General features: G+C 42.9%; 2 protein-coding genes across 6 annotated transcripts; one reads left to right on the top strand and one right to left on the bottom strand.

Annotated features, from left to right (window-relative positions):
- Positions 1-53,250: 53,250 nt before the first annotated feature.
- Positions 53,251-108,552, bottom strand: SHQ1 (SHQ1, H/ACA ribonucleoprotein assembly factor). 4 transcript variants are annotated; one of them, XM_075052839.1, is made up of 12 exons: positions 108,474-108,552; positions 106,033-106,207; positions 104,922-104,986; positions 103,917-104,039; positions 102,972-103,123; positions 101,253-101,365; positions 99,120-99,247; positions 88,352-88,506; positions 86,466-86,519; positions 83,724-83,847; positions 75,858-75,978; positions 53,251-54,837 (listed from the first exon to the last, which is right to left on the bottom strand). In XM_075052839.1, the coding sequence occupies exons 1-12, from the start codon at positions 108,550-108,552 to the stop codon at positions 54,189-54,191; spliced, it is 1,938 nt and encodes a 645-aa protein (XP_074908940.1). In that variant the 3' UTR covers positions 53,251-54,188. The 4 variants fall into 4 exon arrangements, with proteins under 4 accessions (XP_074908940.1, XP_074908938.1, XP_074908937.1 ...); XM_075052837.1 differs by having other exon boundaries at positions 106,033-106,215; positions 108,478-108,520; XM_075052836.1 differs by lacking the exon at positions 108,474-108,552 and adding an exon at positions 106,877-108,460 and having other exon boundaries at positions 106,033-106,215.
- A 5,781-nt stretch (positions 108,553-114,333) lies between these two features.
- On the top strand, positions 114,334-139,847 carry GXYLT2 (glucoside xylosyltransferase 2). Of its 2 annotated transcripts, none has more exons than XM_075052598.1 (7): positions 114,334-114,622; positions 122,324-122,513; positions 122,718-122,849; positions 129,321-129,572; positions 130,604-130,727; positions 134,554-134,726; positions 135,477-139,847. In XM_075052598.1, the coding sequence occupies exons 1-7, from the start codon at positions 114,405-114,407 to the stop codon at positions 135,657-135,659; spliced, it is 1,272 nt and encodes a 423-aa protein (XP_074908699.1). In that variant the 5' UTR covers positions 114,334-114,404; the 3' UTR covers positions 135,660-139,847. The 2 variants fall into 2 exon arrangements, with proteins under 2 accessions (XP_074908699.1, XP_074908700.1); XM_075052599.1 differs by lacking the exon at positions 114,334-114,622 and adding an exon at positions 116,594-116,611.
- Positions 139,848-144,179: the final 4,332 nt, after the last annotated feature.

The following is a 144,179-nucleotide window of genomic DNA, read 5'->3' as shown; positions in this document are numbered from 1 at the left end:
CAGTTCACGCGGTCCCTTCTGCCCCTGTGATTGCGCTGAGGTCAGACCCTGCTGCTGTCATCAGGGTCTTGTCTCTCCTTCCTCACCCACCCATGCCAAATAATCTCGTCTGACTTGTTTCCAGCCAACAGTTTTCAGTGGATGCTCTCTCAAGGGAAGGGGAGAGGCACAGGGAGAAGAAAACTCTTCCTCCAGCTTTTGTGCCTAGAAAAGGATTTCTCAAACACCCAGGGATTTCCGATTTGCTTCTAAATTTGGTATGTGTTTTTTTCCTCCCAGAAAACTTAAAACCTCCTCTATTCAGCAAAATAAGGGTATTCTTAAAGTTTTCTTTCTTTTTTCTTTTAATATAATCTATTTATAGATAGTCTTTCATGGGTTCTTTGGAAAATAGTTTTAGAACTGAATTAGCAAGTGATCAAATGCCGACTATCAGGAACTTCAAACAGCAAGCCAAAAACTTTCTATCAGAAACAGCCTGCCGAAGAACAACGTAGTAGAAAAAGGATCTGAAAGATGAGGAGCAATATGCAAGCAACAGCCAGCGCCAAGAATCTCCAGGGTCTGCAAACCCTTAAAATGCCAGACAGAGGGGAGTAGAAAACAGCCTGAAAAGGTAGAGGCATAAAAAACTCTGCGTGCAACAGCATTAAATATAAAACTCAGCTGAGTAGAAAAGAAAACCAACAAAAACTAGAGGCTCTAGCTAAGCATCCTGCATGCTGTATTCTACAGATAGCAAAGGCTGTGCAATTTAAATCTGTAATCCCTTCCCAAGCAAAGAGGCTTTTGCAATAGTGCAATCTGGATGTCACCAGCGTATGAATAGGCATCTTGGGACTGCCCTGGAGAGCAGAGGTCAAAGTTTAGTGATGTATGTAGTTGTCTCCCTAATGGGTCTTATTGATTATTATCCATAGAAACAAGCAACGTCTCCAAATCTGCCTCCTGCTTCGTGCTAGATGCTGGCAACCAAGAAAAAGTACCTTGATCTTCTAGCTCCATGCAGTTTGTAGAAAGACGAGGAAAGACACAAAGTTGCTGAATACACTAATGAAACAGGGCAAGTGGAAAATGGTAGATAGATCATGTAACATCTGCATAGCAATGATATATGAGAGCACAGTATCAAAAAATAGTATCTAATAAAATAAAATAAAAAAATTAGGATAACATGAATAACTTGAAGGGGGGGGGGGGGAGAGTCAACATTGCAATTCAATCACCTAAGTAAATTATCTGTTGTACTGGGGTTTTTCAGCCCCTTTCACAGATAAAGCCAAATTCACACTTGTCTGACCGCGGGTGTTCCAGCAAGGTATCTTAAATATTGCAGTGAAATTGTCATAACTGCAATACAAAATGGTGGCAATAGGTTGGTATCTTCACAGCACAAGCACAACTCTCTTGTGGCAGCTTCAACAGGAGAGCAAAAATAGAAAAAGCACCAGAAGGACGGGACCAAAAGTACCAATGCTATTTTTTCCTATTCTAGTGAGCACTGCTGTGGCAGCCAGCCAGCACGGTCATGCGAGCAGAGCCATCTCAGGTGGGGCACTGGGAACCCCCTAGGGTGGAGACTAAGCTGATAAATAAGCAAGGGTAAGGGTGATTATCAGACCTCTTCAAACTTCCTGAGTTTGCAAGATAGAGCCAGAGAAAGCAGGCTCACTCTCGAGACTTTGGTACTTCCACTTGTGGCTGCTGCTAGAAATGGGAAGAGGAAAAAACCCCAAACCTGTCTACAATATTTCAGAATCTCAGAAGACATCCCATTGGGGTTCAGGGTTAGGAACCATCTCAGGCAGCAGGGAGGTCCTGGCTCTCTCTAGAGATTTTTGCCCACCTCCATATGGAGACACAAGGCCATTAAGGCTGGCCCTACCGATGCGCTGCCCAAGATCTGGCTGTCTGCTCTATCCATCCTCATCCTCACCCATCTCACAGCTTGCAGGCTGAAGAGGAGCAGAGGAGGTTGGCAGTGCCGCTGGGCTCCCCTGGGCACCCAACACTGGTCAACAACAGACATTTCCCACCAGTGCCAGACGCCAGTTCCCACGCTGTTCCTCACACACTCACGCCAGCACACAGAAACACGGGGTGTGGAAGAGCCTCCCCGCAAGAGCTCTGTGCGCACACTCCTGCCGCCTCGTAGCGAGTCCTCCACGCAGGGCAGGGATGAAGCAATGTTTGCTACCCAACAGAGGGCCACGTAGGTGACTCCTGGTCCTGGCTCTGCGGAACATGCAGCTTGCTAGCACAGGTTACATAAATCTGGTTATCTACCCGCACGTCCTCACATTGAAAAAGATGGGTCTGCACACCTGAAAAAGAAGGAAAGCATGCGAGTATAAAGCAAAGTATAGACTGTGTCATCGATATTGAGGCCATAGCACAGACCAGATCAGCAATAACTGCATTTACTCCAGTGGAACCGTAACAACATGATCCCAGCCCCTGCCAGGGGTGTCATTATTCAATACACATCTAAGTCATAGAACAGCAACAAGCCTGCCGCACACTCGATTTTCTTACAGGTACAACAAATCTGGCTTGTTCTGGGGCATGTGAAGGGACCAGCTCCAGGCAATCAGAGATGCTGTGGTCTGTGCAGCTGGCATTAGGATCACCGGCATCTGGTGGGAGTGCAGCTACTCAGGACTCACCAAAAGAACAACAACAAAAAAGCCTCTTTTCTCATAGAGTACAGCTGAATTCCCTTCCTCCCATTCCCTTAACAGATGTCAGAAAAAAGCATGAATGGCTGCAGCTCTGTGCTTGACTCGCAGCTTTCACACTTGCTGCAGAGCTGGCCTACTGCTTCTGAACCCAGTTCTGGAAGGTGTTGCTTTTTGAAAAGCAAAATAGGGAGAAAGGAAAAAAAACCCTTAAACACTTAATAGTAAACTCCTTCAAAAGAAAACTTGCTTCAAGCCAAAACACATTTGCCAAGTTTCAACTAAATGTGAATTTTCACAGTGCTGTAATAAACACCTCAATATGGGGGTTTCAAAATGAGAATGCGGAGACAACTTTGCTCCAAGCAGTTCGGAAATATATATATAATATATAACTTTTTTTTTCTCCTAAAGAAAAATCAAAGTACCCCAAGGAGCCATTTTATGGTGCCTCAGTTATATATACACACACAAACACACAACATATATATATATAAAAACCCCAACCAAGACACAGAGAAAGCAAAATGAAAAGCCATGGATTCATCTGTTGCCCATCAGTTGTGCAGGAGGATGTAAGCAGGAGAAGGACTCTCTCCCCAGAACCACATCACAGGTCTGGATGCTATTGCAGCAGATTAACCTGGGAGCACTACGGGAAGGAAGAGTTTCCAGGAGAGAGAAGTGGTCTACCACAGAAATCCTCTTGCAGAACCTACCTGGCCATTTTACCCATCCAGATGCCAGCCAGGCTTCCCGTGGACTCTGTGACACCCTGCACTCGTTTCTGAGCCCAGCACCTTCTTCCCCAAGCACCGCACCGAGTGGTGCCCACCATGGCTGTCGGCATCAGAGGGGCTCCAGCGAGGTTCTCCAGCAATGGATAGCGACGGTGTGAGCCACAAACACTCCTGGGACTGGAAAGAGTCTAAATTCTCGACTGCTCAGATGTTGAATGGCTTTTCTTGTGCTTAGGCTGCTGTGTAAAGTGGGATCCTGAGACAGCAGAGCTCTGGGTGCGAAGCATGAGCACATCGATCTTTTCTCAGGGCCAAGTCTGGCTGCCTGTTTTGCAGACAGCTGCTGATTTGTTTTGGAATGTACAAAAATGCCCTTAAATCCAATTTAGGCATTAATGGGAAAAAAAAAAAAAAGAGTGCCGTATGGTAGCTTTGCAGCCCCAAAGGTGTCCACAACTCCTGAGGGGACAGCAGCGCTGCTGTCACCGGTCCAAAACTAGTGTCGTGGTGCTGCCAGCTACAGCATCCCTGCAGAGACAAGCGGTGGGACTCTGCTGCCAGGGTGACCGACAGCCTTAGGCTGGTTTTAATTCTGGCCAGCTCCCTTGCGTCGTCACACATAGGACGGATTGGGAAAGCTGCAGTGAGAGAACAACCCGCGTTCCTGCAGGGGAAGAGACTATGTTTGGGACCGCAGCCATGAGTTCACTAAACTTGTCCAAATAAAGGGGGGGGGGGAGGTTACTTACGTTGTTTCCCCAGCCTCGGAGCAACATGTTTCCCTAGGATCAATTCAGAACAGGTTGCTGTATTCAGAGCTAAAATTAATCTTACACTAGTAGAATGAATTAAAAAAAATGAAGAGCTTCCTACATTCATTGCTAAATATTAATCTTCTGCTGAGAGCTTCCTTTTCTACTTTCCAACTGGCCACCTTGCTTTCATTCAAGGGAAGCCCAAGTAAAAATGTAAAGCCGTTTCCAGGTGGTTTTGGTTAAAGCAAACAAAGAGCTGTGAATTGTGTCAGAGCCTGGTTTCAGGCATGGCAGAAGGTGGAGGGTTAGCCAGAAAGAGAGAACTGCTGCTGCTGAGATACAGCCACTGGCCTAATTAGGTGGAATAGCTATTAGCAATTCCACCTAATTAGATAATTAGATTAATTATCTAATTAACTGAGATTGTTGTTAGACAAAGGCAGGTAGAGCCTCAGAGGTGATAAGGAAGATATCAGGGCAAGGTTACTCTGTGATTTATATTGATTTCTTTAACAGTTCAAGAACTCCCCTGGTTCCCACATTTATTTACCCTAGTCTCGCTCCTCCAGGATAGTTTTAAAGTGATTAAAGCAGGGAAGAAGGGGGGCTGTTTTTTTAAAAATAAAAAAGGAAAATTTCAGTGCAACTTGCCCTTGTGCTACTGAAAATTCAGGACTCGGTGGAGGGGAGAAACCAGACTGGGCAGGGGGATGCCTTGTGGACAAGGACCACCTGTGTCCCCCCACTTCTTGTGCTTGAATTTTGCTGCACATCCTCCCCGCAGACCTTTTTAGCTACCCGGCTTGTTTGGCTTTGGGGAGAGAGATGACATGTGACCTAATGATGCATCAACACCGAATGGTAGCTGTGGCGCTGGCAGATTTTTCTCCATTGCTCGTTCTTTGCTTGCAGCGCTGGTGGGAACCACAAGCCAATTAAGGAGGCCTCATTGCAGTAGACGTGGCGTAAAAGTAGCATTAGAGCATCCTGCCCCAGAGACCCGGCAGCCCTAAATACCCAAGGGCTAGCGCAAGGCAGGTTTGCAAGTTTAATAAGCTAAGTCCTCCTCGCTCAGGCGTGAAGCTAATATTATGCCAGGCCCGGGTGGAGGAGGCACAGCCGGAGCCTCTGGCTTCCATGATTTCAGCCACCTGCTTTGAATTTCACCACGATGGAGTCAGGCCCACAGTGGAGCCCAGATTTCAAACAGCGCATGAGGGTATACAGCCACATCGACCCTGCCTTTCCCATCCTACATCTATTGTTAGCTGCATCAAGGAATTTGACCCACTTTGGGAGTTTCTGGTGGTTTTTCACATTCCATTTGTCCTTTCTGACTAACGTTTTGTGCTCATGTGTCACAGCCCTGGCTTTGCTCCCTGTGGTGGATGCTCAGATTGCCAGAAAAAGATCCAGCTGCTGTATCCCACTGTGTTTAGAGCTTCTAAGCTCTGAGCAGATCCAAGATGCTACCCACACTGGGTTTCGAGGCATCCTCTCCACGTGCCAGCTCCACCTAGCATCCTCCCTTCTCACCGAGCTTCCCTCCTCCAGCCGGCCGATTGAACTCAGACCTTACAGGCTTTGCACACTTGCTCGCACCAAATACACAGTCTTTGCAGACTACAACATAATTTTTGCAAAGGCTCATAAGAAGTGCAATCCCAGGTGGGCTCTTCCCTGAGTTTTGGAGCTCGGCTGGTCTCTGCTCATGCCGCAGAGCACAGTGGCGTTTAGCGGTCTGGTGAGTAGGATGTCCTCGTACAGGACCGGTTCTTTTGCTCACCTCTCTGCAGGAATCCTCAAAAATCAGCCATATGGCAGAAGAAAATGGTTTATACACCTTGTCAAGAGCTCAAAGGTGACTTACGCTTTATGTTCTCTAGCTTTGGTTGGTCCCACACCTAAACCAGCCCTTTCCCACTACAGATGCCTCACCATCGCTTCCCCTAAGTTCTCCTGTGCACCTCTGAGGTTTCTCTTTCATACGCCCTCATAACACTTGACTTCTTCATTCAGCCTTAATACCTGTGTATAATAATAGCTTAATAACTTTATAATAGCTTCAGCCTGTCTCCTGGGAGGTACAGAAATAAACCTGTCTTTCCTAGTTGCAGAGACTACATTAAAAGATCCATTATTGGTCAAACCAGAATCATTAAAATTCCTAACACCCTTTGCCCCCGCTCCGGTGAGTGTGCCTTGGCATCCTTTTCAGCAAGATGCTCCACCCAGGCCTTAGCGGCATCCCCTGGAAGAGCTGCAGAGTAGAAACGTCATGCCAGTGCCGCAGGTATCGTGTGGGGCTGGGCAGGCTGTGCCCTGCCAGGTCTGGGGCATCGGGCTCCCACTCTCCTGCCTTCACCCCCATGCCCCAGAGGCCACAGCCACGATCTCAGGGAGAACTTGCTCTTTCCTAACAAAACATTTATGTCTCCATGGGAGCTAAAGGGTTGCAAGCACAGACCAGCCACATCGCTGCAAGCAGGCGTCCATCTGTTAAGAGTATTGGAGCAAGTGACTTTCAAAGCCAACAGACACTTTTTTGCAGAGTTTTTCCACTGTAGAAAATATCACAAAAACTTCTATTTTGTTGTGTCATAATACTGGTAACTAAGAGATATTTTTACCCTTTTCAACAAACTCTGAAACCCGTCCCAGGCCTTGGGGAGGGAGCTCTCTCCAACCAGCCGCAGGATGCACTGCCCAGGGAGGAGGAGACTGGTCCCCAGCAAGCCCGGAGAGTCTCCTCGCCTCCAGAAAAACTTCCCCCAACGGTTTTGGTCTCCTTGGAAATCTGTCACCAGTGTGCCAAGGCTGTCTCCCATTAGCCGGCAGGATGGAGGGAGAGCACAGGCCGAGAGGAATGAATTTAAATCATGCCCAGCAGCAGACTTCTAACCCCTATCGCAAATTCTAGCTGTTCTGCTACTATTTTCATCCGGTTCAACAAGTTTGCAGGAATAGGGCTGCAAGAAATCAGGCGACTTAAAGCTGGAGGTTGATCATCCACAACATTAATGTGCTGATCACATTTGGTGCTGAAGGGCCCGAGTGGGCAGTTATTTAATTTTGGGGGCTTGGAAATCAAGCAGTGCATCTCATTGCAGCCCCAGAGTTCAAACCCCAGAGGACAGTAAATCAGGGAACGGTGCACAGGCAGCACATTGACACTCCTCAGCATAAATATCAATTTTCACACTGTGGTCAGGTTCTGTAAGTGTGGGGAATTGGTGTGGCAACGGGATTTTAACGAGGTCTGGTTGCGATTAATCCCTTTCTAGGCAGTTCCTCTAAACGACTCGATTCCTTGCGATCACTCAGTAATTACGAGACTAAAGCAAACTGTAAGGGACCACAATGGACATGCGCGTGAAACTATCCAAGGCTGGAAGACAAACGTACTTGCTGGGAATTATTAAAACAGCACAAAAACATGGAACTTACCCAACATGGAGGGAATATTAGAATGGGTAAGAAATATTGTATTGCAATTAATGCTGTACAGGACACTACAGCAGGATGGGGGCTACCTATGAAAGAGAATTGCAACACCAAAGCAAAACCCACGGCTGACCCTGGCCGATGCAGTGCAGCTTGTGCTGGGCTGCTCCTGGCCATGCTGCTGTTCGGCGGGGGACACCCGTCCTGGGCAGGGGGAGGTAGGAAACAACAGCAGCCCCGACAGGGTGAGATAAAGCAGAAGTCTGCAAATAAACTGAAATCGGTCACTCAAGTTCCTGCTCTTACATCATCCATCCTTTTGCTTTTACCGCTGTGGCAGAGAAGATTCCCTGCCCAGAAGGCAGCCCGGCCGCTGCCAGAGAACGCTGGGAGAAAGGGAGCGAGAGTTGGCTTTGCAGGGGAAGCGAACGCCTTTCTCCAGCCGATCTCCATCGCTCTTTATCTGCCCACAGCTGCTCGCAATCTGGCCCCGCAGATAAGGAAGGCAGCGCTCCCCATCCTTCCCGTTCCTCCAGCCGGCGAGGTCTGGCAGCTCCGCGTTTTCTGGAGCTGGGGACAGCAGCACCGCACAGCAGACGAGCGCCTGGCCAAGTCCCGCGGCTTTAGCCGGGAGGTGCCGCGGTGTGGCAGCCGGCCGTGGGATGGCAGGCACGGCAGAGTGGGCACACGGGCTCAGCACACATCTGCTCCCACCCCGCAGCCCTCCCGGCGGGTGGCGAGGGCAGGGGCTGGTCTGGATCCCTCCTAGATCCATCCCTCCTCGCCATCCTTCTTGCCACCCCCTCCCCAGCTGGAGCAGTCACTGGGTACCTTCCTTTCCTCCAGCTTAGCAGTACGGCTCTGTCAAGTGCATCCACTGTAAAAGGGCCAAATTCATCCCAGGTGTCCACGCAGAGGCTTAACCAGAGGGACACTTGGGATGGATTTAGCCCATTACACAGCGTGTTAATCATATTACTGCAGAAACCTGACGCAGTTCCCAAAGCGCGAGCTGATGAATCCTCCCGGAGCCCGGCGGGCCTTGGAGCCTCGTTCCAGCGTGCCAGAGGTTCTTTTATTCATTAATCATATTTGCTTAATAACCTTGTATCTCTCCAGCGGAGGGAACTGCCAGGCTCACATAAGGTAATTGTGGATGGCTCTTCTGGAGAGCTGGAAGCACCGGCATTTTCAGCCGGTGCGTGTGGCACAGCTCTGTGGTAACTTCCTTTTCCCATCCTCAGCCGCAAGGGCACGGGGAGGGACGCAAAGCCCTGAGGATGCTACATACCCTTCTGACAGCGCTTCTCCCTCAATCTTGCAGCAAAGTTTATGACAGTGAATTTATGATGTTCTAGGTCTGAGCTGCCTCTTGATTGACAAGCCCATGCGCAGCAGCAGCATGTTTAGTGCAGGTAATTACTGATGATGTCAAGGAAAAAATTGCAGAGAAGATCCTGTACACAGCCAGTTAATTGTACCTGTTCCTCCTGCTAAAAGTTTTGATAGGTGTAATCCATCAAATATGCTTTATGCAACTTTGCAGTTGTTGACTAAAGGCCAATTTTATTGCTTTAGAAATCAATGGGAGCAGTGCTGTTGGGAGCGGAAGATCCCGTTGACATTTCTCGTCTCCTGTAACAGCACCCGGAGTGCAAGAGGAAGGTGCTGATTGCAGAGCCTGCTTCTCTCTGCTGCTCACTCCTCCGTGCGGTGTCTGCTGTTGCTGTCCCAGGAGCACTTTTGGTTCTTGTAGTCTATTGAAGCGCCTGAGATTAGCGCTTGTGTTGTTGCAGTATGGGGTCTCACTTTGTAACTGAGGTTCAGGAACTTCACTTTGATTAGACTCATTGAGAATCAAGTTTTTTAAATATCCTGTGATTATATCACTGAAAATCTCTAACTGGCACATTTTCCAAACTCTCTGCTGTTTGTGTGATGTTTACCAACCAGCCTGGGCTTCTCCACCCCCCATACACCCATTTCTGTACAACATCGCCTGGGTGTCAGTCCCAAAGCAAGGCAGAGTGACACCCCGCTACAATCCCCAATGTATTATTTTCCCCACTGCCGATTAGGGAATGGATTCCCAGGTGGCAAATATTGTGGCCAGAGCATGGAATCATAGAATCATTTAGGCTGGAAAAGACCTTTAAGATCATCAAGTCCGACCATTAACCTAGCACTGCCAAGTCCACCACTAAACCATGTACCTAAGCACCACATCTGCATGTCTTTTAAATACCTCCAGGGATGGTGACTCCACCACTTCCCTGGGCAGCCTGTTCCAATGCCTGAGAACCCTTTCAGTAAAGAAATTTTTCCTAATATCCAATCTAAACCTCCGTGACACAACTTGAGGCCATTTTCTCTCGTCCTATCACTAGTTACTCGATAGAAGAGACCAGCACCCACCTCACTACAATACCCTTTCGGGTAGTTGTAGAGAGTGATAAGGTCTCCCCTCAGCCTCCTTTTCTCCAAGCTAAACAGCCCCAGTTCCCTCAGCCGCTCCTCATAAGACTTGTGCTCCAGACCCCTCACCACCTTCGTTGCTCTTCTCTGGACACGCTCCAGCACCTCCATGTCTTTTTTGCAGTGAAGAGCCCAAAACCGAACACAGCATTCGAGGTGCAGCCTCACCGCTGCCCAGTACGGGGGGACGATCACTGCCCTAGTCCTGCTGGCCACACTGTTCCCAATACAAAGAAGTGGTATATTTGATTACTTGTTCCCATTCAGTATTGTCCACCTAACCCACGATTTGGTTGCACCCCGGCAGATGATGCAGCATTTCTCGGAGCGCCGGGGGGCTCGGAGGGGCCGGGCAGCACCAGCAGGGATGTGGGGAGCATCTAGCAGCCGCCGTTTCTTCTCTCTTCCTCCTCCCAGGCAAGGAGTGGTTTCACATCAGCAGCCTCATGGATGCAGTTAAACTGCAGCCTGGGCTGATTTTAAATCACCCCCGGATGGGACATCTTCTTCCAGGGGATGGTAAATCTGCTTCAAGTCCCACCAACCTCAGAGGTGCTGGGTAAGGCTCCTCAGACTGGCTTTTACCTGGCGTCCTGCGTGCCACGTGCCCTGCAAACTGCTTGTTAATCCTCACGAGATGGACGCTGAACTGCATTCATTTCCAGTTTATAGATGGAAAAATGAGAGAGAACGGGCACCCAGGGACACCCGAGGACCACACGTGAGGGGTGCTGCTCAGGGCACAGCGGAACGCTCCTCTGCTCCTCCTCCTTGGCTCATCCCACCGGAGCAGCACATCCCGCTCCGACGCAAAGCAGAAATGATGCTGACGGAGTACGACGGGAGTGTCAATGCTCTTCCCATCAACGGCACACGGAGACCAGGGAAAGCATATGTGTCTGGAGCTGTGTCACTCTTCTTTCTGAAACGCACTACCCGAGCCCCTGTTCTGGAAATAGAAAATCAGGGACCTGCTAGCACACATATATGGTGGGGAAGAACTTGGGAAATTCAACTGAAATGCTTTTAAAAAGCAAAGGGAAAGCAGACACCCTCCCAAGACAAGGAGACTAAGAAGTGCCTCGGCTATTGGGAACAACTATAAATACAGGCAAGCTGGTTCTGGCGGAGTCATGATATCATTTAATAACATTGCTGGAAGGCTAATTGCATAGTTTAAAAGCGAACTTATTAAGTAGTAACTATGAAAATGTTAGTTCTGAAGTTACAGGATTACAAGAAAGCAGACTGGTCTATGCTGTATGTTAATGGCTGAATCAACGTATTAGAGCAATAATCTGCACTTGGTCTAGCTGTATAAACCTGCTCAATATTTCAGCAGCGAGATATTTTTGCCTTGGTTCTCACAGAGAAAAATACACTCATTTATTTCCCTGAAATAGCATATTATGATGGATGCAACTGCCAAGCTATAGCTAATGGATGTAACATGATGGAAAACATCATTATTTAGGTGTGGGAAATTGTTCTTTAGGAATCCAGTGTCTGTAGCAAACCTGCACTCCTTGAACCTCAATTCCACAATGCATTTCAGATGTGGATTTTAAGTGACTGTTTCTAATTAGTGTATCACAGAGCCCTGTCAAAATACCTTTTGGCGAACGGCAATAACGTGCACGCAGGATTTTAAATCACATCTAGAGAGTGGCTGCGGAACTCGACGCCTGGCCGAGGAGCAAGAAAACAAACCTGGTGACCGGCCCCAGCTCTCATGGGTACTGCTGGTCCTGTGGCACTCGTCCCCCCGAATCCTCTTACAGCAAAGGCACCTGGGGAGACGATGCAGCCGGCAGCGCACATCAGGCTGGTATCGCTACATCTGCGAGAGGCTGCTCCCGAGGGCCGTGCATCTCCCGAGGGCCGCGCATCTCCCGTCTGCCGCAGCACGGGTACCCGAGGACCACGCTGCGGGGGTGAGATGCCTGGCACCGCTAAGAGATCTTCCCAGCTGCACGGGGAAATTGTAAGCTCCCCGGTGACACATGGCACAGGAGGAGGCCTTTTTCTGCTATTTCCCGCAGGAAAAGGAGCGATCGAGGCGTGTGAGTGCTGGGTACAGCGATGTGCCCAAAGAGCCCAGCTGCTACAGAGAAAATTCATTCTGGGTTTGGGATTTCCCTTGCTACCCAGACTGATGGAGTCAGCCTGGTGTAACGCCTGTGGAGAGCGGCTCTCTGCCCACCGGAGCTCGGGAACCAGCCTGCACCGAGCTTCCTTTGGCCACTTATTCATGGTCCAGCACTGACTCCCTGTAATGCCCCATTACACCACTCAGCCCGAGTGACACAGACCAGAGCCCAGCAGCCCCAGTCCAAACACACTTACTTGCAGCTTACACAGCACTTCCTTACAGCAGAGAAAACCACCCTCTCTGCTCCCCCCAGCAAGGGCACGACTATAAACATTTGCAGCTGGCTCCCATCAGCCACGCAGGGGCGTGTGCTTCAGGTGTTTGATAAATGGTCCTTGCTTTCTGTGAAAGCTTCTGCTGTGTATCAAAAGAGGCATTAAACCTGCCTCTCCAGCCTTAGCAGGGGCACTCCTGATGGTTTCGGCTGTGCTAGAATAACAAGCTTTGCTACTTCAGTGCTCATTTGTGCTCCTGGAGGTGTACAAGCAACTCTCACTGAATCTGGTCTGTTCCAGGGATGGGTTTCCGAGCATTTTGGGCTGCCTTAGCCAGTTTTGAGAGGCACACAGCATCCAAAGGCTGGGTGCTTTGGGATGCTGCCAAATCATCCCTGCCCTCAAACTGGAGAGAAACTCCAGCTGTAGTTATGTGGACCGAGCTCTTCTGGTCACTCAGGCTTGGCTGGCATCAGAGCCACCACCAGACCTGGCTCTTACTAACGCTGCTAGCATTGAAAGGGCACTAGCAACACTAACTCTCTTTAGCTGATGGGGAAATCAATGATAATCAACTTGTACAAAACCTCCATCTCCGGCAGTCGTGTGACTGTCACATATAGAGTCCTCTCTTGCTTCTCCAAATTGCCCCAAAAAGCCCGGTCTATGCACAGCCTCAATAACCACAGCACAAAAGAAATGAAGCAGCAAATAATTCCTATTTTAGGATCCCAATTCTTAGATTGCTGTCACTATTTCTAGCACCCACTATATGTTTTTAAGCACTTGGCACAGTCCGAGGAAAATATAGAGGAAAATATACCATGCTGGATCCGACAGCCTGAGAGAGGGGAGACTGCTGCAGCTCCGTGCCCCCAGCAGGCACATGCACAGAGTACGCATATACAGTACATATATATATATATATATGCATACACATAGGTACATTGCTGGCTACACAGATTGCAGTCAGGCACTCAGAGCACCCACACAAACGGAGCCAGCACCCATGGCCTCATCCTGCTCCCCTCTCTGGTTGCACAGGGTGGAAGTCCACTGATGACAATACGTGTGTACAAGGTGGGTCACAGACCCCTTCTCCTGCCAGCGGCAAAGCCAGTCCCCGCACAAACCTTGCCGGGGAAGCTGTCACGCTGGGAGCCGGCCGAACGCGAAGGCTCAGCCAGCTCACAAGCCACGGCACGGGGCCCCTCGAGTTATCCTCCTTAGAGCTGGTACCTGTTGCAGAGCCAAGCTGGAAGGGGAATTGCATTAAGCTGTTTAACGAAGAGAGCAAAGCTGCGGAGAGGAGGAGAGCCATGCCGCAGCCACCACCACCCGCCAAGCAGGGAGAGACACCCCAGCGGCAGCCGGGAGCCACGGCCACTTCCCACGGGTGCAGCACCCACACGGGGCCAGACCCTGCAAACGGCCCTCATGGAAGGGGGGAGTCCCCATGCCAAACGAACGGGGACACCCCCTCTGAGCAGTCGGCAGCACACGGGTCTTGTTCCCGACAAAAGCCATGCTTTTTGTCGACCGGCGTGCACAGAGAGGGCTTGCCTGCCCAGGCTGCTGAGCAGCTGCTGGGGAGTTTTGTTTGGCTTTTTTTTTTTTTCCCTTCTCTCTCTTAGCTGGGAGCTTATTGTGCATTTCCAACAGCAACCGGGTGACCCAGGTGATAATTCAGCTGCCACTTGGCCTGGCACCGGCACAACTTGGACGTGTTTCAGACACCTGGCATCACACAAGGAGGGAGGGAGACAAAGTGGATCGATACCCTCTGCCCCAAAGGCAAACAAACTGCATCGATTAACTCCAGCGGCCACAAAGACTTGCAGAAATTATCTGGGTTGCAGCAGGTCTCACGGAGACTAACTCCTCCACGTGTTTCTCTCCGTAGGGAGGCGGTTCGGCATCCCCTGTGCCTCCTGCCCCGAGGGGTGAGCCCCTGTTCGCCCCATCTCTCAGATATCCGAGGCCAAATCCTCTAGGAGCAGACACGGGGGCAAGAGGACCCAGAAACTTGCCAGCCCCCCCGGGATCACTCCTCGGAGGAGACAAACATTAAGTAGAAAACACGTTTCTTTGCCACAACCTAAATATGAACAATGCAGTTCCAAAGTTTGGAGGCAGGTGTGCAGAGAGAGAAGCAATCCGTGCCTGTAGCTGCCAACGCTTCATTTCAGCTCCAAAGCTCTCCTGTCTGAAGTGGCCGAGCGGCTGCTGGGATGCACGCACAGATCCTGCGGCTACGGTCCGGGACCACAGGCTGGGTCCTGCTTTTCGTGGAAATGGGTCTTGGTCCGGGGGTCTTTACACGCACGTTCTCCTCCTGGGGTTCAGCTCGGGCTCGCTCTCCCCTCCGCCCTCTCCTTTCCCACGGTCACTCCCAGCGTTTCCTGCAATTCATGGCTCCATGCTTGATGGAGGTCAGGATTTAATACTTTTCTCTAAATTGGTCACTCTGAACTGAATTCCCTTCTACATTTTGGAGGTGCTGATGATCCCCTGGCATGGCTCAGTGGGACCCCCCGGCCAGGCAATGAGCAAAACTCCCCAAACCCTGTCTCAGTGCTTGCCTGTAAAAGCCCCTCGAGAGGGGGACACTGCTTTGTAGGACAAAATCCCATCCTCACCAGAACTGATGTATGCACTGAGCCTGCATATGATATAGCCGCGTAAAATGACAAGCAACCCTTATACAAAAACACCGTGCGGGTAAGGCACCACTTTCTTTCTCTAAAATGGTGCTGGGCAGGAGGGTTTGGGGAAGAGGGTGGCTGCTAACTGTGGCTCCCAAGGGACGGATCTGGGCCAGCAGTGCCGCTGGCAGCCCACTGGTGCTCTTGGGGGGTCTCGGGGGCTTTTCCACAGAGCTGTTGTGCTCCCGCTGCCTTTCCCTCTCCTCTCCCTTCACCCTTACACTGTTCTTCTGGCTGCCCAGCTTGATACTCAGCCAGCGAGGACATAAGCCACTGATAAAAGGAGAGAGGCTTTTATTTATTATTCAGCCATCTCCAGGGTTTCAGTGCCACAATGCATTACCCTACTTCCCATATACATTATTTATTTCCTGGTTCAACACAGGTAAAGCTAAAGTGAATGTGAAAGATGTTTGAAGCCCATACACAAAAGACTAATCCAGCCCAGCTTCCCCAAGGTGAAATCCCTTCCCTGCTCAAAACCCAGCCTAAAGATGAAATCCTGCTCCTGCTGAAGTCAGAGAGAGTTTTTAATAATGGATTTGAAGGGCTCAAAGCCTTAACAGGTATCTGAAGGAGGAGTGGTCCTGGATGCAGACATCCCCTTCCAAGCAGCCCAAAGCGGATCTGCCCAACGAGCCATCCATTTTGGGGCTGCCCCCACCACCTCCAACATAAATGCTTACAAGTTCTCAGGCAGCAGTGACACCAGCATAGCAAAATCAAAATGTCTTGGGATCTTGCTGCTACTTTTTTTTTTTTTTTGGCATCGAGCATTTGAAGGGAAGCAAATTCAGGAACCGGAGATATTCCCGAGCCTTTGGGTCACAGCCTTACCGCCATCTGCAAAGGAAGCAATCAAATTTCACCTCAACCCCGGTGAATCCGAGGCCGGCGCCGGTGGCCGTCCCCGCAGAGTGCCCGCCGTGCCGGGAAGGCGGCGTGTGCCGGGCATTTGCCGTGCTCTCACCTCTCCGGGCTGGCTGGGATGGACACCGGCTCTGGTCGTTAGTGCCGAGTTCCCGCGGACCCCATTTCTTTAGAGAACAATGGGATTCCTTTGGATAACAAGGGGAATTCTTTGGATAAGCTGTGTTTCCAGGAAGGAGGGAGACGAATGTGATCATCCACACCTCAGTCCCGAGAGGGGAGTGAAAAAAAGATCAGCTGAGATTATTCAGGCATTTACGTTTTGATGAAAGCCGGCACTCGCCGGGAGTTACCTTGCAGAGGTAAAGCTCCTTTTTTCGTCATCCCTGCTGCAAAGGATTGGCAAAGTCAGACAGGGTGGGCTTGCAACACTCAGCCTTCAAAAACGTGCTTTGCCACCCCTCCGTGCACAGGCAGGGGTGTTGAAGGGGAGATCCTCAGCGCAGGGACGCGCTGGCTTCCCTCCTCACCTTCTCCCACCCCTTCCCATCTGCTGTCCCACCAGGCTCTGGCACCCTGACCGGTAATAGCAGAGCAAGCCCTAGTAATGCACAGCCTTTAGAGAGCACTTAACCAGCATTCGCCTCCTCCTGGGAGGCAAATGAGCCCCTTGTCTGGGCCTGGGGGCTCGTCCCGTGTGGTGGGGGCTCCCCGGGCAATCTACCTGCCATGGGGGGCTCTGGGACCCCACGTCCCCACGCCACCTCCACGCCTCACCCTGTCCCCTGCCTCCTTGCTCCAGGACTGGCTTTTGAATTCACATTTCAGCTTTTTCATCCAGGCTTCAGCTTTGCCCAGAGGCAGCAGGGTCTGGAGAGGTGGCCCACGGCGGCTTGCACTGGGCTCAGCCACCAGCTCCCAAACCCCGTGTCCCCCTCGATACCTCCTGCAGCCGCTCGGCCAGGGCTTGCTGAAAAAGCGTGGTGGAGGATGGAGATTTGCAAGAGCAGGGTCAGGAGAGGACGGTCCCCCTGTCCCTGCCACCCGCTTTGCCTGTGACAAAGCACTGCCCCAGCAAAACCAGTGGGCTTCCCTGCAGCCAGCTCCAGGGGCCTGAAACCCTCCTCAGATATGCAAGATCTCCCAGCCACGAGTGTTGATACAATGATTACCGTGTTTGCTATGTTAAATACCACTACTTAAACAAGCGGTGCCCTTAAGCATGGTGTTTGGGAGCCCATGTCAATATTAGCTTGTGAGCAGCAGCAAGCAGATAAGCTGGAGCAGGTGAGGACGTCCACTCCCATGTGCCGTGCAAGTAACGCCTTCGCCTTAACTTTCAAACCTTCTTTGATCACTTCCCACAATTGTCTTGTCGTCAGAAAAGGAGTGTGGCTCTTTATAAATAACATTTGCTTTGATGTAATATCTCTACATTTTCTGCTAATAAAATGGCCTCAATTCAGCCCAGCCCCGAGTAAAGCCCATAAATATTGCTTTTCCCTCCTTAAGAGCATGCTTAAGTCCCTCTGATAGCAAGGGAAGGTGCGCACGTGATGCGACACTATGCCAAACGTGGGGAGGATTCATCACACGCTGCAATTTAACCGTGCACTTAAGTGATTTGCTGAACTGGAGCATTAAATGGGAAGCAGCGATTTCTTTTAACTGCCTATAAATACCATAACTTCTTCTCATAGCTGGAGCTATTTTTTAATGGCTGGTGCTTAGCTACACTGAAGTTTAAAACCCCATGGAAAAAAAAAAAAGCCCTACTTCAGCACATGGCTAACACAACAGCAACATTTCTTGTCCATATGGAGAACATATTGGCTGAACTCAGCTATGAAGCGACCTTTATCTTTGCTCGTGAGATGAGACCAATTAAGTCGGCGGTGGCAATGCTGCCGGTGAGTTATCGCTCTCCTTCCTCAGGCAGATAAAGGTCAGGCACGAGGCGGGCGATGCGATGCTCGCTGCACGGAGGCTGGCTCTGCTACCTGTTGCCCTGAGACAACTGCGAATGCCCACAGGCTGCTGCTCCTTGCACGGCCCAGAGGCTAATTTTCAGTTAATTGGGAGATTTTAGACCCCCCCACCTCAAGCAGGATGCTGGGGAGAGGGTCTTCAGATGCGTATGTGTATATATATATATAAATATAGACATACACACCCTGGGAGTGTGCATGGCGGAGCTCCGGATTGAGCAGCCTGAATCAAACCACTTTTGCAGCCCCGGGGGTTTCTCCCCCCCCCACCAGCCCTGTCCCACCGTGGGGCACAGCCGGGGACTGCAGGGCACACGGTGGCCTTCGAGCCGTATATCACCGCAGCCGGGTATCACGGTCGGGGCGCAGGGCAGCCGCTTCCCCCAGGGGATGAATTACGGAGCAATAAACCACGCTCGTCTCAGCAGGAGGGTTTTATGCCCGTCATCAATCAGGAGACACAAACAGCTCTGTTCCCAGCAGGACTGGCAGAAAGCGAGGCAGAAATGGGTGCACAGGGATCCTGGGGATTTATGGGGGGGTCCTGGCCAGGGTGGGAGAGCTAGGCACCTTGGCACCCCGCGGCCCCCGCGCCCCCGCAGTGTAAAGCGTTGCAATGCCGGGGATGTGGTAGCAGCTCCCTTATTACCCGTCAAACCTCTCTCGGCGCCTGGGAAGGGACCAGGCGGAGGCGATGGCTGTGGCTGTGGTGTCCCAGTTGCCGGGCTGCCACCGGTCTTAGTTAAGCCACTCTCATTTAATCTGAAGAAGTGCCAACAAGCCCGGCAGCTCCCAGGCTGGGAGGTCCTGGAGCTTGTACCCGTGTGCCCAACACTGCCTGGTTCAAAAATTTAAAGCACAGAGTAAAAACCCAAACCTGCCCTGAGAAGCGAGGGAGTTTTGGGGAGCCAGGTCCAGGGGCGGCCGGGAGGGAGGCTGGCAGCAGCCTGCCCGCAGCAGGGGCGTTGCAGGCACAGTTTTGCCAGCACCTGGCTCCCTGCTCGTCTGTTTGATCTCTAATTGATAAAAGAGCATCACGTGGAAAAAAAAAAAACCAAACCAAAAAAAACCCCATGCTCCATGTAGAGATTTTGGAGGAAGGGAGTTGAAGATGTGCATTTGGGGCTCGCAAACCCTACAGCAGTAGTTAGATACCTAAGCGCCTTCCTGAATATGGCCCTAAACATCTGCTTTCCCATTACTGAGAATTAGGAGAAAGAGCAAAATCCAAGCCAGCACATCCAAATGACTGTATCCTAAGCACAAACACCTGGACAGAGAGAATATCTCTCACCTGATACCTGCTCTCTGGTGAATTTGCATTTTCCTAATAGGTTTGTTTCACCAGCGGAGGGGAGTTGCTTTCCAAAGCACCCTGCCAGCTCTCTGGGGCAGTCAGCTACAAGCCAGCCTTCTTGTCAAGACCTTAATCGAGATGAAAAGGCAATAAAACTACAGACCCTGGTTCATTCTTCAAGAGAAAAACTCAGATCCGAGCAGCAGAAAGACTGCAAACCTGTTTCACTGCGGTGCAAAGGGTAAAAACGAGCCACAGCAGTGCGGAGTCACATCTTAACCTTGAAACCCCTCGGGATGTCCTCCCTACAATCTTCTTTGGGCAGAAGAGCTGCCTTGCACCCCCAGGCGAGTGGCAGACCATCACCTCTCCTCCTATAACCCAGTCAGATGTTGAAGCCATCCTCCTGGCCGGAGCCCGCTCCCGCTGCATCGGCAGCACGAGTCTCGCTCATCTCCGTGGGATCCCAATGCGCGCTTTTTTTTCTGCAGGAGATACTTCAAGGACATGAATAATACGGGATAACAACACAACAAAGTACCATTCATGTATTTATGTACGGTCTTTTCCCTGGCTCCACTTAGCTTCTATAAAGCCGTCAGTTTTAATGAGCGTTTTGTTGTTACCCTAATGTCGCAGGATCTTATATCTTTTCCTTGCTCTGCTATGAAAGTTTTCCTGGCTGTTGTATAGCTGTTTTTCCAAGCTAAAAATAGGATTATCTTTTTACCAATCAAGTCTGTCTGGGATTATGTATTCAAAGAGTGTGATATACAGACGTGGAGTAAAGGTTTAATGAATCACAAAATTGAATTCTTTAGGGGCTGGCAGCATTTTTCTGAATAAAACAACAACTTAATGTCCTACGTGTTGTACTTTACGAACTGGGACCTAAACTTATCTTGTACAAAGGAAATTACAGAGGCAATCATGGGAGGTCTTTTATTAGTATTTCTTCTCTCCCCGGCACAGAGTAGAATATGAATTGATTGTCAGAGATTTTTTAAGTGCCTTTGATTGAAGAGATGATCTCTGATAAGCTGCTGGAGAAAATAGAAGCCAACAGCTGCTCCATTTAACATCAGTTAGCCTCCAGTTCTGGCGGTTTGCTAAATAACTATTTTACATTCATAAACACATCTCTGTGTCACAGCCACGCTTGCACATACCTCCCCGTTTCTGCAGAGCACTCTGTGATGCCAGCTATTCAGTGGTGCTGTAGGAGAAGTTAAGTCGTGATGCTGGTAAAATACACAGGTCCTTCACCATCTTACCAGGCTGGATGCTCGCATTTTTAAATACCCCAGCAGCCTCTGACAGTGCTATGTCCCTTCTTAAAGTGGGGGAGAGATCATCATGCGTGTTTTAGAGCCAAGGAGAGAAAATAAATCGTTTCTTGTCTGCAGCATTGTGTCCAGCAGACAATTAAGACATAAATACCAAACGTTTGCCGTTAATAAATTTTCAGGGGGTTGCTGATCCCTGGATAACTCTACCGTGCTTTCCCCCAGCTTGCAGCATATTCCATCAAGCCATTGCCAGACCCATTTCATAACTCTAGTAGCTGCTTACTGCCATAAACCACCTTTGCCCACACCACACAAATTGTCTTTATTTTAACACCATCACTGCCCATTCGCTTCCCAGGCTGCACGATGGCTCACAGCCCTGAGGAGCCCGTACCCAGTGAGAGGGGACTGCCAGCTCCATGCCCAGCTTTTGCCTCCCCAGCCTGGCAAATCGGGACAGACGTGGGCACAAGCTGCCCCGACACGTGGATGGGTGCTGGGGAGAGAGGCAGCACGAGTCTCCGTTGCCGATGCTGCCGGGACCGGGGAGCCCCGGCCGGGGTCTGGTCCCCACAGGGAGCATCCCCAGGGAGACCCTCTCCTGCTGCCATCTCCAGGGCGCTGCAGCTATAAAATGCATCTAAACGACCTCCAGTTCATCCAACAGCGCCAAATGCACGGGTGGACATCTGCCGTGCCTACCTTTGCATGCAAGAGCAGCCCTACATGAACACAGCTATAGGAAAAAAAGCCTCTCGGCCGGCTCTTTGGAGCGGTGGGGTCGCAGGCGACTCCCCAGCCCAGTCCCCTGACGTACAGCCGCCTCATGCACAAGGTCACCCCACAGATGTGGGAGCAGGACCGGAGCAATGGCTCAGGGCAACAGCCTGCCCCACGCTCCCCCCTCGCCCGACCCGCCAGGGGAATTTATGTCCCAGAGCTCCCCTGCGCGCAGTGCCCCGAGGCACCAAAAATGAATCCCTCAGTACGGTTTTATTACGCAGTTCAAGGTGCAGTCGAAAGATGTTGGCCGACGCGGCTGTGCTTTCCTCCTCCTCCCTCCCTCCTTGTAAAGGAGAGGAGGAAAATCAAGTTGCTGGCTGCCATCGGCACCTTCCCTGCCCTGGGCACTGCCACGCCAGAGCCGGCAGCCCTTCCACACGTGTTGCAGCCTGGTTTATTGGCAGCCTGCATTTGATGCTAGCCTGGAAAGGCTCCGAGAAGCTCACAGGCTCTGCTTTTAGCGCGAGCAAAGCCTTTTCCAAAGGAGACACTTAAAGGGTTATGCAAGAACAAAGCTAAAAGGGCTCGTAATTATTTAAAGTTGGGCAGGGGTTAAATTAGCCAAGCAGACTCATTACCCACTTCAGATCTTCACTGCAAGGCGGTGAGAGGATGCACATCACCTCGAGCTACAGAGCCGACCAGTTTGGAGGCTTTATTTAGCCCAGGAAACCTTCGGTCTCCCAAACCAAGAGCAGCTGCAAACCACTGGCCCTGCGGAGCAGCCACCTTTGCCCTGCTGTAGCAGAGAGGAGGAGCTGATGATAAGAAGCTAAAACTTGCTCCAAACCACCCTGACCTGGCCTGGCCATGTTTGGCAGAGGGTTTCGTGCCTTCTGATCCGTCTCGCAGCCGACCGACCTCGCCGGGGTGGAGGGGAGCAGAGCAACTGATAAATTTTGGGGTGCAGCAGCCCTGTGCAGGTTGTCTCCAGATCTCTGCGGCTTAAAGAACGAGTGGGAAGAAACGGCAGCTTTTGGCCATCGCTCCTGCTGAAGCACTCGCCAAGGCAGAACTGACTTCTTCCTTCTGCTGCAGGGCTCCTTCTGCTGGAAAACATCCCTTGGACTCTGCCTGGGATCGAGGGATCAGAGCAGGCCAAGCAAAAGATGCCGGCTTGGGCTTGTGCCAGAGCATCGTGATCAGACATTGCCGGGAGCGTTGCTGTCAGGGGAAACCACCTCCTGCCCGAGGCAGCGGCGTGGACGGGAGTTTGACCCCATCGCTGATATCCTCGAGCAGGAGCAGCCGTGGCAGAGATGGGCAGGGGGTTCCAGCACGTTTGGGATGGACTCAGGGGCAGGGGGGAGGCAGGAGTGGGGACAGGACTGTCCACTGAGGTCAGGTCTGCTCTTACCGCGTCTTCCTAACAGGCAGGGAGAGGAGTTGTATTTGTACCGTGGGTAAGTGTGAGCTTATCGCAGAGATGGAGGGGAAAATGAGGCAGCACTTTCTGCAACACAAATGGCTTTCAAGGTGCCGGAGGAATATCACTTCGGTGCCCTGGCCCAGACATGCATCCCTCTTGGTGACAGCCCCGGGGAATGAACCTGCCTGCAGCCAGAGGCCAGCCCTGCGGTTCGGGGACGCAGCTTGCCAGGGCCCGGGGGTGCCAGCCCGGTGGCCGTGGGATACCCTCCCTGCTCTCCCTCCCCGTCTCTTGAGACACGATTTCACCATAATTGATATCATAAATATCAAACCAAACAAACCCTCCTGCGCCCTGCCACGCCGGGAGCGCTGCCTGCAAGAGGCGCGTGTGGAAGCGCGGGCTGAATTTCTGAGCGCTGTAGTTATAGCAACAGGCGCTGTCGTTTGTCGCCAGCAGTTATGCAACTCTCGGCTGCACCTTGGAAAGTGCAACTCGCTGCACAAAGCCTCTGAGCAGCAACGGCAACCAAAAACCCACGGGGGTGGCATTCAGGCGTGGCACGAGCCCCTTGCTGCAACACGCCTGCCTCGGGTGCCCTGGGAGCTCCCCAGCCACCTTTGCACCATCACCCGTGGGCACAGACCCGTAAAAAAGCAAGCCCCGTGTGCCTCCTTTGCTTGCACAGTCCCCAAAGTGTTCAATCGACGTTATGCAGAAACAACACGGACGCCTGCCGCTACCCGTGGAAGTAAAGATCTGTTTGGTACCCGGTGGGCGCAGGGTCAGCCAGGCACACCGGTGTCTTTAAATGACACTTTGCTGATTTCCTCTTCTGCACAGCACGCAGCCAGGCTAAAGAGCAGTTCTCTTGCCTGCAACTCAGACGCCCTGCTAGAAAATCAATAGTCATTTGGTGATATTCTGGCACTTGGCCTGCTGCATTGCAATGCCTTGGGATAAGCAGCTCCGATTTGCCGGTCTCCAGAGTAAGCAAAAACCAGTAAGGGTCAGACTGGCCTTGGCCAGATACTCTCGAGCCATTTGAGCAACACAGCCTGATAAATCCATCTGAAACTTCAGGACCCTCATTTTGTGCCCATCCAAGGCACTGCCCCAGCCCATCAGACGGCAGCGAGCAAGCTGGAAAGGTCCCTTGGGTTCCCCCCGTCCTCCCCCCGGCAGTGCCGTGCATGCCTCGCTGCTGCCCGCCTGCTCATCCTAAAAGTCCTGAAAAACAGGGTGCACACCTCATAGCAGCCTCGCTAGAGCCTCGACAGGTTAATATGTCAGATTTGTACGAAACGCATCCCAGCCTACACCAGCAACAGGTAGCACCAGCTGGCCCCAGTGTGGAACGCGGATGCTTTGAGCATCCCAGGGCCGGACCCGGCACACCCAGCCCTGCTCCCAGGCTGCTCCAGAAAAAATACAAGGCACAAAGGGTAGGTACCAGCTTACTTACCTTAGCTTATTTACCTGCAGAAACGGAGAGAACAAGAATTACAGAATTCAGTGCTAGAAACAGGATCGCTGCTTTAGATCTGGGAACTGACCCTGGATTTGTGAGTCGGCACCAGACCAGGCTAAAGCAACGTGTTTCTGTTCACTGGCCTGACCAGGGAGCAATGAAAGGTGGGCATGCCAAGCACCAGCTACGGTTTAAAACAATCAGGAAGCTTAAAATAGACTCGAGCAACTTTGAACCACAAAAAAAAAAAAAAAAAAAAAAAGCTGACGGCATCTTTGTTTAAAGAAGAACAGGAATTGCTCTTTTCTGCGACTTAAGGACAGCACCAGCAGAGGTAGATTTCAGCAGGTTTCAAAGGGCAGCAGACATATTATTTTTAAATGATAAATAAAATGTAATAGCCTGACCTCAGGAATACAATCATCTGCTTTCAATGCACTCCCATTTCTTTAATTCTTCTCCATCAGCGCAGATATATGAACTGCCACAAATCCCTGCCACCTCCCCATCTGCGTGCATTACAGCCTGAAGCACAGGACCTGCTCTGGGTTACAACCTGACTGGGAAGCAAATCCCTCCCGGAGAGCAGCAGGGGAAGGACATGACTCTTTCCCCTGGGCACTGTCTGTGATAAGAGGAGAATTAAGACCTCCAATCTATTTCTAATGGAGAGGTTACGAGAGGGCATTTTGGAAGCAATTGAAAGGTTGGTAAAGGGGCTCGGCTGGGAAATGTATGGAGTCTCATTACCTTTTATCTTCTGAGCACATAAAGTTTGCAGAATCTCTGTTTAGGTTAGCAGGAAACCTCTGCAAGAATTATATATGCTGCCCACGTGCTTATCAAGGGAGAAAGAGCTGTGGTCTATCAGCCAGCTGTGGGGCTCGGCGGAGATAAAGATATCCCCCTGCCCAGCAGTGACTTGGGATAAATCATCCTGTCCTCGCGCTGCCATTACGCCTAACCTCTGCTTGGCCCCTTCCAATTGTCACACAATTTAGCCGCAAGAGCCAGGACGAAGGAGCGTGGCTGGGTCTTCTTCAGTCGTCCTACTGCTCTCCCTGCAGTGTGGGAAAGAAGGGAGTGCTTAATTTACAGTTCAGCTATAAATGCCCTGTTCTAGATAGCCTATCGAGACCGCGGCTTAGACACGCACCAGGAAAAACAGTGTTTGGATCCGGCTGGGTTCTAGGCTGGATCCCAAAGCGGGAGTCTGAGGGGCGGACGGGGACCAGGCGCCGGCTGGGCAATACCCCTTTTTCTGCAGACAATCCTCACCAGCTTCACGGGTGTCACCGTCCCTTTGTGCCTTCAACCTTGGCTGCCCGTCAGGTCCCACGGCACTGCCAGACACAAACCCCACGGAAATGGCTGGCTCCGCGACACGCATCTCCCACCGAGACCTCCGACAGCCCCAGACCCTCCGTTGGGATGCAGAAAAACCGCACGGACCGAAGCTCAGGTCTGCCCTATCGCTATTGCAAAAAGGGTTTGCTACGGCCCAAAAGCGCGTCGGGATTGCAGGCTGCGTGGATGCGGCGTGTCGGAGATGTCCTCAGGTGCAAGATGTTGGTGCAAATCTCGGGTTGTGCATCAAGAGAGAGACAGCCGCTGCCCGCGGCGCTTGTAAATCCAGAGCGTGGGCAGCGGACGGTGCTAAGGGGACTTAGGGCTGCCACGGCCACCCAGGGAAATCTGTCCCTTCCAATCGATTCAGCAATGATTACGAGGCGTGCTGTATTCGAGAGACTGCAAACGGAGCTGGCTGGCCATAGATGCATAGTGTGAGGCCTGCGATATTTGTTGTCGGCCGATGCCACCAAGTAGTGATGCAAATAACCAAAATCCCAGAAGACTCATTGTTTTATGTAAGCACGATATATACACCTGGAAAATAAAACTGCGTGTGTGAGAGAGAACAAATTAAAATTCAATTTCATCTATACCAAATAGATGCTATCATCAGTGGGAGGATGTTAGGGATATATTGGTACTCGCATAATTCTTTGGTGAACTTTTATGGGCCAATTGATAAAAAATATTCTCATGAGAGCAATGCACATTATTTCTAGAGCTCCGGTATTTTACTAGCTAGTCAGTGCAGAGATGTGTGATTTACACACAAACACAGAGGGCTACCTCGACATGGGTAGCACAAGCACGAGTGCTCCGTGGGGAATTCTCCCCTGGAATCAACGCACAACGACTCTGTTCGGCCTGCGGAGAAATGACGGTCTAAGCCAGGATTTACGTGGATCTCTCCTGTTAGAAAAGTAGCCGATGCTTTTAACAGCAATGTTTCCAAGCAGGACAAAATGCAGTGTGATATAAAAAATAAAATCCGCAGCTGTCCTGCATCTTTTCTTATTATTGTCTTAAGTGCCTTCAGCAGAGCGGACCAATTTCTTCCAGCTCTCCACGTGTTCACAAAACCGAACACGAAAATCTAGATGAAATATATTCATCTGTGTCTTCTTTCCAGATGCGTGGCACTGGGTCAAATTCTTGCAGAGAAACAAACTGCTCTGATAAGGCCAGCGCTGTTTGCTAACTGGGATGTCCACTATTGCACAGCGCAGAGCAATACCTAGCTGGTCCGTGCTGCCGGCGGGCACAGTCGAATTCAAGGTTCCTGACACCTGAGGATCTCAAAGCACTTTCTAAATAGCGGAGTGCCAGCTCCTTGCCCTGATCTGGCGGTAGCTCTCATGGAAATCAATCGCCAAGGTTCCTTATGGCACAGAGGATGCTGGTTCAGACCCCCCCATAGATCATCGGTCAGGATTTGCTTATGGAAAACAGATGGACTTTGTGCTGTTTCAGATGAGAACTACATTCACTAATTCAGTCTCGTGGAGTTCCAGGTTAAAACATCAGCTGAGAAGACCCTGGCTCTGCCTGCTGCAGGCCACGGCGGCACGCGGAGCTCACAAGGGATGCTCGTGGAGCCGAAAGACGCGGTCGCTGCTCCGCAGCACCTCCAGCGCGCTTGCTGTGTGCGCAAAGCCCTCCCTTACTTCTGTGCTCTCAAGGGACCGAAAATCTAAATAAAAGGAAACAAAAATCTCTTTTCTGAGCTCGCCCCCCCAGATGCAGTTTCTTTGAATTCACAAGTCCTGTCTGTGTGGAAGAGAGCTCATTTAGTTAATTAGCGCCATTTAGATAGAAAAGAGCAGTGTTCAAAACCAAACCTGAAGCGCACGGGAAATTTACCCCAAACTGGGAAATCAGGTGCTTAAATGATAACAGCATTTTTGCATTTTACTACACCTGCGCTGCCTGCCCCTGCTCTGCTGACTGAGGCAAATCACGGAGGCCCACGACTCCGAGGATGCCTTTCCACGGGATTCACCTCATCGTTCACCGCAGCAGGAGCAGCCGAGCTCAAGCTCTTCACCTCCAGCACAAAGAGACCTGCAGGCACAACCTCTCACCCCTGCGATTACGAAGGAGATAAGTCACTCGGCTCTTCGTGCAGTGAAGGCTGCGAGGGGACGGCTGTGTCAGGAAATATTTGCTGGGGCTCAACATTCACCTGGGTTTTTTTATTTATTTATCCATCTTTGCATTAACACCTATCACAGCTCAGCCAATTTCTTTCTTTTGCATAAATTTATAATATAATAAACCCAGATGGTTAAAAGCAAAAACCTGAGGAGTTTGTTTCTTCCATCCCAAGAACAGGTAAGTATTTTCTTGAATCATGAGCAGTTTCATGGGCTGCAGGAGGAGGCCAGCTGAGACCGCGTGTCTAAGCCATCCATGCCCTGCAAACACCCATCACTCTGGTCACGCTCTCATCAGCGCGGCACAGATCCTGACTGCTGCGCTCCGGCGGGACAGAGGCACCCAGCCAGCGGTGCCGTGAGAAAAAGGATCAGGACGAGTCTCTAAGGAAAAAACTGCTGAACATAACAACTTCATTACTTCTAGCCAGCACGGTACCAGTCACTGTCATCGACTTTGCCGTATTTTAGCCTATTCAGCAGTTTTGCCTCCGCTCATCTGTCTGTGCTAACATACATAACTATTTTATTAAAATCTAATCCAACTACAGAATAAATAAAAATCCAATAGTAATATTGAGGTCTAATTAAAGACAAAAACCTGTTGCCATCTTTCTAAACTGTCTTCATTTGACTTCACAAATTTGTACGCGCATAAATCAGCCCCTCGGGCCTTTTTAGGCATGTAAATGACTCCAAGGAAGGGATGGGGGCCCCCGGCGAGACACCCGGGCGATATGACCTGAGCACTGCTCAGGCAGGTTCAGGTAAACAAGCATTTGATTTTGCCGATTGCGTCTTGGGTTGCACGGATCACATCTTACTTTCCAAAAGGCATCTCCCACGGCTGCTGACAACCTTACCTTTTTGCTTCATACCGGTCAGCAGGGTTTTCGCCATGAGGGTTGATCCAGCAATGATTTTTGGTATTTCTGCGATGTTTTCAACAGCAGGAATAGCTGCTGCATCCCTCAGCCAGAGATACCAAATTTAGCACCTTGTGGGAGGCAGCGCCGGTTATAGTTTGCAGGACTTACTTGGGGACTGCAGCTTTAGCAGACCCTATTTGCTAGATCTGAATGTCTGCTGGGATCTGACACCATCTGGGTCCATCGGATCTGAACAAATTTTGCAGGTCTGTGCACAAAGGTCGTACCAGGCAGCTCGGACGTGGAGGATTTCCAGGCTGACCGTTCGGTTTGAAATCAGATGCCATCGCTGTGTCGGCTTCGGCTTGGCTCCGCAGCATGGTATTCTCTTCTCTGACTTCCCGTTCCTTTCTTTAAATGGCAAAAGTAGCTTCTTAGAGTGCCAAAACAAACCCGAACTGTGAGAAGACACAAGGATGTGACCAGACGCTTGCAAAGTGCTGCAGCGAGCAGGGACCGGAGCCTCAGCTCTCCGCAGCGTTTGTCAAGGTAACAGCAGCAAATGGATTTGCACCGCTTGCCTCTGAAACAACGTGCCTGCGCTGTCTTGCGGGATTGGGGGATTTCTCTGGCTTCTCAAACTACAACAAACACACATAGAAACATGTCCTAGTCAATAATTTATTATACTGAGATGGCAGCATAATTAAGTTACCAGAGGGCTTTGGGCAAATATCTGGTAGCATAAGGTGCTACGTGTTTTTGGCACGAGCTTTATTTAAACACATTGGATCAATTTGAATCAATCTGACATGTACACACTTCAGGGCATGGCTAGTTTCAAATCAATTAAACTCCTTATGACTTTATGATTAGAAACCTGAGGTTATAAAACATTAATATAAAATCACAGTTTATAAAGTGAAAAATAAAATCCCAGTGTAATGTTTCATGAAGATCACAGGAATCATTATACAAGCTTCATTAAACAAACAAGGTAAGGGTAATTAGGCTGTAAATTGAGTGCTGTAGTTAAAAAAAAGAGAAACTATAATTAGGAGGTGATGGCCACTTAACCAAAAATAAGGAAGTATGGATAACTAGTTGTCTGCTGCACGATTTCAAACAAAAACACAATTGATTTCTTCATGAGATGGTGCATCCGAACAAAACCTTCAGCCATACAAGCTGGTTGTAGCAATCAGCTGCAGGACAAGCGAGAAAAGAAATCAATTTGCAATTTGCCTGGAAAGAGAAAAAAAACACACCGAGCAACAAGGTACATACAGGTCTTGCACATGATAGTGAATAAAATCCTAAATTATGTCATAGCCACAAGTTGTGCTCTAAAGATATAACTCAGCAGAGCACCTGAGCAGGTGCTCGGGCACTTTCCTACGTGGTGAACATATATGCAGGGGCTTACCTGGAGGGGCCGGTGTAAGTCCCACTAACACGGACAGGACTGAAATGTGCACTTCAGCACCTGGCTGATGAGAAATGAGTTTAACCTGGGGGCTTGAGAGCATTTCTAGGGGAGTGTCTGCCAGGAGATTTTACGTTCTTGTTCATTTAGTGTAGGAATTGCCAAATTCAAAAGTGCCATCCCCTGCTAAGCCAATTTTTATTAACCAAAGTCCCAGGAGAACTAAGTCCTTTCAATGAGCATTCAGTCTGTAGAAGGAGCATGATGATCTTGCTTCTTTGCTGGCTTGGCACAAATTACCCAAGCAGATCAAAACCATCGCCAGCACAACTGCATTTCTTGGGCAGATTCAGGCCAGCACACCTTTTCAAATGCTGTGAAAAATCCTAGAAGCGATTCTCCTTCAGAAATATGCATAACCATTTTGCACGTGCTTTTATCTGACCTACCCAATAAATACACGTTAATACAACGAAGTGTCCAGTACCAAAAAAAGAAAAATGCTGTGGATGGGAAAATGCAAGGGGCTTCCCAGCGGTTCCCTCTCTTACACACGGGGCACCAGTCGCTTCCTATAGCACTCAGACCTGGATGCCAAAGGGCAGGGTCCAAAGTCCACTAAGTTGGCAGAAAAATTCATCAGCTTCAGTGAACTTTGCACCGGGCCTGGTGCACGTAGGAAATCTCCTTTGCTCTTTGTTTTAACGAGGTTGAAACACAGGGTAGCCACACACAGCTTTTGTAGCTTAATCTTTGCTCACACCCAAACGACTGTTCGTTTAAAGATGTAGAAGGTCTGAAGAAAAAAAAAAAAAAAGCAAAACGTAAAATGGGACAACCATCACTGATGCCAGGCACAGAAAAGCCCATCCGGCAGATCCCGTTGCGCAGCCTGGGTCGGGTATCGCCCTCCGTGCTGGACCTGCCGCAGGAAACCCAGGCAGACCAGTGTGCCCAGTCTGCCCAGTCCCAGCAGCCAGTTGAATAAGAGACGATCCCCTCGCAGCCCAGCCCGGCTGGCAAACACCGGGCGTTCTCCTTTCCCCGTCCTCCTCCCCAGAGAGCCCCCACCACCCAGCCGGGGCTCGCACAGCCCGACATGGGATGCCTGTCTGTCTGTCTGTCTGCGGCCAGATGGTTTTACTTCACACGTAAAAGCATCCAGCCTCCTCCTCCTCTCTCCTCTGGGCTCGCTGGGGGCAGGGGGGGCTGCTGCATCGGCTTGGCCATCGGCACCCTGCGTTTGCTGGCCGGAGGGGATCTGCAGCAAACACAGGACCTGTTTCAAAGCCAAGCAGCCAGCCAGGCCGGGAGAGCCTTCCAAACCCCGTAATGACATCCCGATGGCTCAGAAAATAAGGTATCAAGCCTCTTGCGAGGCTTGAAATAAACCCCAAATCTGGATCGCTTCAGCCTCGCGCTGCCACTTTGAACTTCTTGGCAACTGGTTCAGAGCCTTTGAAGCTGCATCCCGGTCCCACCTCCCTCCCAGTTCAAACGCAGCGTGGCCGGCATGCCTCCATCAGATGGTCGGCACATTGGTGGCAGCTCGCGGCCGGGCGACTGCCGCGCTCCCGCAGACCCGCCGGCACACCGGCAGCATCTCGGTCCGGGCACCGCGTCTCAAGGGGGATTCATGGGGAAAGCACCAGCTGGAGGGGTTATTGCAGGGAATTAATAAGCTGAAAGAAAAGATGAGCCTTTGTGGTGAGCCGTCAGGCTCCAGGGATCAGACCCTAAAGGTCGAGGTATCCGAGTCAGACCCCCAAAATCATGACTTTGAGTTTAGAGTATGGGGAGGTTTTACTCACTGCCCGAGGCTCGGCTGGTTCCCCGGTGGCTTTTAGTTTGGTTTTTAAGGGTGGGATGAATCATTTTTCTATGCTTTCCTCCCTGCCCGGAAAGGTGAGAAACAGCTAAAACCGAAAGAAACCCCAGAAGTCGGCGATATTTCCTGTGGCTTTGCCGCAGACGCCAGAAACCGTCCAACCCCTGGGGAAAGGGCTCCATGCGTGCGCAAACGCGGAGGAGAAAAACCGGTTCCGTCGCAAAAGCCGTGGGGACAGGGTGGCCGGGTGACGCCGTCCAGCCCTCGCCACCTCCCCACGCAGAGCACAGGGTGACGAGTCTGAAGTCAGAATTGGGGGGGAGGTGGATCCCAGGGACCCCCCCTACCTTGCTGTGCCACCACAGGGCTCTCGAGCCGGGATCGGGACGAGGAGACGGCGAGGGAAGGTTTTTACGAGCTGGCGTACGGCAACTCGCCAGGGACGCCGGAGCGCTGGCCGGGAGCCAGCACGACGCTCCTGCATTTATTAGGGGACCCGCTGGCTTACCAGGAAATTACACAACAGTTAAATCCTTTATACATTGAACTAGTTTATTAAGGAGCTGGTCGAGATTTTTTTTTTTCATAGAGGGACCATTCTGGAAATTACGATGCTGTGAGCAGGAGCCGGCCCCGCGATGCGGCACGGCTTGGCGGCACGGTGCCGCTGCATCGCCGCTCGCGGGGAACAGGAGCGCAGCGTGCAGAAAAAAGAGCCATAAAATGGGAGATCTCTCCCAGGAGCCTGCAAAGAAATGTAAAAGAGCAAATCCCAACAGGCAGGCGCGAGCAGGGCTGCGGCTACGGCTGCACGCCAGCAAAGTCACGGCTGCAGCACAGGCTGGCAAACTCACATGGGTTTTTAATCTGTGAGCGCGGGCACCGCTGGACAAAAACCATGGCAGGATAAATCCCACAGGGAATAAATGTTTGTCCCATGCCTGGGCCAGGCTGGGGAATGGACACATCCCCACTGGGACTCTCTGTGCCAGCACCCCTGCCCCACTGTCCCCTCCGGAGATGGGACCAGACCCCAGCGCTGCTTCACAGGTCACCTCTAATTTTCCACGGAAGCAAAATCCAGCTGTGACTCAGTCCGGCCTCACACACCAGGCAGGATCTGCCAGGTGGGCAGGGTGGTAAATGCCAGCACAGAAACTAAAGAGGAATAATCCCTGCCAGGTAACGAGTGACTCAGGCACATACCCCAGGGCTAGCAGGTGCCAAAGCCAACACAGATAAATGATAAACAACGAACCTTGAGACTAGGAATAAAACAATGTGCTGAGTGGAAAGGTCGCAGTCGGGTCTGACCAGAAAAGTCACCGAGGCTGTTGCAGATAAGCAAAGAAAGGAGTCAAAAAAAAATCCCCGCGCTTTCTTACGGCGGTGGGAGGCAGTGTACTGGCACCCTCCCTGCGACGTGCTGGTGGCAGAGGGGCTTTGCAGAGGGACACGGCCGTGGCCGGGGGGTTTCACGCTCATTCCTGCAACCCACCCAGCCCCAGGGAGCAGCCAGGTTCTGTTCGGTGGCCTCGGGCACAGCAGCAATCACCTGCAGGGACAAGGAGGGGAGGGCGACTCTTTCTGATTAGGTAGGAAAATTGGGGAGCCTGTATGGATGGCTCCAACCTGTGAGATCCCCAAAGGAATGCGTTAAAACCGTCTCTACCAACACAAACCAAAAAGGTCGCCCGCGGCAGGAGGGTGTGCAGCCGTCCCAGGGTTACGGCAGCCGTTCTGCACGTCTTGGTGAGGAGCGGCAGAAAAATGAGTTTTCCGTGGCAGGCATAACTGTCAACACAGCGTTTGCATTGCATCGATTACCTCTGGAGAAAATGGGGACGGCGAGTGTATTGACCTTTACAGGGAAAGCACCAAGTATCTACAGGCTTTCTGCTGCAGAGCAGAAGCAAGCTGCTTGCCTGTTAGCACAAAAAAAAAGAGATGTCTCGCTACGCCCTGCCTCGAGGGCACGAGGAATCGTGTCCTTCCAGCGCCGGTATTCCCTTGGCTTTACCCAGAAATCACTACGTAGCTGCTCAAGGCATTCTCCCAGCACCCGGTCTCCTGCATTTTTCGCTCCTTCACCCTTTGACTTTGAAGGCAAGGTTGTGGAAAATACTGGTGGAGCTCAACAGCGCTCTGCCCTCGGCCACCTCTAATCCTGGACAATCCAGGCACGCGCGGTCCGGCGGGCTGTACATCATGTACAACTGCTGGAGTGTCACCATCGAGGACGAGGCAAGCGGCAGCTATGGCCACTCACCCGTGAAATGTAAATTTAATGTAACTATTTGCAATGTAAAGTGCTCTGCACTTTGAGAAATATGCTATTATTTGCGCCTTTTATTGGAGAGAGGGGGAAAAATATATTCAGAAACAGTCTCTTGTGCACGTTCACTTCTTCCTGCATCCAGAGTTATGGAGTTTATATTGAAATTTAGCAGCTGTGGGATACACGGACCAACAGTGCCATCACCACTAAATCATCTCTTATTTAGCTAATGCCCTTCATCGCTCGCACTCTCCTGCAAAAGCTACATATGGAATAGAAAAGGACCTGCCAGGCTTACAACAGACTGGTCAAAAAAATTCCACCTTCATTCAGTTCCTCCAAAATGCACTGTCCCAATAATATCAACAATGTCTTTATAAATATTTCAGGACTAGTGGGTTTATTCTTAGGCAATAATAACGTTTTTCCCAAGAGTCTTGTTTGTTTGTTTGTTTTCATTCACCTTACCAAAAGTGTCCACCTCAAAACAGTTAAATCAATTGCAAAGGAATAAATGCAAATACATTAAAGAACATCTAATCCACTATTGCCGCTATTACAATGTATTATTCTATTTAAAATTATGACAAAGACTTCCTAACTTTCTAGTCTCACACTACATATTAAGGAGCTGTCTTTTTTTTAACTGTACATCTGTAGATATTAACAAAGCAAGAAAAAAAAAAGGCTTGCAAATACAAGTATTAAAATTATTTCAAAATAATGTGGGGTTTTTGCCATGTCCTGACTTTTAAATTAATCTTTCTCCCATTTTTGGGTCAACATCATAAATTATGAGTTTCGCAGCCAAGGAATTGGAGCCCCTGGTAACTCAGGAATTAATAGATTGGGGGGGGAAGCAGTTGAGAAAAAAACATTATTGTTAGAAGTAATGCAAAGAAAAGTCTTTATAAATGTTACTCTGTATTCACAGACTCAAGAGGAAATGCCTCCAGTAAATCCCTGCAGAAGACGGTTTAAGCAGAGCTCTCACATCACATTGCTATGGGCTATTAAAGCTCATGCAATCAATTAGCTGAGTGCATGAGAGACGCGATAACTTCGTTGCTCCGCAAGGATCTGGCCACCTCCTTGGTATTCAACTGAAAGAAAAGACTCAAGCCTGGCACGAGATAGCTGACCTGCTCTGAAATGCTAACGTGCATCCACAGCGGGTGGTAGAGCTTCGGCTGGAAGAACTGGGCACATCCATCCCCCCTCGCCTCGTCGAGGCAACCTGACATCCCTTGTTTCTGCTTAGATTTAACAAGTTAACTATTGCAAGCTAGTTACACCCTTATAAATTCCCCCCGCAAAAGAATATACTTTTGCCAGTGAAGCCAAATTATGGAAGACCATGTGGTGTGACCTACAAGACAGCATGACCGCTTGTTGATTTCTTTTCTTTCTTTGGTTCAAAATAAATTAGCTCTTTATATTGTATTTTTTTGAACTGCAGGTCAAAGACTCGTTTTGCTCCAGAAAATGCGAGTGACTGCCTGGCCAGGCTTAAACTGGTGACAAGATTAGTCAATGGAGGTGACAAGTGCCTTAACACCTCAGATGCTTGGTAAGGAATGTCCCTGCACCAAACCTTAACCTTTCGCTAAAAGTCAGGCGTGTTAAACGCTGTAGGAAAGAATCTGGTATCCCGGTATGAGAGCAAACACGCCTCATCTCAGGGTGACACCGTCCATCATCAGAAACCATGGCCACAAGGGACATTTGTCAAGCAGCCCTGCCGAGACACCCCACGGCCCTCGTCCCTCACCCAGGTGAGCTGGGCTTACCTACTGGGACCAACCTGGGGATACAGAAAGTTGAAGATTGATGGTGGTGAACAAGATTTTCATCATTCAGTGAGATAACAAGAGGCAGAGATAAATACTTCTGCAGGCTGCATGGCTGGGAGGAGTGGTTGTACCTCGCGATTCATTAAGTTTCCAGAAAGCTTCATTTGCTGTCATTAAGTGCTACGCTAACGGGACTGAGTGGTTTTTCAGTGAGTTGACTCCAGGAGGCACAGCAAAACTCACATGAAGCACTTCTTTCAGCCACAGCCTTAGCAATGACTAATATCAAAAACCTGGGGAAAGAGAGAAATGCAGGTCAATAAAAGCTATAAGGGTGGTTCTGCAATCAATTTGCTGCGCCGCAAAGGACAGACAGCAGTAGGAAGGCAGGCAACCTGCAGCAAAGGCATCCCAAAGCCGTATTGCGAGATCTGCCGTGGTTCTCGCATGGGAAAACAAGCACGCGTAGCACTGCGTGCAGCGGAGAATTATCATGGAAGACTTGATCGTTTTCTGTCTTACATCACTGTAAATCGGGAGCGCCCACAGGGTTACTAAGCTAAGGGCTAAAGTAACAACTAAAAGTTGTTTGTCAGGTTGTGCCGAACTCATCCCGAGCCTGAGGACGTTGGCCCCAGGTCCCCTCCCGGGGTGCAGAGAGGACACGTTGCATCTGCCGGCAGCGATGGGCTCGGGGAGAGCCTGCTCACGGGCGTACCTGCACCCCTCGCCACTACGCCAGCCATAAATCTCACCCGCTTACCTTCACCCCCCCAATAACACACCCAGTGCCTTCCAGCAGACCCATTTTGCGGAGGGACTGGAGGATTCAGACATCCAGCGCTCACGTAGGAACCTGCAAGCGTCCGTGGCAGCTCTCCCCGAGGAGGACCGTGGGCAGTTTAGGCACCGGTGACGGGGCTCAGTCCCGGGTCCCCTCGCCCCACAGACCCAGCTGCCAGGAGACGTGGGGCCGGTGGGTCCCATCACATCAATCACCCCCTTCACAAGGTTCTGCCGCTTTTACACGCGGCTTTCCTTCTCATTTAGCGTATGCAGTGAAATGGGTTAAAACCTATTTATAATAATTATTCTGGAGGTTGTCTACAGATAATGTAGAAAATAACACTACATTTGGAAAAAAAAATCCCTTTTAGCTTTAATTAAAGCATTTCAAAGCCACTAGAAGGTTATTTACAGGGTGTGTAAATGCAACTGGAGGGGAGGCAGAGTCAAGGGAGTTCAAAGGGTGTCTGTGAAAAGAAAAAACCCACTGTGTTATTGACACCGCTTCCTGCTTTCTCACACTCAACAACCTTTTTAAAACAAACTAGAGGAAACAACAGCAACAAAAAAAAAAGCTACTAAGAGCTATTTGAGATTAAATAATACTTTTTGACAGCTGGTAGGAAAAGGCCTGGTCCTGCATTCATGCTTACAATAGCATGCTGCTGCATACCCGTACTTGCATTGTAGAAGCATCCGAAAGCCCAGAGGGAGCCACGGGTCAGGGCTGGCAGGGGGACAGGGATGGGGACGGCAAGGGGACGGGGACGGCAAGGGGACGGGGACGGCAAGGGGACGGGGACGGCAAGGGGACGGGGACGGCAAGGGGACGGTACCTGTGGGAAGAGCTGAGCCCTGACCTGCAGCATCAATGGGCTGGGGTGACAGCAAGATGCTCCCACAAGGTTCCCCCTTGCACCGTAATCCTATGGCTCATGCCTGGGGGATTTTTGTAGGACAAGCGGGTTTTGTTTCCTCAGACTGAGGACACCAGTCTCCATCTCGTGAGGACCCCAACTATTTTGGGATGCAGCTCTGGCCCCCCCGCCACAGTAGCTGCCACCGGACTTTGGTGGGAGATGGCACCAGCTGCTGGGGGCTGCCCATGCAGACTCAGATGAGGACACCTGGGGGTTTTTCTGACAAAAACATGGCTTTAGGCAAAAATAAAATTATGTAATGCCTTCATTTCCTCAGGGCTTCGGAGCATCCATAGGCTGAACAGGGCTAAGAGGGAGGCTGAGGTCTGCCCTGCAGCTCCCAACTTCTCCAAGGAGCAACAGCATCTTCCAGCTCCTGCTCCCTGGCCATGCCCAGCCCTCAGGAAAGCCACCCCCACGCACCTACAGAAAACCCTCAGACTTTTCCTTCAGCAGGCTCACCCACAAAGCATTCTCCTTGGTTTCCAAACCCAGCATCTCACCCCTTTCTTCTGGCCTGTCTGGGGAATGGCCCCTTTCTCCTGCAGTGCCCAGTATAAACATTCCTCCCCAGGCTTGGGTTTCCCATTCAACCCTCCTTAGCATCCCCACCCCACTGCCCCTGCAAATGTCGGGCACGTTCGTCAGACATGAAGCGATACATATATTCCAACCCATTCATTTCCCTATGAAAGAACAACAATAAGTAGCACAGGATTAAAAACTGCTAAAGCAAGTCACACACGGCACCTTATAGAAGACGAACTGCCTGCCCTCCACTCTCCCCAAAAGGCAATGAAGCAGCAATTAAGGATGTGCAATTTTGCCATATTAACTCTGAGATTTTGTGCATTACAGAAGCCATCAGCAAGCAAGGAGGAGCGACAACAAAACATGGGCTGGCTGGGCATCTCCTGCTCAGAGCAGCAGAAGAAACTACAGCTTCTGGAGGTCTTTGCAGATGCAGAGAAGCCACTCTGCAGATAGTCCCACAGCCTGGCAATCGCACTTCTGCATCAGGACCTCTCCTGTAATTGCAGCTCATTAGATGTGCACTCAGTGGTCTTTATTAGTTCAAAAACGTGATGGAAAAAAAAACAAAACCCAAACCTGGCAGGTGGCTTGAAAACTGAGAGAACATGCACTAAGAAAAGTCTGCAAATGCATGAGCATATTAGAGGTGTGTATTCAGCTGGCAAGAAGCCTGCATGGGGTTGTAAGAAATGTTCTCCATCCTAGCAGTAAGAAAAAAAAAAACCCTGAAAAGTGATAGAGGAGGAAGAGACAGTTAAATTCCTTGCAAGAACCAGGGTGGGGAGGGGGGCACACTTGGACAAGGACGCAGGATTACATCCCACCTGTTCATCCAGCTCCAAGAGGGAATCGGAGGCAGGTGCCCCCGCTGCATCCCGAGCTCCCACCTGGAAACCTGCACTAGTCCTCCAGAGGTGACCTTCCTGCTTCAAGCAATTTGCGCCGAGTGTTAATGAAGCCGAGGGGATTTGAAGCACGGGTTAGGAAAGCTTCACAAACACCTACCCTTTAAAATGCTTTCTCTTCTTCATCTTTTGCTATTCCCTTAAAAAAAAAAAAAAATCAAAACACATTACGCATTAGATTACTAAATGAACAGAAAGCCTCAGGGCCTGCGAGCCCATATTCCAAATGAGGAAATCACAGCCGCCAAGGCCAGCCAGGACAAGTCCGTTAGCCCCAGGCTTTCCTAACAAGCACTAACAACACTGCCAGGGTATACAACAGCAGCTGAGTTTTGGGGGGTGGATCTCAGCCCCCCATCTTGCACAGTTTGGGGAAGAGGTATCTTTGAGCGGTGGGGGAGGAGAGTTTGCAATGCGCTTCACCGGGCGGCGCGGCTCGGAGATGAGCGATGCTGGGTGGAAACAACAGGATACAAAGGTGCTTTCCTATTTCAAAAAAATCAGCATGCTGCAGGAAAGCCATGGGTTCAGCTGGCTGCTTCCCTTCTGTTTCAGGAGAGCCAGCCAGTGTATCGGATATTCATTCATTTTGGGCTAACTATCTTTTCCATTTCTGCACAGCTTCAATTTTCTTGATGTCTCAGAGAATGGTTTATGAGGAAATAGAGCCTTGAGGGCAGACAGATGGAGAAAAATCTCCCTTCTCACCAAATTGATCACTATAATCTTTCATCTGCTCAGCGCAGACCCGGGCTGCCGGCATTCGGAGGTGCCACAGCTCTACTCGCAGAGCAGCCCGTCCGGCTGCCCGGTGCCTGCTGGTGCCGGGGCTGCTTCCCCAGACCGAGACGTGGGAGGAGGATGGACGGCACAAACCCAAACCGTTTCACGTGATGGAAGGAAAAGGAAAGGAGATGGGGGGGGTTTGGATCCAAGGTCCCACTCCGGTGCTGAGCAGCTTCAGGGCTTGCCCACAGACAGGACTCACACCGATTTAATTGCTGCCCTTGCCCCCTCTCTCTGCTGTCCTGGGGCATAAAGGAACTTCACGTCACTACTGCTAAAAATGAGGAAGAGAAACCTGTCATCCTTATTATGAAACGCTTGTATAGCAATATATCCGTACCGCGGGCTGTAATCAAAGCTGTAATGGCAGCAGCAGCGAGACACTGTGGGATCTCCAGTGTTGGAGGAGCTCAAGAACAGGTTAAATAAATGGCTGCTGAGAATGATTTTGACACAGATCTACCTGCCTGAGGGCAGGAAAATGGACCTCACAAACTGTTCCCTTCCCCTGTTCCCTGGTGCAATGACTTTATGGGTACAGTTTTCCCTCCCCGGTCCTGGGAAGTTCTGGGGATGATGAAAGTGTGACCAGCTCTGGCACTGATGTGCCAGTGGTAGAAACCATCTTCCTCAAAGAGCAACCTTGGCTAGCTGGCACTGAGCAAAATAAATACGTGGAAAGGAACACACAAGGACAATCATGAGGCACAAAATTTGACCAGGTCTGTAGGGAAGACAGCTGAGCTTATAGATACCAGCCTCCACACAACATAGTTCAAGTGCCTGGAACAAGATGCTCCAGGTGGAGCCGAGGTGACTCTTTTGACCGTCACCTTTCTGGTCCTGAGACAGTTTCTCAATCCTCCTCCTCCCCGGGACTCACTTTTCACCTCCAGGCTGTCCGAGCTCCAGCCAGCTTAACCCCCGGCGACCAGCGTGAGAGGACATTTGCCCAGCCACGGGGAGGTTTCTTGCCAGGGTCCCCATCGGCAGAAGTTAATGCAGACCTGGGGCGAACGTATTCGTAGGAGACCTGTCGGGTGACGCGGGCTCTGAGCAAACACCCAGCGGAGCCGTCCCGACAGCTCGTGTCCGCCCCATGCCCTTCTCTCCTTTGGCTTGAGTCACTCCCATGACTCTCAATTAACATTTAAGGTTTCACTGAATAGCCGGCTGATTTATTTTCTTTCTCGGTCCGGTAATTTATGGAAATATATTCTTAAAAATCAAACAAAATGCACTTTACTAATAGATGGGCCGTTCTCTGACATTTCACAGAGTAAATGAGCATTTGTGCCCAGTGGCATGTTATCCCATGACTGAACCCCTATAAAGGGCTTCAAAAATATCTATTAGCCAAGCTCATTAGTTTAAATATCATTAAAATAAATTATATTTCTCTACACATAGGCCTCAAAGTGAATACTACTCTCAGTGGTTACAGGTCAAACATTCATTTACTCTAAGGACTCTTTGCGCTGAAAATAGAAAGGGTGTTAAAATTAGTTTACACAACTGCAGCAGTACAGAGGAGTCCTGGTACAGAAATGGATCTGCCCATGCCTCATTACTCAGTTTAAAAGCATTAATGTTGAATATGCAGAATTTATGACAGATTTTCTTTTCCGTAAAAGCCAACTTTGAAGTTTCCTGCTGGTTCTGCGAACATTAAAAAGATCTTTACCTTAACTGTACTGCTTTTTAGATTTATTCATGTATCCATTGAACCTGAGACCCATTTTAAGGGAATACTTTAAGGTGGATTTATTTTGATGTAGCTCAATTTCTCACATTTCTGGTTTCAGTTTAAGGGGGGGAAGGCTGGTTTGTTTGTTTTTCCATTGCTCACGCCAAAAAAAAAAAAAAAAACAAACAAAAGTAGCTCCATCTCCATACAAACTGCACAGACTCAATTAGGCTGATTTAAACCACTCCCCATCACCCAGGACTGATTTACGGCCCTCTGCTAAGCCGCTGTGCCGCTGCCGAGAGGAACTCCTCGCACGTCCCGCTGTGCCCTGACGTTCCTCCGTCTCCATCAGCGGCTTTCCATCTCCATCAGCAGCTTTCCCTCACGGTCCTGCTGCTCGTCCCAGCCCTTGCCCCGAGCCAGGATGGGCTCGCTGGTGGCCAAGTTGCCCTCCTCGCACAACGAAGGGCATGAACGAGGCACGTGCGTACGGGGATACCTGGAGTCGGTAAAAGCGACAGGCGAGGTACTTTCAAACCAGAGCCTGCGTAACTGCACCGTCTACCTGACTGCTTAACCCATAAACCAGTTATTTCTGAACAGCAGAGATGTGGCTGTTGATTTATGTTTTCATTGTTGTTGGCTTTGCTGAGGCCGGGCTGCCAAAAGGGAGCATTTCCTTCTCTTCCTCGTCATACCTCACCAGCAGAGTTGTTTCCAAAACTCTGACTAGTTGCATTTTTGTTGGAATATGGAAGTTAATAGGATGCAGTTAATAGGTTTAATAGGATCGCTAATGATGTAACTGAGGTGCGGGTGGTTGCACAGAGGTCACACAACCCTTGCTCTGCTCTATTTGACTCCTCTACTATGGGTGATACAAGGGAGAGGAAAATCTAGGGTGGTTCCAACGTCCCTGGACTAAATTTGCAGAACTAATAGTTACCGATGAATAATAGTGTCAAGGCAGAGTGCACACAGCAACCCACAAAGTGATTTTCACAGCCCTGTCCCAGCAGGCCCCTAACAGTCTGAAGCAAGGAGGACCTTCGGCCAGGTGTTTTCTATGTCTCGAAAGAAAACCCTCCCAAAATGCCACAGTAACCGAAGCGGGCAGTTATACCTCCAGCAGGTATCTGCACACCAGACCTGCAGCTGCTGTAACGCAAATTAGACAGCAGGCAGTTCTGAAGTCTGGATCTCAGTCATCTCTGGAGTGAAAAAGTACATGTTATTACAAAAGCAATTTGTATGTTGCTATTCTCAAAGCATCACATGAGTTGTACTTTCCTTGTTAGCAGCACCTTGAGAACATTACTGCCAATGGAACAGAAATCCAGCATTAAGGTCCCCCTGTTAGGGCTATGACAGATTGCAGGGAGAAACAATGCGGTGATTGAGGACCTGGACTAATCACGCCAATTGATATAAATTACCATGTCAGCTATACCGTTGCCGCAGTCTGCAGGTTTACACCTCATTAAGCTTCCAAGTGCCAAATGAATCAACAGGGTTCAGCAGAACCATTCTTAATTAATTGTTGTAGCAACAGGGAAAAAGTAACGGAAGAAGAGAATAAGAACTCGCAGCGAACACGGGCGGGTTTGCACAAACTGAAACTGCTTTTCCGATTTAGCATTTGAGATTAAAGACGCCCACATACTAATCTCAGCCAGCAAATAACTGCCAGGGGCTGCTTTTGGACTAGGGTGGAGTGAAAATATAGGCTGGCTACTTGGAAAAGTTTTTCGTCGAGTTCTTTGGTTTGTTTTGCATAGCTCTTCAGGCCTCAACGTTTTGGTGCCTGTGAAGTCTCCCGGATTCGATTTGCCACCCCACCCGCAGCGGGCAGAGGCCACTGCTGGGCATCTCTTGGAGCCGAGGGAAATTTGCAGTTCAGCAGCTTATTTTTAAGTTTAAGCCAAACGCGTCCATTTTTTCCTACGTTCCCCAAAGCAAGATGCAAAACTTAACGGTGAGGGAGGAGGCCAGGAAAGCTCTGGTCTCACCTCTGGCAGAGCTCCCAGCCTCTTGCTCTACTGAATCTGCCGTGCCGGGCTGCTGTAAGGACACAGGTCAAGCTCGGGGGACAAAACATCAGCAGCCACAACCGAGTTTGAAAAGCAAAGGACTCTCCTGTCCCTCACCCGGGCTCGATGCCCTTGTCCTCGCAGGTGGCTCTCCTCCAGCACTCGGCAGAAAGTCTCGTCAAAGCCTGGAAGACCTGGAGCTCGGGACATGCTGCGGTCAACACCAGCAAAGCCCGCGGGACCGCAGCATCTCCTGCGGCTGGAACGTACAGCCAGCCTCCGCAGACACTCTGCTTCGACATCTTTTTGTTGCATCTTTAGCAACGTCTCCAAGACCCTCAGTCCGGGCTGGCAGCAGATTTGGGTGCAGGCAACAGGCAGGCAGCCGGGCAGCATCCAGCTCACCCGAGTAGGGTTACACCAGCACGCTCATGGACCAAATCCAGCCGGGACTCCAGCGCACGCAGCTCGCGCTCTCCAGGGGAGTTTTGTCTATCTTCTTTTGCTGGCATGTGTTACACCAGCTCAAAATCTCCCCGGCGTTCACATCTGCTTACCCCGCAGCTTGTAATTGCTTGTGTAATGCGATGGTCAGTTTAGCGCTCAAACCACATTTCCAGCGTTGAATGTCTACAGGTACTTAACGTTTTCCCCATCGCTGTCAGTCATCCAGCCCATTTTCCCTAATCTATAAAATATCCATCTCATATTTATATCACAGTGGGGCTTTGACAGCTACAGCTTGTAGCTGTCACTGTTCTCCAACGTTCAGGCCCAGTTACACTAGATCATCCAGTCACTCTATGGCATCGATTAACCTGTAATTTAAGTCATTTGTAAGTAAAATGTAAGTTTAAGACAAAAATAGATTATGAACACAGATTTCACCTCTTTCATGCTTTTAACTGGGGAGCACCACTGCGTGGCAGGGATGTGTTACTATTCCCATTTTGAGGGAAGTGGGGTGCCAGGAGCATAAGGGAGGTGCCCGTGGTTACTCAAGAAAATGAGCCAAAATTATCTGTCCCTCATCCCACATCCTCCTCCTCCTCCTCAACCCCTTTTTTTTTTTCTTCTTTTGTGCCTGGGGTTGGATCCAGTGGAAATATCTGGCCAATTTCAGGGAACTCAGGGCTGTATCAAAATAACATTAGCAGCCAGGAAAATCCGATACTGCAACTCTAGACCTTTTTGCAGGGCCTGGTTAGGTCAGAGGCCCCCGGGGAAGGCAGACGTCGATCCCCGAACCGAGGCAACACGCTCGCGGCTTGGTGCTCCCAGCGCAACGCCTCCCGCGTTCCCATGGGCGCGAACACGTGCGTCAGGGTCTGTATCACATTATCAATGAAAATATCTTCCCATGACTTGCCAAAAATCCAAGAAATTCTTTTAAAAGACTGGTCTGGGACTTCACCCGCTTCCTCGGATTCATTTGAATCATACCTCCTACCAACCTAATACATTATTTACTTTGTCTTTTACCCGTATAAATCTATATGAAATTAATAAAGCTGACCATTCATAAACAAGAATGACCTTAAACAATATTTCTAAGCCTCAGAATTCCTGTTCTAGTAACTATGAGAATAAAAAAAAAATATTGCAGTTTGGTTTTGATGAAGTTTGGGCCAAAAATATTTATTTACATTATAGATATTTTGTTCTCTTACATTTATTACTGCAATTAATGCAATAACATTTCCAGATTTGTTTTATTTTAAGGGATTTAAGGTGCAAATTGGAGGATTAGCAATCCAAACAGAATAGCAGGAACAGAAATAGGCTTCCAAGCCCATTTATAAACGGCTAATTGCCAAAGAGTCTCCCTTAACAGCGTTCTGCGGCAAAACAAGCGAGGAGCCCAACACTGGAAGGCAGGTTCTTGTGTGGAAAGTCACTTCACACCTCAATTACAGCTTCTGCCAGCCACTTCAGATCTGAAGTATGATGTTTTCTCTAGTGAGAGGATACCATTAGTGCAAGGAGCAGTTAGCACTGAGGCTGCGAACCGTGCAGCACCCAGGGAAATCACCTCGCAGGGGGAACTCCTTAGACTTTTGGGTTTAGCCACTTTGAAAAGCAAATTGATCGCACACACACACACACACACACTTGTGCATGTGCACACACATGCTTCCTTTGCCGCCTGTGCTAGATATTCATTGAAACCCAATCAGCTTTGCAGTTCGTAAGAAAAGTGTGATTCCAGGCTTTTCATTAAGGTCATTAAGAGCGTGGTATTAAGGTTCCACAAGCTTATTGTTTCAGCAATATAGAATAGGTTCAGGAAAGACATATCACTGTAATTATTCATAACTCAAATCCTTAAGGATTTGAGAGCATAATCACGTTAACATCAGTATCTTCTTGGAATAAAGATTTTTCCCAATTTTTACGCAGTACTATTCCACTTACTCTCAGAGACCCTACATACCCTCCACCGCCGTGACCGATGAAGTCTGCTGTCGGCGATCTGAAGACAAAAGGGAACTTTCCGCCGGCGCCCCACACCAAATCCTTGCCTAATACTTCGGACCACAGAGGAATGACTGGAGCGCTGCCAGGCACCTCGGTTTAGTTTCACAGCTCTCGTAGATGATCCTCACAACTCTGACTTTGGTACAGCCTGCTGCGTCACCGTGGATGAAGCCGTGACCCTTCCCACGGCGAGCTCCCAGGCACTCCAGCGTTCCTGCTCCTGCCCCTTCGCCTCTGCCGTTTCCCAAAGCAGCAGGCACGGCGTTGCTTTGCGGGCCTGGGCAGGGCACAGGTACCGCAGAGTCTGGAAGAAAAGCACATTAAGTGTTGTAACTTACACCAGGTCTCAGGGAGAGGCAATTTCAGCTCATTCCTTTACCCCAGCTATAGGGACCAGGCACAGACCGGTCACGCAGGACGAGAGAAGGTGATTGGAAAGATGGACCAAAAATCTCAACTTTCTATTGCACTCTTGGTTATGGGATCGTTTCAGACAATTTAATTCCTAAATTAATGACAGGACTAGCAACTCCTGAATAATCTGCCAGGTACAGCAAAGTTAGGATATATCACATGGACACAACCAAACCTGCACAGATGCATGCTGTGCGTAACTGCTCGCAGCACTGTTCCAAAGCACAGAGGCACACAAAAAAGTGCTAAGGCAATTTAAAACACAAAAGGATACACACTGCTACTTTGACTTTGATAGTCTTCCCCCTTCCAAGTGCCTTCTTCCCAGGACATTACGGTCCCTGCGCATCACTCGTTACGATGGCACGCAACACATTCTGCCCATTTTTTATTCCTCAGGTATTTTCCAGTCGGACGAACAGACAAACTGACCTGATGAGTTACCGTTTCCAGTTGTTAGCAGCCTAGCAGAAATCAGCAGGAGAGCGAGCAACACCTTACTCTATTGCTGCTATTGATCCACCAGATATCCTGAAAGTGTGAAAGGGAGAAGCAGCTGTGGAGGCATTAAGCTACTTGTCCAGGACAGCAAACACTGAAAAGCAATGACAGCTCATCCCTGTGCTCTGCCTGGCACTCCCCGCTCCAGCTCTGATAGTCCTGAGCAACTTCTTCCTAAATCCACAGTACAAAGTATTGCACTTGCTTTTTAGAATATCATCACTGACACCCGGATTTGCAGGCTCAGATGCTTTGACCTTGTCTGCTTTTACACTCGTACATTCAGATTTTAAAATTAATCATCTAATTCCAGATAACTGCTTTTAAATTTGGCCGAATGGGGCATGAATCTTGCTGAATGAGAAACACAGGTCCCTATAGTGAAATAGATTAAGCACTGCTACACTCCCCATTTTGTTTCAAGACTTCAGTTGCAATTGCCTGCTCTAATTTGAGATGGGAAGTCTCGCTATAGGGTAATTAAGCGCGCAAGGAGCTCAGGAGAGCTGCCTGCCAGCACCTGGCAGTGGGATTCCCCTTCCAGAGGCACCTGCACTAAATGGTAATTCCTTCCCTCCATTTCCCACTTCACTCCCCGATGCTTCTCCCGGCAGCTCGGCGGAACAGATGGAGCAATCACCCTCCTCCTCTCCACAGAACGGACCCCTGCTGCTACCCAGCGCCTTATGCAGTTGTAATACACATAATTAGGCAAATCAATGGACAATGCAGCATATTAGAGAAGGAGGAGTTACATCGAGGCAAAACATGAATCCCAATTTATTTACCACAGGAAATGGGATATTTCTGCGTAATTGCCAAAAATTGCGGACACGAGACGAAAAGTAATTACAGCCCTGGCAAGTAGGGTGCTGCAATCAGGTCACTACCTGGACTGTGTGGAGTACAGCTGAGGGGAGTTTGTTCTCATCTTGATATGCAGTTGATTTATGCCTTAAACATCTCATTACCATTTATGAGTTATACTCCCAAATCTCTCACACATCCATAATCAGAGAACGATGCTTACTGCCATTCACCCTCCCACTGACTCCAGACAGAAAAGCACAACTGAAGGTTGCAAAATCCTTGTTGCCAGCAGCAGCCCTCCCTGCCCTTCATGGAAAGCCAAAGCTCGCGTGGCAGAGGCCAAGCGCACACAGCTGCTGTCTCCTGACAGAACCCGCTGCTGAACTTTCTCCTCCCGTCGCTCCCCAGGCACGGTTTTGTTTAAGGTCAATGCTGGCTCCGTCCTCCCTGCCCAGCAGCTTCTCTCCTTTCCTTCTTCAGCCCCCGCAGCTCCCACCTTGCGAAAGGCAGGAGATGGTGCGGTCTCCCCATATCCGAGTGGCAGAACAGAGGCATGGAAAATAAAATATATCGACCTAAAAGCAGGCGTGCTGCCGGCAAGTGCCCTGCAAACAGGCAAGGTGATGAGGGGAGGGATGTACGGAGATGGGACCTCCAAGAGCAACTTAGCAGACGAGAAGGGGGGCTCTGCGCTGGAAGCGGGGTCATGCACGGAGAAGAATGGTGCAAGCCAAATCACTGATGAGAGCGAGAGAGGCTATTGCATTTCTGGGCTCTTCAGAGGTGATCTGCCTGCCAAGAGGAACCACCAGGGATCTGTTTCCAGTGCTAGAAACAGTCTCGCACACGCACAGTGGGTTTTATCCTGGTTTACTGACTCGAAGCAAGGCTATGCTCAGGGATTGCCTGAGAACAGGACCTCTCCAGAAGACAACCACCAAAGTATTGTTCAAGTGGTGATGAGACCTCAGAGATCCCCCTGAGCAGGGGGCTAAGAGGTCTGTTTTACAGAGGTATACATACACAGTGGAACAGAGAGCCAAGCCTTCAGACACAACCTTTTGTTTTTTGTTTTTTTTCTTTACGAGGTTTCTGGCATCTAATTTTGGCCGGGTTTGCCTAGTTTTCAGGGATTTAGAGGAGCAGTGATTCCACCTGGTGTGGGCGAGAACCGCAGCTCCCACAGCACCAATGGCCTTGAGTCAGACACTCGGATACTGATACACAGAAAGATATTTAAGAATACATCAGAAATTGTAGACTTTAGCCTCTTGGCCTTGCTCAGCCCAAGTCAGTAGCAGAGAAAGATGTCTCCACTATCAGATTTGAGCTTTAATCCTTTTTACTATATTTCTGCATTCCTCTTCCAAAGTCTGGATCTTCCCAAGTCAGGCCCAGTACCTCTGTGAAACCGGGGAAAATGATTTGCAAAGTCACTCAGGACATCAACAGCGAAGAGAGGGACTGGCCACTGAGCTCCTGGGGTTACTGGTTAATGAGGTTACCACCTGGCTGACCTTGCTAGTTTATAAACCTGAAACTTTCTGTTCTTTTCCATGCTAATCACTAACCAGCACTACCCTACTAAAGGAAGCTGTCCTTCGGGGAGCTCTGCCAACATCTTAGTCTTCACCTAAGGGACGCAGCTTCAGTTCTTGTCCTCAAGCATCCTCCAAAATGCCGCCAACTGCGCTCAATTGCATTGTGGCTTCTGGGTATGAGAAAAGGTTTAATGAAATGCAAACCAACATTACCAAACACATTTCAGATACAATCTAAGTCAGGTCTCCAAATGCAGGACTTGTGAAAATGGTACTGTTGCTTCTCCAAAACCCAAGAATATAAAAATAGTATGATTTATGGGTACCACAATACTACATACCCAAATTTATTGTGTCAATGCAAAATCATGCCTCACACATGCCCACATAACCACAGGCTGCAGCCCACTTACCACTAAAAAGGAGAGAAACAGATCCACGACAGGCTCAGAAAAGACTTTAAAATTAGTGACTTGTGAAGACAACTGACACCAATACCATTTGTTTGTATGCTATAAAGGTGTAAACATCATCCACTGCTGAAACATTTAAGAAAAGTCTGCAAGTTCACTTCAGACATTTCCCTGGGTAGTGCACCCTGCTCACCGTAGAGACCCCCGGGGTGGGGGTACTGTATTTGCTCTGCGTGTAAACGCTCAAGTACGACTATAGCAATTCCATATTCATTTTGTTCTCCCAGCTTATCTTCTCACAGCTCTGGAGTGCATTCTTCCTTATCTTGGAGACAAATGGCCTCCATGGAGAGCTCTAAACAGCAGAGCTATTTATCTGTTTGACATGTGTTTCCCTGTTTGTTTTCTCCAGCCTTGAGACAGTCAGCTTAGGCTTTGACAATATTCAGCTGTGTCAACGGCAGAGGGTTGCCTGGCCCCTTCACTCCAGTGCTATGAATCAATTTCTTTGCCATGTTTGTCATTTACTGTAGTACATCAAGTCTAATCGATGCTTTCTTCTTTTGATATAGAGCAAGGCCTTTACAAAACTTTTCAGAAAGCTGGCTGGAATTAAAAAAAGATGGGGGCGGGGAGAGAAATCAATTATTTAATCAATCCAGCACTGATTTTTTTCTTTGGGGAAAGAAATGAAAAGGTGGCAATGTCCTGTGGGTGACACTGTCCCCATGGACAAGGACAAAAAAAAAGTTTTGTTTCTCTGCTGATTGTTTCCAGTATTTCACCTGTTGCTTTTAACACCTTATTCTTAAAGCACTACGTGAACACGTGTCTCCCTGTCTAACATGACTGCATCTCCTTTCAGAGCCAAATCCTGAATGCAAAGGACTCCCCCCCTCTCCACACACACACCCCGTGTTGCCCCCGTAGTCCTGCCAAGCAGCAGAGCCAAGGCTTAAGAGCACCAGATTTGCCTTTGTTCTCATTTACCAAGGCTCTGTTACACTCAGGCAGCTCAAGACAGCAGGGCTAGCACATACGCACGAGGGCCTGCAGATCCCTCTCCTGCTATCCCTGGCAAGAACAGCACTCCAGGCAGCAGCCAGGATGGAGAACAGACTCTCCCGGGGCCTCAGGCAAGAATCCAGGCTGCTGCCATTCTCCTCGGGAAGATCAGCTTTCTGCAAGGACAGCTCACAAACATCTCCGCTAAGATGTGGGGCTGGGAATGAGACCTGACCTTCGCTTGGGTCTGGGCAAGAACGGAGGTCGGTGCTGCCCCAACAAGAGTCTACTGTGGCAGCGAAGTGTCAGGACTTTAACCGGAGCCATTTTCCCACGGCCGCCTTAGTTGACTTCAGGGGAGCTCTGCACCACTCCCACAAAATAAGGTCAGGACAAAATGCTCTACTTAGTATCAGAGATTTAGGCTAAGTTAACTGATTAATAGCAAACATTGAACAAATTATATTTCTAACTCCATTTAATCTCTCCCCCAGAACGCTCTGCACACCTCAGACAACCACTTTCCCCTCCTCCAGCAAAATGCCACAGCTCTTCCAAGCTTAGCTCATATTCAAACTTATTTTCAGTAGGGATTTTGTCCAGACACTGCAGTTCTTTTCTCTTCTGACTGATTACGATGATGAGCAACAAATGCCTTAAAACAAAGTATTGGCTGTGCTACAAATAAGCTTGGGTGGATGGGAGGGGAGGGCACTAGAAACAAGGAGAATTTTAAAACCAAAAAAATGGACTACAAATGTATTGAGTTCCTCATATATCAACCCATTTCCAGCCTGAAAAACCTGCATAAGAACAATTCCTATGGATTCATCCAAATAGCTCCTCTACATAAATTTGACTCCTTTTTGGAGTTCACTCACTTCTTTCAGAACCCACAGCAGCTTACAGGATTGAGGGGTGGGTGTGGTGGTGGGGTTTAGGGTTTTTTTGTTTTTCCCAAGTGTTTGTGGTTCATGGATTCGGCAATCCTTAGTTTTGGCTAAACAAGGTTACAGAGCTCCACTTTTCTAAAAGAAGCATCTCTGTGTTCTTTTTGGAGAAGCAAGGCTTCTCTTTCATCCAGACATTGCTCACCCTGAGCACTCTGGGTGTGCTGGATAATGCAGCCACATGTGAAATTTTATCACCCAATGTGGAAAAACTTCTCACCCCACCACTACAAAGGTCACATAAATTTGCTATCAATCAATATATAACAGTCACAATTCATTATCAGCTCCACAACCAGTAAATATAAGAGTTTTGCAAAAAGGCAATGATGAACGTCAATATTGGACAAAAAGGGGAAGAAATGTGGGAATGGGCCTCAGGGTACAGCACAGCACATTTCCCCAAGTGCAGACATGCGGAGGAATTGCAGGACAGAAGCAGAAGGAACAACAGCACACCGCAGACCTGTGGGAAGTAAGCAGGCACCAGTACGTTTTCAGAGGCAGAAACAGAGCTCAACCACGCAGGGTCTCAAAGGTGAGGACATCAGTGACATCAAACTTATCCAGGAGTTAACATCTGTGTACGTGCCATGTTCTCATCCGGCATTTATTGTGGCATCACACTGTATAGACACTGCAGATATTTACACCCAAACTGGATTCACGCAGACAGATGGAAAAGGCTCACAAATAGCTTTAAGAAACCATGCTTTTAGGCACTCAGAGGAAAGAACAAAAAGATGAACTAAAGAGGTCCTCACTCCAGAAGAGGCAGCAAGGCCCTGCAAGTAAGTAAACAGGTCTGTTGGAAAAAGAGAAACATTCTCCTCTGCCACAAAACGGGAGAATGGAGAAGAAAAAAAGTGGGGTGGGGAAGAGCTGAAGACATGGGGTACTACAAATACCTATCAATTTTCACAGTGAGTATTTCCTAATTCAGCCTTCTCCAGCCCATGTTTAGTTGAAGGAAGTTTCAGAGTTCATACCTGTAATTTGGGGAGAGAGGGAGTAGGGTTACTTTTTTTCTTCTTAAGCGTATTTCTTCTCTCTCAGACATATGCTGCATAATTGCAGCTACAGTGTAGATTTTATTGCTAGCATTTAGAAGAGTAAGTACTCACTGACATGCAAGATGGGAAAGGTTCCTCCCCTGGGGAACAGAACACAGAGACTGATTAAGCAACCGGTAGGTATTTAAGAACATAAGAAATATTGGCAGATCAGTGTTGCACTTCTTACTGAACAGGAGTCAGCACATGAACAGAGCTAGCCTGCTGATTTCCAGCAGGGTGTAGCATTGGTGAAGAGTAAGTCTTTAAGCTTAGTATTTTTATAGACTTTTTAATAGTAAAAAGGTTAAAAAATAATCATGGCTTGCTCCTCCAGAGGCATGAATAAGGTTTTGTCAGACTGCTGAACCAAACCTGGTGGTCCATGTCCCACCCCACCTCCCTCCCAAACCCTTTTGTAGAGATTGAATAGCAGCATATAATTTGCAGTAGCCACCTGATTTCAAGAACCTACCTACAGTTAACAGAAATTAGCACAAAATATATTGACTGATTGTATTATTTTAAAGTTATAACAACAAAAAGGAGCAAATGAGTTGGCCAAAGCTATGTGACAGACAAAGCCAGGTCCAGACAGCACAGGTTTGCTTTCAGTCGTATACTCGAGATCGCTGTACCACGTCGTTTCTTCATTTTGGTTAACGTTATTGTGGCGATATTAAGAGCATATGCAGAAAAAAGTAAGAAATAATTAGGATTTCTGTTCTTTAAAGAGCAACAGTAATCTCCACATGTGGAAACATTTCAAAAACAGCACAAAAGAATAAATATGTGACAAAACTGCTGAAATAACTTACGTAAGAACTGCAGAAATACAAGCTATAACCCTTCTATCCTGTACTGATGACAAAGCAAATGCTTTTATTTTGTACAAAAAATAGAAAATATTTATATATTTTAAAATAATTTGTCAGCACTATTTAGACTTTTAAAGTTACAACCGTTATTTTTGAAGTGGTTAGCTATAAAACATTTTAAAACTTTAAAAATGCAGCAAAATGTCATAAACAAGTTTATACAAACATACGGAGGATATTTTTCAAGTAAATCCCAACAGCTAAAGATAACTAAAATGATGCTACAACTCATTTCAGTTATATTTGATTAGGACATCATTCTACTACCGAATAAGCTTAATGAAAACTGTTTCTAGAAGTTTACTGACATTACACATTCACACATGCAGAGATTGAATCTAAGACTCTGTTGAATCAGAGAGGAAAAATAAGAATCTAACTATGAGGGTATCTATCATACAGTCTTATCAATTCTTTTCAAAGCAGTCTTGTCCTCCAAACTGTCAACACAACAAAGAATAAAAATATCAACTTCTTTCTGCAGCTCAGGATAGCCTTGGGAACACCTCATTATAGCAATGAGCTGTGTTGCTAGTGGGTCACACCATGTTCTAACACGGTCCTTTAGTCTTCATCTTCATTTATGCTGCGAAGAAAAAGCAATGGGTTTGTCTCTGAAGACACCTCCAAGAAATTTCCCTTCCCAGTAGTATCTTTTGAAAATCTGTCAGGCTCAGATACACAGTTTTCTTCTTGTTCCTGTAAAATGCAGCTTGCAGTAGCCAATCCTTCAGGCTGTTCTGAAAGTCTAATTGCAGTGTGCATTTGCTTTTCTAATTCTTCTATCAATTTTCCAGGAAGAGTCGGAGATTGCAAAGAAACCTTTGATTTTTCATCACTAACCTCAAACGTCGAAGAGTTTGTGCCATGCCTTAATCCATTACAGTCAATAAGTGGAGCTGTCCTCTCCTCTTGAAGCATGCCTTGTAAAGAATTTATTTTCCCATCTTCACTGGTTGAGGACTCTCGCTCAGCTGAATCAGAGCCTTCTGTCTCAGATGATGAAGTACCGCTTGATTCTTCAGAGTCACTTGTCTCCGACTCAGAGGAAGGCAGCTGTTGCTTGGAAACTGTGCCAGCAGCTTTTAACATGCTCTCTTCCTCTTGTACCAGCACTGCTGCTGCTTCCAGCTCTTCTAGTTCAAATCCTATGTGGGACTTAGCTAGTGTGGTTTTCTGCAAGGATTCAGAGAGCGCAGCCAACTTTTTTGACCTATAACAAAGAACAAGATATATTATTTAACTTTACAAACAGAACTCCCATTTGATAATGAGAACACAAACCTTAAACATTTCTACTATTCATTTGGTTTGCAAACAACTTTCTTCTTCAATTAGAAGTGTAAAAGTAGATGCTATGGGGAAAAAAAAAATTCAGAAGTATTCATAATTACTATTGTTTTGGGTAACTTTTCCCACAAGGCTAGAAAATATCCTACCAAAAGTCTTCGGTGACACTTTCAGAAAAGATACTGCTTCTTTGATGTTTCAGCAGTGCACAGTAAGGGAAAACAGATTTCAGAACAAACCTTTTCAGGATTGCTGTCTTTAGCAGTGAACTCTGCAGTATGTGGCTTGCTGGATTAAGTTTATATGCAGCAAAACCATTCTGTTTTACCACCCTTCCAGATATGCCTGTTAAATGCAGATGAACCGATAGAACATAGCTGATCAGGTCCATCTCAGTGATATATTCTTCTCCTTTCACAGCTAGCTTGGTACACCCATGATAGCAGGAGATGTTCAATACTCTGTCTGTAGATGTGCTTTACCTTTCACTTGTAACTCAGATGAAATGTAATTCAACAGAAGTATCAGGACCATTTAGGTAAACACCTCTAACAAAGCAGGCATGCTATGTCAGCTTCAAATCTTTGGTACAGCCATATTCATTTCCTCAAGTGTTTTGAAGTCAGCACATGCTCTACCAGAAAACTGCATCATGGATTTATTTATAAATAGAGAAACCAAAAAATAAGAGTGCGCCTTGAACTGGGGGGGGGGGAGGGTGGCAGAGGGGAAAACGGGTATAAAATAACAAACATACATCCTGTTTCTTGTTGTAGAGTTTTGCCTCAGACTATCAATCAACTTTTCACCACTTCCTGCAACAGCAGGTCTACTATAAATCCTGCAGTAACTGACTGGGTTTCATTTCCTCTGCCAAACCTGCTAACCTGCAAGGCATGACACACTGACACTGGAGCAAGTAGCTGATAATGTAATACATGACTCCTGCGAGGCAAAAGTTAAAGTGCTTGTTCTCTCAGTTGAATGATTTTAAAGATCTTTATATTCTATTTCCCAGGGGGCATAATTACTCAGTATAACATAGATGCTTCCATTTTTTTTTCTCCTAAAGGAATTGTATTTAAAAGTGGGGGAAGGGAAATTCAATGTAGCTTCTTACATGTTTTACACAGAGACAGCGCACCATTTAAAAGCTGAACTTGGAATAAAACATAGTAAACATCCTTAGTTCAACTCATAGACTAGAAAACTAAGAAATAAGTGTTTTCCAGAAGTAACTGAAGCAATAAAGAACAATTTATATTCCTATGATTTTTAAATCTAAAGCTAAGAATGAAATCACATTATCCTAGCAGCCTCCACTATAAAAACGGGTACCAAATTTTAAAAAGCTGCTTACTTAACACTATTCTAATTTTTTCTTTTTGGAGTTATATGTCCATTTTATTTTTGTCAAGAACTTGAATTTTTCTTGAAAAGTTATGGAGGATTTGAGATTTTTCCCAACCTAACTGGGAACAAAGAAAGCATTCTCCCTGCTTCATAGGTAAAAAGAAAGAAAAAGAAGCCAAGTGATACATAGAAAGGTTCATGAAGCCTTGCAGGTAGGTGGCAACAGAATAACTGGCTTGCAGGGAAATCTGCTTCCTGAACATACTGGTGAGAAGCTGGTTTATATCCCGAGTCACAAGAGTTTATATCCCTTTCAGAAAGCATTCTGCTTTGCTTTTGAAACAGCCTCTTTCCTTCCTTCTAACTATACATATGTATGTGTGTGCATGTGCCCCCTTCCCCTGTGAGAGTTGTTAATATGAAGGTACAATCCTTTTTCCTGTCCTACTGCCTACTGTCCGCAACAATACAATGAGCTCCAAAAGCTAAATGTGCCTTGTGACAGAGAACACTGTCTTGTACCCATTTTATATGTAGTTCCTTTCAATTTCATTGACAGCCACAAGCAACTAACTGTAGGCACAACAATTTCCTCTGGTGATACATCTTCAGCTCCAGCTACCTCAGTCTCACCTACCTGTTTTACTACTGCCTTTATAGATAGAAAATCAATTTTGAAAGTCCTCTTTGTCCTCACATCTCTTCTATCACATCTGTCACTTTGTTTCCTAATCCTATATGTATTTTTTGGCTTTTTCCTATTTCCGCTGTTCTAATTTTTCATGCATATTTTTCCTGCTGGATACTCTCAGTCCTTGAAATCACTCCCTTAAAATCCTCTCCTCTTCTTTCACTGTTCTCTTATAATGCAGTTAACACATTAGATACAGAACCATGTCACATAACTGAATCGAGTATTAAGGAGATGTATGGTATCATGTACTCTTTGGCATTAATAAATACTTCACTGTGCTCCAGATTACTTAATGCCAAGTGTTAAGGAAGAAAATACACAGTGGTACACTCATCCGACTCAACACGCATTGTGTTACTAAATTAGATATAGACTACTGACAGATAAAAAATGGCCTCTTTAAAGCAGCGTTTGGTCACTCTATACACAAATGCATTTTTATCAATGAGTTCCAAGAGAATGAATGAAAAACCCAGTGCCTGACAGCTACAAACGTCCATCCTACTGGACAACTGTAAAACTGCAAAAGGCATTCTCAGTCTGAAAACCTTGGGTTAATTCCTTCTGCGTGATCAAAATACACTACAAAATAATGACAATAACTGATATCATAAAACAACTGTGGCTTCAAGTTTCACACTTAGTCCTTTTTCCCAAAAGTTTTGATAGAACTACTGAGGGAGGACATGCTTTTTATCTTTACAAAAAATTACAAGAAAAAAAGTCATTGATTAAACAGCTCGCTCTTCCCATCTAACAATAACAGCACAAATGGGTACTCTGCTTGGATGAGTAAATGCCTGCAAAAGGCCAGCAATTCCATCTATCCTCTTAACCTCTTCAACTGCCTTACTTCAGCTCTCACACAGTGGTCCCATGGAGCAGTGCAATTGCCAACACCACGCACAAGGACACAACCCATGAACTCCCAACCAGCACGTTTCAGGAAAGGGGAAGGGGTGCAGACTCCATACAGACCTGCACAACCTTCTTTCTCTCTGCGCCATCTATGCCCCAAAGATCATGTTAGGCTAACCACAATAGGAATCTTCTAATAAATCATTAAAAACCCTAGAAGATTATTTTACTATTTTTTTTTAAGCTCTTAGCCACATCAGGTATTTGATATAAACAGCATGCAAAAGGTCTCTTTTCAGTTACTCAGATTTCTTAGTAGGCTAAATTTCTTCCCAACTTTCACTCTGGTCATCAAGTCTCTTCCAGAAAAAAAAAAAAAATGGATAGCCTACAGAGCTTGACATTTCAATATGAGAAACAAACTCAAAACTGTCACACTCTTGACAAATTTATACATAAAAGCAGAAAACTCCACTCTCCCAACTTTCCAAACCTCCATTAAAAGAAAAAAAAAAAACAACAAACGGCACTTGAAGAATAGCTTCCCCCCCTCCCCTTGTGCAAGGGACTAACAGAATTACAGTTAGCTATCAGTCCATTTTGTTTAAGGCAATTATCTAATTTCAAGGAGAACTAAGTTTCAGGAGTGCATTTCACATCAGCCTTAAGAAAAGGTGACAGCACTGCCTGGACAAAAAATAAGGCAAACAGCATAAAAATCAGAGCATGGAAATGCTTTCAGTGGGAGACCGTGGGTGTCTGAGTTAATGATTTCCCTAGCTGAAAGATAAGCAACAATTCAGGAAACAAAAATGAGACACCAGAAATGAGATATCATGTATTAGAGACTTGCAGTAAACAGGTCCTGCTGTTTCCAAAATCTTTTGAGTAGTGTTTTAGAGATTAGACAGCAAATACTTTAATTTTTCAAGTATGATTAATGGAATCGCATGATTACTTTACGACATGCTCATTCAGTATGCACATTTGCGGTAATGATATCTTATTATTATGGTAATAACATTCTTACATAAACATGCATAATAGGCTTTAAAGGTGCTACACATGATAATTATTAGTTATCAAGATGTCAGTTGCTTAAGGAAAATGTTTAATTACAGGTTAAATTGATCAGATGCATGTTTTGTTTAATGTATAGCTTTGAGGAACAGATAACAACAGAGGCATCTCAGGTCTTGTCCATGTAGTCCGGAATTAAAATTTCAAGACAGAACTACTGTAATCCTTGTCTAGGCAGCAGGAGAGTTTCTCCATGTGCTAGAAGAAAAAAATCTTGTTCCACAGATCTCAAATTATAAAAGAGTAAAACTGGGGTGAAAAGAACAAAGAATCAAAGGAGATTTAGCAAATAAAGGGAGATGGGTAAAACAAGGCGGGGGGGGGGGGGGGGAAGAGGATTATGGCAACAGGAAAGGGAAATCATTACAGGTTTACCGCAAAGCCCACCTGTGGCAGCATGAAGAGAAGTGATGGTGATGGGGACTGACTGCAGTGCTGAGACACAAGCAGCAGCCAGGGTGGGAGGGAAACAGGACACAATTTCTCCAGTTAAAGACTAAAAGCTCCTACGAGCTCCGGTTCTACCTTCTGTTCCAAGGAGTAAAGAGGGCACTAGGATCTGATGAATCAAGACAGCTGTTATCTCCAGAACACAGAGCTATGAGAAAAACGTCTCAAAGAAGACATACATTAGGGATTTGATTGTTTCCAAGGAAGATTTAACATAAGCTGGAAAGACAAAATTCAACCTAGCCACAGAAAGTAAAAAATAAATGCAGGACTTGTGGGATATATCCAGCCACAAAATCCTCTACTATGCTTCTGTATAAAATGTCCATCACTCAGCAATAGCACTAACAAAAGGAAAAGGTTTAAAGAAAAAGTGTTAATGAGCCAGGCCTTTCCATCTGCCTGGTACTTGCCTTACATCCAATCCTCTTGCTTTAGCAGTTTAGTTATGTTAAAAAAAAAACCAAACAAACAACTCAAAGAGAACTTAAAAATATGAAAATCAGCTTTCTGCTCCTCATTCTGTATGGCGGGTGGCACTGCATACTCGATCACGGCATGGGAGTTACATATCTAAAACACTGTACAGAGTATTTGCAAACATGGGAGTAAATAGTCAAACCGGCAGCACAGCCTTTCAAAGCAGGAGTCAGTAACATTTCACTATGGAATGAAAAGTGACTTTTCCTACACAGGCACAAGCTCTAGCTTGCTTTTGTTTTTGTAAACAATAGAAGGATTGTTTCTACTGCCTTGTAAGTTTGGCTTTGCATTTCACAAACATCCACTTTGCTGAAGTACACAGTGTAAACTAGGTGTAAGACATGGCAAAACACAACAGAACTTTCTTATTATCTACCCCGGCTCAATCACAATCAAGTCACCGTACAGTGCACAAGTGCTGTCATGACAGATTGAGCTGTTCGTGCCCAAGCAGAACACAACAGCAACAAAGCATGGGAACCTGTGTATCAAAACCATTGACAACAGCTTTGGTTAGCAACCTAGTATTTGAATGTGACCTAACTGGTCTTGGACCCAAGCTGGAACCTAACTAATCTTGGAACCAACTAAAATCTCGTTACATTACGTTGTTCAAGTGTGGTTAGGGCCTATTCACTGTGTTACAATGGGAATCGGTCCTCCATGCTAGCAGTGCTCTAACTTGGCTCTACAGGGCTGACAAGCCCTGTTTTAAACATAAACCACTTCACATTAATTATCTTTAAGCCTTACAGGCAAGATAAACAAGTCTCAAAGAAACAGTAGGTATTTCAAGTGTAGACGTGCCTTTGCAGTGTCGTAGGTTCCACCAAATACAAAAACAGGCCTGTCTCATTGCCAAGCAGCCATGCCCTGGTAGGCCTACAATTCCTTGAGATGCATTCAAATACAACCTAGCAGCATGCTGTGCCAGTCAGCAGGGCTGACAAATAAAAAAAGGGCAGTTATTTAACTTACCTCCACTCAGCAGGAGGTCAGAACACATAGGATCCAACAGTAAAGTCGTTGCATCAAGCAAAAGGCTGGATCACAAGGTATTCCCAACTGCCTTAATTTTATACATTTACTGTATGAGAAGCTACCAAGTTTAAGGAGAAAGTGTCAGTCTATATTTAAACTACGTTTCTCAACAAGGCCTGGCAAAACTCAGACTTAGGAGAGAAAGTTTCATAGACACCCTCTTTCTTAGATAAAACAGATAAGATAACAAGCAATACAACCAGCCATGAGTAACTTTAAATGTGTTCCAAATTACATACCTGGCAGCATTGCTTACAATTTCCCACAATTATTCTTTTAGCCAGAGGCATCGTAAGTATTAAGACAATTCTAGAGTTAATATTAACTCAGACATCACCAGATATTATTGAAAGTAGAGCCTCAGCAGTTCAGATGCAGAGGATGTGTGAATTTAGTATCTTCAAGACTTTGAAATGTCAGTTAAACTGTAAGAGATAATGAAATTTTCTGCCTTCCCAACAAGACTGGTTGAGGACAGGCTCAATAGGATGTAACTGATGTTTCTGCATGGACTGTCACTGGTGAACAAAAGGGCACCTGCAAAAGGGCCAGACTCTCCAGACCCTTCAGATCATCTTATTTTTCCCCTGCCCAGAATGGTTCTTGCTGGATTCCATCCATCACTGTCTTCCAGCCCAAGCCTTATCTGTCCAGACACAAGGGGTATGAAAAGACACTGTTCAACGTTCAGTCCCTTGATAATGTGAACATTAACTTCCCGCAGAAACTCTATCATGATCTTAATGAAATTAATATCCCTATGGCAGTAAGTCTACTGCTTAAGCTCTCTTGAAGCAGAAGGCTCAACAAGTTACAGCCAAACATGATATCAAAAGATAAGAAAGTAAGCTCATACATGAATGACACAGCTGACAAAGCATCCAACTATTCTTACATATACTCAGGAAGAAAATAAATTGTTCTTCAATCTAAAATTCAGATGGCAGCTAGTCCTGCACAGCAGCTTGAGCAACCAAACTGCTGATCTTTGTGGAAAGTCTCTTGAAGCTGATAACTGAGACCACCCTGCTAGGCAACACCATAAGTCACTGAAACAGCATATTCTGAGACCCAGGCGTGGAGGTTAAAGTCAGGGAGAGACACATACTCTTGAATTGCTGTAACATAACTTAAATTTCAGGGCTTTAAGCCAACAGCAGCATGCCTCCCTCAGAAAGGCAACTAACAAAAGTCAAACATCCCTCTACACTTAATTTCAAACAGCTAGAAAGAAAAAAAAAAAAAGATTTAATTCTTATGATGCAGAACTGAAAGACAATTTGATTTTAATAAAATATTCAAGACATGAAAGAGTCAGGTTTGATCAACCCTGACTGGTAAAACACAGAAGTGACAACGATGATGGTGTTGAATGCAAAAGCAGACTTCATTAATGTAGAAACATCTAAAGTCAACATGGACAAAAAAAGCATAAATGGTCAAACAATGAGATTAGGTAACAAAAAAATCCTCCAGTTTAGGAAAAGGATCCTTACAAATGGACATTTAGCTGCAATAATAAGAAACTCATCACACTAAACACCATCCATTTGCCGATACTACTCTTTTTAGAAGTCATGGGTTACAAAAGAACATGAGCCCCAGAATCAGCCTTGAGATAAGAGACTAAGACTCAATTACACTTTTTAGCATGTGTTTTATACGAGATGTCATATTTCACCATTTTTTATTTCACTTTCAAGGTTATTCCTAACGAGTGCTTCAAGTTATACACTCACTAGTCAATGACCTTCAACCATAGTGAAATACTTTTAAAAAGCAAGCTCAGAATCAGTGAACAAAGTTCTGAAAGAAATTCATAGCAGAAAGCCCATCGTCTTGGTAAATGTTAACACATAGTGACAACCACTTTGCCTATCTGTACACACTGTTGTATTACAAACAATGAGAACGAACCTAACTACACCGTTTTTATTGCAAAGTACCTTATACACGCTTTTACCCCAATTCCCCACAAGCTTGGGGAAACTATGCACAGATTTTATTTCATCCAGCTCTGGGAACACAACTGTTCTCTACAGTGAAACATGGCTAAAGATTACAAAGCATAACAATACTGCCATGAAGTTTAAGGCATGAAGTGGAAAAGAAAATACACACAGCACCTGAACCACAGGGCAACCCTTTAATGGAAACAAAAGGCCCCCATTCAGAAGAACACAGATAATATTATTTTATACTTGCACCACACACAGAAAATACCATAGGTTCCTAATGAACAGAAAAGTCTAAAACCTATTTTGCTTCTCTTTTCAAAAATGGCACCTCTATCCACAAAATTCCTTATTGTATCAGTTAAGCAGAAAGATGAATATTCAACATTTACTAAATAACTTTCCAGCATTTATTAGCTGGTTAGCTCATCATAACCCTACCTGGCTTACGGTATCTGGAAGAATCACAGAATAGGTAGTACAATTAACAGTCAGCGAGATAAACACAAACGGCACCATTCAATAGTTTCACATACTTAGTTTATTATACATTTTTATAGTAAGAGGCAGAGCCAATAAATAATTCCATTAAAATCTCATTAGCTCTGATCAATGAGTACAGAAGATAATATAAAAACAAAGCAGAATTTAGCATGTTAGTGAAGGAGAAACAGGACCATTTTCTTCAGGACTCAGGTAAAAATTGACCTAAACTTTAACTAATCTTCTATATTATCTGCAGCAAAAGAAAGATGAGTGTAAACACAACAGAAACAACACAACATTCGTCACATGATTTAGTACTAGATTAACCACTGTCTTCACAGGAAAAAACCAAGCCATCTCCACAACACAGCACTAAAGAGTGCTTAATTTCTACTCTTCCTTATGAAAAGGCAGCTGCTAAAATAAAACGTGCTCAGTCTATTCAAGATATTTTATGCAATTGCAGGAAAGAACTCATTCTTTCCATTTCTCAAGAGGATGGATTCTGATTTTTAGCCTAAATAACTTGGGTTTACACAGTTATACTGTCCATGTCTATACTTATTGTTAATTATTTCCTTTCTAACAACTCTTGGAAACACCAGGCAACTTCAATCAAATTTAAGAGCAACTAGAGTTTAAAGAAGATCTTTAAATTCCTACTTATTTCATGAAAATAAGCAGAGGTATAAATAATGACCCTCATGAGAAAAGGCTGGCAGAACACAGCCATCGAGTATTGGTTTGGTAGGAGGCCATGGCATGCGCATACCAACCAGACGATCAGTGCTAAGACCAGCTACTGCATATGCTGCCTCTTGCCTGGTGGAGGTGTCAAAGGATGTAGCAAAGAGATTAGGGCACAAGGCTTGGGTTTGTAGGAAGTTTATAGAATTATTTTTTTTTCCTCCCTCCCTTGTAGGCATCAGACAAATTGGAGACCAGAAAAGCATTCACTGCACACCAAATCTTTATCTTAAATATAGGAAAGCCACACTATAAAAAAGGGATCTGGAAAATACATCTCCCTGTAAGCAAGATGCCACCACTTTAAATTGACAGGATTAGAAGAGCAGAAATCCAGCATAAAGAGACTACTTTTGACAAGAGAAACCCACCACTTATCTTCAGGTGACAGAAAGCAGTGCTGTACCGTAAACAATGGCTGATGTGGAAGAATCCAGTAGGTTTAAGGGGAACATAAAATGGTTTCATCTTTAAATTCTGGCTTTCAAAGGGCATACATGAATTCTGAAACTACGAGAGTGATATACTTACACTGCAATCCAGCTTGCAGTCTTGTAAACATGAACTGCTATCTACATAGCTTAAAGTGTTACAGTTTGTTAACTATAAATCAAATATAAAACATAACACCATCATTTCAATTTAAGTGACTTCTTTTATGTTAATAAGTCTGAATATTTCAAGTGACTTTCCCTCCATATTTATTCTGAAATTCCATAGTGCTCCTTTCATAATGAATCTAAATACTGCATGAGCTGAACTTTACATTTATAAATATTTTAAATAGATGAAGCTTTCCAATATAAGATCTTACTTTCACTACTTGGTCTTTTTGGTAAGTTGAAACCAAACATTTCATGGATTATAAAAGAAATCAAGTACAGCCTACTTACGTAGATGAAAATATTCATAAGAGAAAACAGACTTAGAATTAATACTGGACTATAAAAAGAAACTAAACAGTATTTATATGTTTTAACAATACTTTGACTGAGCTTAGAAGCAGCTGAGCGTTGCCAAAACAGCTTCAGTAAGTTGCAGCCAGTCCAAACATCTAACAATGGCACAGCTTCCAAAGCTATATATGATAAATACAAATAATGAAAGATGAACAGATAACTCACCACAAAAGAGATGCAGAGAAAGGAACAGATTTTATAATGTGATAGTAAGTATTGGCTGTATTAGAGAAACGGAACACTGACAATTGTTCTACATTAGCCCCGTCTCCCTCAAATTTCTTAACTGCCATTATCTGGAACTTGGTCTTCACCATCACCGCTGGTGATCTAGGAGATAGCACTCCTACACTGTAAATTATGCAATTTGTATTACAATATGGGAATGAAAGGAACTCACACAAAGCAGTGCAGAATATGTGAATTTCAGTGTCAGGATAATGCTACTAAAGTTATGTATTACAAAAATAATAACAATGACAATGGACAGGCTTAAAGGCACCATTACAAGTACATGACTTCAACATGATCCTAGCACTTTACAATGGAATTTATCCACCAAACAACAAAAGTCCTACTTAGCTCAATCGGAGTTTTAACTTTGACACTGCTCCATTGCTTCCGACTGACACCCTTAACACATGAAAGGAAAACACCACCTGTAGCCTACCCACTCACAGTCCATTTTCAACTCACACAATCTATACATAAAAAGACACCAAATCTGAGCATCTTGCAAATTCCTATCAGGAAAGCAGATTTTTGCAAGGGCCTAAACTGAACAACCTGCTCCCATCCTCTCCCCCCCCGCCCCCCCCCCCGTTGTGTTTGCAAGGCACTTGGTATCAGATGCTCTAGAGTGTGATCATGCCTCTTATGAAAAATAATAATTAATAATGATAATAATACCAACACACCCCACTGAACTGGCTGCAGATCTGGCTTCGTGACCGCGACAGGGAAACTTGCAGGCCATGCATCCAGCATCACGTAGCTGGCCCACACTGCCCAGTTCTTGCAAGAAGGAATCCCCAGGGAATAGTGGGGAGTGGGCATTAGGCCAAAGACTAAATTATCATCTCATTCAACATTTTTTCTTTTCTCATTCTACCTCTGTTCCGTCTTGAGATTTATGGTGCAATCACTGCAAGGGGCACGGGTAGGTGGAAGGGACCAAGCTAGTTACTGATGGGGTTGGAAACAAAACAGGAAGACATTATCAGCCTGCAGATCAGCTTCCCACTTTGATCACAGCTGCACACTCCGCCGGCTTAGAAAGGCAACAACTACACAAGCTCATCCTTCCCCTAGTCAAAACAGAAGAAGAGTCAGCCTGAGATGTGCTGAGTGAAAAGACATGACACAGATCCCTGACCCTTCTGTAGGCAGATAGGAACTGCCTCCCAACAACTTTGGAAAATCAAAGCAGTAGCCTGAGGGAGAAAAAAAATGGCTTTCTTCTTTGCCTCCTCTACCCACAGCAAGGTGCATTCAGACACAGCCTGAAGGAATATGAGCTATAGAAAAGTGATGGAATAAATAGAAAAAAACAACAGAGGAAAGGAGAGGAAAAACATCAAAGGAAACTGCAGCTAGCAGCTGGGAGGAGATATTAAATCCCTTGTTTAAAAATCCATGTTTTACAGGGCTTGCTAAAACATATATAAAGGGGAATTTCTGCTATTACATCCACCTGTCTATCACCTTTTTCAGCCTTCAGGGCAAACAGTGTTTTGCTTTAAGCCTCATAAGTCAGTATATTACATTACTTGGGTATTGTTATTTACAAAGTGCTCTAGGTGCACCTACTGCTTTACAGACACTTGAAGTGACAGCTCAGGCCTTAAATAAGATGCAACATTTAATGAGAGGCATGGCAGCTCAGGATGACAGTAAACAAAAAGAAACTGTATTAAAAACATGCATCAAAACAGTGAAAGAGGAGACATATATAATGTGCTTGCAAATTATTAGTTACTATTTTTAAATCAAAGAACTGTGATCTAAGGCTTAAAAGCAGATGACTTGGGATGAAAATAAAAAAATCTGGGTTCTCTACCAAATTCAGGCACCAACAGTCAATGTACTCTTTGATAAATTGGTAAACCCTTATCCAAGTTTTCAGGAAAATAATAGCATTTCTTCTTGTAAGACTAGAAAAGGCTGTTTTAGTAGCATAATAAATTGCACAGAATCTCAAATACTTTCTGCACTTGGACCCATAGCTAATGCTTGAACCACAAGGTATTTTTTTGAGTTATGCTATCTTGACGGAAACAAGACAGTACAGAATTACCCAACAACCTAGGGAGAATGAGCCAACTCGTAATTACTCTTTACTAGAAAAATGTGAAAACTTACTGCTGTCTGAATTTTTCCTGTTTCCTGTTCCACTAGATGGATTTTATTTTTAATCCTTTTTTGTTATACTACACAATGGCTAAAAACTGAAATCTCTGTCCCATCATACTTGCAGAAAAGTCCAAATCAACCTTCAGCTTTGTCACCAACAAACTACTGAGTTTATTCAGTCTCCCACCATAACATATGTTGTTCAGACATGTACATTCATGGAATCTTTCTTCCCCTAATTCTCTCCATTTTTCAACATCTTTTTGAATAGACACTAGAATTAGTCTGTGTTTTAGCACAGTTGCACAAATGATGCATTCCAAGGTCATGCCACTTCCTTCTCCTAAATGATACTACTCTGCTGCTTCAGCTGAAGATTGTACTCACGCTCTTACCTCCTCAGAGATAAATAGGTGCTCAGGTTTAAACTGTTCTCAAGCACAACCCAACCCATTTTTCTGGAGCTGCTACCCTCAAATGGCTTATATTCTCCAATCCATAACTACAATCTACAATCTTTTATTGTGAATGTGCCATCTTATATGTGATAGTATTAAAATGCACGTTGTTCAAATAAGCACATACTGCCAATCTGGGTCAGTGTGTGCAATTCATTTCCTACCTTTAAATAAATAACATTTAATGTCACCAAAAATTTTTATCTAAAAAGACATATACTGTATTTTCTTACAGATTTTTTTAAAGATACTGGACAGTACTCGGACAAAAACTCCGAAAACAATGGAGGGTCTTAACTTTTTATAAAGCAACAAAAACCTACCTGTGTTTTCCCAGTTGTTTTGGGTTTTTTTTTTTCCCCATTTTCCAGTATTTCCTAGAACACTGACACATTAGTAACACCTACTGTTGGTGGTATGTAAACTGAAATAAGCATAAAATGAACCTCAAAGAGCCTGCAAAGAGACCATTGGAAGTGGCCGCTCCCATTATTGGTAAAAGCTCAAAAACCAGCTGGGACATCTGAAAGTTAACACACCACTACAGGCCACCAAACAAGTAAATGAAAAGCAAACCTAATGCAGCATGATTACTCAAAGCAGTAAGCAAATTTAGTGCTGCATGCTGAACTAGCTGCCAGCAGTGGTAATGCCAGCTTGTAAAGCCTCCTAAGAAGGAATTACAATAATTGGGGATTGTAGTCATGAGCTACTATAGCAAGTCATCACAGGACAATAAGGGTGAAGCCTGTGTGACCAGATAAAACACAGCTTTCTTACTGTGTTCACGGAAAAGGTGTGATCACAAGCAACACCAAGATTTTTCTGTTTATCCCTTGTACCTCTATGGCTCTTATTAAGCTGAAATAGCAAAGGAAAGAATAGCCTTCAAACTCCAAAATCCAACAAGCTGTTTTGTTTTGCAGGGGGCAGAGGGCAGGGAATTAAATGGCTTCAATGTATCCAAAATGACAATACTATTAAAGAAGTACAGTGAAAAATATAATCCTCTAACTACAAAATAGATCAAAATAAGGGATTTTGCAACGGTGGCAATAGGGTTGTTACACTATCTGATAAATAACATAACTGGCTATATCAGAACATACGCTAAAAGCATATGCTAATGGCAAGGCTGCTTTCAAAGCAGCAAGCAACGTGAAAGCAATTTGGCTTTTCTCTGCACCACCTACTTTGAATACTGGAGTTTTTATCAGACCTGAAATTACTGCAGCCTTCACTAAGCTAAGGTTAACATGGGCAGCAATGAAGGTAAAGTAAAACCTAAAGTACAGCCAAAGCAGAGTACAGCTGACCGTGAAACTGTAATGCACATAAAATACAATACTATGAGGTGTATTCTTCCTAAGTTTTTAACTGTTTGAAGTGCTTTAAACATGCTGTACGAATCAGTTTAATCCCACAGAGCCAAGAAGCAGGATTTTCATCCAGAATATATCACTGCTTATGCCTTTGTTCTTCTGAATCACGGCTGCTGAATCCAACAGGTTAACAGCTGAAAATTAGCATATTCCTCTAACATTTGAGAATGCTTTAAAGCACTGATTAATTTTTCTTATCTGTTAATACATTCCCTCCTCCCCTTATTACAGATCGAAAATTGAATAAACTAACATGTTAGTAGTGCACCATTTGAAAACCTTTTAGGATAGTTTTGTTCCTGAATCCTCCTGTCTGAACTTAATATTTTCATACTAGAGGTGCACAGTTAACAGGAGTTATTCTATTCACCCCTCATTTAGCAGTACAGTCCCGAGTTTCAGATGTTATAGTTGAGTCATTCCTAGGAACATGGCAATGCCACAAAGAGTGAATAGGACTTCATGAATATCAACCCTACAAGCAGCAAAAAAGCAAACACCAAAAGATTTTTAAAAGCCTGGTTTTCCTCTATTCAAGTATTTTGAGCTTTACAAAACCCTAAACCACTAAAGAAAACAAAAAATGCCAAGAAGAAACAGCTGCAAAAATGGCACAATCAAAATAGTTTCTACATACTTCAAAACACTTTTCAAAGTTTTCCAGATCTTAACAAGTAATAACTGGATCAAATTTCCTAAGTTTGCAGATAGATGACCAGTTTCACAAATGATTTTAACATACAATTGGAATAAATGTTAAAATTCTATTTACATTCATCTAAAGATCACAATATTTGACTACAGAAGCTTAAAGATGTTATATGTTACAAAACATTTTCCCAAATCTAGCAAAAGCTTAAGGTAATTCTTTCATGAAGGCTGTAATACATGACCTGTTCTCAGATGCTTTTTGCCCTACATGCAAGCACAGCATAGGGCATGGGTGAGCTGGTATGTGTAACAAGATACAAGGAACCTAAATAAGATGCTCTATAGAGGAGAGAACTTAATGTAAATTAATAATAGATCTATACAGCTATGCAAATACTCATATGAACCAAAGAGAAGCTTTTGAAGATTCAGTGTAGTACACTGTGTTCAAATGGGCACAACAGGAATCAAACTATCAGCACTACCCTGATTATCAAATGTATGCTTTGAAAAGCAGTCTTACACATTCAAACCTGGTCTGTTTTGCAAATATAGAGATAATAACTTTAAAAATTTATTTTACAAGTCAGTTAAAGCCATGAAAAAGGTCAGAAAGAACATAAAGAAATCTTCCCTCTACCAAACTTTAACCAATGCAACGGACTGAAACTACGATGCTGAAGGTTGAGTTCCTTACTCCCTTGTGTACTCTACAATCCAATGTGACACAGGCAGTAAAAAGCCTAAGCCTCACAGATCTTATATTTTTTCTAGAAGACCTGGGCTCCTTAATGCCTTTGCAACATCAGGCCTTAACACTTCAGGCCCACATCACACTATATTGATTAAAACAGTAATTCAGAAAACCTAGGGAAAAGTAAAGGGGGGCTGAACAATCACAGTCAATCTCATCACCTCAATGACATGCTGTGAATGCAATTAATCCTACATTTATTTAGAGAACTTCACACCCTGCACATAAAGCAACAGCTCCCTGCTGGCTTCAAACTAGGCAATTATGTTGTAACAACGACTAGGTTTCGATTATAACAAAGAGATGAAAAGGAAAACAGACCTATGAAGCTAGCCTATCTTTCAGGGTATGTCTCACCTACAAATCAGGAGAAGCAAATGTAACATGTTTAGGAATATCTGACTTAGCTTTAATTTAGTTAGTTCCAATAAAGATAGCAGCTTCTATAGAGACTGTATAAATGCCACCAGAAATCCTGTTTTTTACTTTAAGGCAAATAGCCCATGCTTGAACTGGCATGTTACACCTACAGTCACCAAAATTAGCAAGATCACATTTGTCTTAGGTTGCAGAGCACATATACACAAAAGTGCGACTACAGAGCATGCATACACTAAAGTGGCCTATATACTGGTATAACAAATCAAGTTGCATATACAGTTCCACAGGACTCACTGAGGCAATTTAACAGCTCATCTCTCTTAACATACAGATGTCCTTTACTGCAAGAGTTGAAGCTACTATAATACACAACAAAAATAATGACTTTATAATTTTTTGCAATAGAAAAGATCATGAATGAAAGGTGAGATGGTAAGGTAAAAAGTAGAAAAATAGTGATAATGAAAAATATAATACAAATTACATGGGATCAAACACCTTATTCTCCTGCATTCCTCACACCCATAAAACTCTGAGAAGTATACAACTATACAACTGTGCGTAAGTAGAGTATACTAACCCGTGGAAAACTGCCACAAACACTAACACCTTCACCTCCAACTCAGGAACACAGAAAATATACATTTACTGATACTGAAGTGGTACATGTTTAAAACTAAACATGTATTTAAATGTTAGGTAGACATCGTTCTCTCATGCAGGGATTCAGAACAGTATGCACCTAACTGCTTGCCTGGACAAGGACTCATAGGAAGTTGTTCAGCCCTCCACCTAGCCAGCCATGTTATGGCCAGCAGGCATCATGCGGCCAAGCTACCAGAAGGCACATATGTACAACAGTGGACAACAAGAAGTGATGTGAAAAGAGACTGGCACAAAGGGAACTAAAAAACACTAGAGAAAGACATCAGGCTACACGAAGGAACCTCAGCACAGCAAGAGTCAGTGGGTAAACTAGTCTGACTTCTATAAAGAACACAACTCCTATGGGGTCACAGACACTTAACTCACCTCTGGCAGAAGGGAAAAAGCTCTCCTGCAACAAACCCACACCTAGATTCCCCTGGTCATGGCAGTCCATATTGCAGCTATCAGACAACCAGTGGTTTCCCCAAAGCTCCTTCTCCCCTCCCTCATCTCCTTCTGCTCAAAGTAAGCCATGAAAGATGGAGAAAAGCTCATACTTATAATACAAATTCAGTTATAACTTCACCTTGGAGAGGCTGCCATATGTATCATAGTGGTTTGTAAAAGCTCTGACCTAAAGAGAAAAAAGCATGCAAACCAGACAAATTAAATTTAATTTTATTATGGAAATGAAAGTAATAACAGAAGTGACAGCAGGGTGGATGATAAGCTCACTTAGCAGGGGGATCAAATGAAGTGATGACATGTCATTATGACCTCAGGGGTTAAAGATGCAATTTTCCATCTGGCTGCATCTGGCTTTTCAACATAAATGTTGACACCACCTGCCGAGATTTACTACAAGCTGCCTCCATAGGTCTTTGTCTAGCTTTTGTTACCCAGGTTAACATTTACTTTTCCCTCTTTTCTGCTAAGTTTTGCTGAGCAACACGCTCCCCTTCTTCAAAACCTAATGTTAAAAGGATTTTACATGCCACTTTATACAATAGATTAAATTATTAATAATAACTTCACAAGCAGCTCAAAGAGAAATACTAGAAACATAGAAAGCAGGTAAAACTAGGTATAAGTTGCAAACAGGAAGATGAACTTTTAGCTACACTTGCTAGTATCTTGCATTGTCTGAGACTTCTAGGAATCTACTGGGAAAAAAATAAAAATCATTAGAATTAAAGAACTAGCTTGTACTCACCATACCCAATTGACTATTAGCCACCTGCACGTGTTTTATTCAGCAGCTTAATAATTTCCAATTCCAGATACATTGTGCTTAAAATAAATCATGTTTTGCCAGCCCAGCGGCACATTCACTTATTCATCTAATTTAGCCACAGCCAAACTATGATCTCAAAACAAATGTGCAATCATCTATTGACACACTGTTGGCCATAAGGTTTTTGTTTCCACATTGAATATTTAAAAGCTAGTACCTACCAATGGCGTTCCTCTCCTGGAGGCTTAATCTGGAATGGGGCTGTATGCTTACTACCATTTGATATATCCATTACATTTTTGCCTACGCCAAACTTTTTTTTCTAAACCTACAGCTCCCAGACTTTTCTCTGCCAGTACAGGTGAGCTAAAAGACTTGCTTCCAGCTGTTTTTAAAGAGCCCAGATCCTTCACTAAAAAGAACCTACAGTCTGTTTTAACTGTTTAAACAAAGAGGCCTCAGCCTCCACTAGGACCTGGTTACATACCAGGGAAAGAGGGGAAGAAAAGAATAACCCTCCACAGATTTTGAGCGCACCCTGGGACTACAGCTATGAAAAGACAAGAGAAAATGGAGACAAAGAAAGTTAATGAACTTGCATGGAGCAAATAGCTAAGAAACAAAACAGAGAAAATATCCAGACTGATCAGACATGCAAATAAATTCACTGAAAGACCACCACAAAAATACCTATAAATACCTTCCCCTCCCAAAACTCTTCCAGCACAAAGGCAATTACCAGAGGGACATCTTAACCTTCCTCCTCTGGAATGGAAGATGTACCACCCTCCTCTCCAGATGCCTTACCTTGGGGAGCTGGGAACCCTTGTCCTTAACAGACAAGTCACCACCTATTTCTATACCTGTTAATGTATTTTCTGAATGACAAGTGAACTTTGTTGTTCTCTTCAACAGAAGGGAAAAAACAAAGTGTTCCTGTTCACTTCCCACATGCTTAACTTCAAGCACATGCTTCGCTGCTAAACTGAACAGGAATGACTTAAGCATATGCTTAAATGCTTTCCTGATTCAGACTCTAAAAATAGGAGCAGTTTCTGTAGTTCCTCTTTCTCCTGTTCTCCTAATGACAGACAACTATTGTGCCATGTCATTATGACAATAAGATAGCTTAATTGCCCTCTTTCCAGAAGCTGTCAGTTCTGCTTAACTGGTACATAATGTATGCGTCTGGGAGTAAATGTGTTAATATATCAGTCACTTATATGTACCATACATTTTTCGCTGCTGTATTTAAAGAAGGCCTTGGGTTTTATGACTGACTTGCTAGACATTATATTCATTGATATGGGCAGCAGTGGTATTACTGTCTTATGACTCATTTCTTCGTGAAAGATGCATGAAATAACTTTTCCTTCCTTCATTTACTGCACTTTTTCAACTCAACTTGAACCTGAACATGAATTTCCCCATACTTGTATTTAAGGTGTGGGTCAAACAGGCCTCCTCAAAAATGACAATGTAAAATGAACCAGCTGTTCCTGTAATGAATCAGGATTGATGAATCAAAATGTTCGGAAACACCTGTAGTTGTTTTAGAATATTTTGTGCATTGTACCTATAGGAACATAGTCAATGAAAGTATACAACAAATAAGGTTCAACAATATCTACAACATGTAATAAGCAGCTATGAACTGAAGGCCTTTAATTCTCTAAGAAGTATCTAAGAAGTACTGGTAAGATCACACCTAAATACACAGCCTATGCAAGCTGGCTCAATTCTCTTTCATATTCCCCTTTCTGAGCACGATTATTACCAGGTTCCCTCTATATCCCCTCACTGCTACTTGTGTCTTGTGCACTTAAGAAGGTTTTTTTTCCTCCCACAGTCTCTTGTTAAATTGTAAACTGGAATGCAAAGGCTTTTAATGAGCTTCACTGTTTTATAAGTCTATATGTTGCTATATTAAAAAATATGACAATGGCAATTTTTGTGTTTATATTCGTAATGCCTTCCTTTTCAGAGAAATACAACTTGCAACTCATACATGTGCTTTTGTGGGCCTTCAAAGAAGGCTGTGAAGACATAAAAAGGGAGGGAGAAAAAACAAAAGCTGTGTGAAAAATAGAATAAACCTGACAACAACAATATAAAGCTTAGTAAGATTAGAACATGCAGCTTGCTTTGTTCATTTAATCCATTTCTCACTGTTTCCCCCACCACTACTTTTGTTTTCAAACCCTTAAAGCATGCTGATACTTCTAACCAGTCTGGTTACAAAGTTCCCAAGGCTCTGGAAATAAGTAAAGCCACACTAACTCCATTGTAAGAACACAGGTGAGACACAGAAGTGCTGAAGCGTAGGAACTTTGCCTGGAAGTGGCAGAGTCACTGTTTCCTCTCAAGTGAAGTGGAAGCCAAAGCATATTGTCAGGGAGAGTGAGCTGGCAAGCGACTACAGGGGCAAGAGTACACAGCGCACAGAGATTTGTGACACTTATTCTGGTGTTAATAATCAATTGGTACAACTGCTACAGTCCATAAGTCATCTGTTTCATACAGATGTAAATAGTTTGCATGCGCATCTGACCAGAATTGGAAATTGTCAATTCCATTGGAAGTTATAAATTCAATTCTGAACTAGGAGTTGTTTCCAACCTTTTTCCTAATGTTACATAAGTGCTATATAAACATTTTTCTTTCTGAGAAAGATTGCAATAGAATGAAAATTCCCCAGAAGCTGGTTTTTTCCTCCAAAACCATTTATATGAAAATTCACATTTTTATTTAAAATGCAATTCCTCTGTCCCTTCTCCAATGATGTCACTACATAAAACAATGCACTGCATGTCTTTGCTTATGTAGTAAGAATAGCTGAATAGCCAAGGTTACTAAATGAAAAAGACTGATCACATTTCCATTTACAGGAGATAGCATTTCTTTTGATTTTACTGACACTTGTTCATAGATGAAGTATGCTAAAAACATTTCCCACATCAATAACTAAAGAACTTACTTGATTTTTTGAATCCAGATGCAATAGTCTGTAATGAAGAGATCATTAAGGATGTAGGCAGGGTCACTCTCCATAAAAATCTTGTGAATGTCCAGCAGACACTTCAAAACTGCAGCTTTTCCTGGAAACAGATTTTTATTTTTGTAATTCACTAGAAACCATAATAGATAATCTTTACCATCTTCTCACCTTTGAGGTTTTAATAACCACGCTATCTACAACTATCTTGTAACGTGAAGTTGATTCACAGTCTCAGAACAGCAGTAATATGACTATGCCCTTTAGTATCCACATCTATGTGGATGTGGAGCCTCTGAATTCAGTAGGAATCTCTGCAAGACTGAAGCCTCAAGGCATAGTCATGCGTGTAATTCTCTACAGCTGAAGAAGCCCCCTCCCCCAGGTGTTCCAGTTGTCTGAGCTGTGCCGGCCCAGACTTTAGCACAGTCATACAGTGCACCATACTGAAAAAAAAAAAAAAGAAAAAAAAGGGCAAGCTGAAAAGTAACTCACAAATAACAAAAAGTTATGCCCCATCATTTATCTGAAGAAAGGGAAAACCTATTTTCCTGTATACCTGCACAAATACCTGTGTTGGAAAATAGTTAGGTTGGGAACACACAGCCCACAGCAGGATTAAGCACGCAGGAACCACAGCAATTGTGTAAGCCAATGTAAGCGATGCCATTGCCTAACATCTAACCATTGCCTTAAATTAAGCAGAAGTTTTCCTACTTCTGCTAGTTACAGAATAATTTGGCAAATTGAGACCCCAGGAAGAAAACCTCACTTCAGGCTCAAGAAGGTGCCATTTGACATACAGTTGATAAATGCAGTTAAAGATTAAAAACTTGAATGTTTTCTCATTCCACAACCAGAAATCTTTTTGTAGTCGGTTTAATTTTCTTCACATGCAACAGTGTTTATGAAGAAAAGAACTGATTAATGTAACCTCCAATCAGCTGGAATCTCCTCCCTTGGTTTGCTGGTGAAAGTTGCTAAAGGGTTAAGTGCTGGAGCACTAAAAAAATAAAAATAATTATTTTCACTGTTTAATGCAGGGAAAAAAAAAAAACATTCAAATGAAAACAACCACTACTGCAAATGGAATCTAATAACCCTCTCCCAAGAGGCTGGCTCCTCCTAGGCTATGAAACCTGAACATGGATGAAATTACATTTTACAGATTAAAAAAAAAAAAAAAAAAAAAAAAAAAGATCAGAACTCCCCCTGCTGTTCAAGCACAAAATTTATTTGTTTGTTTTTAAGTAATTCCATGCTGAAAAAATATAGACAGAGAATGAAAGCTAAAGGATGTGGAAGATGGCAATAAGGAGAAAGAATGTGGAAGGTAAAAAGCCATGGCAAACAGAACTGAAAAACCCCACTGGTTTGGAAGAGACGAGCTGAAGAAAAGTCAGGAAAGAAAATATAAAATCCCAAATATAAATGATGAACTTTTAGATTGTATCACCGTCAATGCTTATTAAGCCAAGCTTGTCAAACTTAACTATTTTAACTAAAAAGAAGTGTGCTCTTTTAAAAAGAAATGATATGTGGGATTAAAATTTTGCTAATTTTTTAAGGTTCTAGCTGTCAAGCTGCCAGCCCGCACCATTTACAATATCCACTACTGTTACTCATCTGCCAAGTAACAATGTAAATTAGTGACTATAACACTAATTCTCAATAAAAAGTAGTCTTTCTTCATAAATTAAAGATCATAGTAGCTTAATGATCCTCTAATCAGAGGGGTTGAAAATCTAGTCAGACTTAATAAAATAGGGAACCCTACATACAAGCAAACACATGGAGCACAGCAAACTACCAAACTTCTGCTTGCAGAATATGCATCTTATACATGCACCCTATAAACAAGAAGTCCCTACACAAAACTGCATTTAACTCCTTACCACAGCAATAAAAAATAAGAGCTGAAGAGCAAACACTATTTAAGCCTTAATGTAGGATATTCTGTAACATACAGATGATTCTTGGCCTATTTCTGTGAAATTTCATACTGTAGGTTCTGCCCTTGGATATCTGCTTCAGTCTTCAGTAGACATCTGGTCTTAACTTTCAGGCTGTGGTTATGTATTCAGTAATATTACTACTTACACTGGCTTAAGTACTCTCTGTTACACTCCTTTGCCGCCTCCTCTTCCACAGCTCTTTGTGATGTGCCAGTGCAAGTATTTGTGAAACCATACAGTGAACTGGATCAGAGAACTGATAAAGCAAAAAGATGAACAGGCTAGGGGCTTTTTTGGCAGCTATGTTGGTCCAACTCACTGAAAGGATGTCTATCAAAGCAAACTTAAAATGTGTTAGTTTTAAAGGTCTTACTTCTTTTATAGCCCTAGGATTGTCATTTTTTTAAATTCACTGTATAATGGAGTTAAGAAAACCATGGAATAGAAGATGAAGACATGCCAATGATAACCGGTTTCATTTTCTTCACATAGCTTAAAGAGGCAAGCACATTTAAGTTTAAGGGTGAAGAAGAAAAATTGTCTATTTAGAAAAACAGCAATAAATGTTTAAGAGCAGGCACAAGAAACTTTGATAATCATCTCAGGCAAATATGTATGGTTTATTTTTAAGTCAGTTTTTGCATATCTTCTGTGTAAAGTTAGAGCTCTGCATTATACTGATCAATAAACACACTGCTTTTTGTGTACAGATACTATTGCCTGATTATTCAAAAGCAAAACCCGTTATATATAAAAGTACAAACAAAAATATTCCAACTTATGTAACAGAATAAAACATATATTTGATCTTCTAACTATTAACATTTAAAATGTAGAACTTAAAAGTGTATGACTTAAGACAGACTCTACTACCCTCTATTTTTTGATGTGAAGAGCTGTGTTAGAGATAAAGGAGGACAACAACCAACTTGACATTGGGATATACTGCAAGATGGGATACCAAATCTAAGTATTAACCCATTGTTTTTCTGAGACAAAGGGTTTTCTTTTCCTGACATTAGAAATCATTACACTGCTGTTGGGGAGAGGATGAGCTTTAACTTCAGAGAAAAAGCAGCAAAGAGGCTGAGCAGACAAGGCAAAAATCATAGAAGCATATGTCTGCAGATCACTGGATTCTTCTGGAGTTCATTGCTATGACAGCTGGCAGATGACAGCCCACAACTTGAATTCTACAGTTTCAGAAATCCAGTTCTCTTTCCACAGATTAGTTCAAAAAAAGAATACAATTTGACCCTAGTTCTATATCTGCCATTTAATACAATAACCTACTGATTTCACAGCATCAGGAAATTCTACCAGCTTTCATATTGAGTATTTGGAAGCAAAGGAAATTAATAGTCCCATCATTCTATTTTACATTAAGTCATTTTTCCTGCAGACTTCTGTATGTTTTTTCCACATTTTCAAGAAGGAGGAGCATTTATCTAAACATAAACTGAACTTTGCTGTCTCATTAAAAAGAGTGAAGAACAGCACTCTTAAAAACAAGAGAAGAACTCTTATGGCCTTTTAAATGAAAACGTCCTGGTAATAACTTACCCAGCTAGGCAACAGTACTATCTCTTTTTAATGGGTAATTATAGAATCCTTAATCTATTAGTGGTAACTTCTGTATGGAAAGAAGCAAAGCATATTTGATGTTGCAGAAAAGAGCACAAATGAGTTTCCTTTTCATTATTAGCTCATAGATGGTAACTTCCAAATTAGTACTACGCAATGGTAACACAGTGTCAGTAAATACTGAGAGAACCAGCCCACACCACTTATTATAAATCTACTGAAAAGAAAAAGGGCTCCATATATTTACATAAAACCCACACCTGATAAACTTTTGTTAGTCAACTGTCAAATGCAGTATATACATTTTGTTGGAAATAGCACTGTAGCTGGATGTACCACTGCACTTCATACACTTTTTAAATCCTATCCAAAGAACAGATAAATACAGTAGATATCCTAGATAACTATGCTGAATTTTGAACAGTTTTGCTGAGGTATTTCAAGTATTATAGATCACTAAAACAGCATATGAAAAAATCTGCTGAGGACCTCAACATTAATCAGCTTAATGCATTTGCCTTACAATTAACACTTTGTTAGGAAGTCTTAATTCAAAATAAGAAGTGTTTCAACCCCACGCAAGGATCCTTAATAGCTTAAAAATGCAGTATCCTGTACCTCGGAAGTGATCCACCATCATAGCACTAATGTTTTTAAAGTCAAGTTATATAACTTTAGGCACAACAATTCAGTCCCATCAGAATTCTTTACTATTTTTAAATAAATTAGTTTACTGTGCTTATTATTACTATTATCGAAACATTGTATTATACTATGTCCCAGCTTCTGTTACCAGCATCCTGAAAGAAACCCCAATCAGGATGAGGCCAACTCAAACTGATTCTTAAGTTAAACACCAGTCCTCTTGCATCTGCATGAAAAGGAACAGTTTTGTGGTACTACTTAATTGCATTCATTATCTGTTACTTGACAGTCATTTTTACCTATGTTCATCACGCATGTATTGCAATACATCACAAACTGGTGAGGCATTATTTCCAGTCAACAATGAGGGTAACAGAGTATTTAATGCTGTAACTACCATGCTCTGCACATTGCATAGTTTGCTAAGTATTTTGTAAAAACAGGAATTCCTCAAAAGCATGACTCAACTTCCACTGAAGTTTGAAGGAGGAAACATTTTGACTGAACAAATGTGCCTTGACAGTACAAGCATTATCTACAAATCTATTTCTTTTAAGAATACATAGACACACTTCCCCCCCCCCCCCCCCCAAACTTGTGATTATAGACAGGTAATACATCCATTTTATATCTTCCCCAATTCTTTGGTAGTTAGCTACTTAAAAAAACTTAGCGCTTTTCACACTATACACACACCGTAATAGTAAGTACTAATTTGATGCACAAACCCCAGAACTTTCAGAAGCTAACATTAATTACCATTACCTTTATCATTACACTGCTAACTTGCTAACGCCCCTCCCAACAGATTTATGCCCACATGAAGGAAGGTATTTGTGTCCGCTTCCCAGGCAGCCCCTGGAGATTATCATGGCTCACACTCAAGGTAGTGTCCTCTTCTGCACTATTAACAACTCCAGTTGAAGTGGACACGCATTCTTCTTTCTTGAGGCTTGCACGTGCCTTTTCAGCATCTCGAAGATCCACAGCCAGCTCTGCGGAGGCAGCCGGTCGGACCATCCTGCACCGTTTCCCAGGCAACCAGCACAGCACAGAACGAAGCCAGACCTGCTGCATTTCTTAACTTCTGCTGCTGCTTCTAAACCATTCTAACCATCAACTAAAGAAAGCTGAATTTCTTTTAAAGCTTATGGCAGTAATTTTTATGCAAATCACTGAGGTCAGAAAAAGCAAGGCTAGCCTATCTCTTGTCCCAGTAGAGAATGAGTTAGCATACTTCCCCAGAGAAGACAGGGACTTGGCTGTTGGAGCAAGACCATCACAGGCGACACAAGGAGACAATGACGATGAGCACTACTGGGGCCACTGGGTTTTAAAAGCAGAGGGTAAGGAGGCAACAGCAGCCGCATATCCAACACAGGAGGATGGAGTAGGAAACCTGACACACAGTTATTGTAGATGCCACCTCCCTTACCAAACTACTGAAAATGTTTCATTGGATCATCGAATGTTCACTCCAATACCATTTTCCATCATAACATCAAGAGAAAAGCAAACGGCTTACATTTCACGTACTATCCTCTTAAGAAAAAAGTCTAAAAGGCTGGCAGCGCTGTATGATTTCCGTTTTGTTAACGGAATTTCATTTTCACACTTATGAACATCAGCATAAGCCAGTGGAGATAAGTAAAGAGGGACAGCGTGTATCTTCCCCCTGAAACTTCACTACCCGACTGTTATAATGTAAATGGTATTTTGAATCATCAATAGTTTTTGGCAGTAAGAGAGATTAATATTGCCATTTGTGGTTTGTTGGGTTTTTTTAAATCCTACAACTCAAAAGCACTGAAAATAAACCACCAAAGTGCTGTTTCTCAGTGATTCTTCTGTCCAGAAAAAAAAGAAATCATCTAACACCGAATGCTTTTTTTGAAAATACTAACTCACAATAAACAGAAAAGTTGCAAGTAACTTTAACAACCCAAGATACAAACATGGTTGTGTATAACTGCACAACTGAAGCTGGAATAACTATAGGTTTGAAAGTTTGTACTATTACATGAAAGCTATCTGGGATAAAGAGGGAATATATAAAAAGAATGTTGCTGCTGAAAGAATAATTTGCAGTCATTAAGATGACGACAGCTCCACTCCTGAATGTGAAACAAAACAAAGCTACAGATGTGTAGTCAGTTTTTTATTCTTCAGTTTTAAATGTTGGGGGTTTTTAAAATTTTATTTATTTATTTTTTCAACAGAATAGCTTTCATGGTATTCACTGCTTGTTTTTTATGAACAGCTCTACTTGGCTGTTATTTAGAACTGTGTTTTTTATGAACAGCTCTACTTGGCTGTTATTTAGAACTGTCTTATTTTCCTAATAACAAGCAGAAAACTAAGATAACATACGCAAGTCAGAGATTTTGGCCTCTTAAGAGAGAAAAGTTACACAGAACGTACTAAATGAACAATGATCCAAAACAAGTTTTGATGCTGATACAAATTCAGGATTTCTGTTCTTCCCAGACTACCACTGAACTTAGCACAGAGTCATCTCAACCATTTTGCCTCAATCCCACAAAGAACTGTAACACTGAATGTGAACCACAGAACTAGTCCTTGCCCTCAAATATGTGATTCTGAATGACAATACTAAACTGGCACACACAATGGAACAGCTTAGGAATTAAGATAGCTAGATGTCAACTATAGTTATTTTGAACAGGAAAAAAAGAAAATAGTTAATAGACTGGCTCAGTTTAACAAACAAAACAAAACCCCAGAATATCTAATACTAGAAAAACAAACTGGCAAGGAAAGCAGGAATTCAACATTAGGGTAAGCTTCCTTTCTGTCAAAATCCTAACATCACTGACAAGGGTTAATTAAAACAACAGTTCTTCCAAACAGTAAATCACACAGGGAAGCTGCCCAGATTTGTAACTACAAAACCATGATGAGCAGAACTTAATCAAACAGAACAGTTGGAACAACTGAAGATGATGATGCTTTAAAAGCTTCCTTTAGACAGAGACAAATCATGGAAGTTATCAGAAATCCTTCCAATCTTTTTTAACAGGGCTTCAGTCAGGTAATTAAAGAACACAAAGAACAACAAGACTGCTGCTATACTTATAACAATTAAGTGACGCTGCTTTGAAATAAAAACTTAGACACCTTTAGAATAGGGTCTAAAAAAAATTACAGTATCTAACCTACTGGAACAAAATCTTCATTAAAATGTCCTTTTCCAACAGAAAAAATCTCTTTACAGACAAATACAGTATAAAGAAAAATACTTTCAAGACCTTTTCCCTAAAGCTTTGCAAATCACAGTTGGACTATCCTGATTTACCAAGATACAGGATCTGATCAAAGATTTTTCTAAGGATGAGACATTCATAACATTTCTTCTGGGCAGATCTTCTGGCGTGAAAAACACAGCTGAATTTACACCACAGCTGCATGTATTACCCGCTGGCTAATAAATGAGCTGCTTCAGGGGCTTCTTCCTGGTAAGGACACTAATTTTGTTCTCTTCTCTCCCCAGCCCCATTTTCACAAAGCTGCAAGGTGTCCAGAAATGTCGATATCTATCAAGTTTGGGTGAAACTGGCCAAAGGATTCATAAGTTATTAAAATAACCAGACATACAAACAACGTGGCTATATCGGCATCACTTGCCAACCCCTGAAAAACTTACCTAGTTGCAGTATCATGACTGTATCACTGAATGCACGTGTCACTAATCCAAAATGTCTGTGTAAGGGATAGCATAGCACTCTTCTTCCAAAAGATACCAGGACGTCATGAATGCTAGCGAAACTCTGTGTATCAGTGAAAAATCTGAATTAGTTTGTGTGCTTTTCAATACAAAGAATTAGGTTTTCATTTGTTTTCCTTTAAGGAAAAAAGTCACAGCAGAATAGAAAAAAGCACACTTTTATATATCATGTATCTAAAAATCTGTATTTTAATAGACGTGGAAATCAAGACATTAAATAGAAACAAGGCACTGCACAATTAGTTTGCATGGCAGGATAACAGAAGTCCTATACCTTTTGGTGGTTTTGAATTTAAAAAAAAAGAATGTAGAGAACATTAGAATAAAACATCTAACTCAAGACTTTTCCTTCTTTAGATTAAAGCAATAAATTACATCTGTCCCACATTATTATATCTATTAAGGGGAAGCTATAAAAAGCCTTTTAAGAATAAAGAAAAATTAAAACCACATGATATTAACAAAATACATGTGTACATGTAAGATCTTTAAAAATGATACATGACTCTGCTTTTCATGAAAATTATAGATATTCAAGACAGGGATAAATATATCTGCCTAGGGAAGGCAGTTCATTGTCCTCCTTTACAAGTGAGGAAGACCTCTAATTTACTCAGGCCAGAGGCATTAATGAGTTATTAAAGACTCTCCTAAGACAGTGATTTCCTTTCCAGCTTTCACTTTTCAAGACAAAATATTCCATTTATGAATTCAAATAAAAATACCTATTTCATCTTGAACTCTCAATTTATTAAAATTAATAAAAACACTTTGCTGACAGCCAGCACTTTTTTGCATTATATGACTACCTCAACTCATTTTTCATTTTAATGGATCGCTGGTAAGCATTTAAATCATTTATGTTTTGTTATTTAATATTTAGAGTCTAAGGTGTGCACATGTCATGCACAGCAAAATGGCAGTCAGTTCAAACAAACCATAGCTGAGGCAATTTTGTTTACAGATTGATGAAAACACCCGCCTCTACATGGTTTGTATAACAGATATAGTTATTAACAGCTTGGTGCCAGGAGACTGAATTTTCTGGGTGTGAAATATACTGTTGGCACAGGCTGCGCCAAGAACTGCTATATTATAGGATAAGCACATGCAGAAAACCCCTTCCCTATGTTAGGATATGGATCTGAAAAAAATTGGAGAGTTAAGGCAATCACTGCATTTTAACTGCACTCCTTTGTGACTTGCTACTGCAGAACATTCAATTGGAAACAAATTAAAAATAACAGATCTAGAAAACCAGCTGTCACTGAACAGGTTTATATATCACATTTGCCACTACTAGAAACGTTTGAAGGACTGAACCCCAGAATCCTGTCAAATTTCATTTTTGATCCTGCAAACTGAGACTTGGCTCAGTAATTTCAGGAATGAGGATGGGACAGTTCTTTCTAGCCTGCTGCCATCATAAGAAATTATGGATTACAGGCCAGGTAAAGTCCCTTCCACTTCCAGCTCTGTAACAACTTAATTACACAGGCTTGCATGCCTTCAGTAAACAATCTGAAAGTGCAGAGAATAGAATTTGGTTTGTTTCCTGTAGTCTATGTTGGTTTTAACAGGCTGGCAGCAACTAAACAAACAGGGATGTGGCAATAACACTGAAAAGAAGGGACAGGTAAAGCCACATATGTCCACTAACTAACTCTGCAAGAAACCCAAACCAAAAGTATTCAGCACATGTCTGAAAGATCACACAATCATTAAAGCCTTAATGAGACAACAGTTCTACAACTATAGAACTGAGGTCTTTTTGCTACAAGAATGTGGAATTCAGCTTCTCCATGATAGGTGGAAAAAAAATCCCAAACCACCATCTTTTGATTGAATTCTAAGAGCTTTTCCTATCATTGGGTTTGCATTTACTTCTGGGCTTCCCAGTTCTACTCTCCGATGTACTCTGAAGCCACACAGCAGAATGGCGGAGAAGCCAGGAGCCACCTGGTATGCAGCCAAGAAAAAGAGCAAGCTAGAAGTGCAGAGTGATGAACTAGGAAGGCTGAAGAAAGGCTCAGCAGTCAAAACCCCCAGAAGTGAACAATAAGCTGCTTTATTAAGGCCTGCCATCTTCAAGAGTTATTAAAGCATATATCTGAGGTAGGGCTTAAAGGACAGACACAAGAACACTAAGAAATTACATTCCCTGCTTTTTATGCCCTTTCTATTTTAACTTGCGTTAGCCAGTTAAAACGGGAAGATATCTGTAACTTCTGATCAAGGAGCTGGAAGGCTATGTTTTCTTGCCCTAAGCATGGAGTTTCACACACATACTGTGGACATATGTGAGGAATAATTAGTTACTTCCTAAATAAAGGTCAGGACTTGTGAATCAAGCCCAGGAGCTACGGACAGCATGTAGACGAGCAGCTTTTTCATAGTGCCTATCCTTAGCTTTTCCAGAATGGGCCAGAAGGCAGCCCAGCACCCAGACAGACAAGAGGTCATACTCCAGCCTCTGGAGGTTACTAGTAGCCAGGAGCCCAGAAGTCACAATCAATTTTTTGTAACATTTCTTAAAAAGACAACATACACTTTAATTCATCTTTAATACTGCAAGAGTAAGCTTCCCACAAAAGCAACATCCAACACCAAAAACAAATAATAAAGCAAACACATAATGCAAAACTTAAGTTTTTAACTTACCTCCAGCCAGCACAATGTTGCACTCAATTTCCTGATGTTCCAAGATGATTCAACCTGATTTTAAGAGGAGACTGTAAAACAAGTATTATCTAATTCAACATTCAAGACTGCTGGCAAACTATTTAAGATAACATTCTGGCAGCAATTTAAGAACCTTTGTGAATATGAAACAGTAATTATATTATGGGCATTGAAATGGCCACAGGACAGCGTTAAAAACTATATTGCAATGCAGATGTTAAATAACTGAATTGGTTTCTGTATTGGGAATATCTAGCTCACGCACAAAGCCTTTAAAATACAATAGCAATCACAGAAAAATGGTATTTTGGTGGAATTCTGCCCCTTTCCACCAAGCAACAGAAACGTGAATCAACAAAGCTCAAGCTAAAATGCCTTGTTCTGTGAAAACAGCTCAAGAGTTTTGGCTTTTAGAGAGGGTCCTAAAGCCAGCAGTACATGTAAAATGTCATGATTTTTAAAATGTGACAGATTCATAGTATTTGTGCGGTAATGCGGTCTAGTGGGATGGTGACGGTAAAAAGCCAGGAAGCCTTGATCTATAATCCTGGCTCTATTAAAGATCTGTGTGGCCTGAATGTCTTGGTTTTCCTATTTAAAAAAAAAAAAAAAAAAGAAAAAAACAAAAGAAAAAACACACCCCAGTGTTTTCTCCACATACACCACACAGTTATTCCAAAGATCAATAAAGAATTGTACAATTGTGTTCCTCTCATGTTTGCAATTTTATGCAACACTAACACGCAATACAACAACCAACCTAGATTATTCTGTTGAATACGCAGGTGTGGACTTTTCTGCCTGACATTCTAAAATCCATGCCCTGCAATTCAGTCTGATTAAGACAGAATGGTTTTGATTACATGTTCCAATATTTCGATTAAAAGTATTGAGAAAACATCTCACTGGTTAGTATCAGCAGAGGAGATGCTAGGCAGAAAGTTGTATCTGGGAAGCAAGTCCACTTCAAAAAGGCAAGCTATCCACAGAACAGCATGAAATCCATTCTAAACTTATGCTATTTTCTCAATTCTTTATATCCTGTAAAAAGCCTAGGATACAGAACAGAAAATAAAGCTGGCTGCTGCTTGTGTAAGAGATGGGCAAACACCAGAATCCTGAAAATGGAAACATGCCTTCCTACTTCCCTTCAGTGTTTGAATACTAGAAAAAGAGAACTCTGCATTAGGATTTTTTTAAATGTGTGTCAATTTTAAAAATTTTAAATGCCTTACTCTAGTTTGCAGAATACCTCAAGAAACACCTTCTACACTCAGTGCATAAGCTTTAAAAAAAACCCCAAAACCAAACCCACAAAAAAAACTAAAAAAAATCAGTTTAGTTAAAAGCATATAAAGGTAGCCTATACAAAATACTAAATACATACTTTCAGTCCTACATATTTAATGATTTCCCATGCTTTTTCAGAAACCAAATCAGCAGTGGTGTTATTACAAACACACCTATTATGGCACTGTCCAAAAAACAGAAGGAAGAACCATCAATATAAAAGAACAGTTATTTTGTGAAATCTGCATTTACATAATTCGAGACATATCACAATGCAAAACAAATCAGAAACAAACAGAATTGTCTGGAGTCTCCTACAACTCCACTTCTCTCCTACAGCTAAAATGCTGCTCCAGGAGAACAGAAGTATTTAGAAATCATATTAATCCCCACATGCATCCCAACAGCTCAATCTAGAGATACAAAGTCTTTCATTTTAACTTACTCAATTATATATTTTTAATGCTTGGAAGCAAGTTCACTTCAAAAGGTAAGTTTCCTAAATGACAGTACAGGGTCCAGCACTAGGTTCCTAAAACATACTAAAGTTTTGGGGGGTTATTTTTTTAACTTACATTCTTGTCTCCTTCATTGACACAGATTTCATAGCAATATGCCAGAATGATATCAATTAAACCAAGATATACATGATGACGGCTTCTTTTATCCAGAAGATAAGATTTATTTGTGAACTTTCTCAGCTGCTCTCTCTCTTCCTCAGAGAAGACAACTATAAAAAGTAAGAGGATAATTGATTATGAATTTAAAGCTGGCACATTCATTTTAATAGGGGGTAATACTACTTCAACAGTCTCTTTAAAAAGAAGTGTATAACTAATCACAAGTCACTCATCACTCAAGAAAAAGCCTAAATCATCCTTACTTTCATTTTTAACTTTTATTAAACTCTGATACATTCCTTTCAAAGTCAAGTTCTAGCCCTGCAATGTAGTGCATATACACACTGGCAATTCTGAACCCCTCTGAAAGTGCCAAGGATTTCTGTGGATGCCTGGGTATCTTATAGAGAGATAAGCGCACAATCAGGATCTGAGTAAACTGAAGTTTCTTAAGTCCACGTTGTATGGGATAAAAATAAGAAAACAGGGTAACAAAGCCATGTATTTTCTTACTGTAGAAAAGGGTAAGAACTAAAGAAATGGGGGGGGGGGGGGGGGGGGGGGAGGTGCAATTCTGCATTTCCAAGCCTCATCAATTTCAACTCATGACCTAGGCATGATTTAGGAGCTTCGTTTATGCTGCCTGATAACATCCTTCCAGTGCCTGGGGAAGATCAGAGAAAGATCAAAATCCTATTCCCACCAATGTTGGTATGAAAGCTGCATCTCCTTCCAAAGAGCTGCGGCATCCACCATCAGTGACCATCATATTTTGCTTATCTTTAGTGTACCTCATTAGTTAAGAATGGCTATACTGAGCCAACCCAAAGAATCTTCTCACCCAGTACTTTGTCTTTGGGATGCATAAGGAAGATGGCAACAACAACATAGCAGGCATGCTGTGACAATGCATCAAAGTATTTCTCTAGCAAACAGTGGTATAGACGTGGATAGCTAAGATTGAATATTGAATGGTAACCCTTCTGAAGAATACTTAAAATACTTCAGAAAGGACGGCAGAATTGCCTTGGAATAACAGTAGAGATTAAGTAGATAACTGACTAGAAGCCATCCCTGTACAAACTCAAAGTAAATCAAGAAGCCATTTAGTACCATTAAAACAGCCAGAAGCCAGAGCTAAGAGATTTTCATCCAGGCTGCATGGAGTGCAGGCATTCCATATCAACAGGCTCTGATTTACTAAAAAGGATAGATGTAGTGAGCATATTTTGGTCACACCACAGAAGACAGTTACAGGCACAAGGTGACTTGACAAGAGAAAGATGTGTTACTAGCTTGACGGCTGATGCTTTGCTGCATTGATGAAGTCCCACTCCATGATTTGTTCAAGCACCAGTAACACAGGAACCAGCCTGAGTTTAAAATACCACTCGTTGTTGAAGGAGATTTCTCTGAGGACAAGCCTAATGCAGCACTCTTGTTACATCTTCAAAATAAACCTTAAGTGCTAGGGGTAGATACATGATGCACCCCTTAACTCACTGAATTTTAATTATTTATTCTTGAGGGGGACAAAACCAAAACCTTACAATTAATATCGAAATTTCTGTTCAATTATTCTTTTACCACTCCTTTTCTGAGTCACTATGTTCTGGCATACTTAGCTGGGGGCAGAGCAAAGCTGTAGGCAAGATGTAGAAACTTAAAAATGTAAAACAATTAATGGTTAACACACTTAAGATGAGTATGTGACACTGGCTAAGCATTAATACATTCATCACTCCTGATAAAGCACCTGAAAAGTCCTTGCTAGCCAGGCAGAGAGCTGGGAGGACAGCCTTTGTGGCTCCCTGAGACAGATCCTTGAATATTGCTGAGCCGCCATCTTCTGCCATCTTCATCAGCACTAACAACTTGACCTGGTAGCCCAACAATTCCTGCCCCAGCTTGGTTCCCTGTTTTTCCAGTTTAGGATTTTATATCTTCCACATTGGTATCTTCCTCTGGAATCCCTGAGCTACTAATGATCCTGTCTCAACAATCCTACCTGTAATTTTATTATTTTTCTGCAGACTTTCTCACAGCTGTTTCTCAGCAGCGTAAGCCAAGGTCATCCAGCTGGCATAACCCATAATCCAGACCCCTGGACCCTTGGGCCACAGGCAGCTAAATCCCCCGGGGGATGGTGTGGGTGGGGGGTTGTGTGTGTTACAGCACAGGTTACAGAAAGAAAAGGTTACAACTTCTAGTAAACCAAGTTCCTTTTTACACGCCTTGCCCATTCCTCCATCCTAAGGATGATGATTGCAAGTGTGCTTATAGATGTTTCTCCTCAAACATTGCTCATCATCATTTTACACAATCCACATTCTCAGGGATACAATCAGCCTATAAGAAATGTGGTTTTCTTTATCCTAGGAGCTTTCTACAAGCTTTCTAATTTTATGACATGTTTTGAAACAAATATTTGTGATGCCAAAGGCACATACATATGCACACACCTCATCTCAAGACATAAAACTATGAATTAGGAAAAACATTTTTGAATGTTTCTTCTTTATGAACTTTTTAAATGTTTCTATCAGCTTCATAACCATGAAATACTTGATTTAAATTCGTGTGGAAACTTCTTGATGAGCTAAACATTTATCTGGAGTCAAGCCAGTCTCCATTTATTTACAAGCTCCCACAAAAAGAAATTCCAGCTTTTATATCATCTTGAGAAAGCCAATCTCTTCCACTTGCTATGATCTAGTAAAAAGTGACAATTTAGAAAGACTATGGCAGTTCTAACTCTGTTTTTCTGTTAATGCAATGCAGTTCAGTATTACCCCTTAAATCACAAATATAGATGATGTATCTATATTCTATCAGCAAATTTCTTTATAAGTTCTTAAATAGCATTGATTCTTCAGTGAGTCACCTCTATCACTTGTATTAAAATTATCCATAAAACCATATGTGCAATGTTGTAGCATATTTGAAAAAAAATTAGTTTCTGAAAAACATAACATAAAACCACTTTGGAAGTTGCTACAGTAGGGTGGGTTTAATGAGGTATCACAACAGGGTGTTTACAGTTAGAAGAAGGGCCAACTGGGAAGAAAAAAAAGCACTTCCAATTTCAGCTAGCTTTCACTAGAAAACCCTCTCGCTGAGTACAACACAATTTATTATAAAATAACATGCAAGTGGCACTCTCACCCTGAACAGAAGCACAAAAGAGGAGAGGTGAAACTGAAGCTAAAGATGGAAAAGAAATTGTGAAAAGCAAACAGCCAAAAGCCTGTTAGCAAAGACTACTACAGCAGATAAGATTCATAAAGCTTAAAATCACTTCTCATGACTACAGTAATAAAGAAATTTGTTACAAAGAAGCTAAATAATTCTTTCAGAGCACACAAGAATCAATCACTGAGAAAACACCTGTTAAACAGTTATGCCAACACTCTCATATTTCCAGGCCCACCTCTATGTGCTTGCTACAGGTAGCAGTCAAGATGCACACATATCAGGAATGCAACTGCTCCCCTTCAGAAACTCATTATACTCAGTATTGGAGCCACTACCGAGAATCCACTCTTCTTAATCTGCAACTACAACCTGAAGTTTGTTTTTGTCTCACAGCTGATCAAAATTGATCTCTCTTATCATCAGAGATAAGAAACAGTCCAACACTGAGAGCAAAAAAAATTACCTTTTAAAGTTTTACTAACAAGCATGTTAGATTCCCTACAATCCACATTCTAGAGGAATACGTAAATGTGAACCATACTTCCCTTCTAAGTAGAAAGCAAAGAAACTCCTAGTGAAGTTCATGAAACATACGAGATCAAGTTTTCTTCCTCTAAAATGCAAACTCTCTAAAGCATCATAACATATACAACTGGCCCATAAACACAGAAATTGCAAGTCTACTAGACGACAGCAAACAAGACATAGACTAGACAATTCCCAAAGGTAAATGTAACAAGACGTTCATTAACTCACTGCAAAGTGCCAGGTGTTCTAAATAAAATTTATCTCTCTGGAGAAAATACTTCAATTTTACAAATAAATATCTCTCCATTTCTTAGAGTTTTTGAATAATAAATTATCCAGGCCTGAAACTCATTATTAACACATCAAAACCACCACCTACTTTTTTCTCCCAAATCAAAAATACAAGTACAAAGTATAAGATTAAACAGAAATAGTAAAATTGTAATTACATTTTCTGCTGTATTAAGCCTGTATACTTCTGTACGCTTGCATTACCAATGTTTTATCTAACAATGTATACAACAATTAATATTAATCTAATGCAAAGCAGCATCTGCTGCTACTTATCAAGTACTAAATTTGCAAGTTTTCCTTAAGTTTGATTTTACAATGTTTTGTACATTTGTCAGTGCCAAAATCACGCTGCTTCTAGCCGCAGTATAACTGTGTGTATTAATATGTGCATGTCTAAAGGAATCAAGACAAAGTTACTGTTAGATGATACCACAGAGATTACCCTTACTTTTTAATCATCTCCTTTACTTATTTTAAACTAGCCATTCCTCGCATTAAAATAAACATGTTTCAAATTGTCCTTCAGTCCTGACTGTCAATGAAGTACAGTTTAATCTCTAAAGGGGAGGATGAGGTCTGACAGCTAGAGGGTGTTTTGTTACGGTCTTACTGATATTTTACACTGCCAATCACACCACTTAACTCAAGCCAGTGTAAGATCTATATCTCAAGACTACTATGACACAGTTCCAAATGTGTTAGAGGTACTTAGATAAAATGTGCTATCTAGACAGATAGCTGACACAGTGGTCAGACTCAGAAAATTACAGAAAAGTATAGGTCAGGAAATACCTCTGATACAGCTGGTCTATGCTTCTGGTGAAAGCAGAACCTTGACTTACGGTCCTGTCAAGCCAAGTCTTGAATTCCACAGCTATCTTGAAGGAAAATAACCGAGCAGAACTGGTTCTCCCACCCCCCCTTTTTTTTAATATTAACTAAAATATTATGCCACAATATTAAGGTTTTTAAATGTGTACCTCTATCCCTGTAAATTAAGGAATGAGCAACACCAGATAAAGGAGCAGATTAGTCAGCAGAGAGCAGATTAGTCAGGAATAAAGTTAGCTATTGATTTTAATCAGTAGCAAACAAGTCTCCTCTTTTCAAGCTCTTCCTAAGACATTAAAAGAGGAAAGGTAGCACTACTCTGACTAGAAAGATGCCCAAAGGCTTTGCTCAGAATCAGCACCTCCCCAGTGCTGGATACTGCCTTAAAAATACTTGGTAATAATACTGTAAACTTAAACAAATAACGGAACGAATAAAGCTGATTTTCTACTGATTTGTCTATTGTGCTTGAAGTTGTTGCTATCTGATAAAGTATGAAAGGTTACTGAAACTTCCACAGTGCTAACATGCTGATAACATCTCTTTCCTGTATGGACTCTACAACATCTAAAAAGATGGCACTGATAAGTCAATAAAAGCACTCTTTCCCCTGTACAGGGTCCATTTCTGCAGAACTTGTAGGAAGTGGCCATCTTTGAGACCCCCTAAAGATCTGTCAAGGACACTGTGATCAGACAAGCCTCAGTTCTTCAGGCAGTGACCTACAAGTCCTAAAAACACAAAGCTGCCTTCCTCTGCACACCTATATTCACTCTAAACTATGATCAGTCAAGTCTGGTTTGTTCATCCCTCCCTTTTCTTTACAATTCTTCCACTCAAATTTTAGCTCCTTCACAAATATCTTTTCTTCCATGTCAAGCTTCCACCCTTCTCTAATTCTCAAATCAACATTTACAGCACATTTCCTCCATATCACTCTGACCTTCTTCCTCCAGACATTCTCCATAAAGTCATTGGACTTGGACAGTCTTTCCTGGATATCACAATTTCCCTTATACTAATTTTTGTCATTATTCTTTAACAAATCTGCAATTCCTATAAACCATACCAAAACCATACATCATTCTTTCTTCCATGTCTTACTGTTCTTGCCTTTTAAAATCTGAGATACTTTACAATAGAGACCTCTCATTTATATGTTAAGGATTTTGCATGAATAAACAACAACTTTTCCTCACGTGAAAAATATTTGCTCTGCAGCAGAAGAGTGCCAGGAAGGTACACATGCTGCAAAGGCCCAGAAGATTGAGTAGGCAGACAGGGAGGCAGAAAAATTGCAGAAATCTGATAAAGAAGAAAAGTAAGCAACTAATCTTAAACTTATTAATCTACCAGTAATGGTATATAATTAAGCAGAGCCCTACTGAAAGGTGGATCTTTAAAAAGAAACTGCTTTTCATTCTATAAAGAGATCAGAAAGAGAGAATGGTCACTGGTAAGCATGATGGGTTACCGTAAACAAAATAAATTATCCCTGGAGCATATAAATGTTATATTAAATACATATGTCAGCCTGAGCCTTTGAAGATTATTGTGTTGCCTAAAAAGGAGCTTTTACAGTTGTGCAATTTGAAGTAGAATAAAAATGAACTTTTAACTAAGTTGAATGTGACTGTTAGAAAATGCAAAAACCTTTCATCTGGAATCTGTAGAAGCAAGACTCTAATGAAAACTTCAGCAGCAGCAGAAAGCAAGCTTTCCAAAAGTTTTATACCCTCATGGGAAAGGCTGTGCAATTAGTTAGGCTTTATGGAGTACTACTTGACTTGCATTAGACCTTGTAAGCGTGAACAAAATCTGGGCCTTCAGCTTTAGAAAAATGTCCACTCCAAAAATGGTATTTTGCTAGAAACATGATGGTGAAACCTGCTCTCTAGTGTATCTTCCGGTTCCTCAGCCATACTTCAAAGGCAGTAATCTTAGCTGCCTGGTGGCTAACAAGCCTAGGGGGAAAATAAACAAACAAAAAAACCACAAAGGGCAAGAAGAGACAATACACAGTAAAATGTAAAAAAGGACAAAAGAAAAAAGAGACACTTAGGACAATAAAAGAAGAAATGAAAAAAAGACAGAACACGCACACCATACACACAAGCTGGAGGAAAAGTAAAAAGGTTAAATAAAAATAGATTCAAGGTAAGGATAGAGGAGAGCTGAAGACTTTGCATCCTAATGAGAAGAGCTGATCCAAAAAGAAAAAAATCTGGTAATGAGACATTAAAAAAACCCTGATTATGTAAAAACAAAAGAGAGAATAATCGGGGATGAAAGTAAGAGCAGTAATCAACAAAACAAAATCTTCAGTTAATTGTAATGCCATATAAAAAAATATAACAAACCCCTGCAACCCCAAAACCAAAACAGCGATCTGTATTTCTAATTACTCTTTGTAGCCGAAGACATTATAAAGACAAAAGTAATCAAGTTTTTGGTTCCAAGAAACCAAAGAAGATAAAAACCAAAAGGACATCAATACAAATCAGCAAAAGGAAGAAACAAAAAAATAGTTCTCTTGGTTCAGTGTTTCTGAATAAGAAAATACACTTTTAAAAAACCTGCTAGTTTTTATGTCCCTTTCCCACACTAAACTCACTTTTCCATGTAGCAACTTGACGAGTCAGTTCCGAATGACATTCCTGATTCCACAGACACTGTGTAGGCAGGAACTGTCCTAATGGCAGCAGTAATAGAGCACAAAATACAGGGACTCTAAACGTACCAGGTGTCAAATTCTAGTGCCAGTACCCCAATATTGTGGTGGCCTGTACTGTAATCCACCATCAGTTTTAACATTAACATTCCTACCTTCTTGTCTTACCAGTCAGTTTACCCTCAATAAACAACCCTCTAAACAGATACACCATTTCATGTTTGAGGGTAGCAGACTTCCCCAGTACGAGATGCTGCATATCTGACAGCACATGATTTCCATTGTATCTCTCCGTTTCCATCTTTTTGTGTAACAGCTTTGGACAGCACATTTTATCAAGAACACAACCTTCATTCACACAGGACAGACAAATGTTTTTGCAAGCCGGCCATGGCAGTACACCTACCATGAGTTGTACGCATTTTAAACATCCCAATATTTGAAGTCTCTTTACAAGCTGTATGCTTGAAAGTCCTCATCATAGAAGATGATAGAAATTACCTTATTGCAGATGCTTTCCTTAACACAAGACATGAATTTGGAACTCGGGAAGAGTAAGAAATCTGTGTACTCTTCATTTTATGCCTCTTTTCCATAAGCAATAAAAAGAAACTGCATGAAGGTTTCAATCCCTCCTCCTTTATGCCCTTAAACAGGTTCAAAAGTAAACAGGGGACATTTGTATCTGATTTTTATAATAAAAAAGGTTTGACCTCACACCTACCTGCAGGGGGATACATGCATACACAAGCTCAAAGAATCACCACACATCACTTCATAAAACACCCTGAAACATACTGCAATACGTATAACGTTCGTGCCCCTAGAGCTTCTGTGCTCGAGTACCCTTTGGCTTTTTGTAGCTAAGCACTAGTCTTCAAAGGCTTCTCACTACAAGCACACCCTAATACCAATGACAGCCTCCTTATCCTTCTAGCTGTATAGCACACCTTCGCTTAATGCAGCCAGACTTCTCCCCAGTTCTAGTGGAAATAACATAAAATTTCTCAAGTAGTAAAGAAGGTCCTTCACTTAGCACAGTCCTTGTTTCTTTTACGTGCCTTTTCTATGTCACTTCCACTTCACTAAGCATGCATACTGGAATATGTATTAATGCAGACATGCAGTCAAATTGCATTCAGCTTGTGAGAATTCCTGAATCTGTAACTCGGATTAGCCAGACCATGCCTTTGATTGGATAAAGCATAAAAGCAATATAAAATCACAGGGAACTCATCCTATTGACGATCAGATTCTGGGTCCAACAGCCTGGGCCCACCTTCTGCCCTTTTGTATTTCCATTCATAAGAGACCTTCAAGTGGAACCTGTACTCCCTCTCATGGTGGTTTCTTTCACCACAGTTCACTCAGGTTTAGGAACCTCCAATGGTTTCAGATCCACATTAACCACTTGCCATCCCCAGCCACTGTTGCCATTCAAACAGCTGTAACAATGTTGTCAAAACTGAGGTTTTGCTAAGGGAAAAGGTGGGTGGTTGTCATTAACATAACCCAAACACCAGATAGCCTCTTATGTTACTTAAATTTCCCCAAGATCCACAAAACCACATGCTCTTCATTCAGCCATACGAAGGCTGGACTATTATTTTTTTATCATCCTTATTAAATATATGTCTGTTATAACAAATGATTTAGAGAAAAGATGATCCTTTATGCAGTCCCATTTTCTGTGTAACTTTCATTAGCAGGATTGCCAGGCTTTCGAGCTTTTGTTGTTGCCCCCAAAATGCAGTGGCATACATATGTGTTTTTCTTCAGAATCTCAATTTGCAGTAAAAACTTTATCAATAAAATCATCCAGCAGCTCTTCATTTTTGTTATACTCCTTAACACAGGCAAACATTAGCAGTGTTTCATTTACTACAGAGTGAATGGATAAAAACAAACAAAAGAACCCCTCATTATTCTATTTTCAAGCCTCTTGTACCTTTGTCCAATGCTTTTTAAATCAAATGCTTACGATGGATATAATTAACAATTTCTGGCTTCAGAGGCTGAAAAGAGACTAGTAATGAAGATCAGATTACATTCACAGTAGAATACATAACATTTACCCAAATTCCATTGTTCTCCCATAGAAAATGTCAAAGTGCAGGTATTATTAGTGCACTAATATTTGTTAAGAACCTCTGGTGAAGGGATTATCATTATCTACTGGAGTAATATCGGATTTTCATACTACATAGGAAATGAACAAAGGACAATAAAAGAATATGCATAATAGTAACTTGTAATGCTCTCTGCAATCACTGTGTACAGAAAGGTAATCTCAGTTATCTGTTAACAGTACTGCTAGAAGGTCATCTACTAAACCTGAAACCATTCCATTTAGTTTCTAAAAGCACACAAAGATTTTTCCTTTGAAAAAAAAGTCTCTGAGACCCATAAAAATAGCAGTAGAGTAATAAATGCCATGAACTTCTGTCATACTGTGTAAGTAAAATAAAACATACTACAGAAGACGTGTTCATCAAACAGAGATAAGGGCTGATATTAGTACAATCTTCCATAGTTGATTCTTGGAAAACTTGTTGTGAAGTATCTGCACCTTATTTGGAAGTGGATACAAAAACCAGTTTTGAGTAATTTTTCCATTGAAAATACAACTAAGAAAGGGAGTACAGTTACTTGAAAAATCTGAAAAACAGAGGAGATAAGGACCAGCAACAAAGGACCCATTTTCTAGCTATTACTATCACTACACAAGGATAGGTTTGATTTGATCTCAGATGCCATAACTTACTGACACTGGCAGCTCCTCTGAAATCTTGGAAGATTACAGCATACCCTTAAAAGGGAACTTTTTCTTCATAGATACCCGAAATTCTAGAATGGCCTTCATGAACAGCTAACTCCAAAATTTGTTATGCAGACGAAAAAGAGATCACGCACTACACTAAATAACATGTAAATGCTTAAGATGAAATGACCACTTTATAATATGTGTGCTCCACACACAACTGTCTCAAAGATTTCAGTATGTAACTGTCCATCAGAAAAAAAAAAAATTTTCTTCAAGGACAGCAGAAGTAACAGACTGCTCCTCTAAGAAGCACAGTTAAGACTGAAAATTGTAGGGTAAAACCATACTTCTTCCTTCAAGAACAATAACCTAGAACATAACATAGCATCACAGTAATTATCATTCAAACAACAGGTGTGTGTATATATGGATGTTCTCACCAACTGTACGAGTGTCATGTTCCCGATGACTTTCTCCTTGTAAGGCTATCATTTTTTTATGAGCATCAACCCACCACGGTTTGTACTTTAAGACATGCTGAATAGCTTCATCTTCAAAAAAATCAGCTCTAGAAAAAAAAAAAAACAAACAGAAAGTCATATGCTATTTATTTCAGTTTATAGTGTATGTGGGTATATTTTAATGCATGCATAGAATACACCTGACTTGGCTCCAGGCTATTTTCCATACCTTAGAAATACAACAAACCTGACCAGTAGCTGTACTTTGACTGAAAACCAGAAAATAATCGTTATTAAAAGCCAAAACAATATTCTCTTATCTTACAGTACCCCTTCCTTACCACCCCACCTTTCTTGAGTCACCCAGAAACATCGGAAATTGATGAGCTTGCAGCGTGACTTGAAGGCAAACAAATCTGATTTGTTCTGGATGTATCTAAAGGAAAACTTGCCAAAGACTTCTCAGAGAATGTCACTGGCAGCAAATGTGATTTTACTGGCAAGCTCTCCCACTTTAAAATTGCGTATACTTTGGAGAGGGAAGGTATGCAGCTGAAGGGCAAAGATAAAGTAGGGCTAGGGACTGACTTTTAGGTAAACAAAGACATGCTGTAGCAAGGTAGAAAAAGAAGAGTTGTACATGAATTCTGGAAGAGAGATTACCTCCATCTCAGCACAAAGCCACTACGGTAAAAATCTCAATATAGTAATTCTGGGAGGATTTATACTGAAGGATTCAAGTTCTAAGCCTCCTCTTACCATTTTAGCTTTTTCTTCAAGTCAAACAATAGTATAAATACCGAGAACTGAAAATAATGCAGGAAATTTCTTAATACCTTCTTAATCATCATACAAAACCTGTCCAGTCTACTGTGCATAGAATGTAAGCTCTCTCACTAATAGATTTTTTGATGCCTTCCTTCAGCGTCTTTATAAAGTAACTTAAAGCTATCAGCCAGTGTACATTTTCCTCACAGGCAACAGAACACTTCTGTTTGCTCCCAGAGCTGTCCTTCTCATCAGGGTACACAGAAAAACAATTTTTGTTGAAGAAAGGTTGGTATCATCTGTTCTGAAGCATCCAAAACACAGCCATTAAACTAAATGGTTGTAGCTCATCTACCAGGCTAGAACACAGAGTCTAAGATGGAAACTTACAATTACTGTACTTTGCATCACATTACAGGCTACGCACTACTTCAGTTCTAGTGAAATGTACTTCCAAGCGATGTTTCAAGAAAGCTTTTCTAATTTCTATGTGCTACGGAAAGACATGCGGCTGCCTCTGAAACACCTGACGGGGGAAAAATTCAAAGTTTGTAAAGATACCTTCTGAAACAACTTAAAATGGGTTAAGCCTACCTCTCCCCAGCAAAATACACCGCAAGTACTAATATGCCCTAGTAGGGACTACACTCTTCTCCCACCAAATCAAGCTTGCAGGAATCACTGTATCAATAGATCTCATGGCTTCAATTTAGTTTACTTATCTGGAAGTTTCTGAACCTAACTTGACCTGAAATGCTCCAACATGAAAGGCAGGAAGAATCATTTCCACCTTCATTACATAGGATGAAGCACAAAGAAATACAAAGTCTTGGTTTGGAACTTTTCCACATTCTGCTGTATAAAAGGTTTCATGTGTCAAAGGCAAAAAACTAAGTGGCCTAGACAAAATCTTCATAACTTCAAAACTCAAATTTACTTCCTCATAGACCAGGATGGTTCAGTTTCCCACCTTGTTTCACACGGGGAAAACAAAGTTCTGACACCTACAACCCAAACTGCTGGCAGGGTCTGGCTACTCAGCTGCTGAAGAGGTGAACCATGAAATGTTCTGCAACAGTTCACAGCAGCCCCTGCTTGCATACAGACTTAAGCAGTAATTAAACAGTAGAGTAGCCCCAAAACAGATAAGCAAGGTCTTGTGTCAGTGTCACACTTAAGAATACCATCTAAGGCCTGCTGTGATGAGACAAGAAACAGACAAATAAAAAGTAAAGTTATTATTTCCAAAAGTGATCTCAAACCCAGTAATTTAAGAAAAGAAAAAGTGACTATAGTTCAACTGAGGTAGTTTTACTTGACCAGGTAAAGTAAATCAATACTCACAGGTAATGATCAGGCTCAAACTTGGCAGCCTCAGCTGCCAGGCGTTTCCTCCTACGTTCATCTACAGGAGTTTGGTCTGGATCCTTAATGTCAATAACATCACTGAGTTCATCCTGCAAATGGAACAAAAATTGTATGACCAAGTCACAGGTATGATATGCAAGATTTATTTAGTAAGAGTTTAGGAAGGATGCTTATCAGCATTGCTCTGAAATCCCTAGTTACTCTTCAACCTCCCTTTCCAATCTTCCAAATTCAGGTTCTGTTGTGCAAATACAACATCAAAATTCCAAGGAAATTCAATTACTTGAAGCTCCTTAGAATTCATGATACGATGAAGTCTATTCAGGCCGTTTTATCATAAGGCAGGCAGGTTATTTTGCATTACAATAGAATTTGCAACATTTAACAAAAGCACACAACCACAACAAGGACAAGATAAAACCCATAGATACTGTTCCTGCAACTTTTGAGATTACCCTCACACTCTGAAGTGGCCATGCCCCATGTTGCCCAACATTAATTAATGGGCAATTGCAGCACCCTTTTAAGCATCAAGTAGTGGTACATTAATGCTGATGGGAAATGTACTTTTTCACGAGTTTCATGGTAATAAACTAGTGTATATACCCTAACAGAATGTAAACACTTTCTCCATAAATAGCAATCCTTCTGCTCCAAACCTTGAAAATACCACAGGTCATGCAATAATGAGTTGAGTTATATAATTGAGTTGCTTTAAACAACTACAGTTTAAATTGCTTAGAGTAAGAATGCCACAAAAAATTATCTACTATTTTAATAAAAGCTCTGTATACTACAAATATTATTGTACTACATAGCATGCTACAGGTTCTAGATTAGATTCAATCTATTCATGAATTAAAGAAACTGCTGAACACACAAGAGCAAAGTAACTGCATTTTAAAGCTCCTATCCTACCAATTAATCCACAAAAGCAAATTTCAGTGCATCAGCATAATCCTAGCAAGTCCCACAAATATCAGGTGGGCAGACACCTTGAAAAGTGCACACTTCAAAAGTTATTGTCTTGTGAGAAAATCAAGTCTAAAATAAAAAGTACAAAGAGAAAATTACCATGAATTTCACAATGAAAAAAATTTTAACGTAACAACCATAACAGGACCTATAGATTAGCCAGCTTTATTTTAATTGACTAATTTCTTTTTAATTTAAAAATAAATAAAATTCATGGCATCTGAAATATACTGTACATTGATGTTAAATATGCTTGAAGTCAGAACAGAAGACAACACCAACTATAAAGCAAAAGCATTAACAGCAGACTTAACAGCCTGTAGACTGTTTGCAGCTTGCTAGAACTGTTCACCTGGCACGTGGCCTACTTCATACAGGCCTTTTTCTCCGTGCCTTCACGTGCTAGCGATAGCAGCCCACTTCCAGAGGCCAAGGACCCCATTCAGCCCTCTCCTCTAACACTGAAACTACTGCAGAAACAGGTTGGCCTGGTGACTCTGCAACACGATTAACTCAGTCTTGACCACCCCCCACTTCTATAGGAACAAGGACTTGCCTGTACTACTACATGCAAAAGCAGTATATTCTTAGTCACAGAATGGGATAATAGAGAACAGTTACCGAATGATCCCCTCCTGACTATATCAGGAGCCAGGAGGCCTCACCAACAAGAAAGTTACCCAGAACTTTTATGATAGGAAAAGACAAAAATGCACCTACCTGCAGCCGCTGGAACACCCCTGACCGCAAATTCCCAAATCCGTAACGGTACTCTAGTGGTAGAGTGCCTTCTGCACTTTCTTTGTAAGGGGTCTGCTCTATTTCCCAGTCAAATTCTTCTTCCTCCTCCTCAGACAACTCAGCAGAGGCAGCTGTATATATTGCATGGTCAGAGAAAGAAAAGCATTACATAGAAAATATATATGATTTAATAGAGAGGCAAACACTGATAACACCATAACGCTTTTTCATTTTACTACATCTTTTAAGAAAACTTACACAACACTGGGCCATACAGGCAGATGCTTACATCAGTAATCCAAAGGTCCTGCTCCAAATTCTCCAACTCTCAAAAACAAAGACCAGGAACACTAAAGTTATTAAGTGTACTCCCTCAGAGACTGAAATTATTGTTCCACTGATTTCGACAAGATCAGAATTTGATGCTAAGAGAACCCTGACAGGAGCAAAGTGATGTTATCAATAATTTAAGAAAGGTATTAAAAAATTAAACACAGATAGTCAAACATTCTTGTCTGTTAAATAGTGATGTTAAGTCACCCACTGGAACCCGTGGTTTTAATTAGCTTCTACCATTTGAGCTAAAAGTCCAGCTGTGCTAGCTTGTAGTAAGCAGAAGACTCAAGTGTGTGTGTATTATACAGCCACTAGAGGGGTACAAAGATCTGCAGAGGATTAGCATATGTTAAGCACATTTTGAGAAAATGTAAACATAACTAAGCCTATAAAGATGATATGTATATAACCTACAACACATTTATTTCTACACTTACCCGTACTTTCAGATTAATTCACACCCTTCTTGTACCTCAGTCTAGACAATAATAGAAATACTGTATTTTTCTACGTATATCACTATGTAGACCTATAACTATTTCATTATGTACATGTATCACTAGGATAAGCAATATTTTTTTGTCATACCTATCTCTTCAACTAAAGGTTTTGCTGATCTTGATTTCTTTGGTGCTAAGAGAGATGTCAGCATGTCCAGTCCCTCAAAATATTGGCCAGGAATCTCCTTAGGTAACCGAATTGTAAAAGTTCCTTAAAGGAAAGTCAGAATATAGTTAGTGCATTAAAATATCCAGACAAACAAAAATGTGCATTTTTCCTCTAACAAAAAAGGCTTACAGAAACTGGGACACATGCAGGTAGCATTTTATTATGCATCAATCTGCGCATGTTTTTAACCTTACTTCACAAGTTTCACAAAAATCAAAGATTTTAATGATAAAGCATGAAAGAGGATATTTAACCAGTTGTGGCCTCCTGACTTACAGTGTATAAACACAAACCAACACAATACAAGCTTTATTTTATTTTTAATCCTTCTACCAGTCAAGCAAACCAACAGAAGATCACAGGAAACTACATTCAGCAATCTGATTATTGTCTTAAGTCAAGCATGTAATAAAGGCTTTGCAAGCAGCAAATTATAGGTTTTATTGCTGTTTTTTTTAATGAATATATTAATTACAGAAGGTACATATTTTATTCCAGAAATATCTTCCACCTTAAAGTGTGGAGAAAGGCTAATGGCTACATCTAAAGAGAGAAGACAAGAGACTGCCTCAGGATTCTCTCATTTCTACTCAGCACTACCTGACTTCTTTGCGGATTTACTAGACTAATGATCTTGCTACAGTAACATGTCTAGCCCCCACAGGGCTTGAAGAGGACTTGTACATATTTTTTTCATTATTAGAACGGTTCTGAACATGTCCTCTGTGCTTAAGGATGGCCTAACTACGTACGATATATCCTGAGCAAGATTTTTTTAATACTGCGTAACACAAGGGAAACTTTACATTTATTCACAGTATTGTATACTTCACTGAAGTTCTACGCAATTCCAGTGGAGCAAAGGATAAATAATCAGAGAGTTAGTAGCACTTTTAACAGGGCACTAATAATATTAACTAATACCTTTGTCTGTATTATAAGATGCTTTTTCTCTGCCATCCTCTACAATTCTTCCAGGAAGTGTCAATCTGCAGGCAAAAAATGAGATGCCTCATTGAATGCCTAACTAATTCTGCAACTTAACATCTCAGCCTGTAAAAATGTAAGGCACATTCCAAAAGCAGCACAAAGGACTTGACTACATGACTCCTTTTGACAATAATGGAAGTCATGCAGTTAAATCCCCATGTACTTCAAAATCTTTTTCCCTAACTATTGGCACAAGAGATCAGCATCTGAGATTGAGAAAATTTGTGACTCCTGGTTTCCCAGCTTGGATGAGGTCACAGCCACCACAGAGATGATGCCCTTCGCACTATGTGCAACACTTGGAAGATGCTGCAATTTAAAAACTTTAAGCTAACCCACAGTGACAGGAAATGAGGACTTATCCAGAGTTCTTGTATTGCTTATTCAGAATAACTAAGTCACTGCATTCTACCAGTCCACTAAAATCCCTTGTGGTCTACTAATGTATATAGGGGAAGCATATTCAAGAATTCCGGAAGCAGAAAATGAGATAGATTAATAGCTCATCAGCTCTTACATGGCAAAGGTTCTCTTACACTTAACACACATACTGAGATTGCTTCTTGCTCCTTTTCTATAGCATAGTGGGGAACTTGCTATCTAGAGAAAAGATACAGCCTGGAACCTCACTTCCTACTGCCTCCACTCACATGACTTTTCCCCCCCACTATGTTATTACAAGTGCATGAAAATCCATTCTTCACCAAATATGCTGTAGCTGGCTCTCAATGGGGAAAAGACACACTTATTCTACACAACTTGCATATATCCAGAGAATTTTCATGCCATTTTACAATTAAAAATCTATTGTAAAGTAAATTTAGAGAAGTATTTCTTTAAACTCCCTTTAATGTGATTTAATGCCTAGAAACAAAGAGGCCAGATCCATAAAAACAATACTTTGCATGAAATGGGCTGTCTACAGTTGACAGTGTAAAAGCTGCAGATGAGGAATGTTCTGAAAGGACCAAAATGAAGTTCATTCTCTACTGACTTTTATTTATTTTATAAAGTTAAAATTTTTTTAAATCCTTCCACTACTTGCCTGAGAAAGTACGGCTTAGCATAAAATTTAAAATCTTCCCCTTCAAAATACACGTCAAACTCTGAAGCTCTGGCATAAGGTACTTTGATTATTATTGTAAGAAAATCTGGATCCTGGGTCAGTTCAAAAGCTGGAGTTATCATGATGAATCTAGCAGGAAAAGCAACCACTGGTTCTGCGTCCCTATCAAAACAGGAAAACAAGAAAAGATTGTTGTAGTTTTGAATTTATGAGAGCAAATAGTGTCTCTTCAAAATTCTCCAAGAAGAACATTTCAGATTCTCACAAAATTATCTTCCGCATGCTCAAGAAGAAAACACTCATGACAACAAAAGAAAAAAAGTGTTATCAAGAATTTGAAGGTACCGCCTCTCTGCACCTTAATGAAACAATTGAACGTAAATGAATGCAAACATTTGGAGCGCAGGGAAGCATCTATTATATTCTGCATAAAAAACACACTAAATTCAGTCCTAGAACTTGGCAGCTTTTCATAACTGTTGTTTATAATTTCACACATAGCAGATGTTACATCTTTACAGTTCATTAGCGAACCGATCACAAACCTCTATTAGAAAATATTGAAAAACAGTAATTCTTCCAAAAAATTAGAGCTATGTTTTATAATTGATACACATATTAGCCAAAATACAAGCAATAGATTCAGTACAACCCAAACAGATTACCTGAGCATACACACTAAGCATACTGCTCTTCATGTCAAATTTAATGCACAGTAAGTCAAAGATGCTCCTTTGCAGTGGGTTCATGACAGATGAGCTGTCTGAACAGTTTAAACATGAGCAGTTGACACACTCAGGATGTCCAATGTGAACATACTTACTATTTTGATCATTTGCAGGGTTTTCACAAATCTTGAAGAAGCATCCTAAAACCCTCTCATTCCTTCCAAAGATTCAGTCAAAAAAACATAAATAATACAGTAGTTGTAAGTTAATTAAATTACCTAGAGGATACCTGGGATCTCCTTCACCAAGTGCTTTTAAGGACAGTTTAGAGGAACGTCCATCAGAACCACATGTATGTATGTACATGGGCATGTGTATATATTTAGTATGAGAGAAGGAATTTACATAGTACCATTCACCTGATATACAACTTGTCTGACCCTTCAGTAGCTTCTAAATGCAAGATAATTCCTCAGGCTTAACTTAGAATCCAGTTTTGGGGCAGGGGGGAGTTGTACAAAGGATCGCATGCTTTTCAAAATTAACTTTTTAAGACAAAAATATTTTTACCAAAAAATGCAAAACAGAACTATTACCTGTGAAAGACCTACTTTTCACTGACTTCATTAAACGTATCCCCATTCTTACAACTTTGTGAGCAAACATGGAGCATTAATCATAATAGGGCTGAATTAACAGATGACCCATTTTTTCATATAGGTAATTCACAGGAGTAATCTACTTCAATTGACAGGTATTAAAGCAGTGAAACTCCCCATTTCACCATATCACTTGATTCCAGGGCAACATTCTCACCCTTCCCAGGCTGAGAAGCTGCCGTGTGTTTATTGAGTTGTAACTAGATAGGAAATACCTGGCTTGATGAACACCTGCAAACTGATGTACGTTTCTGTGGACTTTCTTCTTATCTATTTAAACACCACACACTGTCTAACGACATGGGATAAGAGAACAAAAATCCACTAGCTCATTTAGACCCTTCAAGAATGATACCCCAGCCCACATTTTTATCTTCCCAAAGGTGAGTTTTATAACATTTAACAGCAGCCCCAAAGCCAGGCCCAGCTGTTACTGCTCTGAGCTTCTCAGCACTGCTGCATTTTGGCATCCCCGACGCAAATTAACGACCCCACATACTAACGTGGAGGTTCCCACACAAACCCCAGGTATTTCACAGCCCACAGCCTCGGAACCCTTGATATCCCTCCCACAACACCTCAATATTCAATCCCCAGCAGCACTAAAAATCAGGTATCCCAAAATAATTACGCTTCCCAGTCTTTTCTGTAAAAAAGACCGCTGTGCACTAGAGAAAAAAAAAAATAAAACCAGCTCGCAGGACTGTTTCCGTCACAGCAAGGGGCTGGCAGCAAAAGAGACAAACGCTTTGCTCTTCTTGCCCCCAAAGGCGCTACAGTAAGCCGTCATTTCCCTCCGCTGCTCCTTAAACTGGCTCGAAACCCGACTTTCCAGCCCCACGAGCAGGAGGCCCGTCAGCCGTACCCCCGGCGACCGCGGGACAAGCGGAGAAGCCGCTAACCCCGCGGGGCGGGCGGTGAGGGACGGGACGAGCCGGGCTCCCACCGGCAGGGCCGCGAACCACCCCCCAACCCCGGGACCTCTTCTGAGGGGAGAGACCCCTCCGGGGACGACGGCCACCAGCGGGGAGAGCTCGGCTCCCCTCAGGCCGTAGCCCCGGCCGCCCGCCGCCGCCGCCGCCGCCACCACCACTCACCGCGCCGCCGGCCCGCCCGCTCGCCCGCCCTGCACCGCGCGCAGCGTGTGTGGCGCTGAGGCGGCGGACGCGCATGCGCAGGCAGCGCCGGCGGGGCGGGAACCGGCGGGGCGGGAACCGGCGGCTCCTGGGCCGCCTCCCTCAGGGTCAGCCCCGCTCGCCGCTGCCCGCCTTCGGAAGGGAACAGAAAGGGGGGAGACCTGAGGGGGTAGTACCGGCAAGTGAGCGGTTTACTGGCCCGGGGGATGGGCAGAGGGAGTCTCCGCCACTTCTCGGGTCTGGGCTTCCCTCACGTTCCCGGAACGGTATGGTGGTGGTCGGGGAGCGCCGGGCCCCGCCGGTGAGGGGGACCCTTCCCTCAGGCCGGCCTTATTTTTTAACAAAGGTGGTGATTTGGTGGGCCTGACGTCCTGGTTCAAGCGAAGTCCGACGATCTCAAGAGATGAAAGCGGTATTTGATAAGATCCTAACCCTCAACTACAGTCACCCGGATAGATCTACCTAGTCAGAGAACGGGGTGCTGCAGGGTGAAGACAGCCTGTGTAACTCCAGCTCTTCCCTCCTTCCTGGCAGCTGCAGGCACACCTAAAACTGTAGGCGTCTGACATGGTCAGACCCTGCTTCGTAAACGTGACAGGCCACTGAAAGCAGATCCTGTGTCTTGCAGCTTGGAATATAAGAAATGCTTCCGTGTAGAAGTAAAGCATACGGTGAGAACAAATAGCTCTGGAGAGGAGAGAATGAAGTTAAGAACTGAATAAACGGGAATAGAAGGTTTGGACCTAATGTAATTTAAATTGAGGCAGTAAGGATAAAATGATTTCAAGAACCGAAATATATGGAAGTGGAGGGCTGCAGAAATAGAGTAATCCGAAGAGTGACCCCATGAGCGCTGTCAGAATAGGAATTCCCAATTACGTAAGTCTCTTCTAAGACAGTGGATAAATGCAAACAAGACTGACAATGTAGATAAGAGGCAGATCCTGATGAATCAAAAGAAATACAGCATTAAGGAGCAAATGCACAAGAAGCTTAAAAAATTGCTAAAAGCAGAAAAGTTGGTTTAAAAGCCATAATTTACTTATCTTTAAGTACAGCATCTAATGTACAGTTAATCTGATTTTTCTGTCATTAGAACAGGAAAGTTATTCTGGTTCCAGGTAATTGTCTACATTTTTAAATGCTACTGATTCTCTTCCTCTCCCTGCCCCCTCTGAAATGCATTCAAACATTTCCCGGAGGGAAAAAAACATAGTTACGTAACTTCTGCTAATGAAGTTTTAAAAAAAACCAAACACCGCAATCTTCCAGGCTGATAAAGATTGATTTTTCCTGCTGGAAGTCCATTGAATATGACATCTCTTCATGAGAAAGCATCTTCGCTCTTGTACAGAACTGAACCGGCAGTTTAAATACTGCAGAAAAAATAAATACTTGCTTCAAAATAGATCATTCTCCCCATTGATCTAAGATTGATGGATGGCTTTAATATTTGGCCTAAACTTCCTTGTGTCCCAGGTTTTACATGCAGAACTTGAAGATGCATGGCATATGAAATGCATCTTTTTATGTTAAGAAGCTAATGACATCTAATTTCAGATGCTGATTTGACTTGGACCAAGGCCTTGATCAAGTCCTCAGAAACTTTTGATGCATTTCCAGAGAACTTGTGCCCTAATTAACTTTTGGACCTTACCAATGTAATCTATAGTAAGAATGTTGGACAGGAAGCTGAATTATGAACCAGCAGGCACCATCTTCTCTGTATAAGTTCAAATTTACATAAGACAAGTCTGTGAAAGATAAGGAAGAAGTTTCATCAGAGAGTTTATTCTTGTCTAAGTGACACTTTTCCAAGACTGCCTCAGAATTATTTTTTTTAGAGTCTAAGAACTCCCAGCCTTTTTTGTCTGGTAATACTTTCCATGTAAAAGAAATATTTATATGCTGATTTCAATGAAGAAACTGGTGCGTCAGCCATTCTGCTTTTACATCCAAGTATGAAGGAGCCTCTCTAAGAAATTTGTATTGGTTTCTCCTGTAAAAAGCGTACTGAGTTTTTTAGAACTGTAATGAAAAAGTTTTATTTAGAAATGTAGAAAGACTACATCTTCTGGTGCATGTTTCTGATGAAGAAGTGAATTTGGCTGCTCTATGTTTAATGGAGCACTGAAGAATAAAAATGCATTATCTACAATGTTTTGGGCAAGTAATTAGTAAAATTTGCTGTCCCTTTAAAACACAGAAGTGAAAACCAAAATATTTTTACTTCTTTTGTCTAAGTGGCCCAAAGCAGTCCTCCGAATCTGACATTTTAATCTGAGTTTCCTTTCCCCATAGATCTGATTTTCCAGGAGTTTATAATCATGAACAGTTTCACCTACAGAAGTACTGTGTTCATAATACCATAATATCTTCATAGCTTTATTTTTGCTCTTTCCTCTTGCCTTTTCCATTATCCAAAGATCATGAAGCTTCCTTCTCATTTTATTTCTCCAGAGGAGGGAAGGATCCTGGATCACAAAGACCTTCTGTGCTTTTTCAGATAAGGGTAACAACATGGCTTTCTAGAGGCAGGGTGGTGGTCTTTATAAATTCAGGATCAAACTCGCAATAGTCTTCACAGTTATAAAATTGTAACAGTCTGGGATGTAAATATGTAATGTGTTTCTTGGCCACACCAAGAAACCACATTTTGTGGTGTTACCTGCTAGACAGACGTCCGACTTGCTTTGACGTAGGTGTACGTGAAGTTTGCATGTGAGAGATCAAGTTATAGTTTAGCTTCTTAATGACCGAAGGACATAGACTGTAATATTAGTAACTGTAACCCAGAGGCCCCAATGAACCTCTCTGAGAGCCTGACCTGCCACAGCTAAGCAAGAGAGTTCTTAGATCAGTGGCCCATGGAGTAGCGCAGAGGCACGCACATCAGGTATGGCACATGTTTGTGGCAAATGTGGTTTTTTGTGCTGAAGCAACTTTCAGGTTTTTAAACAGCTTCCTAGGGATCTGCTGTGGTCTCTTGTGTGTTAAGAGCCCTCGGAGTTGTTCAACTTACACTCCAGAAGTAGCATATAATCACCTTTTTTTGCTAGTCTGGAGTTTCAGCTCGGTTGTAGGACAGTGAATTTTGGAATTTATTACTTACTAGATAGTATGTGGTATAATTTTCTTTCTATGCCTGGTCTGTAGAGGGTGTATTTCTGTCACAGCCCTGTTCCCGGAAATCTGCCTCTTCTAACCCAGTCATTTACTCTCACATTAAGTTACTTGAATCTTTGGCTGCTGCAGAAAACAGCACCTCTTACACAACCTTAGAAATTGTAATCCAAAAAGATAAAATTGACTAAGAAGGCTTCAATTCTAAGATTTTTCTCAAAACATAACTATGCTTTAAATTAGTTCCTTACAGAGCAACATAAAAAAAAATTACATTATAGTACAGGCCTTTGAATTTTTTGCCTTTTAATATATGTGACGATGCCATGATACTGTGTCTGCAATACAAAATATGCTGAACACACTTGGTATTAATAAATTGGTTCAAGTCTCAAATATGTGAAGTTTTACTTCAGCTGGCTCTCACTATTGTTTTAGATCTAAGCCATCGGTTTGACTGAATATCTCGGTAGCCACTGTCACGTATCAAGACCGCACATCGTGGCCAGTCCATTGCTTTGCCACCAAAGTTGAGCGCTTCAGAGAGTGCAGTGGATTCAGCAGCGCTGATTTGAAGCTGTGCAATGGAATTCTGTTTCAGTTCAGCAGTGGAACTGATTTTGTTTGAGCATGCACACTGGTGGCATGGAAGAGTTGATATTTGCACAACTTAATTTGAAAGGAAATGGTGCAAGTAGTAAGGTAGGTGGTACACTACAGCATGTCACAGAAACAAGGGGGAAAATCTCTAAAAATCGCTTAGGATGTTTTTCAGATTTCCTAATGTTTACCTTGGTATTTTTATGCAGATATCGCTGACACATCTCCTATGTGTGACAGATTTTATTGATAGTATAAAATGACACATTTGTACAGGCTGATGATTTCAGGGTGTTGCTACTGGTACTCATTTTTTTCCTCAGTATAAAGTTTGGTAGGGTTTTATTGTAGTACGTATATTCTCAGAAAAGAGCGTATGTTTACGCATCGTGGTTTTTCTGTAGTTTCTCATTTAGTATTGCTATTTTCTTTTAGCATGAAGTAGTTCATATTTTTACATCTGCTCCGAATCTGAGTTGGATGAAATTCTGAGACAGTAATCGTTCATAGCATTTGCATTGGTACTAAAGTAAAGTACATTCTGGGATACCATTAGTGAAGGCTCGTTGTGAGACCGGTACAAAATGGCCAGGCTGCACAGTTTCACTGCCAAGTGAATGCCATTTAAGTAGCGAAGGACCAACTCTTGGAAGATTTACCCTAAAAGTAAGCCCGACTTAACAGAGTAAGGCTGCACAGCAGGAGGTTCACCCTTTTGCACGAGATGCATCATTTGCAGTATGCCGATCCCTTACCTCGGCAAGGTCCAGATCTGCAAGTTGAAGAGCCGTTGTCCTCGCAGCCTGCGTCGTTACCTGTCTGAAGTGTAATGTTTCCCCGCAGGTAGCACTGTGACTTCAGTGCTGGTCTTCGCAGGACAGCTGTAGCCCTGACCCTTTATTTTAAAACTAACAGATCAGATAGCCTGGTGGAGAGCACACCTCCGCAGAGGTGAGGGACACGATGAGAGCTATGCTGGGCATCAGCCCCATAGCCCTTCTCCAGCGTAGTTCAGCAGCATGTGCTCGCTGCACTCCACAGCGGTCCCCGGAGCCGAAACCAGCCACGTGGTGCCCGTTTCACTACCAGTACTAGCACCGCGAGGGACGGGTGAGGCTCCACTTTCCCTGCTCTCCCCATGCCAAGGTTGGCGTCTCCATTCTTTGTGCAGCTTCTACTCCAGCTCTGTGGGGCAGCACGAATACTTGTGTTTCTGTCACACTGTACATACGAAGGTGATAAATCAGGTTACGAACCTAAGCAGGATTTTATTTCTGTGAAATTCAGAGTGTTGCGATCTCTGCTGATGTTGCACAGAAGACCGGCTAAGTAACTTGAACAGTCATTCAAGGACAAGTCCGAAGGCACCCAAAAGTAAGTCAACGCTTATATTCCTTCACCGTTCTGCAAGTATTGCAGTTTATCGCGATACGACCTGCCTTTGTAGCGGGTGGGACGAGAATAGCGTGTAGGTAGGCCATAAACTGGGGCGGCACGGTGGAGGGAAGCTTGGCACCAGTCACCCCGTTGGCGCAGACGGATGAAATGTGCTTCAGGGACCCGTTCCCTCGCTCACCTTCTCCTCCCGCTCAGCTGCCCGCGCACACTCCCGCTCTTCCCGCACAAGCAGAGCTCTCTGTGGCGGGGGCGCGGGACCAAAGGTACCTTCGAGTAAACAGCAGCCGCCAGCAGCTGGGATCCCAGCTCCCTGCCCGGCCTTTCTTCCCGTGCCGAGGCGACGCTACTTGATGCCTGCGTTGTCAAACAGTAGGAACTTTACAAAGCCTCTGCGGGCCCCGCCTGCGAACCCTCTCCCGCACGTTTTGAGGCGACGAGCCGAGCGCTTCAGAGACCCGTGCCCCCCCCCCCCCACCGCACTGCCCGCTCCGGCTTTCCCGGGCCCCTCCGGCCGCTGCAGCCTTGGGTCTTCCCCCAACCCATCCCCTCCCCTCCCGCCCCTTGCGGGGGCCGACGAGGGGACGGGGCGGCTAGTCCAGAGAGTACGGTAGGGCGCGCCCCGCCTCCGCTGCCGGCAGCCGGGCCGGGGCTCGGCGGCCACGTCCCCGCGCCGGGCGATGTCGGTGGCGGCGGCGGGCGGGCTGAGGGGCGGGCGGGCGGCGTGCCCGGCGCCCTGACCTCTTTCCCCTTCCCCCCCCCCCCCGGCCATGCGGCTCTCCTGCAAGGTAGCGGCAGCGCTGCTGTGCCTCGGCAGCCTGCTGCTGCTCTATCTGCTGGCGGGCAGCGCCGCCGCCCCCCCGCGCCCGCCGCCCGCGCCCTCCCCGCCCGCCCGACCCGCCGCCGCGCCGCTCGCCCGCCGGCAGCCGCGGCTCAGCCGGAGCCCCCCGCGGAGGAACCCCGCCGGCGGTAAATTCGCCAACGCCAGGTAACGGTGGCTCGTTTGGGAGGCGGGAGCTGGGACCTCGCCCGGCCCACGCGTGACCCCACCGACCGGCCGGCGCGCCCCCACCCCCCCCACCCCGCGGGCGACCGCCCACGGGGCCCTGCCCTCGGCGGGGAGCCCGCCGGGCCCCTCCGGCCCGCCCGCCCCCCTGGAGCCCACCCGCGGCCAGCCCCACGCGTGCCCGCGCCCCTCCCGCCCCGCGGTGGCCGCTCGCCCGTGTCCCGTTGCCGCCCGGTCCTTCGGGCGCTTCCCCTCGCCCAGATCTTTTATTTTTTTTCCCCCTTCGCCTCTGCCCAGCGGGCGGTGATTAGAAACCGTTGTGCAAACCGCTCTGCCGTGGGAAGCGTGAACTTTTTTTTTTCCCTGCGCGTTTGCGCTCGGAGCGGGGTTGCCAGAGATGCCACGAAAACGCGTGGAGGTTTTTACCTCCGCCTGCGGTCCGAGCGGGGCGGCCCCTCCTCTGCGTGCCTGGGCGAGGGCGGCCTCCGAAATTGCTGCTTTTCCATGAGTTTTGGCCTTGTTTTGAAGGCTGACGTGGGGAATGTGGTACTCGCTGGCTGGCGCCCGTGAGGAGCTGCTGTCAGTCTCGGGAGCTGCGCTGCTGCGAAGTTTTTCCATTAGTGCTGCAGGGCAGAGGGAAGGTGGCTGGCTGTTTCTGCGCGGTACCTCCAAACTGCGAGGCAGGCACGGGTGGATTTTAAGCCCTTGAGCTTTTTGTTTGTTTGTTTTGAATGCTTTTTCTATGTAAATCCATGTAGCAGAACTTTAAAGAACGAGAGGTTGAAATCGTGGTGTGTAGTGTTCCCTCTTTCAGCACCTTGCAGGCAGAGTATTTTTTAAAAAACTGTAATTACTTCAGAAAAAGATATGGGCAGCATGCTTTTGTTGGGTGGAGGACTGTTTTTCCCTTTGCATTCCAACTATATTATGGTCAGTGTGACCTCATATATCTAATTAACTTGGTATGTCTTTGTGTCTTTGATTCGTGATTTCACAGGGATGTTCTGAATGAAAGACTACTCCAGTTTTTTGAGCTCTTATTCCTTAACTTATTAAAGCAGTTGGTTTCTTACAAGCATTGTTACCCTACTGAATGCAAGAGATGTTTACTGTGGCTGAGAATGGATCATGGGCAGAATTCAAATGCATGTATTAAAGCAGGATTATTTCCACTAGCAACTGTACCTCCTGAAGTCATTTTTCTTTAAGGCATATCTCTGTGATTATCATGGAAATCAAGAACAACACTGAAGGAAGGAGCCCAGAAAGTATGAAACTGCTAGAGAGTGTAAACAACTGTTCCATTTCAATAAGCTTTTCAGTGAGCATCTTCATGTTCCAAAATTTGACATTATCTAACTTTTCTATTATTTATTGACTTTGCAACTACTTTTTACAAGGTCTGCAACACAACAACAAAAAAGAGAGGAGTGCTGTATTTAAACCATGCCTTTTCTTCAAAAAAATTTTTTGGGTGGGTTTTTTTTGGGGGGGGTGGGGGTGGTGGTTTTCTCCTTGCCCGCCCCACCCCATCTGCTGGCAGGACATTGTCCTGCACCATTGGCACCTGCAGGAGTTTGTATAACTGAGAAGCGCAATTCTGAGGGTCCAGTTCTGTCCCTTGCTGAAAGATTCTGTATTGTGTTAGTTACTACTAAAATAAAATTTATTTTTATTGAGGGTATCCATAAAAAAAAATTGGAGGGAGGGGGTAGGTTGGTGACATAACATGGTCCAAGTTGAGGACATGCCAGCCTTCTTGGAAAGGCAGAAATACCTGCCAATGGGTGCCATTCCAAAACGAATCACATCCACACTCGGGTGGTGAAGGCATCAGGTGGTGGGATCTGCTCGGCTTAAAAAGCCTGATCCAAGACACACTGAAAGCAGTGTGAGGCTGTTTCCAGGGGGCTTGAATTTGGAGTGGAAGAAACAGACAATGATTTAACTAACTAGTTATTCACTTCAGGAGTGAGTATTCCCATTAATTTAATAGGCTTTGCTCATTTATGCATGTGCTTACAGTAAAGTGCATCCACTGTAACAGGCTGAATTGGGGTTGTTACTGCCTATTCATTTCTATAATATAAATTATTATTATTTTAGTTACTCCTTATGAGCAAAGGAAGATTTTTTTTTTTATTATTTGATGCGAGAGATCATGTGTGGTTTAACTGATGCCTTCAGGATAATAAAAAAATCTGATTATGACTGTGTAAGATCTTGTGATCTGATCATGGTGTATGTGTTTATATGTAGGCTCCATGATTGATTCAAATAACCTTAGTGAAGTTTTGTCTACGTGGATGTAAAAAGTTGTTTTAATTCAGTTTTGCCAAGTTGATCTGTGTAGTTTCGTCAGAAGGGTTCAGGTTTGGGGCTGAACTCAGAAATAATCAAAAGGCATTATCTAGGATGTGCGTTTGCTTTGTAAGAATCAGTCATGTTGCAGGCAAGGTGAATTGTATTTTAACTGGGATTTTGTAATACCGCTTTCTGTATTCACGTTACTAATAGAAGACAGTAGTTTTTAAGTTTTAAGAAGTGCAGGTTTCTTCTAATGTTAAGTAGGCATACATGATAAAAGCTTAACTTGGTCACATATCATTAGCTGGCTGGTATCTAGCAAATGTTAGTAAATACGTTCCTGTGTCCTGCTTGGGTCATTAGATAATTTTGGCAGATCTTGATGAGCATTGCATTGAAGCTTCCAGTTAGCTTTGAAAACTGATTTTTGATGGTGGTTTTACTGATCCTTCCTCTTGGAAGTAGCAAGTCCTATGCCTTCAGTAAGATTTTTTTCATATGAAGAATTATAAGTATGTGCCAAACCAATGTGTGCAAAGTATCAAAAAGCAAAAGGGTTGTTTTACATTTGAAGGGCAGATGTGACCACACTTTCTATTAAACCAGCGTGGCAAGGCTCGGCAAGTGAACCTTTGCCAGCACATTTAGTTCCCTGGAAGTAGCTTTTCCAGAGCAAAACATCTCTTATATGGCAACCTGTCAAGATACTTTTTTCTTTCTTTGCAGCCTGTGTGCACACACATGCAAGTTTGGCTTGAGTTTGATAGCCTATAACAACATGCTGAAGGCCCAAATACCTTTGTCTAACAAAGAACCCACTTGATAAAAGAAGAAGATACAAACATCCATTCGGGTTTTGAGTGTACTTCTCCCCTCTCTCTGAGCGGTAGAAGGAGGTTGAAACTTCAACAATTTTTTGATTGTCAGCAGCTACAGTCAGTTTTGTGCAACTGCATTAAAGTGAGAAAACTTTATTTAAAAAACATTTAGAGCCTTTCTAGTTTATATTTTAAAGTGTGTGAGAGAATGTGTTTCATATAATGGAGCCACTGTTGGGACATTGACTCAGTGTTGACTGTCAGGAAAGGAGCCTATTTAGTGAATCACCAGTGTTGATGCATTGCCTAAATCTAACCTTGTTTATGCTGCAAAAGTAAATGAGATCATAATATGAAGAAGGTTTCAAAAAACTAACTACTATATTGCATTTTGTTAGAATCTGCATGCATTATCTTTCTCTCAAGAATAAATTTGAAGGCTTGAATAGATTAGCAGGCTCTGTAATGAGATGGGAATGCATTATTTTGAATGGATCTGGATTGATTTAGACAGGTTTGGGGTTAATTATGTTTGAGACACTTTGGCTGTGACTAATAAGAAAATTGCATGTAATCTAAACTTTAAGACCTAGAAATGTACACTGTTGTGCTTGAGCACTTGAGTTTCTCCTGCTATGTCAATACCCATGCCTGTCAGAAAAAAATGTATGCAGTAAATAAAATACCATTGGGCAACTGGGTGGAAGTTGGTCTGTATTGTTGAGAGGCCTTTGCTATAAACATTTTGTCATGCTATGTCTTATCAAGTCAGTCTTCAGCTGTTTCATGGGGATGTATTCTGCAAGTATTTTGTGATGCTTTCTGTAGTGCTTAATCTTAGGCAACAGTGCTTAATTTTAAAGCCATACAATAATATAGTAGGAGAACAGCAGGTAAGGGAAAGCAGGAAGCAATTTTCTCTGAACAGATGGGTAAAACAGGGAACAGGGCAAAGAGTTTGACATGTTATATAAGTTAGATTTATAATATATCGACAAGCTACATTTACGTACTGAAATTAGAAGAAGGATATCAAGGCAACAAAGACGTGTATATAATTTCATTATTTGTTCTTGTCAAACACATTAAACTTTAGGGCCCAGGTCACTGTATTGTTTTAGATGCATTTAAACATTTAATTTAGGTCATAAAATCCAATTATAGACTCCATATATCCATAACCAGTAAGTTGGGCTATAAATGAATGAGTATGTGCATAAATGTTAGGAAGAATTGGCTGATAATAATAATTGTAGTACTCTGTGGATCTGTGTGCTTTTTAATGTGCTTGGAAGTCTCTTGAGGTAGGTAACTATTACTACTGTAACAGCTGTTCCCATTTTACAGGTAGGACAACTAAAGCATAAAGAATTAATGACTTGCCCAAAGTTTTGCAGGGGCTGACTTACTGTAACAGAGCCAAAACCAGAGCTCACTTACCCTTCAACCACTACCTGAGGGCTTCTCTGTGTCAAAAGCCTATTAATGTCTTAGGCTGATAACCTAGCAGTATATTCTTCCTTGCTCGCCAGCTGTTTTTTATTCTATGTAGCAAATTTTATCCTTTGTACAATTCACCACAGTATTAACGTACTCCATCCTTTAAAATAAAGTATGCACCTTTCATCTATTCCATTTGTTGTCTTGTCTAGTAACATCTGAGCAGGTAGCGTTTTGGAAAACTCTTAGCTTCCCAGTACCTTTGTGTCAACCACTGGTAACTACAAGAGAAACAAACATTTGCAATTAGAGGAGATACAGTGTATCGAATCAGGATTCAGTGTATACCTTTTATGAAACCTCAGCTTAAAGGCAGCCTTTTGTTAAGCACTAAGTCCGTTTGAAGGAGAAGGCTCCTAGTGCCCAGCCCAACCTATGCCTGGTAGAAAAGAAGTAGCTCTCCACTGGTATGAGCTGAGTTCTGAACTCCAGTTTCTCTCTTGACAACACATGGTGGAGGCCCTCTTATCTTCGAGAGGAGATCCAGATAAGCCAGCATAGCGATTTATTCTGTGTGAGGCAGAAACATCCTAGATGCTGTTGGTCTAACTGGAACTGTTTTGTTTTGAAGACATTGGCCGTGTCCTGCAGATGTTTAAGGAATATCCTTTCATCCAGATGTTATTTCTCCCCGTCCCTTCTGTTCCTCCCTGCACTGTGTGTACATGCACATAGAAACAGAGGAGGGAAGGGGAGTTGTGATGTTCTGTGCTGTAATCTGCTCGTTTGCCTTCCCAGCAGTTTGACTTTGCCTTTACACCTGCCTCTTTTCAGACTTCTGGATAATAACAGTAATTCTGTAAAGGCTGAGCTAAAATTGCTGTAAAATGCATCCTGCTATGGCACTCTTTTATCTCCCTTTCCAGCTCACCTTTATTTTCACAGTCCTCTTGGTTTCCTTACTTACTTATAAAATAAGATGCAAAATATTGTGTCCCAACGTTCTTCTGTACCTCATTGCCGGTTTTCCACACTAACTCAGTGTCCCGGACTGCTACCGGGGTAGTGCAGATACTACCTCGCGCTCCTTTTCTCAGGGATTTTTATTCCTACTTAGGCCATTGCAGGCTCCTGAACCCCTTCAGCGCAGACCTTTGCGACTTGTAATTCCTCGTCTCCACGGCGCAGCTTTCTCCTCCACTCTCTGGGGCTGGGAGCGTGTCTGTGTTGGCAGGCGGGATGTCTCTTGTTCATCCGTAGCTCCCATGGGCTTACAGGGCATTCTGCTTTCATCGAGGGTTGCTTCTGCTGAGTCTGTTTGTTGGAAGCGCTTGTCTACATATACTGGATTTTTCACTACAAAATAGCTGCATAATGGAGAGTTCACTGTGGCTAAAATCCGCAAAGAAAAGCTTAGTGCTTTGGTGTCGGGTTTTGAAATGTTGCAATAAAAGCTTAGAGTTTAGTCCCTCTCCCAGTGAATTCCATTGCCACAAGCTATATCAAAGCAGTTCTCATCCTGCATATGGCTTGATTTAGAGACTCAATTAAGAGGAAACATTAAACAGATAGGGAGAAGGGGGAAAAGGGGATATGTGTGAGCAGCTAATTATTCACTTCAATAATTCAGTGGTTTTTACACTAATAGGTTGGAAAGTAAATACCACTTCATGTAGATGTGGTATTCCATTATTTATACACTGATGAAATTGGATTTTAATTAAGACTAAAGCCTAAGACTTTAAACCCTCATTGAAACATGTTGCTTTGTATAGTCGGTGAAGTACTGTTGGCTGGTATTCCTTAACACCGAGGTGGGTTACTCTGGTATAGAACGCTGCTGTTACACAGAGCAGCATTTTGATGTCTGGAAAAAGATAACGACAGCTTTATTAACTGTCATTTTTGTCTTTATTTAGAACTTTTGTTTCTAGTATTAACTTTACTGATTAATCGTATGTATGTAATGTGTGTGCTGAGAAGAGGCAGGGATTTATGCCCTCTGTTCAGTGATATGTCAAGAACTGGTAGTGATCTATGATTAGCCTTTTGAACTCTCCTGTAATGATTATGATGCTTGTGATTTAGTTGCTTTGTCAGCATTCATCCATGTAAGAGAGTATAAATGCGATCCGTGTTGGAATGTGAATACAATATGGTAGAAGCATTCTTGGAGGATGTGAGTTTACCTCCATACTGATGGGAGGACGGGGGACACAAAATCAAAAGGCCATATTTTCAAAACGTCTTCAACTCCCCAAAAGAACCCTGATTTTTCTGGCTAGCAAGTAGCTTCAATGTGCCTTTTACATGCAGATTCCCCCTATAGTCTAGCTGAAATTTATTTAAAGCCCACACAGATGGGTGCTAAGTGAAAAAGGATAGTTTGGCCCTTGACTGCTTGTGGAATATAGTCTGATTCATCTGGGACATGTGAATATGTTTGTTTTTAAAAATCTCTATTTTAGCAAAATCTCAGGGATTCCATTGGGTGAAATGGAGAGCAGTCCTTTGAAACTCTGCCAGTACCTTCAGGCCAGGATTAAGGCATGCATTTTTAATAGCAAAATTAATTAACTGTTAGAATAATTTACATATGGATGAAGTGGATTTTTTTTTTTAAGCATGGATGTCTTCTTCCAGTCTAGCCATTATGGGCCTGGTAATGAAGTTACTGGATGTAGTTCTGTGATCGGCATTGTGTTAGAAAGTTGGCTAGGTAGTAGTAAGTCTGTTCTGGCTTCATAACCTCTAAGCTGGGGGAAAAAAAAAAAAGCTATCATTTGCACAGAGCAAGTTGTTGTCTGGTTTGAGGTGCTACTGAATTTGTTTCATCTGTGTATATAGTGCAGTGACTTATGCAAATCCAGAAATGTAGGAATAACCAGAAAATTTCTGAAAATAGCGTATTTCTTTATGTTGTAGTTTTAATACTCTTGATTTGTACCATTGACAAAAATTGACATGCTGCTTGCATGTTTTGTGGGTATCTAATTGGAAAAAAACTCCCGATCCCTTACAAAATGAAGGGGAAGAAAAAACCTCTGATATCTGTTAATGCAGGATTCTCTCTGTGTTTACCTCAGTATTTTTGATATGCCTATTTGTGAATTTTCAGGAAGCCTGGAGAACAGAAACATTCAAAAGAGCCTTCATCTTTGCAATGCATGCATCTGGCAGTTGTGGCATGTGGGGACCGGCTGGAAGAGACGCTAATCATGCTGAAATCAGCAGTTCTCTTTAGCAACAGGAGGCTCTGTTTTCACATTTTTGCTGAGGATTCCCTTAAGCCTGAATTTGAGAAGAAGGTGAGTTTCTTTGTCATTTGGTAAATAAGTACATGAGTTAGTTATAAGTCACAAGTCTCTGAGAAAAATTACATTGAGATCAACAAGTAGCAGCTAAGCACTTTGTTTACTGTACGTGGTTTATAAATTCCTTATGCATGCATATTTTTTTAAAGAAAAGCTGTATAACCTGTAGTGTCTAATTCCTCCCCCGATGTCTTTCAGTTAAAGGAATGGCCCTCCTCATACACAAAGAAGTTTGAATACAACATTTACCCAATAACCTTCTCAGTAGGAAATGCTCAGGAATGGAAAAAGTTATTCAAACCATGTGCTGCCCAGCGCCTTTTTCTTCCGGTAAGGCACCTGGATTTCTGAGTAGGTCGCTTTAGGAAAAGGTTAATTCCACAGAAAGGAAGTTTTGCTGGTGTAATGTGAAAACCATTTTCGGGCTGAAACATCTGCTTAAAGATATTTTAATCTGTGTTTTAGCCACTTTAAAAAAAAAAACAAAACTCAGAAATTCAGCCTTGCTTTTTCTCCTGCTAACAAAGGATGTGTGTTTCTTATTTGTCTCTAGTTCCATTAGCCTCTCAGACTCTTAAGACTCAGTGCGAGAGCTCTTTCAGGGCAGATGCTTTCAGGGTAGATGCTGCATGCCTTCCATAAATAACATTCTTTTCAGCGTGCAGTCATCATATCCTCTTTCCCCACTATCTCCCTTTCCATATGTTAGCCCTTAGACTGATGCTTTCAGCAATCCCTTTTCCTTGAGTTTTATTTCTTTTTCCAAGACTGTCAGACTTGCCCTTAAGGTAATAATTCCAACGTGCTCAAAGTCAGATTTCATGCAAGAGCCCTGTGTATCCTGGGATCTTCAGGTTCACTGCAAATTTGTGTTCTTTACTGTATAATATTTTGTGTCATAAACTTGGAAAATTTTTAAGTTTGCTGGAGAGAAGGAAGGTGTTGATAACGATTTTGCACATGCAGAAATATCAGAAATTGAAAGAACTTCTGCATAAAGCGATTTCTGTGGAATTGAGAACATCTATCAAAATTATGTTGTTCTTTGCTGTTGATTGGGGTGACTCCAATAAAGTGGCATGCTATTTGCATGATCCAGATTTCTTCATTGCTGTCTTAAGAGAATTGGAGGGGACAAAGAAATCTTTACTTTCTCAGATGGAAACAATCAGGAGACAGCTGCACGTCCAGATACGTACACTGTGAATACATATGTGAGAAAATATGTGCTGTCAGCAGTTCTGTTTATCTGCCATTTAGGGGTAGACTATCAAATGCACAAAGGCCAGATGGGCTGAAAGTAACTCCAACTTCAGCAGGGATACTCTCTTCCCTGAGTAAATATTTATATCACCTGGAAAATAATCCCTAAGCATTAGCTTTTTCAATACACATTGTTTGTAAGGATGTACTCAAATGGGGTTGTTTTCACTGGGTAAACACAATTCTCTGTTCTTCTTATTTCTGTGGTATTTTTTGTCATTTTGGTAGACTCTCATCACAGAAACAGTTTCACTTTTGTTTGTCATCACCCTTCTGATGACAGAAAAGTGTTTCGTATTCATGCTTTAGACTGGGCAGTGCTTTTTTGGTTCCTGTTTTGTCACTCACATGTTGCCTAAGTTCTCCAGTAATTTCTTGTAAGGAATATTAAACTGTTGCATGTTGTCTTCGCAAAACTAGGAGACAGCTTGAACTGTAAATATTTGTTTCTCTTGGGGTAGTTGCAAAATGTTGTGTGTGGTCAGGCTGAGGTTTATGGCTTTGAATAGGAGGGGTTGTCCAAGAGTAGTTGCAGCTGACACTAAGTTGGTGTGGATATTGTAAAGAAAACAAGTTGTAGTAATAGCTGAGGTGGCGGGTGTCCAGTTGGACTTTGGTACTCAAGTTTGCAGGCTGACAGAACCTTGGGCTGTTTCTGGGTAATTTCAGCCACCATTATTTTTTTCAGTGCTTGATAACCATGTTCTGATATCCCATTTGAACAAGACAATGCTGTAGAAATCCGGTCTGCACACAGCGGGAGCGGAGGGTTTCTAGTGTTACTGTTTAGAGAACTATTTTGACTTTTATTTTAAATAAATACCAGCAGGATATCAGTATCTTTTTTGTTGTTGTTGTTATCCTTCCCTGGACTAAGCATTTTCCCCTGCAACAGCATAAAATGTGACAGGATTTAGGGAGGACCCCAGGAGAGCAGTAGTTGAGTTTATCAGCTGTTTAGCTTTCAGTTGTGCAAATTGTCTTGCTCCTGATAATGCTAAGCCTGAGTGGAATGTGAGTCTTTGATTCACAAGTGCCTCTCCTGCCAAAGAAATCTCTCTTCTGCAGCACCAGCAGGCATGTGAAAGTGGACAGGAGGGTGTGAGGAGTGTGTTAAGGGAAAATCACTTAAGAATCTTTCAATGGTTTTACTCGCTGATAAAACTAGAGCTCAGGGATGTGATCCTGCAGCTTGTGGTAATGAACTGTTTTGTCCTGGGTAACAGGTCGGCGGATGCATTCCCAACTTGTTGAATCTACTTGGATTGCTAAAACATTAAGGAAGATCATACAGCATCCTGCATCTTGTAGACGCATTCTGTGACATCTGATCACGTTTGCCACTTATAGGCAGGGAGGGTAGATTGAGCCTCCGTGTAATCTCACAAGTCTCGATCTCTTGCTGCAGTCTACTACAATAAAACCATCAATGGGATTTGCAAAGATGGAGTAAGGAAGATGTGGATCTTAACACGAGCACAAAATGAAACTTTAAGAATAAACAAGGAGGGTAATGCTCTTGGCAATCACTTGAAACTGTTTTATAATACTGACACGGATGTTAAGACACCAGGTGAAAAACTGTCTTCTGGTCTCACGAATGTTGCATGCCGCAGAGCTGGCTTGCAGCTGTCTTTGTATTGCTGTTTTGGAGCTACCAAAACAATCAGCTAATGCTTAAGGGATTTTTGGATGATTTTAGTTCTAATAGTAACTAACATTCAGAGCCCTTCTCAAAACATTTAATCTACTTAAGAGCTTTTAAGGTAGATTAGCAATATCCCTGTATTATAGCTGTCCTCTTGAGTACGCTGAAGTATCCAACCTAGTGGACTGGTGACAGCTCTGGGAATAGATGCCAGGACAATTAAGTTTAGTAACTCAACTTCATGGTACTGCTACATTAGCATCAAAATTTGTGATTTGTCCCTAATTTTGGATGAAGCTCTGATAAACGGCCATGCTAGCTGTTGCAAACCATTAGGTAACACAGCTTCACAATACACCAATATGTGTTTACACAGTAGTGTGTTATTACTTGCCAACCTTGCTAACACAGGGAGAATCTACGGAGACAGAAGTTGTGAAATCAAATTACAGATAAATGAGTATTTAAGTGAAGTGTCAGGCTAAATATAGCCAGTTCTGTGCAGAACTTTCCGACAGATTTACTAAGAATACTCTATAGAGCTGCAAAAAAAAAAAAAAAAAATCACACTTCTTTTAAGCTGTAAGAGCCTGTAGAGTGAGGAGGAAGACAAGCACAATCAAGCCATATTCCTGACCATTCGTTTCAAAAATCACAGCCTGTCAGGTATGTCTACACGGTTTCTCCTAGCAAGCATGAACTCAGACTACCAGACACAGTCTTGCGTTGCTTATGCTCCAGGTCAGATGCATGTCATTTTTAACCTGCAGTCGTGTCCCTCTGGTTAGCCCTCCTGGCAGGCTCGGCGTGCTGCCAGCCTGAGCTGTGCAGTGTCTGGTTCAGGCAGAGCAAGCTGGAGCAGGGTCTCTTGTACCGCGGGCTTGCCTCGTGGTACTCAACTGCTTTTGACGTTGAAAATCAGCACAGGCAAAAATACATCATCTCCTCTTGTATGCTTTTGAATAAGTAAAAGCTAAATATCCTTTAAAGGGCTGTGTAAAGCCTAAAATATTTTTTTGAAAATTCTATTTAGTTTGGGAACAGAGCTACCTGAAAGCTATGGGACTTTGGGAGTGCCAGAGTTATCCCCAGTGAAGCTCCACTGAAATCCTGGGAGCTATGCAAGGAACTCTTACAGCCGCAATTTCTGAAATTGAATTCCCCTACCCAAGGCAAAGATAAATGCACAGCCAGAAGGGGATGTGATCAATTCAAACTGACATGAGTGGGTTTTAAATAAGTCTTAACACTTCACACGTGAAAGAGAAATGTGTGAAGGGCTTAAAGGGAGTAGCACAGTTTTTCGTTTAGCCTGTTGGGTGTCACTGCAGGGCAACACCTTGGACACAGGAGAGGGAAGAATCTTTTGACAAACCAGAAAGGAGAGCGTGCGAATCTTGAATGGGGGAATAAAAGGCAGAAAGCATGGGGTCAAATGCTGGTACCCACTTCACAAAGAACTGAAATACCTGCTTGAATCCATTTATATATAGGAAAATTATTACAGTCCATTGACTTCCACAGACTTAAATTTATGTGTATGTTTATAGTTGCTGAAAGAACGGGGTTTTTTGCTGGAAGAAACAGTGCCCAGGCTGTCACTTATGCTTGGGAGGAGTGTCTATATGCACCCATTAAACTTTCCCCGTAACCCTCTGCTGGAAAATGCCTTAACTTGTCTCTCTACCAGGGTACCCTTAGAAAAAATCTTACGTGGTATACTGTGCTGTGGATCCCTCAGGCAAAGTCTAATAGCTTCTGCTCTCTTTGTATTCATGTGTTATCTCCTGTCTCAGACTAAATTTTGAGGTGAGGTTTTTTTTAAATACGTTTTGATTTTATATGACTTCATATAGTAGGTCCCTAGGAACTAGGGCTTCTAGGTGCTACAGAATAATATACAATATCCAGGATATCCTTAAGCTGAAAAACCCTTTCTTCTTTTCAACTGTCTGTCTCCTATTGATTTACTTTGAAAGTAGCTGTCTTCTTTTACTTGGTGGTTTGTGGGTTTTTTTAGTATTGGACTCCAGGATACTTGACATCTGCCAATATTTGCCTCTGAGCTCTTACTGTGTTATTGAACTATTTGTGTCACTCATTTATTGATACCTTCACATGCTGTTTTGTGTTTTTTATGGAAGAGCAGTGTATTGCTATAACCTTCCATCTAGCAGAGTGATCTGGATTGTGTTGGACGTGTTTACATGGAGTTTCTTAGAAGCGTAACTTTTGTTTAAAATGTAGAGACACTTGCCTTCTCCTGCTTGTCCTTCTGTGTAGGAAGAACATGTAGTTATCACGTCAGAAATACAGGTCAGGGATTTGTTAAACTTGGCTAAGTGTCAGTCTGAATGCCAAGTGTTCAGTCAGGTGAAACATCTCATTTAAGTCTGTACTCAGGGATTTGGCATCTTAGTGGATGCCATGCTTAAACGTAATTTCCGCCCCCCCCCCCCGCCTTGTTCAAAATCTTAATGTTGTTCACTGTCTTTCACAGGTAATCTTCAGTCACAATACATTTCAATTTATGTAAAATTCAATTTCTTTAATAGAATTTATTAAGTTACCTGCATAAATAGGAGAGTCTGTCATTAGTATCATTGCAATTGGGTGAAAGAGTGATTGTTCTGTTCCACAACATGGTGAAAATCAATAGCCTTTTGGATTTGCTTTTGAAAGAAAGAGAGAGGAAAAGGGCTTTTGGCTGAGACCAATGTAGGAATGTTTCAGTCCTTCAGGAATTTTTGGACAATTTTAGCTAATAATGAAGAGCAACAACAAAAATGCAGTTGGAAGTGATGGTCAACTTTAGCTAATGATATTTATTACCTAACAAACAACCTTACGAATAGCTGGTGCAAATGTCAAGGGAGTTTTCTTGGACTGTTGAAACACTATATAATTTGCCCTGCTAAAATTAATGAATGAGTGTGTAAGGATTTGGATAGCCACAAGGCGGAACATTGTCAACAAGAATACATTAAATGTCCTGGATCTAATTTACAGTTTACACCCTTCTGACTTGACTAACTTTACTGTAGTTATTCCTGATATAGAGTCTGATAACAGATATCGGAATCTGACCTGGTAAGTTTTAATATGACATTTCTATTTACCAAGCAAATTTTGTTCTTCAGGAGGATGCATATACATTTTTGTGATTGATACGGTTTTCTTAATTAATGTGAAACATTGGTATATATTAATACTGACTAAGTCTTCCAGTAGCACAAGGTTGTAATAGGAAAAACAGTCATTAGAAAGGCGTCTGTCTGCAGAGTAAGTTATATGTTTCATCAAGCTATGTGCTAGCCAATCCAACTGCAGGAGCAGGATCCAAATTAGCTTTTGTGACTGATTTTGAAAGCTTTCAAAGACAGAGCAGCAGATTCATAAGTTACTTATATAATTTTCAGTAGTAATCCTTTCACAGTCCTTGCTATACAGTGTGCAATAATTACGTTTTCTACAAATGGTTAATTGTTTTTTGTACAACAATACCACTCGCAGATCTTTAAAAGAACTAACAAAGCTGTGTAAATCTATATTCTTTGCATTTTGTTTTTGAACTGGTACTAAATAGGCCTTCCAGGGGTTTTTCTGAGAGCATAGTGGATTACTGTTTCATATGAAGGTTAGAATCCAAATTCTGTGGTCTGGTACCTGTTTTGCTGTGCAGTTTAAAAACAAACAAACAAACAACAAAACCAGCAAGCCAATAACCTGATAACTGTTGTTTCTGTGTGTAATTACATTTAGCTGATAAATCAATAACATCTTTCAAATTATCAGTTTGAAATGAGAGTACCTTTTGCTAATAATCTTCCTTTTTGTTGTCTGTTTGGTTTCTTTTTCATTTTCCTCTCCTCGCTATGCAAACCTAAAAGGTCATTTTAAAGGATGTGGATTCCCTTCTTTATGTGGACACCGATGTTCTCTTCCTGAGGCCCATCGATGACATCTGGCACATTCTGAAAGAGTTCAACTCAACACAGCTAGCTGCTATGGCCCCAGAACACGAAATACCAAAGATTGGCTGGTATAGTCGATTTGCGCGTCACCCTTATTATGGGACAACTGGAGTCAATTCTGGAGTGATGCTAATGAATTTAACACGGATACGCAACACTCAGTTCAAGGTGAGAAGAAATACAGCTGTTGCAGAAACTAATGATTTATGTATTTTTCACATCTTGTAAAACTTAATATAAAATTATATAAAGTTTGTAATATAAAGAATCAAAAAAATATAGAATATATCTGTGGATACTAATAGCAGTTATAGTGAAAATTATTATTAAAACAAGTGAAACTTCCCCAAGAGGCTGGAGCACTGAGAACTTGCAGATGAAGCAGTCTGTTAACAGTAGTAAAAATGGCTTCTTCAACGTGTCATTTTTCCCTTGAAGGGTATGTGAAAGAATAAACTCAAGGATCTTCAGAGCAGTCACTGTATTATTTTTTAAATTGGGAAGCTTGATGTAAATATCCAGAGAAATTGGTGATTTTTTGCATCTGCTGTAAATAAAATTTTGTATCCTGCTGCAGATCAAGTGATTCCATGAATTGATATAAATGAGAAGGGAACATTTTTTCTGATGTCTCCCTTTTTTTGTGAAAGACCTGACTTGTAAAATGTCTGTTTGTTTTGTTGAGCAAGTATTCTCTAATCTTTTTTAAAAACTTGATTTGCCCTGAGTGGTGGTGTTTCTCAGTGGAGGCCAGGGGTTTCCTATATCATTACAGGAACAGCTTGAGTAAAAAAAAGGCCTTGCTCTTAATATCCTAGTTCCCACAGAAGGTAAGATAATTTTTAGTCTGCAGTTTTCTTCTCTTCTATACCTCAGTTTTCACCTTGTCCCCGCATTTTTGCATTTTTCCACTTTTTCTCCCTCCTGTTGCTCAGAATAGGAAGATTGTGAATAGCAGGAGCTGACATCAGAGCTAGACCCAGGAGACCTTGCTTTCCTGTTTAGATAAACAAGAGCACAGTCAGCTCTGCTGTTCCAACCCTATCCAGGTCTAACGTTTCCTGGCAGTTCTTCATTTTTCATCTAGGTATCTGACATGGCTTAGCAGACTTACAAATATGTGGGTGCCACACTCTGAGTCATATATCACATAACTGTTCATGGTATTAACCCATCTCTTCTGTTTTTCTGCCCTGCAGAACAGCATGATACCAAGTGGTTTGACTTGGGAGGAAATGTTATATCCATTATATCAAAAGTACAAAAATTACATTACATGGGGAGACCAGGATTTACTAAATATAATTTTTTACTTTAATCCAGGTAAGTATTGATTCTTGGAGTCATGATTATCTGTGTTAAGAAGATTTCTTGAACTTGAAAAAATTTTTTTAAAGTTCTATTTGTTATTTATAATTATGCATAATGTACTCTGGCGTGAAGTTAATGTGTAAGTGCACCTAGGATTTACAACCTAGGAAAATACTTCTGAAAGTGGTGCAGGTAGTGGGGCTCGGACTTGGTTCCATTGAATATGTAAATCTGTTTCCTGGAGATTCTGAGAAAATAAGGAAGTATAACATTAATGATCAAATGCAGGAATAAAGTTCAAGTTGTATGTGTGCTTAAGAGTGTCAAATGGACCAGGGCCTAGCTGAAAAAATGTTTTTGTTTCAGATGTTTATTTGAATGTGAACTTGCCTAACTTTCTCCAAAGCTGTGCTCTATTTTTCTGAAATTCAGCTGAATTCTGATACTTATGCAAATGAGTAATAAAAAACAAAAAATGGACACAGCCATTGGAATATCTTGTCTAAAACCATTGCCCTCCTGTCCTGGTTTCAGCTGGGATAGCGTTAATTTTCTTCCTAGTAGCTGGTACAGTGTTATGTTTTGACTTCAGTATGAGAAGAATGTTGATAACACAGGGATGTTTTCAGTTGTTGCTGAGTAGTGTTTATACCAAGTCAAGGATTTTTCAGCTTCTCATGTCCAGGCAGCAAGAAGGCTGGAGGGGCACAAGAAGTTGGGAGGGGACACAGCCAGGACAGCTGACCCAAACTGGCCAAATGAATATTCCATACCATGTGACATCATGCCCAGTATATAAACTGGGAGTAGAGTTGGCCTGGGGGGGGGATAGCTGCTCGGGAGCTGACTGGGCAATTGCATTGTGCATCACTTGTTTTGTATGTTCCAATCCTTTTATTAGTATTGTCATTTTATTATTGTTATTACTATCGTTATTAATTTCTTCCTTTCTGTTCTATTAAACTGTTCTTATCTCAACCCGCAAGTTTTACCTTTTTCTTTCTCTCCCGCATCCCACTGGGTGGGGGGAAGTGGGTGAGTGGCTGCGTGGTGCTTAGTTGCTGGCTGGGGTTAAACCATGACACTTCCCTACTTTCGCTCTTTCACTAAAAGTTACTTTTTGAGAAAGGTGCTTCCAGCCTCTCGGCTGAATGATCCAGCCTTAGCAGGCACCAGGATGGTGTCATCTGTATTCTGCTGCTTAGATTTGTGCATTTTCTGCTCTTCTGTATTCTGCTTGCTCTGGGACTATGAAGAGCTACGGAGGACTTCAAGTCTCTCAAAACCTTGTTCTCGGAGAAGAGATGGCATAACCCACCTGTGTGGACCAGCGTGACCAATATGTATGTACTTGTCAGCCCATCAAAATGTCATATCTGATTCCTGCCTGTCCCTTTTGCACAACGCCTCCATAAACAACTTGTAACGTTTTTGGTTTGTCTTTTGTTTCCTCTTGAATTGGAGTCATATTCTCATGAGTGTGTATTTCCAAGGAACTGGGAAGTTGAGGCATCTTTATTTTAAAAGGGTGTGACCTTTTCCACAAGTGCTGAGACAGTTTCTGAAAATTCAGCCCCTTGTAAGTATTTTGCACTGATCACACAGAAATTACTTCAGACACTTCCAAAGCCAGTAACATCTGAGAAATGCAAGAATTTAAAAATTGGAGCATAGCACGTGCTTCCCAAAGAAGCTAAGAACCTTATTTCATGCTTCTGAATGGATGCTGAGTATCCATTTTTATTTGTTTTTCCTTGTTTCCTATGTGACCTTGTATTCCCTCAAGTGATCTTAAGAACAGAATAAGTTTGGATTTATCTTTATTTATTCTGTTCCCTTTTCTTTTTCTCTAAGGAGTCATAGGGTAGGTAATTGGATATACCCAAATCCAGGCAATAAAAGGAGAGAGCAAAAGCAAAGCAGTAAGCTAACATCTGTTTACTGCAGACAGATGTTAAACATCAGTATCCCTGGTACACCATGCATTACCCTCAATCCTAGGGAACAAATACAGTGGAAGAAATCTTCATTATGAAATCATAAATTAATTTCCAAAAAGAAATTAATGTTACAGGAATAGGGTCTACAGGATGAAGAAGATGGTGAAGCCAGGTTAGTTGTGAAGTCAAACTCAAGCTGCTAACTTAAGCGTGGTTGAAGAAAACAAAGATTGCAAAAATATTTTAATTTTGTGATGAGAGTATTCTCTATCAAATCCACATGTTGAGACTCTTTTCTGCACCATAGTTCATCTTTTCCTTGTAACTGGTAAATAATTTTTTATGAATTACGTAACATCATACTGCACAAGAAAAGAAAATAAAAGAACTGGATACAATTAAAACAGAAAACTAGAGTTTCCCAAGATTTTAAACTGCTGGATTGTTGCGGCTGGCCTGGGAAGGAATCGGTTGAGACTGCTGCAGGTGGCTTTTTATAGATACAGTGCGTTGGCTTAAAAATACACAGAACTGCGTTACCTGGGGCCTGAAGAGATGCACCCTTTTTCCCATCCCCGAAGGCTGTTCTGATGATTAATGGATCTGAAGGCTCGCAGAGCAGCTAGAGTTTGAGTCCAGCTGTGACAGCAAAAAAACGCACAAAAGCATCACAGTGAGGAGAAGATCAAGAATACTCAAGTGACATGTACAAAAGCTAACAAGCACCTGATGACATCCTTTCCCCATAGTGACCTGCTGATGAGCTGTACTTGCAAACATCTGCTCAGGGTTACCGAAAGGATCCCTGTTAACTGTAACAGGGTTTGGATCAGGCATTACCGCTCTTCCTGCCCTTTCAGCAACACTGGGGAGCAATTCTGAATGTGTGATAGGTCAGGCTGGATGGGAACCACTTACAATCCACCCTTTCTGGAGAAGTCTCCTGCTAGAGAGGCCTTAAGGGAAGAAATGTTTCAGGAACTTTTTCTCCTACTTCTTCAAAAAACACACAGGACCAGCTGCAGGCTTCCTGGGAAGCTAGGAAAGGCCAAGTGAAGAATTCAGTCTTCAGTGCTTCTGACGTGACCTGCCAGCATCATGCAATGATTCATTGTACTCCATTTCTGAAGCAAAAAGGTCACAGGGGCTGGCATGATTTGTTACAAGCATATTGCACATCCTGTGGGTGCATGGAGAAAGTTTGGAAAGAAAAAAAAAAAGGAAAAAATCAGTTGGAGAAAGGAGGTTATAAGCCCTTTTGAGAAATTAGGCTCATCTTTAAATGACCTAGACCTGTGAAATTAATGGATGACAACTATTAGAAGGACTGTGGGTAAAATACACTACCTCTTACATTCTGCTGTATCTCAGTGTAACAGATTGTCATAGCCTCAGTGAAAGCTGCAGCAGCAAACATTGGATATACTTCACAAGCTTTCCCATGCTGTCTCCAGAAGGAGTCAGGATTTTGCATAACACTCGCTGCTTTCCTAATCTTTTCTGTAACTCCGGAAACTTCTTACCAGGACAGAGGACCCTGGATAGTGCCACCTGGTGCATACACTCTAGGTTTGATTCTGTCACTTCTAGCTTTGTTAAATGCTCCCTTGGTTTATGTTTGCACCCAGTCTCTGTGTTGCCCTCTCTTTCTGTTAGTTTGGGTCTAACAGTGCCAAGATTTGTATAGTCGTCCTCTGAGGAAAGGAAGTGTCTGTGTCTAGCTGCTGCTTGGGATATTTGCAAAGGAAGTAACTGAAATTTTTCTGATCATCAGTCCCAGTGTTTTCGCAGAAACATGGTTTAATTTGTTGTAACTCGTTTGATGTGTCTTTTTTCTTTTTTTTCTTTCTTTTTTTTTTCTTTTTTCTCCTTCTGTCTCCCCTGACTGACACTGGCAGAGTGTCTTTATGTGTTTCCATGTCAGTGGAACTACCGGCCTGATCACTGTATGTATGGAAGCAACTGTAAAGGTGCAGAACAAGAAGGTGTCTCTATTCTGCATGGAAATAGAGGTGTCTATCATGACGACAAACAGCCTACATTCAAGGCACTCTATGAAGTGATACGTGATGTAAGTCTTCTGTCTCAACAGAGGCAGTCCTTTTATTTCAATGTAGGTTACTGCTTTAACCGGGTCACTCAGATTGCTCTTCCAGCAGATCAGGCTGAGCATAGTTGTGCTGTATGTGTATACCCATCAGACACAAAATAACAAGGTTGCTTTGGCCTCTCCTGTTTTACTGCATGCTTGTATTTGAGGTGGTTTAAATGATCCTCCTTCATAATATAGTAAACTTCTAATCAAAAAAGCTGATAAATTGCTTTTCAGTAATGCTGGAGGTAGAAAAAAAAGGTGTCTGAATGGAGTTCTTCCAGCTGGTACTGCAGCTCTGGTCCATAAATACCCAACGAAAGCCTGTCCTCCCCGAGCACCTAGAGCCTCTGGGCACATGGAAGGCAGAAGCTTTCATATGGACACAGGTCCATATTTCCACTTTGAATGTTGCATGTGTACAACTCCACTCTCTAAAATACCTGTTTTGTTACAGTATCCCTATGTTGGTAAACCTCCTCTAAACACTGATTCTCGAAGTACAGTTTCTGGGAAGTTGGCTATTTCGGGTAATATACCCCGACAAGCTTTTCTGAAAGCAAGCACTCCCAAGCAGACCAGTGTTGGAATTTGATAGGCTTTGATGGTGCTCTGGGAAGGCGAGGGACAAGTCGTTGCCTACCTATATTAGGTTTTATCTTGCAGAAAATTCTACAATGCCATTTTGTAACCAGTGAAAACTAATAATTCTTTTTTTCTTTTCTTTAGTTTCCATTTGAAGACAATCTCTTCCAGTCTTTATACTACCCTCTGCAGTCTAAGTTTCTGGATACAGTGCACACTTTATGTGGGAGAATTCCACAAGTATTTTTGAAGCAAATTGAGAAAACTATGAAGAAGGTGTATGAAAATCGTGTCATTGTCTACTTGGGTGCCAACCACAGATACTAAATGTAGCTATATTTTTACGCAGAGTTTTTAATTCTTGCATACCTTCTCATGAAGCATATAAATGAAGAATATGAACTCCTTTATTGAAACTCAGAACTAAAATATTTTCCTTATCCAATTTCCTAATAACCCCTGAAATTACAAAAAGAGGAAATCCTAGAAGTCTACCTAAACTGTCCTTTCTTAGGCCTTTTGTTCTCTTCCTACATTTACTCTTGGTTGCAGTAGGGAGAGGTGATGATTCTCACTTTTATTTGATGAGTTTAGTTTGGTTATTTGTTTAAGTACAGCTGTATTCACTGTAACTTTTTTGAAGTTGTGCAAAAGCTTGTACTGATCTTAGGCTTGATAAAGAAATTACAGTTAGAGCTATGTAACATAGGGAATATAATTCTTGAAATGATAGGGCAAATATTCTTGGCTGTCATGAGAATGCTGAATTACAGAAAAAGATCGCTCTTGTGATATGATGAGTTAAAATTTACTACAGTAAAGGGAAAGTATTTGCTTAAAATTGCACTTCTGTCTGAAGGTATATTACCTACTATTCTTCACATGTAAGATGTAAGACCTAAGATTTCTCTTACTTAAAAAGATTAGGGAAATAGAAGTGCCTATTTACTTTGTATTTTACAGCACTTTCTGTCTAGTGATTGTCATTTTTCCCTTTTGCTCTTCAGTAGTTTTGTGAGGGCTTCTCATGAAGGAAGTAGAAGGAAAATAATTACAGCATAAATAGGAAAACCATGTACAAGAAATGAGAGGGGGATGCAGGGGAAGCTGTGGCACTGGCACAGCTAATGGAGAACAGCAAGAGAATCCTTTCTTGCGTGGACTACAGTCATGGTCTTCCCCTCCAGTCTCTTACAGTTTTAAGAATGTATTCCCTAACTTGGTAATACTAATTACATTAGATACAGTCCAAGAATATTGTGAGTGAAGAGTACAAAATCGGTACTATTGATCTGTTGTCCTCTTTAATCCTCTTTCATTGCTATTTACTGCACAGTAACAATGGTATGCCACTGACAACTGTTCTTTCATCCCTGCGTTGAGAGACTGCGAATGCTGCCTCTGACTCCCCTTTTCTGCTTTGCCAGAAACCTGTGGCATAGAAACATATTTCTGCCTGGCACTTTCGTTCCTGGAAGTTGAGAGTTTTATGCTAGGTTCATAATGAATAGCCTCAAAGTGAAAGAGGATACAAGATGGCTTTGATGTTTATTTAAAAGACTTCATTTAGTTTAGATTTTGAAAGTATGATGATCATCTTACGATATGCACATACAAAAGCTTATTAAAACTTGCAGTAGCTGAAAGGTGCTTGGGACAAGTCACTGGGGAACTGAAAGTGAGGACGCTCTTAAAGAGCAGTGATAAAAGAGCAGACTCCCAGAGGGCATTTTCTAAGTGTAAGCCCTGAGGGGTGTGTGTAGGTGAGTGCTTGAAGAAAACAGCAGAGAAAATTATCTTACTTTTCAAGTCTGTTCAGCAAAAAAAATTAGCTATTACTTGAAACTACTCCCTTTGATATGCAATAGGCAAAGTAGGAGAGGGGTGAGGAGGGTGAGACCTGAAGCTTTTCTCTAACGAAAGGAAAACTGATAGAGGCTGTATATGCGGTACATGTAACAGACATTTATTAGAGATAAATATTTGGTTTGTGAGGATGAGGGCAAGTATATGTTTCCTAGGTTAAAAAGTAGGATTTCTGAAGAATTGCCGTTTTGGGGGTTTCTACCCTATCCAGTCAGGACTGATGCACAGTTTCACAAGAAAAAAGACTCTAAGAGAAAGCTCTTTTAGCTTGCACATTCCTTTCTCCTTATGGGGCAGCTCATGAGAGGGGGGGAAATTGCAGACCTTGCTGGCATCTCAGGCTGCCAGATAAACAGGCTGTACATAGGATGAAGTGCCGACAAACTTTTTCCAAACACTGGAGTGTGAAAATGTCTGTGACACATCCGTAAGTGTGCTGGGCAAATGACACAACATGGCAAACAGCATCACTACAGAGTCATCTGAGTAGAGGAGGTGTTAAGACAGAGGCTTGGAATAAGGGGCATACGGTCTTGGTCCTAGCAGTTTCGCTGCTGGTCTGTGCTCACAGGCATGACAAACAGAAATGTCTGTTGTTTGCGCCTCTGTGTGCTGCAAATTCTAATCAACAACTTGTGCGTGTTTCTGACTCAGATCTGTTACCTTGCAGCCTTTGCCACGTAAGTGTAAATCAACATGCAAAGGACAGAGGCAGCTCTGCATCTATTTTGATTGATTTGACTTAAGTGTAGACATTACTGTCTCTTGCAACTTGCCTTAGTATTTTCTATTTTTACCTGAAGTTTTGTTAGTTGTCACTTAAAAAGAACAGTACATTTCTAGCTACAGAGAAGTGTTTGAAAATGTAACCCAAATGAACATTGAAGAGTTAAGAGCCAGAAGGCAACGAAAGGAAAATTCAACAACCTGTTTTAAAAAGTTAACGATAATGTAAGCCTAACATACAACAGGTAATCCTTTTAGGCTAGCGATGCTGAGAACTTCTAAAAACTATTGACTTGCTTCTTGATCTTTATTTTCAAGCATCAGGGTAAAGCTGGCTGTAGGTCAAATGAGGCTAGATGAGACGCATGTTGGGCACTCTGAATTCCTCATTTCTATGGTCTCTACAAGCCACAGAAAGTTGCAGAGCAAAAGTCTTGTTGCCCAGACAGTTGCAACTCTGGTGCTAAGCCTCTGAAGTTTAGGAGGCTGTGATTGTGTAAGCTATGATTCAGCAGAACCCTGCAACTATGGGCACATTAAAATGAAGGAATGGAATTCATTACAAAACAAAGGCATTATTGCATATAAAATGATCAGAGAATAAAACAGTGCTTTTTATGTTTACAGGAGGTGCTACATTATGTTTAGAAAGAACTGTGTTATGTTCTCAGCAGCTATTAAAATATATGAAGTATATGCTTTAACATGAAGACTTTTGTTAATGTAATATCAACTTGCAGGAAGAATGGGGGAGGTTCCTCCCTGCTGTGCTTTTTCTGAGGAGAAAAAAAAAAAAAAAAAGCTATAATTTGAGCTCTCCGAAGTGTTTTAAAACAATTATGTAACTTTGATTTTGTTGTTGTTGTTAGAATTATTAATTTATGTTTTATTACAGCTTCTAAAACCATGTTGTATTTTGGTTTTAACAGTAGTTGATTCTAATATTAATCTTATTTAGAAGCCAGTTTTAATTCATTTCGTATTTCATACTTGTGGCTAATTCCTTGTTAATTAGCCTTCATTTTTTTAATAATGGGATGTGTAAATACTTATATAGACTTTATATCCTCATTTCCCCTTCCTCTCATGTATTTTAGTTATTTCCAATGGTATAATGTAACCAAAACACCTTTGCTAATGTAACACCTTGAGCAGCGTCATCATAGCATGGGGGGAAATGAAAATAGTTTTCTTTAAATGAACAGAAACTGTGGCACATGGAATGTATTCATAACAAAGGAAAAGAATCACCTTTCACACTGAGAAGGAAACAGCAGAGTACAGCCCAGAGAACTGTGCCCGGGTTACTTGAACATAAGCCCTAACCCAGCAAATGTTTGATACTCTGAATTTTGCCTGTGTAGTCGGTAGGCTTATAAGCAATGCATAAAGTTAAGCATGTAACCAAGTCCTTGCTGTATCAGTGTCAAATATTCAGGTTTTAAATTCGCTATATTATACTTGAACTTGCTGAAGGTAGATAAATAGGGGCTTTATGTTAAGAGCTGCTGAGCACCTCCTTTTAACCCAAAGCCATTTAAGAAAGTGTCAGGCTACCAGTGCGCATTGTACAACAAAGAACTGCCAGAGTGGGAAGCATTTGGTTGCATCATTTATATAAATGTGAGAGTTTTTTCTAGGCTATTTGCCTGCGTATTACAAAGTGGGCTTAGATAGCTCCGCTATCATTTGGCTTACAGGTAGAAACTGGAAACTGCTCTGTGTGTGTGTTTGTGTGTGTGTGTGTGTGTACACAACGAGAGCGTACGTGTGAAGAATTCTATACCTTTTCTCTATCATTTAATTGCTTGTGTATTTTTGACAAGTGCACCAATTTGTTTATAGCTCCCAAGGAGGCCTAGCAGTGCATTTCTGTGTTAAGATCCTTTGGCTTACATTACAAATAAATGAAGTTTTAAGCAAGCGCTGTATTTTAGTAGTTTTCTTTTAAATACAAGATTCTCTGTGTGTGTACTGGGTCTGGTTGGGATGGAGTTTAGTATTAATGATGTTATAGTGCGTGCATACAGGGTATGTCTGCATTGAGCAGAGAAAAATGTTACTTGTTTACAATTTTACTCTTACCACAGTGAGAGAATATTATATTGGATATGTTACTGAAAGAGACAAATACATGCATCTAACTTTCCTCAAAGTGCTCGTGTGTCATGCTGCAACTCCAGTTGTCTTATGGTGACCATAGATCAGAACCTGCCTTCAAAGGAAACTGAAGTTTTACCTTTTAGTTTTTACTGTTTCTCTGGTATCTTCTGCTCCTTAGCAGATTTGGTCTTTTAGCATCCTTTCCCTTCCCTTCTTCTAATTTTATTTTTTTGACACTCTTGTATGGTCAGTGCTGCAAAGTCCTTGGTTGTGCTGCGGCATTTCTGTGCGACGGAAGTTTGTGAGCTGTCTGTTCGGCCAAACCAGTTGTCCACCTGGTGATGAAATTGTTTTCTTACTTGCTCAACTGTATGGTATGTTTGGGCTCAGTCATACTCTCTTTGAAGTCAAGAATAAAACTCCCATTGATATTCACGAGAAAAGGTAAGGCCAGCTGTAAAACAATAGTACTCTGTACAGCGCTGCTTCATCTCTGGCCTGGGAGGTGTGTAGTTGTGTGGTCTGTGGTTACACGCTCTGTAATCAGACTGGTTGGCGATGTCCCGATTCAAGATTTTTCACTCGCAAACGCAGCTTCAGTCAGTGTTGCTGTGGGGAGAAGACACAGTTTTTCTGAAGTACAGGCTAGGCAGAGGGAACACGGGCACAACAGCCAACAGGATGGGCATTTAGCTGTCACTGGTGCATCAGAGGAAGGGACCTGAACCGTGATTTCCCACCTCCCCGTCGCTGTACTGCTGGATTCATTACACCAGTCCAAGTCTTGTCGACTGCAGCTCTCCTATTTGGAACAAATGAACTCTCGGTTCACTGAAGCAAGGCCTTGGAGCTCGGTTATCTGCAGCTGAGGGTCCTGGGCACTGGAATAGTCTCTTTCTCCCCTGCCGTCACTGCTGTACGCACATCGATAACCATGGCTTGGACTCTGAGAGACATCATGGAGCACTGAGTCTAAATGGAGCTCAGCTATCATTTTTCATTCATCCTCACAAGTACGATCCTAGTGGAGATAACTTCTCTGTGTGTTCTGTGACATTTAGAGCTGGGAATAAAGTACAACTAAGTGAAAAAAAATGTGAGACTTTAGTACTAGGATAAATGTTGACACTTTATCAACTTTAGCACAAACCGTTCATCATTTCATTTCAAGTAATTTCTTTCCCACTGCTTTAAGAGAGATTCCTCTCCTAAGAATCAGGTACCTGTAACCATAAAAGAGCCAACTTCCAGAGAATGTTTTGTTCTTCTTGTCAAATGTGATGCTAGTAAATAGACACTGCGTACCCGTCCAGAGTTGGGATGGCGCAGATACGTGGGCTGTCCCCTGCAGAGGTTGGAAACATTCCCCCACCATGCTCTTGAGGTAAGCACGTATCAACACTGGGCTCCGTGCAGACAACAGCCTCCTGAAGAACCATCGTTGGCATGAGATAAAGAATTGCTATTTATGCTTCAAAAGAAATCGCAATGTTGGGAAATTTTGCTTTCATTCTGGACTGGAATAAAAAACAAACTGTCAACACTTCCTTTGAAATGAAAATGGAAATTGAGACAGAACACCAGAATGAGAATCAGCATTTAAGATTAACAAAGCACTTTTGTTAATGTTTTCTTTTGAGGTAAAATATTTTGTTTTGACTTCTACATTTCTATAAATGTACCATAATTGCTCATGTTATTTTGTGAAAACTACAGTATAGTCCAAAAATGTGTAACAGTGTCTTAGAACCAAAATATTTTGGTCATACTGAAATAATGATGCTGAAATGACATGGCCCTTTTTTAAATAAAAAAGTGGCATCAGTTGACCTGTTCTTACAGAAACATCTTTCCCAAATCCTTCTGGAACAGGTTAATTCCCTGCTGTGGTGGTTAGCACTGTGCAAAGCAGGTGCCTTCTCATGGTACACACCTTTAAAAAAAATCTCCTCCTGCTCGGTGCTTCTAAAGGGCAACTTGTTTTTAATACTGCCTTCCTCACACCTGAGGCTCCAGGTGAAAAAACAAGTCTGGTTTTAATCTGAATCATCTTGTAGTTTGTAGAGCAGTCTACAAGAAGGTTTCTGTCCTAGGGATATACGGGAGGAAGGTGTGAGAAAGCGGCTTGGAAAGAAAACTGCACTGGCACTGGTTTGCCGTGAGCTCTCGGATTAATGAAAGAAAATATGTAGGGGCTGGATGTGTGTCAGTGTTGGGGTTAGTGGCTAACCTAGGCAAAGCCTAGAATGTTTATCACATCTAACGGTTCCTTTTTTTTTTTTTTTTTTTATCTCACTATGAGTACTCTTTCAAAATAAAAAACAACTCCCACAAATACCTTTTTTCTGTTTTCAGCCTTTTCTGGATTTAAGGCACCACATCTGAGCTATTCTGATCTTTTGATACTCACAAGTCTTCCGCACCTATTAAAAGCTTATTGAAGATTTTTAGTCATTTTCTCAGAGGAGGGGCATAATTTGTCTCCAAGTGGCTATGAGGTACTTTAAAGAAAAAACAAAAAACTGTTCCATTCTGAATGGTTCAGACAATTTTTTTTGCGTCATTTTATTGTACCATACTTGAATTTCTGCAGCTATAAATTAAAAACCAAACCAAACAAAACCCCAACCGCCTTTTGTAAATCCTTTAATGTGTATTTTCTGAAGACTTAAGTGCGTCTTGAAACATAGGACTGTTCTGATTTTCTTACTGTTCTCACTATTCACATTCTGCTGCATCTCACTCGCTTGATCTTGTATTGAATTGCTACAGATTCTTTCAAAGCACACTAATCAATTTTGGTTCAAACTGAGTTGAAGTACCTTCCAAATTGCTGTTGCACATCAATGAATGAAATTACTTTAAGTCAGGTTAGGTCAGGGATCTCTAGATACCTAATCTAAACTTCATTACTGAAAGCAAAAGTACCTGCTGGTCCTACACCCTCCATCATTTTAATCAGCATCGTGCCTATCGATCTGTGCCCAGGGGTTGGACAGTCTGTAATTCTGTGGAAACTTTCAAAAGTCTTACAGTCCTAAACCTCCAGAATCAGGTTTTGTTGTTTGTTGTGGAGTTAAAGACCTTTCAGGGCAACGAGATAAAGGAGCCCAGCTGAGCCCTCACTGCTGCCCAGACGAGTATCCTCCCTTCTCTGCTTTCCCCATCTGCTGCTGCTTTTTCCCTTGCGTTAGCTGCCCTGGCCACGCTGTGCCTGGAGAGCCGCTGATGGTGTTGAGAACTAACTTTACAAAACTAATAGCTTTCAACTGGATCAACATGAAGGAAGGAACAGGAAATGCAGGAATGCCCTTTTTGGATAGTGTACATTAATCTCTTAAAGATCCATCGGAATCAGCAATATATTTTCTGCCCTTTTTTTTTGTTTTTGTCTGCAATGAGTGTGACATGATTACATTGCTGTCGCTTGGTTTCTAGGTTGTTCTAATTTCCGTTGGTATTTCAGGAAGACAAGAATGCGAAAGGACATAATTATGCTATGCAACTTAGAAGTTACTGCTGTATCTCCCTTCAGTAGTGATGAATATGAACCTAAGTCTTACCAAATTGGTGCTTGATCTGAGTTTCTCAAGTGTAAGGCCAAGTAGGAAAACAGATTTGTCCAAGGGCATCAGGCAGAACTGGACTCATATTGTAGGCAGGACCTGGTCCTGCTCTCTTTGAAAACTCTCAAAAAATATGATTTGCAGAAGCTTGAAAGAAATCTAAAACGTAAATCTGAACAAGGCTTTATGTAAGCTTAGTGCAAGAAGGAAAACAAAATCTGGATTGTAAAACAATTTCTCATCGTTTAGTTAAATATTTAAAACCACCACACCTCCTTTCCTAACAAGGTGATGTTTTTTCATTGTTGGTTCTCAGTAAATATTCTACAAGCAGCATTGGGAACTGACACAAAATGAAATCATACTTTCTGTGTATGTTTTTATTACACGGTGTGCCAAATACATTACAAAGAAGAGTAATTATAATTTCTGTTTCCTTAATGAAGAAATGCAGATATGATTGCCTAACTCATTTGCTTGAGATCACACAACAAATCAGTGATGAAACTTCCTACAAGCTTTTTTGTATTCTAGGAATATATTTAAATGTTTTTTCTTTGAAAACAGAAAGAAAAGATGATTTGCT

This window comes from Buteo buteo, chromosome 21 (genome assembly GCF_964188355.1).
Source record: "Buteo buteo chromosome 21, bButBut1.hap1.1, whole genome shotgun sequence".
NCBI lineage: Eukaryota > Metazoa > Chordata > Aves > Accipitriformes > Accipitridae > Buteo > Buteo buteo.
This window is presented reverse-complemented; position numbering and strand designations above follow the sequence as displayed.

What these genes read in the sequence shown, in the direction of transcription:
- SHQ1 (XM_075052839.1), bottom strand. Translation starts at nt 108,552, where the DNA reads ATGCGCGTCCGCCGCCTCAGCGCCACACACGCTGCGCGCGGTGCAGGG. An exon ending in ACCTTTAGTTGAAGAGATAG is followed by an intron (nt 103,124 to 103,916) that starts GTATGACAAAAA and finishes CAATATATACAG; the next exon opens with CTGCCTCTGCTGAGTTGTCT. An exon ending in ATCTGGATTCAAAAAATCAA is followed by an intron (nt 54,838 to 75,857) that starts GTAAGTTCTTTA and finishes TCTTTGTTATAG; the next exon opens with GTCAAAAAAGTTGGCTGCGC.
- GXYLT2 (XM_075052598.1), top strand. Translation starts at nt 114,405, where the DNA reads ATGCGGCTCTCCTGCAAGGTAGCGGCAGCGCTGCTGTGCCTCGGCAGC. An exon ending in GGTAAATTCGCCAACGCCAG is followed by an intron (nt 114,623 to 122,323) that starts GTAACGGTGGCT and finishes GTGAATTTTCAG; the next exon opens with GAAGCCTGGAGAACAGAAAC. An exon ending in CCCAGCGCCTTTTTCTTCCG is followed by an intron (nt 122,850 to 129,320) that starts GTAAGGCACCTG and finishes CAAACCTAAAAG; the next exon opens with GTCATTTTAAAGGATGTGGA.